This window comes from Callospermophilus lateralis, chromosome 17 (assembly GCF_048772815.1).
Source record: "Callospermophilus lateralis isolate mCalLat2 chromosome 17, mCalLat2.hap1, whole genome shotgun sequence".
Taxonomy (NCBI): Eukaryota; Metazoa; Chordata; class Mammalia; order Rodentia; family Sciuridae; genus Callospermophilus; species Callospermophilus lateralis.
Genome location: NC_135321.1, coordinates 8474852 through 8619030, shown reverse-complemented (window position 1 = coordinate 8619030; position 144179 = coordinate 8474852). Strand labels below are relative to the sequence as shown.

Here is a 144179-nt window from a genome sequence, read left to right as displayed (position 1 = left end):
CCTAAGGACAGTAGTAAATGGTAGCAAATTGTTAACAGGGGGTCAGTGAGGGAAGAGATCTGAGTTCTAGCTGAAATCAGGGTTGAATGAACTGGAGAGCAAAAGGACTGGAGATGGGGACACATATTAGGGAGTCAGGGAAGTAATCCATAAATGAAATAATGGTGGTCTGGGCTGAGGACTGGCACTGTGAAAGGAAAGACATGGGGAAATATGAGTAAAATTCATGGCAGAATTTATAGAAGTGGGCTTTTTTTAATATGGGCTGTGAAAAAAAAGAAGGGCCAAGGAAGAAAAGTTTTCATTTGGGCAATAAGCATATGATGGAGCCATTTATGGGGATTATAGATGGAAAAGAGAGAGAGAAAGAGAGAGAGAGAGAGAGAACATGTACTCATACAAGGGAATGAGGATGTGTTGAGCCCAGTTTTAGGCATGATGTAGTATATGAAGTGCCTGAGACATTTATATGGATCAGATGGTAATATATATAGGTCTGGGACTGGGGGTGGAATTTAGATTGAAAAAAAATAGAATTTTACTTTAAGTTTTCAATTACTATCTTGGAATTCCAATGTGTGAATCGAGGTCCTCCAAGAGGAGGGTGTGAGGAAGAGATTTTATTAGGGAAAATGTCCATGTGAGAAAGTAGAACAGCAACGACACAGGCCTAGAAGAGGCATCAGACTGCATCCAAGTTGGACGATATCAACCTAAGTGGCTACAGAGCCTAAGACAAGTGTATCAAAGCTGCTTGAGAGAGTCTGAGCCCAAACTGGCCATTTGGGGAGTCCCCATCTCCCAGGCATGTGCTGCCTTCTTATCCCAGCCACAGTGGATGACTGACTGGGAGCAAGACTGAAGAGATGGCAGAGGACAGCAGGTGGGGCCTGTGCCGTCTCCTAAGCCTCTGTAACCAACTGTCACAACTTTGGTGGCTTCATATTTACAGACCTATCCTTTCAGAGTCTGCTAGACCATAAGTCTGAAATCAGTATGAACTGGTCAAAGTGAAAGCCTGGCCCTAGTCTCTCTGGGAGCTCCAGGGGAGAGTCTGTCTCTCACCTTGTCCATCTGAGGACATGTGCAGATTTATGGCTGCAGCACTCTAGACTCTGCCTTGTGTCTCTCCCTACCTCCGTCTTCTTATTACAAGGACCCATGTGATGTCGGTTAGGACTATTATGGGTTGAGTCACAGCCACCCAAATTCCCATGTTAAAGTCTTGCCCCTAATTCCTCACAATGCAACTATGTTTTCAGTTTCTTCAGAGAGTTTATGGACTGAAAATGAGGTGGGGTCTCTTATTCAGTGTTATAATTTTCCCTATGAAAAGAGGAAACCCGGACACAGACCTGCACAGAGGGAAGGCGGTGTGCCCACATTACAGGAACACTCATGGACAGGCCAAGGAAGAGGCTGGGACGGTCCTCCCTTTAGCGCCTCAGAGGAACCAACCCTATCAGCACCTTGACCTCACAAGTGCAGCCCACAGGACTGTGAGACAGTACACTGCTGTCACTTAAGCCACTCTGTTATGGTGTCCTAGCAAACTCATGTGAGGATCCACCCAGATAGTCCCTTTGTATCAAGAGCTCTTTCTCCAATGGCCTGATACCTGCTAGGGGTGGCATGGGCTCAATATGGAACACCAAGGGTCTGCACTGATCCTCCCACTGGGACTCCCTGCTTTGTTGTCACCAGGGACAGCCCTAACACTGAAGCCAGAATTAGGTAGTCAGTATAGATGGGTAAACCGAGTCAGGTCAGATCAAGGGGGTCAATTTGAGTGAGTCCGGGAAGTTGGAGACTGCCCCCAGAGGGACTGAAATGCCTTCCAGAGCCCTTCCTCCATCCTATCAAGATAACTGGTCCTGCTCCAACCTGCTGCTCAGGTAACCTGTCCCAGGAATTGTGCCTCCCTACAGGGAGTTATAAAGTTGTTAATTAGTATGTTCTGGGCTGCTCAATCTGGCCCTTCCCCCTGTCCATCTGCTCCTCACCCTTTGGCCATCCCACCCAGCATCTCCTGGGCCTACTAGTCACATGTCCAGGAAGGAGAGAGATAAGGGGAAGAGAGCAGGAGAACACAGGAAGCCTAGGACATATAAAAAGGCAAAACCCCTCACTTCTGGGGACACCAGGATACCAGCTATGGTCCCCTTCTCCCTCTCAGAACTCTATGTTACCCCTTTTTAAATAAACCCTGTTTATAGGCTTGCCTTGACATTCTTCTCTAATGTTATACTTCAACATATGGGGCAGCAGGACTCGTCATCCATAACTGGCGGTACCCACACCACAATCCACAGGGCAGGGCAGATTCCTCCAGGCCTCACTGGAAACTAGCTTGCATCCATGTCTCTGGGAATATAGATGAAGCAATATTTCTCAATGCGAACTGCACTGATTCTGAAACCCAATATTGGGTTGCTGTTTTCCCTTTATCGTGATGGTGATGCCTTTTCATTTTGGAGAGTATATCCCAGTTCACTGGACCCCTAAGTTATAGTAAAGTTGCAAGTCCCTGAATGGCCATGGATTTGTGTCCATCCTCTAGAGCTCATGGGTCTTACCAGGGTCCCCAGCACGGTGCCTACCTCACTCCTGTCCAGACAACTCCTTTCCAAGACAATACATCAGTGTGACACTAAGTGGATGTGCAGATGGTCCAGATGCCTTCAGACTGTATTACAACAGAGGGAGGGAGGGTCAGCACAGCCCTGCACAAACACTGGAAGTGAGCACTGTTGCTTAAGAGAGATGAATGCACAGGTTCCAAAACCCTCTCTAGGAGCAGGGGTAAAGAACAGGGCTGCCAACTCAATGAACACACACTGTGACCCGAGGCCTCGTGAATCCACCACAACCATGACTCTGTGTTTGTCAGAGCAGCTATGATCAGAGCTACTGCTTACACTGATCTACTCTTATTTTCCAGCATCCATACAGTTTTTCCCAGGAACACTCTTCTAAATTAGTGGAAGGATGATACAGACCACCTGCTTATGTCATTTAGAAATTTAATGGTGGCATTAATTTCTATCATACTCCCTAGAGTAAGATAAGACTTTTTAATTTCCTAAACTGGATGAAGCAGAGAGATAAGGGAGTGGCAATGCAGAGATTTCCCTTGGCCTTTCTTATCCTGATGGCCTTTATCCACAAATGAAGAACTCATTGCAGGGGATCTGCAAATGACACCTATATTAATTCCAATTATGCATGAGTGAGTAGAGAAATAACCAACGAATGCCTTCCCATACCTCATGGGACAGATGACACATGGGAGGGATAGATCACATCTCCAAACAGGAAGTCAAAGGGGAGGGGACCTCCACATTCCCTTCCTGATGCATGGCCCCAGTGACCAAAGGACCTTCTACATGCGTCACCTCTTAAAAACCACCATCTCCACACTGAGCACCAAGCTTCCAACTCATGAACCTATTGGGGGACAGAAACCTCAAAACCATAGCAAGTCTCCTTAGGGAAAGACTAAGGAATTGACAGAACATGCTTTCTAGGACATTGTAGGAGGTTCCCTCCTGGGTATATCTTCATCCAAGGCACTCCATCTGAAACCCATGCCCAGATCTGCCAACTACACAAGGGATGCAATGTTTCATTGGGGTGTTGTCCTTCAATCTCCAGCTCCTACATCCTTGATTTGCAGTTGGAGACATTAAGCACTACCCTTGTCTGCCACATATTTTGTCCCTACTGACACCATTTTTGCAGTAACCATCTCTGCAAACCACGACTGGCTGGATGCATTTCTTCCATCTCCTACCTTGACAACCTAAAGGGTAGTTATGGCCTCACTGCATCTGGAAGTTGAGTGCCACCACCTGGCTTCTGTGCCTGTGGTCCCATCATCTCCATGCAGCCATCCCTGTGACATCTTTTGCCATCATCCCTGCCCACCATCAACCTTCACAGTGCATCCCAGGGCCTTGGTGAATTATGTGTCCTTGGGACTTCTCTGGCAGGTCTTCAGACCTTTTAGAACATCCCCATCTCCACATGTCTGTCTGTTTCAACCTCTGTATGCCTCCGTCTGTCTGTCGGGGTAACTTATGGTATTTAAGTAAGATTGCCTAATCCCTATAGTTCTTGTTCATATAATAAATCTTGCATTCCAATAAAATGCTCCAAGCCAACAAATTCTTGCTCACCTGACCTACATTCTGGCCTCCTTTACCAAGCATTCTAGGAATTTCATCAGGCATTTTCCAGTACATGCAAACACCTTTTACATTTCTTCAGGTATATGGACTATTTTCTCACTCATTAGGTTGAAAGGATGCTCAGTGGGTTGATGCCACTAGGAGAAAAGGTGAGAAGGATCAGCCTCTTGCCTTGAGAGAGCCATAAGCACAATAGACACAGTAGCCCCTGATGGGGAAGTGGAAATTCTAGGGCTAGTTTGAGGCTACAGTCAACATCCTCAGGGGCATTTATCTAGATGATCTCATTCCAGTTTTAAAGACTCCAGATTTTCCCTACCAGAGCCCTAATCCTTTAGTGACAGATAGAAGGACCTAAACTTCTTATTTTAAAAAAATACTGTCTTAACTAGACCTTCAGCCTCTTGAAGTCCATGTGTTCCCATCTTTACCTACAGTAATAAGGGCCTTCTTACACATTAGCACCAGGCTGTCTGGCTCTTTGGCTTATCTACTACATTTGTGCTACTTGGTCTCTCGCTATCTGTATACAGGGTATCAGTGCAACTTGGTCACCAGCCAATCCCACTGTCTGTCTAAGCATTGTTGCCTGTATCTTCATATACCTGCATCATTGTACATGCCATAACATTGCTCTAAAATAATATATTTACCTAGGACATCTTTGTTTATAATATTAGCACTTAAGTTGCCATCTTCTCCCAGAACAATGTGTACCCCACCTAGCAACCCAGAAAGTACCCTATTTGCCAACCAGGTGACATGAGTCCTTCCAAACCCTATTTTCCTTTATATTCGGCCAAACCACTCCTAGCATCATGCAAATTTCTAGACCCAGTGAGAAGAAGACGTCAAGATAGAATTTTATATGCAAAGATTTTATTGAGGAAAATATCTTTGTGCAATAAAACAGATGGGACTTTGGACAAGCTGGGAGACATGGCAAATCAAGGTCAAGTCTAGTACTGAGAGAAAGAGCATGGATCAGGAAGTTGGGTGGAAGCGCTCTAAGCTGCAGCGTCATCTATCTATGATGTCTCAAAACCATCAGGGAACCTTGGAGCCACAGTTCACTATCAAGGACTCCAGCATCTTACAGGAACAGGACTGCTGCAAGCATCCATGTAACACACTGGAGGAAGCCACTCCCAGGAAGCAAAGCCTTGTCACAAGTGTAAGCAGTTACTGCAAGCTCAGCAACTGGAGCCCTTGATCAATGAAATTCCCTAGTCATTAAAGTTTGTGAAATACATTCTCAGTTCTCCACTGCTAGAAACAGATGCAAACTAGATAAATAATACCTTCACAAATTCTTCAAAATATAGAACTCATATCTACAAGTCATTACCTAGCAAAGATCACATTCTATATTTGCATAAATAAAGGAAAAATAATCAAATCAAAATATGTTCAAAAGAAAGAATCAGCTTCCTTCTTTACTTTGCTACCATCAACCAAATTAAAGTTCTCATGTCTTCTTTCTGTGATGATGAACGAAGCAATCACAGCTATGAGCCACACGACAGCATTTCGATAAAAAGCTACTACACTTACAACAGTGGTTATAATAAGGTTTTAATGGTGGTGAACGGGTCCTATGACCTAGTATGTTGTAACCATTGTGATGTTGTAGGGCGGAACTACTCACATGGTCCTATTGATACCAGTGCAGACAAACCCACCGCACTGCCTGGTGTATGACAGTATAGGAGCTGAGGACATCTCTCATTGGTGACGCATTCGCCTGGCGTGTGAAAAGTCCTGGGTTCAATGCTCAGCATCTCTCTTACACACACATGCACATACACGAACACACATACACAGATGTAGACCATACAATTATCTGCAGTACTTAATACTTGCTGATGATAACAAATCCCTGTGTTTCTAGTTTGTGTTCACTATACTGTATGTTTTAATATTATTTTAAATGTAATACTTCTACTTACTCAAAGCAAGTTTACTATAAAATAGAATGAAATGTATACCCCAGTAACCGTTCACATCTCATGTTTTCCTTTTATCATGATTGCATTAAGAGACCAAGGTCAGGGGTTGACAGGAACCATCAGGATTTGTGAATGCACTCTTGGATGTCTGCACAACAGTGAAATCACCAAATCTTCATTTCCCTGAGCTTGCCTCTGTTGTGAAATGACACGAAACTACATCCATTCTACCTATGTCCAGCATCCCTCAAATCAAGTGTGTTATGGGTGTCTTAGCACATCATCTTTAAAGCCACTGTTAATATGCCGCCCCAGTACTCAAATATTTGCTTTCGTATTGTTTTTCAGCAAACAGAATCTAAATTCCCTGGTCTGGCCTTCAGATCCCTCTGTCCTCTCCCTGTCTTCTCCTCTGAGTCTTGTCACCATTTTCTGACTTTTAGTAAAAATTATGTTTCTTCTCCATCTCTTATCACTTTCCAATTTCAGTTTCTAGAATTCGATTACTGCCATTGGGTCCTGCAAGACGCGCTCTCTCAGTGACCGCTTGTTACAAGGGCATCGCGACTACAAATCCCGATTTGAACAAGGGCCATGAGGATTCCTCTAAGCTACTCCGATAAAATAAACCTCGATTTTCCTAAACTTGTGGAAATTGAATCTTCTTCTTGTACCTTTTGAATGTGGCCTCGTTTTCTAGTTGCTTGTTTTCAAATACTGTAGACTCCTGATTCATAGACTTCAGCACAATTCAACTTTCACACAATGACAAGGAAGAGCTCTTTAAGTGCTGGTTAGATGAATCCGATAAGAGTGAATTTGGAGATGGGATGTCACTCAGTGATAGAGCTCTTGCCTAGCATGCCGGAGGCAATCCCCAGCACCACAGGAAGGAAAGAAGGAAGGAAGGAAGGAAGGAAGGAAGGAAGGAAGGAAGGAAGGAAGGAAGGAAGGAAGGAAGGAAAGGGAAGGGAAGGGAAGGAGGGAGGGAATAAAACAGTAAATTTATTTGGTTTCCTTTCATATGTTGTGTATCCACAGTGTGTTCTCTGCAGCTTTGCTCATGATCTTTTTCATTGATCAACATTATAATAAAAGAAGAAGAAAACGAAATCATACCAATTTAACATTTTAACACTCTGGCATTTAAAAACATTTTATGTAAAATAAAAGGCCTCTACTTTCTGTCAATAATGCCTATGTTCAAAAGCAAGAGATACAAGGCAAAGTTTATGCTACTTTTGGCATAATTTTCATTCAAGAATATAATTTACATTTTCTTGCAACATTCAATTTTCTTCAGATTCTGAAGAGCATAATAGAAGTATCCTTAAATGAAACACTTACGTTTTTCCTTTTACATTAAACCTATGTCATTTATCTTGTGTTCCTCTGCAGTATTATCTCAACATTAAAAAGCTATAACTACCCTTTGAACCAGAAGAATAGAATATACCACATATTTCTCTGGCACTGAGGTCTGTGTTGAACAAGGATGACAATTTTAGTTCCAAACGAAGAGGTAAAAAAGATAATATTTAAAACACAACATTCTGAGCCTTAAAAAAGGAATAAATAAAAGGAAAAAAATCTACAATTCAAACTATTTCATAATAAGCTCTCTGGCAGAGGGAACAAAGTTTCATATTTTCTTTTTATTCTATCCATTAACAGAGTATGATTGAAAAAAAAAATTCCCAATCCCAACTTTTGATCTGACATGGCAATTGTTTCTCTCACATTACTCTACATAATAACTCTTTTCTTGCAACATATAATCTCTTGTTCACAATTTTTATTGTTGAGAGCCACTGTGAACTGATTTCAGATACAGAATAATATATTGATGATGGCTATGGGCCAAATTGTGTTCCTAAAAGTTCACTCACTGAAGTTCTAATTCTCACTATCTCTCAATGTGACCTTACAGTGAGATACTTGCATTGCCATTTTATTTAAGATTCATGATTGACGTCCTTAGAAAATGGGGACATTTGTTTATAGACACTCACCTCAGAAAGGCACCACATGTGGGTTGAAGTCCTGCTGCCTTAAGCCAAGTAGAACCAGAAGATGTCCGGCAACTGTGGAAGCCAGAGAAGCTACACCACAGAGGCCCTTCCCTGCACCTACAGAGGGAGCGTAGCCTACTCACACCGTGGTTTTTAATATCTAGACAAGAAATCATTAGTGTTTAAGACCATCCGTGGGACACTTGCTTCTGCACCAGTGGGAATCTAAAGTAGTCCCCACCCCTTATTCTTAGGGGTACCTTCCAAGATCCCAGAAGATTTCTGAAGTCATGGAGAGAACTGAGCCCTATATATATGGAGGGATAAGAAAACAATACACACATGCACACAGGAACACCCACAGGAACACACAATGACACAAGCACACCCAGCATACACACACAAAGATACATATACACATTCAGGATTCCTAAGATGAATGCATAGGAAAAGATAAATTTATAATACCTTCTATGTCTTTGGATCATGAACATTTTAGCTACTATAGAGATTGTTGATAGCACTATAAAATAAAATAGGCAGACACTATTTCATTTTCAGCTTTAGGAAATTAGAAATGTGAGTTTTACTTATTGTTCTTTAGACCTTCATATATCTCTATCTTCACAATCGCTATGACACGCTCTCTTATTTTTGTGTCCATCATTTCTGCTAGAGTGTTTTCTAGTGTGGCGAGCTATAAGACGCTGCACAGTTTCATCGGCTGCATCATGTTCTTAACAGAATCATAAATTCAAATCTGCAGTGAGGTACATGGCAATCATTTTAAGTACTGCAATCTCAACCATCAGTTGTGCCTGCTTTAATAAATATTTGTTGAACTAATAAAACTAGTTATAGCATCAGACGATGAAATTTATTCTAATCAGATTTGATTGAAAAATGATGAAAACTTGTAAGGATAGTGTGATGTGATCCCTCTGTAGAATAAAGCATTATTACATATAAAAAGGGTGATGATAAAATGCAGGAGTCTGGGCATGGATATATTATGTATTTCTAGTGGTAATGTTAATATGACTTGGATGTTTTTGTTAGAAATTAGTAAAAATTTGAAATATACTCACTTTATTAAATTTAATGTATCTATAATACTTCAGTGTTGCTATAAATAACTAAAGTAATAGCAAATACCAATAATTGTGCCAAACACTCTATGGCTGTTTTTGCTTACCTTATTTATTCCATTTCATGGAAGGTATTATAGCTTCATATTACAAATAAAGGTACTTGCTGAGAGCAATTCAGTGTTACTCCAAGGATAACAGCCAATGCAACAGAACTGAACCCAAGTGTGTCTTGCTGCACATCCTCCACTCTTCCCATGGAAAACCAGAGCCTTCCATGGCAAACTCAGTCACTGCTGGAGTGATAGGTCCTGAAGCAACCTGAGAATTCAGCTTCTTGTTTGCCAAAATAAGCTCCTGCCAGACCAACCTAACACACACCACAACCATTAACTCAGAACAAACATAAATTAACCAGAGGCACAAAAAGAGAGCAAAATAATAATAATAATAATAATAATAATAATAATAATAATAATTTGAGCCTGGAAGGAACTGAGTTTCCCCATTTGTGACTTTTAGTCTGAGGACAGGCCACAAGGGCACAATATGAAGAAGGAAAAGCTTTCATGGGCATGCACCCTTTCTCATCAGAAGACAGACTCCAAGGTGTCCACACCTGATAGAAAATGAGGGGATGCACACCTCAGGAGAGGAGTCCTAGCCGTGAATATAAACCTATTATTCTATACAATATCTCTCTCTCTCTCTCTCTCTCTCTCACACACACACACACACACACACACACACACACACACACACATCATTACCCTCTCTACCTTCACCATATGCATTTGGATCAGAACATCATTAAGCACACTTTCCAGAAAATGAAGAGGTTGTAAGATCCTAAGAAATGACTGTCATAATAGGAATGCTCAACCTCCTAAGCAAAGGCACACTCCTGACACCAGGGGGTCCTCCTGGAGAAGCTTCAAAATAAAGGGGGTGGGAAAGACGGAATGTGCCTATCCATAATGATAACCAGAGCTAGCTGCACAGACGTATTCATTGCCTTTGCTGTTACAAAGCAAGTGAAGTATGAGATGGATGAGATAGATAGAGAGAGCGAGAGTGAGAACAAGAGTGAAAGAGAGTGAGAGAGCTCTGGCTGGGGGCAAATGGATTCAAATGTGAACAGACTGGAAGTAGAAGGGAAGTCAGTCTCACACTGAGACTCAAAATTGTGCTAAAAGAGAAAGTGCTGCCAATCTGCTCTCCATAGCCATGATTGGCTGACTTGAAAATAGCAAAGGTGATAGCAATGTTAAACACACAATTCTCACACAGCCATGTCAGGCTTTGGGTAAACCATTCTTATGATATTAACTGATGATCAACCAAATGTGGTTCAAAGTTTAAAAGCAATAACATTTTATTTTGCACATGCCTTTTTACTGCAGGTTTGCCTACTGGCCATCTTCATATAGTTTTATTTTTGTTCAGCTGTTCACATGAAAAAAGAAAACCAATTGAGCTTTCTTCATTTTCATTTAAAGTAGAGAACTTTTTCAAAGTACAACCAGATGCAGCGAATGTAAATACCGACTGTGGGTCCCACGTGCTGCCCGTCTGGACCCCATACTCAACACAGACTTTGAGATCCTTCCCTCTTCCTCTCACCCATGGTTTTTGTTGGGTGAAACATAAGGAGTGCTGTACCAAATAGCCACTAAAATATGCACGTCTCCAAAGTCACATATGTTGCTGTAATTTTCACTGTCTAGACCACTTCTAAATGGAAGCATTTCCATACTGATTGTCCAAAGATAAAATGTAAATTACCCAAATAAATGTGAGCATGTTAGAGAAAATGCTGAAGTTCTGAGGCGTTTAGAAAGTGCACACCTGCTCTTTATTGAAACATAAAGATCCTAATTTCTCCAACATTTTCAGTTTTCAAAAAAGAACACCAGCAAAACATATGCAAATACTTCCATTTACTAAAACTTCTGAAACTCAGGGAGGTAATATTTTACACTGGAGAATCCTTGTTTGTTTATAATAAAACAATTAACGGTATTAGAAATTTACCCATTTTTCTGTGATGTAAATTTCTTGGAAGATTAAAGCATTTCTGTTAGGAAACCAAGACAAATTGACACCTTGAAAATCAAAATAAGCATCTTAGTAATAAGACCAGGGAAATTACTGGGACCCTTTGAGATATCAGGATGGTTTATTTGTGAGCAAGTCACAGATCACAGACAGCTGAACTATTCCCACCGGCCTCTAAAGTAAAGCATTTCCCACTGAGGAATCCAAAGACGCTGAAAGCTTAACTACCACATTCATATCCGTAACTTGACTGAGATCATACTTTCGGATAATCTACTTTGTTTTCATTTCACACTTCAAAAATTCATTCGTTACAACACTAACTAAGTCATCAGAAAGAGAGATTAAGATTATGTAATGATACTAAAAGTTTTAAATATGAGACAGCAAAACTGGCCCTCAATATTATACAGGAGAGCAAGGTGATCTTTAGCCTTCCCAATGTATCATGTTTCTTTACTTCTTTAGTCAATTTCATTCTCTACTTACTATTTTTAGAATATTGAAAAAAAAAAAAAAAGTTACCAATACTACAAGTTCACCCTAAATGAAGAAATGAAATTTCTGGCTTTCTCATAGTTGAAAGTACTAAGGTAGGAGCACAATTAGGAAAATCAAAGTAATAAACAAAACAGTCAATTCAAGCCTCACCTGAGAAGGCGTGTGGATGTAGATGGCCTTCCTATACAGACACCCCACTCCCCATGCCTGGGATTTCATGAGGAAGGAAACTGGTCAAGTAAGTGCTTGTGAGAGAGGTGCTGCCACCTCCTTTAGCAGTTTGAGAATGGAATAGTCGCTTCTCCGTCTCTCAGAACTGGCTCCAAGCAATGCCAGGCCCTGGGTTTTACAGTCAGAGACAAAGACAGCCAATACTCTTCCTGAAGGATCTCCAGTCCACAGAGAAATGGATGTTTCTAAATTGCAAGTACAGACATGGAAAGGGTGTTGGGAAACACACCATTTTTGATTTCTAGATTTTCTAAAAGTAAAAATGTACAGGCCTGCCTTCTCTCCAGTTCCTCTGGAGCTTGTTTTTAATCCCTGCCGTTTCCACAATTTGCATTGTCATTCCTTGGTTTGTGTTTACTTGAATTCTTCTTATTCAGGAGTACTTATTAGAGAATTTGTATCTCAATTTAAGAATAGTCTTAGAAAATATATTCTCACAGAATCTTCAAACTCAAAATCTCTCCAGTTTTTCCACCTCTCCTTTTCGAACATATATTAGATGTGCATTGGATATTCAGATTCTATTAACCAAGATTCTCACATGCTCATTGGTATTTACCTTCTGTCTATTATCCATCTATGCTATATTCCAAGTCCTTTCCACTCTCTTCATCTTAGTGATTCTTCTTCGTTGGGTCTACGCTGCTGAATCTGTCTATTGCAATATTGTGTTTCTCCCAGCTCCCCCATCTTTGGACTACACGCTTGTGAACTTCATTGTCTGGGTGATTTAGTTATTAAAAGGATAAATTTGTTATAAATTCAGAGAGTGGAATTTATCTGGGAGGAATCAGAGGAAGTCATGAAAGTCCTAGGACAGTTCTGGATCCTGACAATCTCATAAAAGATCAGATCCATGAACTAGATAGCCATCCATAATTACAGTCTCCACACCTCTCTCCCCTCGCAGTCTCTGAAATGTGCACACTGCCTTTCTATATATCCACTGTGTCATCACTCTAGTTTATTGAGTGGCGTTAACAGACATCTATATCTTTATTAAGCCAGTAGATGAAGCATATGAATTTATTTCTCATCTTCAGTATCAAAACCTTTGGGAAATATAGAGGCCTCTAAAAATATGCCGAGTTCTAAGAAAAAATACTTAGCAACTATTTAGACACAAGCAAATTGTGAATCAGACTAGAAGATAGAAGTCCCCTCTGGACTAGGCTTCTGTTACAGGAGGTCAGGCATGCCACAGCGCAGGTAGCTGAGATGTGGTGGGGGCACTAGGAGGTTCCAGGACAAACTGCTATACTATTGAACATGCTTCAGACCACACTAGTCAGCAAAGCACCAGCTCTGCCCAAAATATGTCTTAAAGAAGGTCTAATGGTGGCAACTCACGTCGTGATGGGGAATGGGAAATCAGTGCTGCACATCTTCAACGTCCATCCTAGAGGTTCAGATGTGCAGCATTCTCCTGAAAATGAAGTCTCCCTCACACAAGATCCTGCATTTCATCTCTCCTCCCAGAACCATGCAGCCAGTGGTATTAAGTGACTTCTCTGGGTCCTAGCAGTGAGACCAAGTGACTAGCATTTGTCAATCTGATAGGTGGCTTCTACCTCTTAAAGAGGCATAGCACTGAAAGTTCTCAAATCAGAGATAGAAAGTTCAGATGCATAGAAGTTAAAAATACAGTTAATGTCTTCTAATAAATAGTTAGATGTTCAGGTACTGAAGAATCAAAAATTTTAAGGAAAAATAGAAGGAAGGCTACCTGAAAATTTGATATTGGTCAGGACCACAGTGTGCATCCTACATTAATACTTTATCACTGATATTTGATTTCTTTACATAATCAATAATCTTTAAAGAAAAATTTAATGAGAAAAACTCCTTTGTATTTAGAGACATGTTCACCCATTGTACTGCTCTTCATTCCTTTATGATGATTCAAGTTAACACATTATATAACTTGGCTGAGTTTGAAGAGCATTATTTCTTATAGTGAAACCTGACTCGTAGCAAATTCTCTTTACTCTTATAGATCTGAAAACCTTTATTTTTAAGTGATGTTTGCATTTAGTATAATAAACTATGTTGACAAATATGCCCACTTCCCCCATTTTTAATAAAGTTTCTTTTGGCTCACACAGTTTCTCTGAAAAGACTGTGTTCATTTTCTCTGTCCCTCTGTGAGTAATGTGTACATTTTCCCTGTCATATTTTGAAATAATTTTTTCCATTATGCCAGTTAGAACATGTAGTTTTGCTCTCCACCAAGGCCCTGTTCATTTTCTTTTAGCAGGTGCTGTTTCCAGTTGCATCATTTTTATTGGTGTATCTTTAACTTCACCTATTATTTTGTCTCCAGTGTCGGCTCAGTTGTTAGGCCCATGCAGGGAAGTTTTCACTTTGAATATTATAATTCTCAGTTACAAAAATTGCATTTGATTCCTTCTTGTTCTTCCCTTTATTTATTCATTACGTTCAAGTTTTTCATTAAATTTATAAACATAGCTGTAACATGTGTTTCAACATCATCTTTGTCATTTCTGCATCCCTATTATCCGGTTTTAGCTCTGGTTATAGTTAAAATGTTTTCCGCTACTTCACACATTTAGTAATATTTGATTGCATACTAGATACAAGGAATGTCATGTCTAAGTTTCAAGTATCTGGATTCTGTTAACTCAAGACACTGTTGACTCTAGTTCAGGTGAACTAAGTAATGTGAGACCAACTGGATGGGTTTGAGCCTTGTCTTAAGCACTTATGTTGGATCTGCAGAGTTGTTTGCTCCAGGTCCAGCCCCAACTGAAGGTATGATCCTCCCTAATGCTCCACACTTTCAGCATGGTGACCTGAGTCGACTCTGCAATAAACACACATTTTCAATTATACATGAGCTTTGAGACTGTTGATCTTATGGAGACCTTGTGGAGTGTTCCCTGAACATGCACAGCCAAGCTCTCAGACAAAGACTCAGGGAACAAACACACAGACTTTTTGGAGTACCATCTCCATGCAGATTTCTCCTCCAGGACCTGTCCCACCTCACAGCTCTGCACTGTCATGTCAACTGGCTGAGAAGACTGTTTTGTTTGGCTCCCCCTCCTTCCACTGTCATACAAAAAGTGACTCCAGGCAGTAGACAGCACAATCATAAGGCTAAAGTCATTTTTTTTTTCTTCTCAGTCAGAGACCACAGTCTTGTGCTCCCTTTTATACAATACATCTGGGAAAAATTATTTCTTTACCTTTTATTTTCTTTTATCTAATTGTGTATCGCAACTCCTCTTTTCCATATATTATTCAGAAGTAGACATTTAGCTTTGTTTTTCCCAAATAATTTACTCATGATAGTATATGAAGGTGTTGATTATTTTAGTACATTAAAACAACTGTGATATTCATCAGGACCACAGTGTGCATCCTCATCCTCTGCTTAATTAGTAGGAAAAGTCACAATGGTAGAGTCGGGAGGACTGGGGACAGCATGCTTGGCTTCTTACTCTAGATCTCTTGCTCTGTGCTGTACTCTGAGCAAGCCAGTGAGTTTCCATTTTATCTTCACGTCCTGTCGCAGCTCAGTTGATAGGGCCTACATCAGTGCATGTGACTCAGTAGTAAATAGAGGATACATAAACAAAATTCTGGAGTGATTCTTGGGTCTATATTTCCTAAGTGGTGGTAATTCATTTTGATTTTACATGAGAAAGCAATTTGATTCAGCTACTCACACTGGATGTGATGATTTTCGGAACAAGTCATTTGGTGGACTTTCAATCTCCCACTTGTGGTACAGGTTCATTCCATATTGTTGATGTTAACAGTAAGACCATTGGACTGAGGCTCACTTCACAGTAACTATCACATTGAACAAGCACTCGTGGGAGCCCCAACCTAAATCTGGTGGTGAATATTGTTAAGCCAGTAGTGTCTCCCTCCTAGGAGCTGGGAATTAAAACATAGCAACTCAAGTTAATGAACTATTGATACAGGACAATAGTTGATGAATACACTTGAACTTGATTCTGAGAAGTAAACTGGTTCATGAAATATGGAACAAAATGAAACACATTGAGAAGCAGACAGGAGACAATGAGGAAAGGGAGACCGAACCCACCTCCCACCTGATGGCCTGAGCAGGTCCTGATTCCAGTTCCTCTCCAACCATGACTGCACTTCTTGCCCAATTTCAATGAGGGCTTCTGATTTTGTTTAATTCATCTTTTTTCTCAAGAGGGCTTGATTAGATTTATTATTTTGTTGTTGTTGTTGTTGAATGAAATCATCCCTAAAACAAAGCTCAGCCATGTAAAGTCCAGCATTGAGAGATGTGGAAGCAACTAAGCGTTGGAATGAAATATAAATAAGGATTTAAGAGTGCTTCATCAAGTTTGATTGTTCTGGGCATTAAGTTTATAGGTTTCATTCAGATTCTGTTCAAAGCTATGAGTCTTTCTTCCAGAATATTTCATTTCACACTAATTTTTCCATGCAATTCAATAGGACTTACAAATTTCATGATAGCTATATATGAATTCTAAAAAGTTCCAGGTGAGTTATGTTAATAAATGAAATTTCAAATTATGGAAAGATATTTTTCTAGGCATGAAATTTTCAAAAACACAAAACATTAATTGACAGTTGAATTGTTATTCGCATGAGACTTTGAGTTTTACTAAAACTTTTGCTACACATATAAATTTCACATGTATCCTTCTCCCTTTGTTATCTTAGATGCAAAGCTGAATGTCATAGTATAATGTATTTTGGGTTTAAAGAAAGGCTTCTATAGAACTGGAAAGTTTTTTTGAAAAATCTGAAATCGTTTATTCACAGATGTTCTATCAAAGTGTTTTTCAAAAGGACTGTGCAGATAGCATGATTTCAGAGATACCAAAGAGGCTGCCTGCCCAAAAATCTCTCTCCTGATGGTGTGTCATTTCATCGTCTGCAGTTCAGTTCTGTGAGCATCCCTCTGCAGGCATCTACTTTTAAAATGCCATTACTGTCGGTCTAGAAATGTGGAAAAAAGGTAGTCCTGCATAATTGTCTCCCAAAGTTGTGTTCTGCTAAAAGGTATTTTTTTAGATCCCATTAAAAAACAGCTTGTCAGTAGCCACTGATTGACAGCCAGTGTTCTCTCCTAGATTCAAAGAGGCAGAAAATCCTTCCGGGGGGTCATGAACCAAACAGGATGAGCTGTGGAAGCAGAGAACAGGGCCTTTTGAGTGTGTTAACCCTGCAAAGATAAAGCAGGTGAGACCAGAAGAGGGATGTCTAGAGGCAGCAGAGATGGAAACAGTCCTGGGCAAGAGAAGACCACTGTGGAAAAAACTTCCTGTTCAGTTTAATGAGAGTCAGGTAAGGAATCAACAGAGGTCAAAACTGACTCTTGCTCTGAATAAAAAATTAAAAACAAAAATAAAAAAGAAAGAAAGGAGACAAGGAAGCTTGCCAGTTTTGAAGGAAATGTTGTTGTTGTTGTTTTTAATTGAATGCATGTAAGACTTTATATGTAATTCTGAGATTATATCAACAGACCAGGCAGGACAAAAGATAAAAATGTAGATATTAAGTCATTTCTAGGTGTGTGCAATACTAGATATAGAAAGAAATGGAAGTGAGAACTAAGCCCCTTAAGGACTGACCGAGGACCTTGATAAGGGTTGTTTTTAAAAATGGAAATATGCTGTCTTGATTCATTTGGAGTCTCCAGAGCAAGATTGCCTGGGTTCAGACGTCTTCCCTCCCACACGTGCAAATATAATTGTGTGTCTCTGGCTTAGTATTTCTCTATTTGTAAAGTGGGAGATGAACTCACAGGGTGACTGCAGGACATGAGTGAGTTCATGTGTGAAGCTCATGTAACAACACTTGGGTTCATCACTCGTGGACCAACAAATACTAGCAATTATTTTTATTTTAGAACAGTATTTCACCACTCATTATAAAGATTACTTACAATGTACAGTCAATAGTTTGTTCTGAAGCTCACCCATGATGAGTGCATGACTTTCTTCTTTTAGCAATCGGTGCTGCAGGAGACATCTGCTCCATCAATCAATGGTAAATTAACGACTCGGTTGTTGACAAGGCTGAATGACAGCAGAAAAACCTCCGAAGTCATTCTAAACCTCTTAGGACCGTGCCCTACTGAAACACTCCATTTCAGTGATGGCAAATGTCATAGAAACAGCCTAGTAAGTAAAAGGGGAGGTATTCAATCATATCATTTTGCATGGGAAATCTATAGAAATCACCTGTTCCAAGGCCCTCGTGTTGCAGAGGAAAGAGTGCCAGGAACAGGGAGGTTAAGTGATGAGAATGAAAGTGCACAGCTGTTTGACAATAGCAGAGCCAAGACTGACTCAAGCTTGCTGGTTCCCAGGGTCATGGGCCAGGCAGCCCCCTCCTCATGAGCTGCATTGGGTCCCACACAATTCAATATGACTAGATTTGTTTTCCCCTTGACGAGAGATTATAGGCACTTGATTCCTTTATTTTTAATTGAATATCATTTTTAACTTCATTTATTTGCCTAGAGATGAATTAATTGTATTCTTTCCTCTTTCAGATGCATCCTATCTTGGAATTGGAAAGAACACGGAGCTCTTGCCAGAGTCTGAGGCAATACCCCTCACCTGCCATTTGCCCTCTCTGGCATCTCTTGAGACTTCTTAAATCAGCAGGCTTCCTCACCAAGCTAAATGCCCTCTTTCCCTATTCATCAGGAATATACTTTTGAAATAGCAAAAACATGCACATTGTCAAAGAAGAAAGTCACCAAAAAAAAAAAAAACAGAGCGGGGAGATTTTTTTTTCTTTTTTTAAAGTTCCGTGTCTGAGTCACAACTTCCATTAGAACTCACCAAACTTGTTTTTTAATTCAAAGTTAGTTTTTGTAGCTGCCTTCAGTTACAGGAAGCATTTAAAAGCTCATCTTCCCACCATGTTTCCTGGCAGAGTACTTGGTGTCTCTGCTTGGGAGGTAGATATGGAAAGATGAGCATTTATCAACCCCTCTCCCTGATGTTAAGATATTTCGCCTTAGTTTCCATCTTATAGTATTGATCTTCCCGATTCCAAAGCAAGCTCTGCCGGAAGCTCTCCCAGCTGCCTTCCACATCTTCTCAGAGACCTCAACTTCCCAGGAATGAATGTGTGTGCTGGGGCTCCCCATACTGGGGCAGCTGGCTGGGAGCCCACCTCACACCTTCCATGGATACACAGAGCTTAAGGATCTAGAACCCATGTGAATGCAATTATAAGAATATTGATGAGTTGTACTTATTTTCCAAAGAAAATGATGACACCGGTTTAAAAATGTATGGAATTCAATATATAGCTACTAGATATTCCAAAAGCTGCCATTTGGGGAGAACTATTTTCATTTATAAAATTAGTACAGGTGCACACATTTTAGACCTTTAAAATTATAGTCTCAAATCTTTGTAGCTCAAATTGATGTTGATGTTGAAAATATAATTTTGATTGCAAAGACTTGCTAAATAAATCTTCCTAACACTATCAAATGAAATGATTCGTGACCAGATCTCATTTACAATGGTTTGCAGTATTCAGTTCCTTTTAATTTTTTCATTACATTCTCAATTTTCTAGTTCCTTGAATATGCTTATTAAGTTACTATAATTGCAACCTACACCATTTTATATAATAGAATAGCTTAGTACTAGTTGCATGTCTCTGCTACTCACTTACCAATGAATCATACTGAATGCTCTATATAAATCCCTTCTTAATAAGTCATTATTCTTTATTATCTCTATTGTTAGTTTTGCACAGACTTTACTTATATTGGACAAACTTATGCAAGCAAACTCACAACAGAGTATGTTTTATTTACTTTTCAAAGTAGTACAAGGACTATCTCTAAGAAACAAAATGGGACATTCTTGTATAAGCACATTGCACCTGCATGTTTTGAATGTAATTAGACCAAATCAATTAAAATTAGATGAGCTCCCAATATCCCCTTCTGTTGCAGAACTAGAGTTTCTGTGTTGCAGTTATTATATATTTTTAAAAATATAAATTATTTAAAAAATCTCTTTAAAGTTAGCTTCCCTGATACATTTTTGTTTTAAAAATCACTCAAAAGAAAAGAGAAGATGGCTAGAAACTGCCAGTCTCAATTAGCTAAAGCTCTCTTCCAATGGCAGCTCTCAATTTAAAATCTGTGCCTTTCCAAAAGCTGAATTTCATGAATATTGGAAACATCAGAAACAAACATGGGCTCATTAGAATACTTCTGCTGCATGACTTTCTCCTGGTTTGTGATTCACCCTTTCACAGAGCTGGCTGCAGAAGTAAGAAGTGGTCAATTACTGACCCACGGCTTCCACATTCATTTTGTTGCTTAGTAAGTGTCGCGGGCCAGCCTTGGGCTGTGTGTGAGAGCTGTGAACATTTTGAGCGCAGGAGCAGACTGGACTGACATGCTGCTCTGTCTGGGCTGTGCACCTATGTGTCCTTTCCTCTCACTCTGCCTTTGGTCCCACACAGCACCTGAGACCGGTTTGACTTGCCAAAATGTCCATCCATCTACTGACCACAAGACATCAGGAAGCTAGACTCAGCCCCCTGAAAACTGACCCCTTGCCTCATTTGGGTGGAACTTTCTTGAGTGCCTTCCCCTCAATAAATAGGATGTTTCAGACGCACCCTCTCTTTTTGTCTGCCTCTCTTGCTTCCCTCGCAGGAGCTGGGCCAAGGAGTTGTCACTGAACCCTAAGAAAAAGGTACTTTCTGTGTGTGATTATTTCGTGCCAACCCAAATTCACCTGGAGTAACCCTGAATGATTTAGTCGCGTGTTGCAGCAAATAACTATTATCTTCATACAGAGTCTATATATAATAATGAGTTTTACACTAATTAGTCCTTGAAAATGTGGTTCCAGTTTATAATAAAAGGATCTTTTATTATAAAAGATAGTTGTAGCAGAAAAAATTCTTGCTTGATTCACTCATATCAATGCTCTCGCACTTGCCCTGTTGACGTGCTATGTTAGTTCGTTGCCAGTGTTTTATGAATATTAAACTCTAGAGTTCTCACCACTAGAACAGAACTAAAATCTCTGAATCAGAATAAATCGTTGCCAAGTTCTTCATAGTAAACATAAGTAATATTAATGTCTTGCTAACAGGGATTAAGGTTCTGTTACTGAAGCAGTGGGCTTCTCTGAATAAACAGATGCCCACCAATCATTATACTAGAATTTGGAATTGCTTGGCAATTGGCATGCAGCCTCATCGTATACACAATAAATCTGTGAACATCTCAAACAGAAGCAATGGAGAGTCTCAGTAATTTGCCAGGCATCACAAGATGGTATGATAGCATGATTTTTTTAGCTTAATTAAAGCATCATTTATAAACACAAAATTAATAAATAGTGGTATGCAGATCAAGGGAATAGACTGTGCAGAGCCTTCTGAATGCAATTAAACATCCCTTAGTTGTTGGCATGCCCTTTTCTTAATTAAAGCTATATTTCTGCTTAGAAACCTTTAAATTTTATACATAGTCAAAAAAACTATTGCACTTGGCCCTGTGTGAGCTGAAGTCTCCTTGCTTTATTGTGCATTTAGGCATGGTTCAGTCACTTATTTCTCCATGACAGAAGTTTCTATTGCATATTCATGATATTTGTGTTGAGACGTTCACATTTGTATTTCCTACCAACTTTTTTCATGAAGGAGCTTTATCTGATTTAGTTCAATGTAAGAGACTGAAAATGTGCAGTTTTTCTTAAAAACTCATTCAATGAATTGCAAGGTAGTTCAACTATCTAGCTCTTCTGGTTGTCCAACCTAAACATTGGAGGCATTCTTCAGCTGATCACTTTGTCCTTCCGGTAAACCCAGTCACTTAAGACTTGGAAGAGCTGCGTAGAGTAAGATTACTAACTTGTTTACCAATTAAGAAACTAAAATTTAGAAAGTGTAAGTAACTTGTGCCAGGTTAACCATCCATGAGTGAAATATAAGGACTAAACTCAAGTACATCTGGCTCAAAATGCCTTCTACCATAGCTCAAATCTGGGAGCACTGTTGTGTGAGGAGTCTCAGGAAAAGAAATGGCTGGAGCCTGTCCTGTATTCTAAGAGCAGAGAGGGCACAACACTGCTTCTCATAGTTGCAACCATTGTGCTGCAGGAGGACATGTGTCTCATAGCTGTATGGGAAACTATAGAAAAATAATTAGAAACAAAGGGATCACAGGTGGAATGACAGGTAGATGGACAATAAAGATTAATGTAGGGAAGTAAGTTATGCTTGATAGGCATTTTAGGTAGGAGACTTCAAAGGCAGGGAAGAATCCAAAAAATGTCAGGGCATAACATAAGATCACAAGAATATAGTGTCTGCTCAAATAAAATTGTGTCTAAGAGGTTCTCTCCTTCAACTTTTGTCTACATCAGGAAAGCCATTCATAAAATGGAGAGACATGAACTAGCACACAATGTCAGGGTATTTAAGGCTATACACAGTCCTTAAGACAGGTGATTGTTACACAGGGATTACTGAAAGTAATTTAAACTTCCTGGAGACAGTTGGATTCAAATCCTAAATATTAGCAACCTGCAGTAAGACATTGTAACACAGTTTAATATGCACTATGCTTGCTTTCAACTCATGCATAGCAAATTCAAAACAAATGCACAGAGAATTGTTTGGTGGTTGTACTTGAAAATCTGGTGCTGAATTTGAGCAAGCCATCTGGTTTATAAAAGTTTTGAACAGTGCATGCCGGCTGAGATAAAGCACACAGCAAGTGACCTGCTGACTACTGGGGCATTCTTTTGCTCTTTTAGTGTTACATGCTCTGGGGCAGGGGGAGGATCTTATAGTCCATTAAGACTATTTGCTTAATTATTGGTGCAATTATTTTCTTGATTAAAAAGAAGGAAGAGAAAAACCATTATTATTCAAGGATTTAATGAACTGGAAGCTAGAAAATTATTTTTCTTTCTGGGTTAAAGACCTAAGATGATTATTTTATTAATTGCAGTTAATTAGGTTTGCACTATGCTATTATCCAAGATCAAATTAATAATAGAGTAATTATAACAATAGCATTAATATTAATATAAGTCATCACCTTCAGCTCTCTCAGTATTTATTATTGGGATTTTCCAGTGCATTCATTATTGGGCTGGGATAGATGGTTTTAAAAAATGGTAATTGTATCACAGCTGTTGTGACATGGATAGCAACTACCCTGGGACTGGCTGGGAAGCTTTCTTAAGAAAACTCACCTTCCTCAAGCGTGAGGTCCACTCTTCCATCCCAGATCACGTCCCTATCCTCCTAGGCCTTCCCTAGTCTTCTGGGACGTTGCATCTATACATCTTTTAATTCACCTGTTTTCCTTTCTCCTCATTTTCTAACCTTTCAAAAATAACTACAGAACACAAAGAAAAAGTCATAACACAGCTTGCTGATAATTATCAAACTTTCACCTCTATTTACTGATTTAATTATTTGGCACTTCCTGAAAAATAACTAGGAGTAGCAAAATTTATTTTAGAAATAATTTTTATAAAAACTCAGCTCCATAGGTTATTCTTGCCCTCTCCCAAACTTTTCTTCTGTCTTATATTTTTATTGCCACTTAAAAATTACACAAGCAATTCTTGCTTACTGAAAATAACAACAAAAAAAAAAATAATAAGAATGTAAAAACCAGAAAGAGAAGCTTTATGCTATATGAGCCTCTATGTATGTTAGCACTTTGGGGTTGATCCTTCCTGGTGTACCTCCCTCCTCCCTATGATGGATTTCTCACCCTGGCCCTGTCCAGGAAGATGGCCACCTCTCAGAGTGTTTCCAGACTCCTTATAGGGTCATCTGGCTTTTCATCTAGTCGTTCTCAAATCCATTATTTAGGGCATAAATGTCACCTTTTCACACTCAATAAGTCATGGCTCTAATGACACAAAGCCTGGTTCCCTCAAAGCTCTTCTTTCTGCCATGGACTTCAAAAGTCAATTTTTTATACTAAGGCAGGGCCATGATTCTGTCTCTGTGTATTTCTATGGTAACAACCTTGAACTGAGGTCAGAGTGTGATGGCTTTTTTGGTACTACAGTGAAAAGAACTAGAAAGAAAAATCACCCAGGCTTCTGTCAAAATAGGACATATATATGGGAGAAGGTCCCTGGTTAATAAGTAGATCCACTTTGACACATAGTTTTTCGATGAGATCACAGTCTTTCCCAACATGTTTTTTCCCTGCTTTGGCCATTATGAATGTATTTATATGTCATTATACATGTACAGATGATTATATTTTCTTATTTTGATGTTTCAGCATTAAGTAATCTGTTCTTTATTGATGAAAAACACTACAGTGAACATCTTTAGACATATTCTAATTAAAATACCTAGAAGCAGAATCTCTGGATCAAGGTTAGTCATATTTTAAATCGTATATAGCTTTATCAAATGCTATCCATAAAGTATTAAAGAATCTGACCATACTAGGCCACTTTCTAAAGGTAGACTGTAAACACTTCTGTGTTCCTGCATCTTCAGACTTTTGCCAGCATAGTGATTTAATGATTCGTTTAAAAAATTCAACCAATAATCATAATATCACCACTAAATTTTATTTTAAGTTGTAGATGGGCACAATACCTTTATTTTATTTTAAGTTGTAGATGGGCACAATACCTTTATTTTATTTATTTATATGGTGCTGGGAATTGAACCCAGTGCCTCACACAGGTGTGACAGCCGCTATACCACTGAGCTACAACCCCAGGTCCCACTAAATCATTTTTAGTGCTTTTTTTTTAAGAAATAATTATTTTAAATTAATAGGTGATTATGAAATAAAACATTTGGGCAAAATAACTATTTTTTCAAATGTTGTGTGCTAAAGGCTTTATCATATGCTGATAAGACACTGAATTAAGGCTCTTTAAATCATAGGAAGAGTTTTGTTCAGATTGAATCAAATCTTCAGATGATATTTGATCATGGATTGGATTACCTCTTGAATGGTATTTTTGTTTTCTTCAATTCCATATGTAGAGATAAGAAATATTATGATTGAAAGAAATGAAACCAAATAAAACACAAAACATACAAGGAAACAAATCAATGTGCCACAGTCTGGGGGAGAATTATCAAATACAGAATATAAAATGAAGCTGTGCATGCATTTATTAAAGAATAAAATATATTTCTTTCTAAAGACCATGAGATAAAAGACTAATGAAGACCAAGCACTGAGAGGAAGGAAAACAAGTTTAAAAATTAAAAAAAAAAAACAGTTGAAATTGAGAGCATGATATATGAATGAATGAGTGAAAATTTAAATAAGGATTATTGACTTGAAAGATGTTAAAAATATGAATAATATGTTTGCAGAGGAAGAAGGGAGGGAACAAGAAGACAAGGTAGAAAACATCAATGAAGGTCAGATTATTGGAAAATAAGAGATCAAATATTTATCTAATTATAGTCCCATAGAAGAAAAGAGTGGAGACAGAATTAAGTAGTACAAGGATCCAACAGAGAGAAAACTGTCAAAATACAAAACATGAATTCACACAGAAAGAGGCATTATGATCCAGAATTTTTAAAATAAACAGATAAAAATAAAAGCATATCTAAACACATCATTGTGAAATTCTAGAACATCAAAGCTAGAAGGTAGAATTTAAGAGCATCTAAGAATAAAACAATACAAAAAGTCACCTAAAATAACATAATTAATCTGAAAAAAATGATAATTAGGAGTAAACATTTAAATACAAATAAATCATGCAAAATATTATAAAAATGACTTTTTAATTATATTTCTTTCCAGCAAAACTGATGTTCAAAAATAAGGGGAATACAAAGATACTTTCAGATAAATAAAAAATTGAAAGTGTTTGTCACAACACACTACCACTGCAGAAACATTTAGTAAATGCACTTCAAGAAGAAAAATAATCCAAAACAAAAAGCCTGAGATTCAAAAGTAAATGAGAAACACAAAGTGCTAAACATATAAATCTAAAAAAAATTATAACATAGTAATAAAGATGATGATGATGATAACAATATGTTTTATGTAGAGGTTTAAAATTCAGAATTAAAATACCTACCTACTCAAGAGAGTGAGAAGGCAAGCCCAGTTTGGGAGAAAGTATTTGCAAAATAGGTATCTGATAGAGAATCATCATTCAAAATATACAAAGAACTCCTAAAACTCAGCAGTAAGAAAAGAAAAAACTAGACTTAAAAATGGGAAAAGAATGTTAACAAATACCTCAGCAAAGACAACAGACAGATGGAGCATAAGGACATGAGAAGACGTCATGAGAGAAAGGCAAATTAAAGCAACACCGAATAGCCTGGCCCAAATCCAGAACACCCACTACTCCAAATGGGGTAGTTTGGGGAGTTTGAAGCAAGGGGAACTCATCATTGCTGGTAAACAAAGTGGTGCAGCCACTTTGAAAGACAGCTTGTCAGTTTCTTACAAAATTAAACATATTCTTTTTTTTAATATTTATTTTGTAGTTTTAGGTGGACACAATATCTTTATTTTATATTTATGTGGTGCTGAGGATCGAACCCAGTGCCCCATGCATGCTAGGCGAGCACATATTCTTATTCTATGATCTGAACCAGTAGAAAACTTGTGTTCAGACAAACACCTGCACATGAAGATCTACAGCAGTTTTATTTAAAATTACCAAAAGATAAAAACAACCAAGACAGCCTTCAGTAGGTGAGTGAATATTTAAACTGTGGTATATTCATAGTGCTGAAAAGAAAAAAAAGCATTCAAGCCATGAAACAACAAGGAAGGATCTTACCTGCGTAGGTTCCAGTGAAAGAAGCAAATCTGAAAAGGCTAGCACTGTGTGATTCCAGCTATGTGGCATCCTGAAAAAGGCAAAACTCTGGAGACTGAAGATATCTTTGGCTGCCATAGGTTAGGAAGACTGGAAGGATAAAGTATCACAGGAGAGACAAGATATCAGGAAGATATCACAGAACATCTTTAGGGCGGCAAAACTACTCGGCATGACACTGTAATGGTGAGTACAGGTCATAGTACACCTGTCAAAGCCCATGCAATGTACAACTGCAAGAGTGAATGCTGATGTCAACCTTGAACTTTGGGTGATGCACAGTTGTCAGCTGTAGCAAATGCACCTCTCTGCTGTGATGTGGTGACAGAGGGGAATCTCTGGGAAGGGGTGCGATCTCTGAGGTCCTGTATCTTCAACTCAACTTTGCTGTGAAATCAAAACTGATCTAAAAAATAAATTCTATTTAAAAGTGAAAAAAATACTGAACCATGTAAGCAGCCATGAAGGGGCAATTTCATGTAAAAGTGTTCCAAATTCTTTGTGTTGCTTTGCAGTATCTTCAAAGAAGACAAGGTCAAAAAAACAGACCTCAACTGGAAAAATATGTTATTCAATAACAGATGTTATATTATAACATTTTTAACTTTTAAATCGGTAGGAGGTAAAAGTGGGAAAGAGAAGGAAAACAGAATGCTTAACGGGCGGGGGGGCGGGGGGGGGAAGAGCTATAGACCAAGTGGAACAAATATAAAAGAAAAATAAATTGGGAGAAACTACTCTTGAGTATTGCAATATTTTTAAATACATAGATCAATGTAATAAACTTGGTTTATTAAAAGATAAGAAAATATAAAATTGAATTTAAAAGCCAAATGCAATTGTATTATTTAACAGACATACACAAAGCTTGAAACCATAGAATGTTGAAAGAGAAGAAAATGGAATTAAAGGATAATACTAATCAAAGACTATGAAAGCTATACTAATTTTATATTTAAAAAGACTTTCCATCTACCAGATTGATGTCACATTTTAAAGCCTGTACACACCTAAGAAAATATTCTCAATTTTCTTTAAGAATAATAAATTTAAAATAGTAGCCAAAAATAGAATTATATAACCACTATATATTATATTTTCTAATGTAGATGCAAATATATGAAGTAAATCTCAACAATCACCTGGGAGATACTATGTACAGAACATGCTCTGTTCTACAAGGAAAGTAGAATTACCAATTCTACTGCTACCAATTCTAAATAAAGTTTATATTTAAAAAATTTAAAATATAAACTATCTTAATTGGGAAATTGAATATGCTGCGATTGTTATTGCAAATTAGCAAAGTGATGTTTGCTGTTTGGGATTACTCTTGCTGCCTAATGTAATTGGTTGTCGTAAACCTTTCATAGACTCAAAAAAAAAAAAAAAAAGAAATAAATAAAAAGAAATGCAGCAAATATTTCTCATTGGATAAGAAAGATATAAAACATTTTATTTTTTTTAAAGAGAGAGAAGACAGAGAGAGAAAAATTTTTAATATTTATTTTTCAGTTTTTTGGTGGACACAACATCTTTATTTTATTTGTATATGGTGCTGAGGATGGAACCCAGCGCCCCATGCATGCCAGGCAAGCACGCTACTGCTTGAGCCACATCCCCAGCCCATAAAACATTTTAAATGAGTAATAATTAACAAATTTCAAAGCATATATCATTTTAGAGAAAAATAGATGATTGTAATATTAAAAACCTGAGAATTAATGAAGTAAGCAGCCTACATAAAAAGGAAAAAGGAAAAAAAAATTCAGGAATAAATGGAAACGAATTAGAAGACCCGTGAGCTGGGATTGTGCCTTGGTGGTAGAGCACTTGCCTGGCACATGAAGACAGGAGACAAAGGCAGGAGCAGAAATTAATAAAAAATAGAAAACAATGATATAATAGAGAGAATTCACAGAATTAAAACGTAATTTGAATATTATTAAAATTAACAAAAGTCTGGCAAAACCAATCAAGAAAATATTCATTCTGTACAAATAATATTTGCAGAAAAAGGGAATGATTACACTGCCAGCAGTAATTTAAAAGATAATTATACTTTAAGCAAGTTTATTCCAGCTAAACTCATACCGAGAGATTAACTTATGCACAGAAGAAAAGCTTTAAAACTGACCTATCAGGAGAGATAAGCAAGGATAATCCTAAAATTATTTTTTAAAAACTCAACCATTATTAAACATCTTTTCGCCAAAAAATCTATAGACTCGACTATTTACAGATCTTTCTTCTCTCCACTGAAATTTATCTCCAGAAACATCTGTCTTTGAGGCCCTAAGGATTCTGAAACAGCTAAACAATATGTGTAAATAAGACTCTTCTCATTAAGGGTCCTGACTCAGAGAAAAATACAGGCAAAATTACATGGAATGAGATTTTTAAATAAAACCTAAATTCAGTATAACACATTCTAAAGCATATTTGAATCACTCAATAACAACTATCTGCCCAGATTATCAACTATCTTAAAAAGGGAGCAAATATATTAAAGGGGAAGCAAAGGCTAAAAGAGCAATAGACTATGAGGTGAACCCTGGGAAGCAAAGAGGGCGCTCCCCAGTTTTCCTCCCTCCACTCCAGCACAGACTGTTCCTTCCACCAGAGGGCACACTCCTTGTGGCAGTCCTAGATGGGGAGAGGGGAGGGGTTTCTCTCTGGGGAGAATTCTGAGACAAGGGTCTCAAGAGAACACAAAGCTTTCCGTTCCTGCCTCTTGGAGCTGTTGGGAAACTCAAAACCATGGCCTCTTGCTAGACCTCACGCTGGTAATCTCAGCTGCTCAGGAGACTGAGGCAGGAGGATGGCAAGTGAGAGGCCAGCTTGGGCAGTTGATCAAGAACCTGTTACAAAATTTAAAGATTTAAAAAGAGGCAGGGGAAGGCTAAGGGTGTGGCTGAGAGGTACAGCACTCACCTAACATGAGCAAGACCCTGAGTTCAATCCCCAGGTTTAATCCCCAGGATCACAAAACAACAACGATAATAACAAGATCAGCTTCCAGTCCACACAACCCAGACAACTTCTTCCCTCTGCACAAATGCAGAAGAAAACAGATTTTGTGAAATAAGCATTAAGCTAGAATGTGATGAGCATTAGAGGCAACCCACTGAGGAGATGAAAATACAGAAAGAAACCCACTTTTATGTAGCCAAGCAAATGAAACCCAAATCATGTATGTCCCCAAGGTAATCAGTAATTAGTCCCCAGGGCAGGAGACTTGAGATCACCATTTGGCACACATTGCTCCTCCTACATTTACTTGATAATTGGGGTGACCATCTGTGTTAGGTCATTGCCATTAACCAAAGTAAAGCCCATTTCTCCTGTCTTTTAATGGGGGTGCTTTTCTGGAGGAAGATAGACCTCTATTCACCACAGAAACTGGGAAGCAGGGATGACCTCTTCTGGACATTTCAAAGCGGTGGCTCCTGGACATTGAGCTAAGCATTCCTGGTTTGCAAACCTGGTGGAAGGTTTAGGAAAAACGAGAGAAAGAATTTACAGTAAGTAGTTCTCCAAAGTAAATGGCCTAGAAATAAAAGGAGGAGTCTCTATCCCTTTCTTGCACCAGGGAGCTTTTGGTTTTATTTTCCTTATTAGATATTTTATTTACCTTCACAGCCTCCAGTTACATCAAAAGAGGTTCCAGATTCAGTTTTTCTACTGGAGAAACCACATGGAATGGCCTGAGAGGGAGGGTACTCAACTGGGGATGGAGCTCAGGGGTAAAGGGCCCCTGGGTTCAATCCCAATAAACTAAAGGACTTGAGATTACAGAAAAGAACCTAGAAACCCAGGCAACATTGAGAACCGGAGACACAGCTGCCTCCTGTTCATTCCAAGGAGACCCCGAGAGCTGAGTGAAGAAGCCATTGGGTCCCTTGGCAGAGGGGGGAAACACTATGTGGAGCTTGGTGTCCTGCTCGTCCCTACTGAAGGCCCTTCCCCACAGGATTCAAGAGCCAATACAATGATTATTGCGTTAAACCACACCAATTTAAAAAACAGAAAATAAAGCATATCTGAAAAAGTCAAGGCGATTCAAAACTACTTTGGAAGAGATGACGTCTAACACCAAAAGTGAGAAGCGAATTTCACCCACTCTCTTCCAGGAACTCATCACCCCAGGTCAATCCCATCTGAATGTCTAACTTCTACTCATTCTTCAGTTTTCCAGGGAACTCTGACTTTGCAAAGTTCGTTTCTTTATAGAATTTTCTCATGATCTTTTAGTATGAGCACTTTATCGTGAAACATAGCACACTTTTGTTTAACGCCTGTCTTCTCCAATACCAGGACAAGCCAGGTAGCCCCATGGTAGAGTTAGGAAGAAAAATTTGACTTAATATCATGATATGTTTAACACCTGAACTTCCCCTTATCAAAGGAGTCTGGATCTTTAAGTCCTTAGATCACACCTCTTCGTCCTGTCCTGTGGAAGTAGACTCTCTGAACGTTCCTGCTGTTGGTGGCTTTGACTCTGAACCAGCTGTTCTGAGGTTTTTTCACCTTACCGCCTTAAACTTTATGGTTTCACGATTTGCATTGAAAGACTTGCTTTCATGTCTCAGATTTATGGTCAAAAATACCTCCCTGGATTTGAAGTTCGCTTTTTTTGGACCAGGATTCGTACTTGCCTTTCAGCCCTGTTTCCTTCGCCACCACAGGGAGGTCACCCATCTGGGAACTCTGGGCCTTCTCCTCTTCCCTGTGTCTGCGTGATTGGTCTTCCACCTACCTCTGCTATGTCCAACTGAGCCTTATGACAGAGGAAATAAGAGAGTAACTGGCAGTAGCTCAACAATTTGTAAATCTCAAGATGGCTAAGATGACCTTGAACCTTGTATTAAGAGAGGACCTTACACTTAGTCAACGTGATTACATCCCCAAAGAACATGGACAAATCCAAAGTGTTTCCAAAGTCATATTATATACCAAGTTTTACTCAAGAATTTTAGAAATTGGCTAATGTAATCTCTTTGGGGGGGGCAGAGAGGGAGTTACCAGGGATTGAACTCAGGGGCACTCAACCACTGAGCCACATCCCCAGCCCTATTTTGTAGTTTATTTAAAGATAGGGCCTCGCCGAGTTGCTTAGTTATTGCCAGCCATCCATGGGCTATGTGTGTGAGCTATGCACATCTGAGCATATGAGGAGACTGGTCTGGCATTGTGTGCTGATTGGGCTGGGTGACCTAAGTGGACCTTTCCTTTCACTCTGCCTGTGATCCCAAACAGCACCTGAGATGGGTGTGACTTGCCAAGATGTCAATCAATCTGCTGACCACAAGATATCACCAGGCAGGATTCCACCTTTTTAAACCCTATCCCTTGCCTCATTTGGGTGGAATGGTCTATCGAATGTCTTTTTCCTAATAAATAGAGGGGTCCCAGGTGCAGTCTCTCTTTTGTTTTTTCCAGCGCTGCCCAGCATGGAGCTGACTCTTGGGTCACAGAGCAGTCCCATCCTCGAAATTCGTGTTCCTGTGTTACGTGGTTTCTTTGCCATTTTTTTTTTTTTTTTTCGTTATTGCTGGATCCAGCTCTTTTAAACGAAGCTCATCTCATCAGCCTGGCCAACTGGTGACACTTAGTGCCTCACTTTTCCTGAGGCTGGCTTTGAAATCAGGATCCTCCTGCGTCAGCCTCCCAAGCTGCTAGGATTATAGGAGTGCACACTGCGCCCAGCTGCTAAGGTATTCTTAACGCTTATCCTCAACTTACAGATGAGGAAACTGAAGCACAAGGATTTTAAACAACTGACCCAGGGGGATGAACATCCAGAAAGTCGTTCAGCCCCAGACTTTTCTGAATTTGAGCACTGAGTAGTACGTAGACTTTTCTGCAGTTAAAAGACCTTCAGAAGAAAAGAAAAGGTTTACAAACCATAGAGTTCTAAGTACAGAAAAAAAGGAAACTCTTATTTATAGGAATCAGCTTAGAAAACATAGGTATCTGGATATTATCACTTCAATGAAAAAGAACAGGTGTGATACCTTCCTTGAAAAATCATATTTGAATAATTGTCTCATGGAGAAGTCTTTGAACTTGACCTACATTTGCTTCAATAAAAAGACTGCTTTCTCATAATGAATATATTTAAATTATGTTTGCTAGATGAAAGGCTTCATTGCAATTAAAGTAAAATCTGGGCTTGAAGAAGAATATATCTAATTACAATTCCTGCGAGCATATTATTTAGAAATAATCAAAAGAAAAGCGTTGAGAACATTTCAAATTAAATGAATAGGGTGGTATTTTACACAAATTATTGAAGGTGCTCTTTTTCTCATTACATTCAAAATTTATAGGGAGATCATCTTATTTAAGGAAGTTTTCTATTTTAAGAAATGGGTACTATCAAAAATTGACATGGATGAACTCATTTTAGTATTTTTGTTGTTTAGTATTTCCTTCACATGAGTCATTAAAGCAAAGAAGCAGCAGGACGTGGAAATTTAAGTATCATTCAAAATACATTAAATGCATCGCCTCATTCAAAAGACATTAAACATTGCCACCCTCTTAAAACTGCAAATAAATCCCTTTAAATCGAATAATACCAAGTGACTATGTTCGAAAAACGCTTCTTAGAAAAATGTCGGTACAAGCCTGATCCCAAAGTGAGTTCAAAACCGGAAAGAGTGGGTTTGAGCCTGGTAAAAATCTCCATCTGGATGCCAGCACACTTGAGTGAATCTCCCAGGGCCCTTACTCCAAGGTAGTCTAAGTGTCGCGAGTGTGTATGGTGACGCAGTGTGGAAGCTCTCCCAGCCTTGTCATCTGCCCTGTTGGTTCAGTCCTTTGGTTTTTGAGGCCACTTCCAACTGTTCCTCCTTGTCCTTTCCCACAGTCAGTTTTACTTGGGCCCCAGGAGATGTTATGTGACCTAGGAAACAATAAATAGCAGTAGAACACAACCAGCAACAGCTAAACTGTCACTGCAGGTAACATAAATTCTCTCCAGGGAACCGCATTACAGTGCCACCCATTAGCCCAATAGGTCCCTGGGTAGGTGGCAGGCCTATAGGGTAGAGTAAAAGCTTTCCAGCACGAAAGAACCAACATCATCAAGGGCTGGGAAACTACTTCTTTAACAAAGGAAAGAGCAAGAACCTGAGACTGTAAAGAAGTTATGAGTCTGCAAATCCAAACCACCAGGATTATCAGGTAGGAAGAAGACAGGAAGTAGACACTAGTACCAAAGAGGCGGCTAGATCTCAGAAGACCCTCTCAGTCATGGCAATGAGCTTCGTTAACTCTGAGAGGGGTGGGGAGGACTCATGGAGTTTTCTTTCTCTAAAACAATGCTTTTCTTTGAGATGCACTTCATAGGCATTTTCAAGTGAACAATTCAGTGGCTTTGAGTATATCCACCAAGTCCTGCAACTAACACCATCATGAACATACATCACTCCAAAAGTCGCTCCTGTTCTTCCAGTATCCCAGGAGAGTCAGTGGGTCCATGGGTAGGACACTAACTGACGACCTTCCCTCTGATTAACACAGGTGAATGGTTCTCGGTTTTCCTCTAAGCACTGCTTTCTGGATCCCACATGTTTTAATATGGTGTGTTTTCATTTTCTTTCATCCCAAAGAATTCTTTCTAGTTGAGTTTTTCCTTAATCCATTGGTTAGTTAAGAGTGTGTCACTTAATTTCCAAATATTGTGAATTTTCCAAATTTCCTTCATGATTGAGCTTGAATTTTATTCCATTGTGTCCAGAGAACATATTCATGTGGATTTACTACTGTTACATTTTTGGACTTGTCTCATGGCATAGCACATGGTCACTCCAAAGTCTGAAAAAATCTAGCTTAATTTACAGAGCTCTGGGAAAGTTGACTACGATTTTTTTTTCCATTTTTTTTCTTCTTTTTGGGCCGTATTCTCATTGCTTTCGTGAAGGAGAGTATTTTTAGAAGTCCTTCTTCCTGCATTCCTGCTGACATCACCACCAATATTTTAAAGAACAGAAGCATATATAAGTTTTAAATGATAATTTTATTGCTACATGAAATACAATGCTAAGGTCCAACATGCTCTCGGAAAAGTGATTTCTCGTTAATTTCAAGAAGTTAGTTTTTAAAACATACAGGGTTTGTGTTTCAAAGAGTTTACAGATACAAGATAGTAATATAAAACAGATATTAAGTTGTAATAACTCCATATGTAGTTAATATTCTTTCTTTTTAGTCAGTGTTAATTATCATGACAAAATAAAATCGCCTCTCGGTTGGCCTCGTGGATCAGTACTCAATCCTGGCTACATTAGAAGGCTTGAGAGAAACCTCACACTTCCTACTCCTTAAATAGCCCTTAAAACAATAATCATCTGGGTTGATGTCCATGTTCTCACAAGTCCCATGAGAGCAGAGACAATGTCCATTTTTGATATTCAATATAAACCAGATATTCAACATACAGTAGCACCTCATTACATATCTACCAAGAGGACCAATGAATGGATTAAATAATGAATGACTGGATGAATTCCCTTCTGGAATTAAAAATAAACATTGCCTAAGTGGGGATAATGGTGACTGTCTGGTTATAAAAGATAAAAACTGTATGTATTCATTTATTAGTCATATAAGTTCCTTGCTTTCCTATCTGGCAAATGAAGTGAAAATATAAACACATGATTGCTAAACTTGCTTGATGTTTAGCGCTATTATAAAAAATTTAAGAACAGCTTTTACACAATTGAAAACTATGAACCTCAAGTCTGCTGTGGATTTTCTGAAAGAAGAAATAGCCTTGTGCACATTAAGGGAAACAGTGTTTAGATGAAGGGAGGTATCAGTCTGGAATATTCTCTCTGGTCCAACATCATCTGAAGTGTTGTTTGCTCATCTCTCAGACTAATTCACTAGCCCACAGCCATCTCCACATTCTATGAGGAAATCAGTAACATTACTTATGAAATTTTGATCATAACATTAAAAAAATCGTGTGCTGGGGTGGGAAACCATGATGATAAAAGAGCCAGACAACTTGTTACATGAGGAAGGGTTTAATTAAACGAAATGCTTAGCTGGAGCAGATATGTCTTCTGGGAAGAATTATTCACAAATACTTGATGGGCTGTCATGGGAAGAGGATGATATGTGTCTCACGTGGCTCCAGGGAATAGAACTTGGACCAATGTGTAGAAATTACAGTGCAGCAGACTTTGACAGAGTGAAAAGAAAACTTTCCAACACTTTTAACTTCCTGAAATTGGAATCAGCTGCCATATCAAGATGATCTCTAAAAATAAGCAGAAATTTAATACTGTAGAGAAAATTCTGCTTTGGATGGGAGTCATTAGACTGGAAGATTTTAGTGTAACTTGGAATTTTAAAATTCTATAAATCATGAAACTCTTTTTCATGTATCACTTTGAAAATAAAATTGGATATTGATTTTTTCATATTGTATTTTTGAACATAAAATATATTCCTTATTATGAAAAGTTGTTTTAAAATTGCTCACATAAATTATTATGTGTACTTATAGAAACATAGCATACACTTAAATGCATTTATTATGAATTTGATTCATTTCCTTACAAAGTGAAGACCAACAATATCTCCATAATTGAAGAATTAAATTTATAAGCCTTAAACTTTTTTGTATGCAAAGTACTCTAATATTCTTGTGCATACTTACACTTTTAACAACACATTAATATTGGTTTAATAGACCAGAGTCTAAAAGCAACTTTTACTGGATTATGGCTCCCGTAAAACCTCCCAGAGATTCAGCCTCCACTTAAGCAGTTGTTGAGGAAGCATCAGAGTATTAAGGACATGGATGTGGAGCAGGTCCACCTTGAATCTTCATGGCCTCTTGGGTGTAGCTCCTGCTGCAGCCGACAGGAGCTCAAGGATTCAAGCAAAGAGATGTACCCTCAACCCTAGGTGTGTATTCCCACAATAATCTGTGTTTTACAGTTAAGTAAATATGTTTTTTACATAAGAAAATAGTAAATAGTATAGGATTACACTTAAAACACACGTGAATAGTAAAACTAATCTTTGAAACATCATATAAGCAAGGAAGAAAAATTTCAAGTGAACTGTTAAGTTCACTTACCTCTTCGGAAAGCAGCAGAAGGGCCCCTTCCTGAGATAGCAGCCAGTGGAGTAGCATCAGGCTTTGAGAATCAGTGATGTAGCTCTCCTTCATCTTGTTCATTCTACCGCAAATAACAGATGTCCCTAAAGGGCAGGAGCTGCTCCAACATTGTGCACATAACAAAAGAATATCAGAGATTGTGTTTACCCGATGTAAAGAAACAGAGCTTTGCTTTTTTTCTTCCACACAAAACAGCAGCATCCTAAGTTGCCCCATGGATGGAATGCATGACCAATGGTCTTTCTCAAACACCAAAATTAAGGACAGAATTTCTACCTGTGACAGAGAAGAGAATTCTAGTGAAAGAATACAAAGTACTGTCCTGAGGGGCACTGCTCTTAAACAAAGACGTTGTGGAATAATTTACAGTTCTTTAAAGAGGAAAAATGTGCAGATAAAGAACAAGACTGGAGGGCTGGAATGGGTGGCTCAGTGGTAGAGTGCTTGATAGCATGTGTGAGGCACTGGGTTCGAGTCTCAGCAATAAAAATTTAAAAATTTAAAAAAAAAGAACAAGACTGGAACAAAAACGATCTGGGTAGCTGAGGTTAAGATAGACGTTCAGAAGCCCAGGGGACTAGTATTTGAAAACAAAAAGCCAATCCCTAAGTGACATATGATCTGGAGTAATTCAGTTAATATCCCAGAGCTGTGGGTTCACCATTCATGAATGTTCATAATCAATGTTGATTACCCCATCATATTGACAGTTATAAAAATACTACCATCATCCAAGCTGGACAAACTGTGGGGAAATAGAAGGTTGAGTAATGTGCTGGTGGAGGTACTACTTGCTAGAACCTTCTTAGTATCTTTTGAAAGCAATGATGCCCATGCAATTTGATGCAGAAATATAAATGTAAAGAATCTCTCTTATGGGAGTGAAAAAACGCACATCTGGATAAATCAACCAGCATATATGTATATATATGCACACTATATATGTACATAAATATATGCACACATATGAGCGTGTATATAGAGTACATGTATAAACAATTGCTTCCTATTCCTCATATAAATGCACATGCATATATACAATGTATACATATACATACATGTATATAAACACATACACCAGAGAAACTTAGAAATCCTTTGTTTAATTTTAGATATTGGAATACATGTTCTAGATTTGTTTATCTAGATTTGTTAAGATATACCATCTAATATATGAAGATTCTTATTTATGTTATATAGAAATGGTGATTTGTGGAGAGAAAATGTGGTCAATGTGGCAAGAAATTATGTATTTTGTTGTTCTTGTTAATAAAAAGTAACATGTACACATAAATATATGTACACACACCATACACACACAAAAAAATAATAATAATGTGGAGAGAGAGGGAGGAGAGAGCAGGAGAGCACTCACCTCAAAGAGTCAGCATCAGGGAAGAAAAGGGACAACATCAAAGCCCACTCCTCACCCTTCTGTTTCTTTTGACCTCTCCACCTCAACAGGCTGGGAAGTCGGGCATCCACCTGCCAAGACTGCCCTGCGGCCAGGTGCGTCCATGTAACCAGTTCCAGAAGTGCAGGGAGGTCAGGTATGGCGATGCTGAGAAATGTTTGGCTTCCAAGGGAAAGAGACAGAAAGCAGGCTTTACTCTTGCCACCCTTTCCTGCCCTGGATGCCAACGTGACTTCTGGAGCAGCAGCAATCACACTGCAATTGTGAGAGACTCGCTGGGGGATTGCTCTGTGGGGGGTAGAGACAGGGTCCAGCCTGGGTGGTAGACCCAACCTGATTTCCTCTTAAAATTGGGAGCCATCTTGCCACAAAGCCATGAAAAGCTAATTTGGGCTTTACTATAAATGACTGCAAATTCTGAACCTGCTTGGAATGCCTGCCCTGCCTTGAATTCACCCCTGCCTGGCTCTCTGACCAGATAGCAGCCCTCTCTGAAACTGTAGTGACCCCTCACAAATCTTGGCCTTCCCTGGCCAGATACCGACCCTCTCTGAGGCTCTAATGACCTTCATAAATTCTGATGTTGGGGCCAGCAAAAATGTAAACTACCGTGAGTGTGATGCTCCTCAGAGTTCTGCTATCTGTAACCCCCTTTGTGTAACTTTCTGGGCTATAAAGCTGGGCTGCAGGAAAGCTGCGGGGCTGTCTTGTTCCCACGGTTTAGGGTGGGAGAGGCAGCCCGGCCAGTCGAAATAATCAGCTTGCTTTAATTTGATTTTAATTGGAGTCAGTGGTCTTTTCTTGCGTCCTGGTCTAACACTGGGCACTGCTGAGAAGAGTTTCTCTGTAAATGAGAAAAATAAGCTGCTATTCTTGATGATCAGTAGATACCTTCACGGGTTTTGTGCTGCCATAACGGAAGACCTGGGACTGGGTAAAGGACAGAGATGTGTATCTTACTGCCCTGGAAGATGGGAAGTCAAGATTGAGGTGCTGGCCTCTGTAAGGGGGCTTCTCACTGTGTCTCCACATGGCAGAGGAACAGGAAAGAGGGGGACCCACTCCTGGAGGCCACTTTTACAGGAGCATTAACCTGTTCAGGAAAGTGGGGTCACTTGGATCCAAGCACCTTCATTGAGCACCTCCACCAACGCCATCCCGTAATAGACTAAGTTTCTAACATGTGAAGACGGAAGGGGACACAAACCATAGCTGCGACCCTCATTCCAAACCATGTGGAATTGAAAAAGAGGAGACATTTTTCTTCATTCCTTAAGTTGCTACGTAAACCATTGTTATTTTAATAACTTTTTAAAGTAGAGCAATTAAAGATAAGAGAATAGAAGCAATTCAGCACAGAAGGAAAAATCTTTTAGAAAGATAGTTAACCCTTTCCACTGTACTCTAATCATTGGTTTTATTTTAACACAAAGGGATGCTCTTACTAGTTTGTGTCTTATCTGTTAAGTAACCATGAGAAGCATTTCAGATACTGCCTATATTCCATAATCAAGTGCTGAATCCTTTTCTAAATCACTGAAAGTGACACCAAGGTTACTCTTAATAAAAATAGGTGTTTATTAAGTGTCCCGGCTATGTAAAAATGTTCTACAGTAATCAAGAGTCTTTCAACAACTTGGGAAATCTTTTGAAAATATAACAGTGATTCAAGAAACCTCAGCAACACAAAATGAGGAAACTTTTTTTCTCTCATTCCAATGAAGCATGACTCAATAGATAATTTTATGATTTGAATTTGAGACAAGACAATCAAATACTTGCTTAATACCACACTTGTTCAAATGCATAGGTAATTAAGCATTGATGATGATATTTTTAGGTCTAGATAATAATGGTAAATAATGTTTGCAAGAAAAATGTGATGTTATAAAGAATGAATGAACATGGGCAGGCCAGGGAAGGAGGAAGCCATGGGCTGAATTGAAAAATGCAGAAAGCAACTTCCTAACAGCTAACACCAGAGAATCAGAGATGTGGGAGCAAACATTTGATGCTGTTCACTAAGATGCACAACGTAAGTGGCAAACCACAAAATAAGTAACATATGCATCAAGCCTGTTTTATTAGCAGCTGAAATTATTAGTGATAAGAAGGGCATATCCTGTCATCCTTTCTATTTGTCTTACTTGTACTTAATAAGAATTATATTAATTTAGGATTGGGATTATCATCCCTCCTCTTCTATAGGGTTTTTCAATTCTACTTTTAATAATATTTTATCATTCATTTTACTATAAATTACTTAGCAGCACTGTCTGGAAAAATATTGAGGACTGAAAACACAAAAGCTGCTACTGTGTGTCCTGTCTAGCATTGCCTTCAGAGTTAGGTGACTCCATAGAGACCCACTCTAGTCCCTGTCTTGGAGCTGTTTCACTATCTGCTATTTCTGGAAAATGTCTAAGAATGCAAACTTGTCCATATAACATAAATTTTATCCTATGAAATATTCTCCATTGTTAGCCCATGTATACCCATTTGTAAATTTATACCCAGTCTCTTGATTGTTTTTCCTTGATTGCACTGAAAAGGGATAAACTGTGTTGTTATCTGCCAGACTCCACAGGAGATCAGAAGCCCCATGTTCATGATAAGAATTTCATCCATGATAAGGACTTCCACAAATGAATTTTAATATAGGATCTGGCATGTAATCATTAAAAATAAGTTCCTCATAATATTGGAAAAAAAAACAGTTGAATTAATAGCTACATGAATATCACACTAAATAAAATGATAGCATACCTTGCTTCTGTCAACAAATATGTTACATAAAACAAATAATGCATGTTCCTTCAGATTCAGAGACTGTCAGATGCAAATTTTGGATTTTGATTATATCCTTTGTTTTTAAAATGTGCTAATTTGCTACGTAACTTCCTTAACAATCTCAGTGCTTTCCTTTGTTAACTCAAATGTTCATCTTCAAAGAGAAAAACAATACCTTTTCTTCTGTAACTTTGGATCAAAAACTTTCTTGCTTTCAAAATTCTTGCAGACCAATGCAGAATTTTCTTTTCCTTGACTAGACATTTTACTAGAAGTCAGCTATGTCCTCTGGTGGCACTAGTTCCTAGGCTACCTGGCCTGAACTGATAGAACTAATCAAACTGACAGTTATGTGAAGGCCTTAACCTTCTCATAACTGGACAAAACTTTAGAGAGGTTTACAAATTATAGAACCCTGACCTCCCTTAGAGCATTTGATTTTGAAACTTTCAATTGTAAATTCTTTCTCTGCCCCTTTGAGATGAATGTCTTCTCCCAGGCTCTTGACAGTTATAATCCAAGGAGCTGAGGGCCAGACTTGTAATGCTATCACATTTTCTCCCCAACTCCATGGGAGATGAGAAGCCCAGCTCCACAATAAGGATCAATTAGCAAATAGGACAGACAGTCTAATAATACTGACTGACCAAACTCTCTTTCAGGGTCTTCTCTATTTTCCCACTAGCTCACAGAGCTCTACCAGACTCTGCTGTCTTCGTCTCAAGAGGGTTGAGTTCAGTCTTTCCCCTATTGCAATGAGCTTGAATAAACTCATCCTTGTCTGTTTAACTGTGCCAGATACAATTTCCCTGTTTATTGCCATCTTCAACTCAGTGATAAGTAAGCATATTCTCTAGGTTCCCTGACTGAAGTGTGAACTGTCATCTTCTGTGAGTTGTCCCAATCTTCTCCAACCTGACGTGTGTGTGTGTGTGTGTGTGTGTGTGTGTGTGTGTGTGTGTGTCTTATTAGGAATTTTTGTTTAAATGGACTGGGTAGTCACTGTACTGCAGACAGGTGAGGTATGGCTGGAGGAAGTGGGTCATTGGGGGCATGCCCTGGAAGGGCCCATCTTCCCGACAGCTAGTGCAATCTCTCTCTCTATCCATCTCTATCTCCATCTCCATCTCCATCTCCATCTGTCTTTGCTGCTGTGAGGGGAGAAGCTTCTCTCTCTTGCACCATTCCCCCATGATATGCTACCTCATCTTGGGCCTACAGCAATGGAGTCAGCCATCTGTGGACTGACACCTCTGATACTGTGAGCCCCAAATCAACTTTCTCTCTTCTAAGTTGCATTTTGGTCACAATAATGCAACAGTTGAACAAAATGGATACAATGTATTGTCCCTTCATTGCACTTTGTAAAAGTTAAAATCGTATGGACTCTGCTCCTAGAGATCAAGATGACTTTATAATTGGGTCTTAATAAAGACACCAAGCCAGCATTTGTAAAACTCCTCTCCAGATGCTCTAAAAACGCCTTGCCAAAAGCCTAGCACATCCCAGAGGGTATCGCATATTGCTTTTATTGTGACTTTTCACTTCTAATCATTATCATGAAATGCTAGAAACTGTACTTTAACTCCTTTTATCCACTCCTTAAACCATGTACTAAAATCAGTAGACCTTTCCTTAACATGTTGGGTGGTGGTACAAGACAGCAAACATTCAGTCTTGGAGCCAATCTTATGCTGAGAACCACAGTTCACTAATAAGTGTGTGTGTGTGTGTGTGTGTGTGTGTAATCAGAATAAATCAAATAATAAAATAATTTTATTCTCAGATTTTAACCATCCAATCAGTTGCAAAAATAAAGTCAAATATGGTTTTCTTCCCCACACTAGATGTTTCGAATTTGTAAACACCAGCCAAATATTAGCTCAAGAAGTTATTTCTTAATGTTTGGTCCTGTGAAAAAAAATCTCTTTGATAACTTGTTGAAAATAGAGGTCAGACTGATTAGATCTAAATCCCTGGCAACTCAGTTGAGAATCTGCACATTTTACATGCACCCAAGATGATGCCCAGACTCATTGACATTTGAGAGTCTTGGCCTTAAGCTACTGCACATTCTGATAAAAGATCTGGTTTTATTTGAGACCTGAGTATAAGTATGTAAGTCAGACATTATAGCTTGCGTTGAAGCACAAATGCACTACGAAAGTTACTTTTCTTCAATTAAAATTCTGAAACAGAAGTTGTTCTTTTTTTCTAGTACATTAGAAAAATATAAATGAAAAAGTCATACTCAAAGGAATAGAAGAGAGGGCAAAACAAAACCAACAAAAACACATTTGTGAATAAAGAATGACATTTGAAATGCTATAGACAACACACCATGCATCAGGAGAAAATGAAATCCCTATTTCTACCACAAACAAACCTTTTATAAAAATAACTTCCAGATTGATTGAAGATTTTAAAGGTTAAATCAAAACCATAAAGGTATTAGAGATAGGTAAAAACAAGTATTTAAATGATCATACCACTGGGAAAACATTACCAAGGAAAGACATCACAAAGAAAATTTTACCCTGCATAAAAATTCCCTATGATGAAATCCAACATCAGTTGAATAAATAAATATGAAAAAATAGCAATCAAAATATAAATATAGGGGAAAATGAAAAAGTAGGAATAATAAGTTTTTATGGCCATTTTAAGCTTCTTTTTTTTTTGTCATTTTTTTTTTTAAAGTGTTTAGTTCTCGGTGATGACAAGACCAGGAAAAGCAACTGAGGCAACAGACCTCTAATGTCAATAACCTAAGTCTCCAAGTGGACAGCCACAGGCCTGTAGTTTTCTCCCACAGCCAAGTGTGTTAAATTGAAAAGGTGAGACAACTTGAAAACATAAAACATTTATGTCAATTTCTGCATTAATTAACAAAGAACTTCAGAAATTTTTAAAACTTCAGAAAACTGAGCTGAGCCTGGACTTATGTTTTCACCCTCAAATACTCTCCTCAGCAAGACCTCTGGAAACAGTCCTCGGCTTAGCTTGGTGTAAATGTATTTAATGTTTACTTCATTTGCATGTTACTACAATCATCAGGAGGATGAGATTTACAGACCAGCTGCAGCCAGATTGGAGGCTTCCTGATTTAATCCTATGGAAACTTCTTCCCACTTAATTGAAATCCTATTATGTCCTTCACTTATCTTCAACCTTAATTGGTTCTTAATCTTTATCTCTTTTCTGTCAGCCAATTATTCATTCTCCTTATCTTGCTGAGCAGGATAACTTTAGCACAATTCTCAAACTCTCCAAGTATTTATGTCCTGAGATCTCTGCCAAACTATTTACAATGCATTTTGAAGTTCAATGTAATTTGCTATACTGAAGTGGATCTGTATTTCACCAGATATTACATTAGTTCTCCCATAACACATATGGTAGCTTATTTCATCTTATCCTGTTAAGAAAGTCTCAATATCACTGATTTTTTTAAAGAGTTCTTACTAACAAAACAACATAAAATTGAGTTCAAAAGAATAATTTCAAAGGAAGAGTAATAAGGAATAATGAAGATAAGGAAGTATTTCATCTCATTACTTATCAAGGAAGTAAAAAACAAAAAGAACGGTGAAAAGCTGTTTTTACCATCAAATTAGCAATGATTTACATAGTGTTCTTAATTTTTGTTAACCAACAAAACTGTTTAACAAAAGGATGTATGTGATTGTCCCATAAATAAAGTCTGGCTCCCTCTCCTCGGGTTCTGAGGACACCACCCAGTCCCTACAGCAGCCTTTCCAGGCAGCTCTGAGGGATTCAGAGTTCTCTATCAAAGGGTTCAGGAAACCCCATCTCGCAAGAGTCTAGGAGTGGGCATTCCTGCACATCACTGCTGATGATGAAGATGTGACCATTCGTCTGACAGGCATTTGAAACCATATCTTAAAGTGCGGGGCCATGGATCTTGAGTTTCCCCCAAATTCATAGGCTGAAGCTCTGAATCTTGATGGATTTGGCCAAGGGCGCTTTAGGAAGTGACTGAATTTAGATGGGGTCATGCAGGTGGGGCTCCATGATGGGTTTAGTGTCCTTGAGAGAAGAGGAAAAGAGACCCAAGGTCTCTTAGAAGTAATGGTGCAGGTTTGTATTATTTGCTTACTTTCTGAAATTGTTACATCCTTGAATTTACTATTTTTACTGTTGTTATTACAACAAAAGTACTAAAATGTTAAATAAAAACTAATAAGCCAAGGATAAACTTAGAGGAAATGTGATATATGAGATGAGGAAAAGTTCTCATCTGTTTGTGTATAGGTGGGCACCAATGGATACAGAAAGGAAGGCACCACTCAAAGGAGAAAATACATGTAAATCAACCATCAAAAGAAACAAAATGGCCAGGCACAGTGGCACACACCTGTAATGCCAGCGGCTTGTCAGTCTGAGGCAGGAGGATGGCGATTTCAAAGCCAGCCTCAGCAAAAGTGAGGTGCTAAGCAACTCAGTGAGATCCTCTCTAAATATAATATGAAATAGGGCTGGGGACGTGACTCAGTGGTCCAGTACACATTATTAGCCCTATAATAGTATAAAGAAAAGAAAAATTAACATAATGAGATTGTATTTTTCAAAAGGGTATAACTCAGCTTCTTTGACAATTGACGCCCAATGTTCTTCCAAGTGCTTTGCATCAATTATTTTATATAATCGTCACAGTTACTAAGTGCATAGGTATAGTTTTCACTGGCCCACTTTGCAGCCCAGAGAACATGAGGAGAAGGTGATGAGCTGTTGCAGAGTGCAGGCTGTTTCAAATGTCAGCAGCATCCTGCCCCAGAGCACCTGGCCCTCACCATAACATGCAAGCCTTCCATGCCAATTTCCAGCAATATCATTGATCCAATCCAGTGCTCTCCAGGGTTCCAGTAAAGGAAGAGCTATCAAAACTCCCCCAGGCATCATAGTGGAAACACATTTGTAGAAGTCAGTTTAGACTTAAGAATCAACTGTATTTTATACACACACACACACACACACGTATATTTTCATTTGCCAGGTACAGTGGTACACCTTTATGATTCTAACAACTGGGGAGGCTGAGGCAGGAGAAATGCAAGTTCAAGGCCAGACTAGGGGATTTAGAGAAAACATGTCTCAAAATAAAAAGGGCTTAGAATGATGTAGCTCAGTGATAGAGTACCCTGGGCTCAGTTACCACAAAAGCAAACAAAAAATGTCCATTTGAGAAGTATTCCCAATGCTGGCTGTTATGCTCAGAAAATAAACACAGATATACACAAAATTTTATGAATAAAGTTTCCTAGTGCATTCTTACTTAAAACATAAAAAAAGGAAGAACATGAATATCTACTAAATGGTAAATAAAGTATTTGACAGAATATAATTATTAAAAAATTATTTTCCATGTTGGGCAAATAGTAGAAACCCCAAGTTTTTTTTATTGGTGCATTATAATTTACATAATATTGGGGATTCATTAGGCCATTTTGCACTTGCACATGATATACTTGGAAAAATTTCATCCTTGCTTACTCAGCTGGGGAGCCAAATTACCAAAGTATGCTATGTCCATATACAAATATATCACAATGAATACAGATTTATATATATAATTATAATACACTACTTTTTAGAAAAACTTGCAGTTTTAAGATGAATAACTTATGGTGACCTAATGTAAAGCACAGTGGTTATAGTGAATCATAATATGAAGCTTGAAAGAAGAGAATTTACAATAATCCCTGCAAAAGAAATCACAAAGTGCTTTGACATCTTTCTATGCAAAGGACCTTTGATATTTTCTCAAATTTATATGATCCTAAACAACTGCTTGATTTTATAAGCAATAATTGTGAAGTTATCAAGATGATATATTTTTTTCTGATCCACCAAAAAGAAAGGAGAAAAAAAAATGCTCTCAAGAGTATTCAAGTAATTGAGGAAAAGCTAATAAGTTGCAATAAGAAAAATTCAAATAAAAAATCTGTGTATTCAATATAACTCCAAAGTCATTTTTAAAATGTCAAACATATTCGTAATTGTATATAATCTCATATTTATCTTTATTTTATATTATATTTAGTATATACATTTAATATGTAAATATACACTTTTTGCAGTCTCCTATTTTGTTATATAATTAAACAAGGGTAAATATATGTGTACATATATAATTGACAAAAGAATAGACACAAAACTATTAAAGAAGTTTAAGGAGGCCGTGGGATCATGAATTTTTTATTGCTTCTCTGTATGTTCAAACTTTTATGTGATAAGTTTTCACTTTTTCTCTAATGCAAACTGAAGTGTTGCTGGAAACCAGAAGGACCCATGGAAGGTTGTCATTCCCTCCCGTCCATCAGACAGGCTAAACGGGTGTCTGTAAGAACTTGGAAGCCACAAGACAGCCAGTGACAAATGCAAGTGACAGTAGCAGCAGTCGCAGTAGCAGCAGGAATAGCCCCTGCCTCCAGCATCAGCAAAAAAACAAAAGAGGGCCTTGGCTTCTCCCAGGTCTCATGAAGAGATGGACAACCAGAGCCTGGATTTTAATTATTTCCCGTCTTCTGCTGCTTTGGGTGTTGATTTGTTCTTCTTTTTCTAGGGTTTTCAGATGTAATGGTAAGTCACTTATTTGTTAACTTTTTCTTCTTTTAAGGAATGAACTCCATGCAATAAACTTTCCTCTTAAAACTCCCTTCCTAGTCTCTCAGAGATTTCAATACATTGTATCTGTGTTTTCATCTCTAAAAACGTTTTAATCTCATCCTTGATGGTCTTCTGCAACCCATTGTTCATTCAGTAGCATAATATTTAGTCTCCAGGTGTTAGAGTAGCTTTTATGTCTTATTTTATCATTGATTTCTAATTTCATTTCTTTATGACCTGATAGAATGCTGGGTCGTATCTCTACTTTTTTATATTTGCTCAGAGTTGCTTTGTGGCATAGTATATGGTCTATTTTATACAAGGATCCATGTGCTGCTGAGAAGAAAGTGTATTCACTCCTTGAACAACGAAATATTCTATATATGTCAGTTAAGTCTAAGTTATTGATCGTGTTATTGATTGTATTATTGAGCTCTATAGTTTCTTTGTTCAGCTTTTGTTTGCAAGATCCATCCAGAGGTAAAAGAGGTGTGTTAAAGTCACCCAGAATTATTGTGTTGTCATCTATTTGACTCTTGAACTTGAGAAAAGTTTGATGAATGTAGATGCTCCATTGTTTGGGACATTTATAATTGTCAAGTTTTGTTGGTGTATGGTTCCCTGAGCAGTATGTGGTGTCCTTCTTTATTCCTTTTGATTAACTTGAAGTCTACTTTATTTGATATGAGGTTGGAAACCCCTGCTTGCTTCCACAGACCATGTGAGTGGTATGATTTTTCGCAACCCTCACCTTCAGTCTGTGGATATCTTTTCTTATGAGATGAGCTCTTGGAGGCAGCATGTTGTTGTTGTTGTTTGGTTCAATCTGCTAGTCTATGTCTTTTGATTGGCGAGTTTAGGCCATTAACATTCAGGGTTATTATTGAGACATGATTTGTTTTCCCAGCCATTTTTGTTTATTTTAGTATTTAATTGACTTCGTTCCTCCTCTGATTAGTTTTTCCTTTAGTGTAATACCTCCCTCTGCTGATTTTCATCACTGTTTTTTACTTTCTCTTCATGGAATATTTTGCTAAGGATGTTCTGTAGTGCAGGCTTTCTAGCTGTAAATTCTTTTAACTTTTGTTTATCATGGAAGATTTTTATTTCATCATCAAATCTAAAGCTTAATTTTGCTGGATATAAGATTCTTGGTTGGCATATATTTGTTTCAGAGCTTGGTATATATTGTTCCATGATCTCCTGGCTTTGAAGTTCTGGGTTGAAAATTTGCTGAGATATAAATTAGTCTCCCCCTATATGTGATCTGATTCCACTCTTGTGGCTTTTAAGATTGTACTCTTATTCTGCACGCTAGGAATTTTCATTATAATGGGCCTTGGTGTAGATCTGTTGTAATTTTGTATATCTGGTGTCCTTTAAGCCTCTTATATTTGGTTTTCTTCATGCTTGGGAACTTTTCTTATATTATCTCATTGAAGAAATTGTGCATTCCTTTGGTTTGAAACTCTGTGCCTTCCTCTATCCCAATAACTCTTAGATTTGGTCTTTTGAAGCTGTCCCATAATTCTTGGATATTCTGTTCATGGTTTCTTACATCTTTACTGTGTGGTCAAAATTGAAAAAAATTGACCAAACAAAAAGTTGGTTCTTTGAAAAAAATAAATAAAATTGACAGACCCTTAGCCATGCTAACAAAGAGAAAGAGAGAAAACTCAAATTACTAATATCCATGATGAAAAAGGAAATATCACAACAGACACTACAGAAATACAGAAGATAATTATTATTTTGAAAACTTGTATTCCAATAAAATAGAAAATATTGAAGGCATCAACAAATTTGTAGAGTCATATGAATTGTCCAAAATGAGTCACGATGATACATACAATTTAAGCAGATCAATTTCAAGTGATAAAATAGAAGACAGCGCAGAAGCCTACCAACCAAGAAAAGCCCAGGACTGGATGGCTGCAAAGCCGAGTTCTGCAAGACCTTTAAAGAAGAACTAATACCAATACTCTTCAATTTATTTCAGGAAATGGAAATAGAGGGAGCATTTCCTAACTCATTCTATGAGGCCAATATCATCCTAATCCCAAAACCAGGCAAAAACACATCAAAAAACAAAGAAAAAAGAAAACTTCAAACCAATATCTCTAATGAACACAGGTGCAAAAATTCTCAATAAAATTCTGGCAAATTGAATACAAAACATATTAAAAAGATAGTGCACCACGATCAAGTGGGATCCATTCCAGGGATGCAAGGTTGGCTCAACATACAGAAAACAATAAATGTAATTCATGGCATCAGTAGACTGAAAGATAAGAATCATAGGATCATCTAAATAGATGCAAAAAAAAAAGCATTTGACAAAATAAAGCATGATAGAAACAATAGAAAAACTAGGGATAACAGAAATATATCTAAACCTTGTAAAAGCTATCTATGCTAATCCCCCAGGCCAACATCATTCCAAATGAAGAAAAATTTAAGGCATTCCCTGAAACAAGACAGGGATGTCCTCTTTCACCACTTCTATATAGCATAGTTCTTGAAAAACTGGCCAGAGCAATTAGACAGATGGAAAAAACTGAAGGGATACACATAAGCAAAGAAGAAATCAAATCAGCACTATTTGCCAACTATATGATTCTACACCTAGAAGACACAAAAGATTTCACCAGAAAACTCCTAGAACTAGTAAATGAGTTTAGCAAAGTAGCAGGATACAAAATCAACATTCATAAATCAAAGGTATTTCAGTATATCAGTGACAAATTCTCTAAAAGGGAAACAAGGAAGCTATCCCATTTACAATAGCATCAAAAAAATAAAATAGTTGGGAATCAACAAAAGAGGTGAAAGACTTCTACAATGAAAACTAGAGAATGCTAAAGAAAAAAATCAAAGAAGATCTTAGGAAATAGAAAGATCTACCTTGTTCTTGGATAGGCAGAATTAATATTGTCAAAATGACCACACTATGAAACAGATTTAATGCAATTCTAATCAAAATCCCAAAGACATTTTTCATAGAAATAGAAAAAAAAAAGTCATGAAATTCATCTGGAAAAAAATAAGAGACTCAGAATAGCTAAAGCAATACTTAGCAAGAAGTGGCATCACTATACCAGACCTTAAACTATACTACAGACCAATAGTAAAAATGGTATTGGCACCAAAATAGACTTGTAGACCAAGGGTACAGAAAAGAGGACACAGAGCCTAACCCACATAATTACAGTTATCTTACATTTTACAAAGGTGCCAAAAATGCATATTGGAGAAAAGATAGCCTCTTCAACAAATGGTACTGGGAAAATTGGAAATCCATATGCAATAAAATGACATTAAAACCCTCTCCCTCACCAGGCACAAAATTCAACTCAAAGTGGATCAAGGACCTAGGAATTAAACCAGAGACACCAAGTCTTTTAGAAGAAAAAGTAGGTCCAAATATCCATCATGTTGGAATAGGCACCAACTTCCTTTATAAGATTCCTATAGTGCAAGAATTAAAATCAAGAATGAATACATGGGAAGGATTCAAACTAAAAATTTTCTTTTCAGCAAAAGAAAAAATTCAGGTTAATAGAGAGCCTACTAATTGGGAACAAATTCTTACCACACACACATCAGATAGAGCACTAAACTCTAGGATATATAAAGAATTCAAAAATCTTAACATCAAAAAACAAATAACCCAATCAATAAATGAGCCAAGAATCCGAACAGACACTATATCCAAAGGACTTAAAAACAGCATACTACAGGAACACAGCCACATCAATGTTTATATTAGCACCATTCACAGCAGCTAAACTGTGGAACCAACCTAGATGTCCTTCACTAGATGAATGAATAAAGAAAATGTGGTATATACAAAATGGAACATTACTCAGCATTTAAAAAGAATAAAATCATGGCATTTGCAGGTAAATTGATGGAGCTGGAGAATATAGTGCTAAGTGAAATTAGCCAATTCTAACCAAATGTTGAATGATTTCTCTGATTTAAGGATGCCGATTCATAATATGTGCCCGGGCGGAGGATGGGAGGATTAAATGAACTCTAGATAGGGCAAAGGGGGAAAGCAGAGGGAGGTGAAGGAAGGGGGAATAGGGATAGGAAAGACAGTAGAATGTGATGGTCATCATTATCCTAAGCATATATAAAGACACAAAGGATGTGACCCTACTTTATGTACAACCAGAGATATGAAAAATTGTACTCTATATGTGTAATGTAAATTGTAATGCAGTCTGCTGTTACACATAACAAATTAAAATTCAAAAAATAAAAGCCTGGAATGTGTTAATCCAGTTTCATGGAGAGAAAGGAATTTTGGAAAATGTTGCTCCATAGCTAAAGTGGCCCAGGACAATCCATTGTGTCAACCAAGGTCTGTCTCCCAAAGAGCACACTTTTTCAAAGAAAGATGTATCTGGGTGCAGTGACACTCACCTGTAATCCCAACAGCTCTGAGGCTGAGACAGGAGGATCATGAGTTCAAAGCCATCCTTAGCAATGGTGTGGCACTAAGCAACTCAGTGAGACCCTGTCTCTGGGGATGTGGCTCAGTGGTTGAGTGGCCCCGAGTTCAATCCCTGGTACCCTGCCCCACCCTGCCCCATAAAAAAAAAAAAGAAAAATCTGTGCAGGAGAAGTCTGGAGTAACACCTCAACCAATAAAAGTCCTTCTGTTGACATATAAGATTAAAAAACAAAAAACTCCCGAGTTGTGTTTCCTCCGTGAACTCCATTTCCCTCACCCTCAAGAGTCATAAGAAGTCTTCCCCTGACATGAAAAATAGACAAGGGCCCAGACTTTACTCCTGGGAATTTGAGGAAACCAAACACCATTTCCCTTATCAGAGGACATGGAAGAAGGGAGGAAGGGAGGGAGAGAGGGAGGAAGGAGGGAAGGTGTGAGTGGGAATGGAGGCAGAAAGGAAGGAAAAGAGGAGAAAGAAAAAGGAGGAAAGTTATAAAAGGACACCAAATGAATATAATTAATTTAACTTCTCAATGTGACGCATTTGCACCATCTGAAATATTTATTCCAGTTGGTTATAGTAAATTACTTTGGGAGAAGTTCAAAATACCCCCTAAAAAGTAGCAAACAACTAGGTCAACATGCCTTAAATCTTTCCTAAAATGGGAAAGTTAATAACAAACAAGGAAGCAAACATACAAGCATATTTTCACCATACATTGACAGAAGTGTCCATTTCTCATTATTCATCCATTTGGAACTTCTGAAATCTGGAATATTTTATGAAAGTGCATCATCTATTTCAAAGTTGATCATGGAAATTCACAATTTTATTGGCTTTAAAATGGATGCATTTCAAAATTATCACAATAATTCTTTTATATATATTTAAAAAGAGAAAGAAAAGCAATTATATGTCTTTTGAGTTGAATTAAGATAAAGAATACAGTCTGATTTATAACACATTTTTTAAATGATGAACAAAATACATTAAAAATGGAAAATTTGGACTTAAATAAAACAAATGGATTTGAAAATATCATTTAAGTGTGTAAATAATTTGTGCATGATGATTTTCTTGTGCAAAATTTATAACTAGAACTCATGATAACACACTGAATAAGTTCTGGAAATGTCAATATGAGCATTCAGGAGCATGAATATGGTTAAACCTAAGAGATCACTGGAGAAGGAAAAACTTACTTCAGATATAATGAATAAGAAGTAAGTGAAAACACTAAGTCCACAGGTTATATTTGTTTTACATATCAAATTCCATAAGGTGCAACTCAGTTGATTATTCTCTCAGTCTGCTTTTAAAGACTGTCATATCCATCAATTTGAAACATTTTTTCCAATAAACTGGTTTTCCTACAAGCCATTATCTCCCACAGATAAAATAAGTCATCTCAATAAAAAACAGACAACAAAAATAATGTTGATGTCACCAACACAGAAAAATATCAAAATTCAAGGAAAACCATATTTGTTAAAGCTAAAGTCTTGGTCACCACTGAATTCTTTCTCATAAAATGTCTCTTCTATTTTCATATGTTTACATCATGCTGATTAATTAACACATATGACAGCCTTATGCAATCCACTCTCAGGGCTCTCAGCGAGCTAATCAATCAATGTCATTTGTCAAAAAGCCTGTGAACAAAAGAACAAAATTATACATCACCTTTAGGAGAAAAATCACCTTATTTCTTATTTGGAGGCAATTGTGTCTTGGTTGCTATATTTTATTATGTAAATGTGACTGAAAATAAAGAACATAATCTTGTAAAATTTAGAAATTATATTAGCATTCCTTCATGTAGGTTCCAGTGATGAACAAGCTTGATGTTTTATGTATTTAAACTAAAGCTTCTAAATTGCTTAACCCTAAATCTCATTGTTGTACCCCAAAATGGCTTCCTTCATCAATAGCAGGCATGTGATGTGCAAAGACTTGCAGACCTTTATATTGAAATCAGAGTTCTCCTGCAATCCCTAGCATTACTATGGGCTTCCTAGGTGAATTACTGGTATTCTTTTTTCTCTGCCTTGTACCATTTTTCCTTATTTAAATGTATGCATGTTGAACCTTCACAAAGATCAGATGCAATCACCAGTTCAACAGAACTCCATTTACTACCTAGTTACAATGGCTCCACATCATTTCACTCCTCAGTAGCACCAAATTCTTGAGCTGACAATGTATCTATATTTGGATATTTCAGATAAAGTACCGAGAACTACCTGAGGTTAGAAGAGTTAGCAAATTCAAGACAATTCCTTGAAGAGTAACCAGCTGGAGTTGAAGTTTAACCAACCTCAACTTTGGAATAAGAGGTGTACCTTGCCACTCTTGACACAGTCAAACTGAGGTACCTGTATGCACCCATCAGGAAAGTTAGAGCAGAATGTCTATATACACCAAATGTGTGGCAGCTTAAACCCAAATTGGTTAGCCTTGCTCTGTGCTCCATTTTTTAGTCTCCAGTAATGTGAGCTTCAATATTCTGCTGTTACCTGGGAAGGAAAGTCCAAACATATCTTAAACCTACTAGATCTTTACCAGAGTGACTGGCATTTCCATTGTACTTATTTCCTATCCTGTAGAATACAAGTATCAAGGGCTAGGGATCTGGCTCAGTTGGTAGAGTGCTTGCCTCACATGCACAAGGCCCTGGGTTCAATCCCCAGCACCACCAAAAAAAAAAAAAAAAGAATACAGGTATCAAGGGCTTCTACATAGGTGCCACTTCTTGCCTATGCAATCAGGTTAACTAAACACTGTACCACTGACATAAAGACACCATAAAATGCTCTGTAGAGTATTCCTATGGCCCAGGTGCCATCTGAGAGATGGAAGGAGTTAACACAGGCCTGCTCTCACAATTAGATCCTGGACATTTTCTCTGCTATGTCTTCTCTCTGGCTACAGAGTTAGCATTTCAGTAAGTGTCATTAGGAAAGTCCTCTGGCTCTTACAGATTGTCTTCAATTGTTGTCAATCACCCAGCCTGTCATATTCTATAACAAAAAGCCGGTGGTGCTCAGCATCTGCCTCCTGACTCCATAATCTTTAAGGTGCCATTTGTCTCATACTTTTCCAGTGCTAGAGCTATGACAGTAGCCACTACACCCACCCCCTCTGTTTCTCCATCAAATTCACCACTGGGGTAATCTAACAGCTTTTCCTGTAACAGCAAGCTGTGGACTCTCAATATTTCTTCTACCACCAATGATGTACTAGAAATGGCAAAGTAATCTTTGCCATTCTCCTATTTTTTGATTCTTCCACTTAGGACCACTTCTGATACCAATCATCTTAGAATCAGCTCCTGGGAAATAAACACCGAGACGGAGAATTCTACGTCAAAGGTTTTCCGGAGGTAGGTGTGTTTTGTGGGATGTGTCAGTGGCGGAGTGAGAGCAGGAGTAGTGGGAAGCCAAAGAAGCTACCTTGCATTGCAATCACAATGGAGGCTTGGCATGCCTTTGTAGAAGGCTCAGGGGTTGAATTACTATGCCAGAGTTTCCCCATGTTAGGCAAGAGACCAGGGTTTTCTTGCCACTGTGTGCACCATCAAGGCCACAAGTTACACCAGGGGGAGATGTGTGGAGGGAGGTGGTGATCAAGGACAAGGGTAATGCTAAGTGAGGGGTTCCAGGTGGATGGGTTGTCAGCAGATGAGGGTGAATGCATCTGCCCTAAGATGCCATCTGGAAAGAGTCCCAGTTACCACTGCTTTTTAGCAAAGTCTGTGGACAAACAGGTTACTGAGCTAAACTTTGAGACTATGCTGTCGAAACAGGCTGCCAGCCTTGCAGGTGGCAGAGGAACACAGATTCAACTTCTACAGGTCTTGAAATTAAGAATTCTATATAGTCACCAACCAGGGGTCCCTTTGTCTTTGGATGAGTGACTAGAGTTACTGAAACAAGCATTTGTTTATGTGGGACATTGCCAAGATTCTGAAGTCAAATTTCTCATCATACATCAACAGAAAGAAAAATAGGCTTCTTTGTATGTATTGAGATTTTGAGAAACTCTTTTGCGAGCTGTGAAACGCAGCCTGTGAGAGACCCAGGGGGTCTGGAAGTTGCTAGTGGGTTGATTTAGAGAGAAACACTGCAGAAGCAACTTTGGCTCCACAGGAGACCAGAGGGACACGCTGACTTTTCACTGTTAGTGAAACTAATTTGGGAGGATGAATAGGAGGAGGTCACATTGACTGTCTCAGACAAGAAAACCAGAGAGAGAAGCGGATCCAGAGGCTTCTGTTGGGACTTGGAAGCTGGAGTGACAGTGTGGATAAATCACTTTCCCCAGCTTCCTGGGGAGAAGGATAAGGGATGTGTCCCAGGAGAAGCTCAGTAGGAAACCTCATCCTTGAATGGCTTTCCATGTGAGCACCCTATCTTCTAAAGGATAGAGGTGACCTTCTGGGTGCCAGAACCCATGTGTATGTCAGAAATGCCCACTTTTGCTGTGGACAAGAACCCAGACTGCGAATGCCACCTGCTTCCCTAGTTTCTCCTGATGTCAGAGGGTCCGACTAATCACTTGTCTAATCATTCCTCCATTCTCCAGGACACATAGAACAGAACAGATAGCCCCATCTGACAAACCGTGGTTCAGAAGGTGCAGTCAGGGGAGTGTACCCCTCTCTGTATCTGAGTCAGGGCACGGGAACATGAATCCTAGGGCAACATCCTGCCACATCACACTGGAGCTGAGCGTGTCCATTGGTCCTACTGCACTGACCACCAGAGGGAATTGGTATTATTTGTCTTCTTCCAGTCTCTAGTTCTCTTTAATTTTTTAATCTCTTCTATTGTTCTTTAATTTTATTTGACTAACATTAGAACCTCTCATCTCCCTGCCTTAGGGCCCTTAATTTACATATCCTTATCACATTCTATAGAAATGCCCCTCTAATTTCTTTAAATTTACAAATTTCCTTTTCAAGTCTATTTAGAGTACATCCAGTTTTCCCAGCACTATTTGTTGAAAAGACTATCTGTTCTCCAATGTACCTTTTTGGTACCTTTGTCTAAACATATGAAAAAAAAACTCAGCATCTCTAGCAATTAAAGAAATGCAAAACTACTGCAAGATTTTATCTCACTCCAGTCAGAATGGCAGCTAACAAGAATACAAACAACAATAAGTGTTGGTGAGCATGTGGGGAGAAAGGCTCACTCATACATTGCTCGTGGGACTGCAAATTGATTCAGCCAATCTGGAAAGCATTATGAAGATTTCTTGAAAAATTGGAAAAGGAACCACCATTTGACCCAGCTATCCCACTCCTGAGTCTATACCCAAAGGATTTCAAAACAGCATACTTCAGGGACACAGTCATATCAATGTTTATAGCAGCATAATTCACAATAGCTAAATTGTGGAATCAACCCAGATGCCCTTCAGTAGATGAATAGGGAAACTTTGATATATATATTACATACACACACACAATGGAACATTAATCAGCATTAAAAGAGAACAAAATCATGGCATTTGCAGGTAAATGGATAAGTTGGAGACACTAATGCTAAGTGAAGTAAGTCAATCCCCCAAAACCAAAGGCCAAATGTTTTCTTTGATATGAGGATGCTGACTCATAATGACAATGAGGGGGAACATGGGAGGAATGGAGGAACTTTAGATAGGGCAAAGGGGAGGGAGAGGAAGGGAAGTGGGAAGGGGGTAGGAATGATCGTGGAATGAGTTGGTCATCTTTTCCCTAAGTACATGTATGAAGACAAGAATGGTGTAAAAATGCTGTGTGCAATCAGAGTCTTGAGAAGTTGTGCTCTGTATGTGTAATAGGAAATGAATTGCATTCTGTCACCATGTATAACAAATTAGAATAATAATTAAAAAAAAAAAAAAAGAAGTATGTAGAGAGTGGTGACAGTGACCTGGAGACCAGTGTCAGATTGGGGTCCCTGATGACTTCATGGCTATGGCATACTTGGTGACTGGGAAAGTTTCTGTGCAAAGGCATAGGATGTCAGGTTGCTATGGAGATGTCCTCCTTGCTAAAGTCTTATCAGCCTCAGCCTTTTTTCTCAGGCACAGCAGCTCCTGGGAATGAAGGAACTTCCTTGCTAAGATGACCACAATGGTTCACCAGTTCCACTGCTCCTGAATCTGCCCATGAATTAGTAACTTTAAACAGTGGACTTTCTTGAGAGCTGTACAATGCTCCTAACATTGCACACTGCAACTGTAGAATGTGTCTGAGGAAATAGCTGCATACTGTTGCTAACTCTGTAACTTTCATGAATACAAAGAAAAATGCTTACATAGTCTTCAATCTTAGAGACATATATAATCAAGATTGCCGGAGTAATTCTTTAGACCCATTTCTCCATCAGAGAGCAGCACTCTACTCAACCCCAGCTGTTTTATCTTCAAGGTCTGCATGTGTTGACTCTTTAATTCTTCCAATCTTCCATCGCCCCTCACTGGAAACTACTAGTTTGGCTGTGCTGGTCATGGCAGAAGTGAGATTTGGACATTACAGATGACTTTGCTGAGCCAAACTGGCTTGACTCACATCCTGACTTCAGATGCTCCCGTTTCTCCTCACTTTAAGTGTCGCAGGTCATTAGTCGTATATCGGCCACAGTCCCAGAGTTTGAGCTTTTCCAGCTTCTATCCCAGACCCTGTGAAATCAGCAAACTTGGGCTTTATCTCAGCCCTACAATGGATATTTTCAGAAACCATTGGCCTATAGGAACGCTTTACTCTCATGAGCAAAAAAGAAAAAAAAAAAAAAAAAAGGAAAACTCATATAGGGCAGTAATCAAAACTAAACCTGTAGGCCTGCTCTACTATAGCTCTGAAAAACAGCAGACATTTCCACAATCCTGTCAGCTCTCAGCGCTAACAAGGAAGCCAAAAACTGTGGAACTGTATAGGTGGGAAGGTCAGAAATTTGTCAGGGAACCATTGTTGAGGTTTTTAACCTAATACGAATTACATTAATGCAAAGTGAAAAGTCAACTGAAAAACAATTCCTAGCGTAGGCTGAGGCATACATCTGTCTCTGTTCTTTCTTTTAGTGACAATTTATCTCACCAGAAAAAAAATGGTGAGCAAATCATGTTAGGAACTGTGTAAGCAGGTTATTTGCTATCTAATATAGTTATCACACCATCCAGTGGGGTAGGTATTATTGAAGTCATCTTTCAGTCTAAAAATACTGAGTGTAAACAAAATTACAGTTTGAAAGCAGCAGCCATACAGTCAGAAAAATGTAAACTTAGACTTTTCTTCTGTGTTAGATTCCAAAGTTCTTTCAGAAGGGCTACTTAAAACAATGTTCCCTTTCGGTAAGTCCACATAGATTTGCATATGGGCAATAATTTGGCAGGATACAATTAAGGTTTTTTATCTTATATTCTTTCTTTGAGTGTTATACGTATTAGTCATTTTTTTTCCTCCATTTTGCATAAAAGTCATGAAGTGATGTTCAAAATATACCTAATTTTCCTTCCCTTGAACCTTTTTTTCTGGGTGATGAAGGGATTTTTCCCTTTTCTTTGAAGACCTACGGCTTTATTAATACACGTGTCTATGCTGGTTATGTTGGTTATATTTTACAAGACTCATGTATTCCTTGTTAGTCCATTGTTTTAACATAATAAATTTTTTCAGGAAAGTTTTCCTTAACTCAAAGAATCCCATTTTTAATAACTACCATTATTATTAAAATGCATTCATGTTCATTTTCATGTTTTGACTAATAAAACAATCAGTGTGTGTTTCTGCCTTTTTTTTTTTTCTTGATACCTATAGGGAGTGGTCAGTCCTTGCCCACTTCAGGGCCGAGCTTTGCTGAGAAGCCCAGGTTCCCTTAACTCCTAGGCAGAGTGGAAGTTCAGGCTGCTCCACAGTCTTCACAGCCCCATGGGGAGGGGCTTTATTGACGGCTGGTGGTGATTTGGTTTCCAGCTCCTTCCTTGGCCTTCTCTGGCAGCATCCTGACATGACATTGGCCACCACCTCTCAGCCCGAGAAGTGAGGAGGTCTCCTTACTTAGCCTTTCCCAGCATGGGCCGAGGACGGTTTCTGTGGGCTGTCTGGCTGGAATAGGAAGGTTGTTGTCTCAGATTCCCGTCTAGTCAGTTTGTTCTTTTCCCGATTATTTGGCTGGAGGAAGCCTTTTGGTTGGGTTGGGTTGGGTTGGTTTGGTTTGAGTTTTTCCTGTATTTGCTGGTTTATATAGGTGGATAGCTTCTTCAGCTCCAGTATCCAGGAAGTATTAGCAAGAAGAAAACTCTGGAGAATAGGACACATGTCTTCAGTTTCTGGAGTCTCCATCTGCCGTCTTCTCTCCACATTTCAGAGTATTGTTTTTGCTTTAAATAAAATTCCCAGTGCACTGTATGTATTCAGCCAGAGGAAGAGAGAACGGTGCCATTGTTCCAACTTTCCAGTACAAAATTTTCATATCCATTTTTTAAATAAATCATCTCTCTGGATTAAATAAAACACTGCCATTAATTTTATTAAGAATGTCATATTCATTATGTAGTTGATCCCACGGTGAAACAGATAGACAAAAGAGAATTTAAAAAAATTTTTTTAAAAATTAAGAAAAGGTCAATCAAGAAGTAACAAGATAAAAACAAGTAATAATTGGAATAGTTCTTGAGTATTTTTCAAGAATATTTTCTGGTGAATTTATTTTACATGTGGCACAGAGTAATTCTCTAGGCTTAGAAGCAAAACTGTATATAGAGGTCAAGAGTGAAAATTAAGAGCTGGGAATGTGGCTCAAGCAGTAGTGCGCTCACCTGGCATGCGTGCCACCCGGGTTGGATCCTCAGCACCACTTACAAAGATGTTATGTCTGCCAAAAACTAAAAAAATAAATATTAAAAAACTCTCTCTCTCTCTCTCTTAAAAGAAGTGTGAAAATTAACTGAAAATACTGGATGAAAAACAGGAAAGTGTATACTCAGGATCAAAGAGAATTCTGTGAGGCTCAGTGAAAATGTTGGGATTCACAGGTAAGTTTTAGAACACAAACCCTCACCTGTGCCTCTTTGCCAGCAGCAGGATGTTATAAAACACTATTGAGTTTTCAAAGGATACCTGCCTACCTTGAGATACACAATTCCTGATTTGTCAGGAAAAAAAAAAATTGTTAAATGTGTTGACTCTTCAATTCCTAATATCTATTATCAATATTGAATTTAAATATCAATACCAGTTTCTTCTCTTGATATGCCTCTGTTACTAGTTAATCATCATTATTTTATCAATTATTAATGTTAACAGAATATTAAAATTATTATTGATTTTTATATCTATGACTCTTACCTTCAAAATTGGCATTATAATATTTTTTATTTATTGACCAAATTTCTGGTATTGTCAGGATATAATCATGTTTCATGTGAGATAAATGATATTTTTGCCTCACTTTTTGCATCATTGTATTTGTTATTCTCAAAAATACGTTAACTCTACTCTGCTCTCACCAAACCTTTCTTTTGCTATTAAGTGATAGTTGCTCAATACAATATGTACCAAGAAATTATTTCATTCCTATCTTAACTGATAATTAAAGGATGATTTAATTTCCTAAAAAAAAAAAAAAAGGAATGTCAACTGGAGTATAAAATAAGATAGTCTAAAATGTAATCTGGAGGCATTTTTAAACCAGGAAAATAATATGTTCATCAAACTCTCTCACATCCATGTACTACATTCCTTAAAATATTTCAAAACACCTTGTAAATTCTGTGGGGATAATAATAGTTACAAATAACTCTGTAATATCATAGGTAAGAAAACTAATACAGATCGACTCTTTGGTGAAAGTTTTGTTTTTAACTCGGAAATAGATATCTGATTTCTAGAGCGTTTTTTTCTACATGTTAAATCCATTAGCATATGCTGCCAAGAGGATCTAGCCAGGCTCCTGCGGAGGGTCAGTACCCGGGCTCCACAGGCTCCTCCTCACACGTGGCCCTGTACACTTAACTGATAGTTAAAATGACAGGATGCAGTCTTTGAGTACTCCCCAGATTTGAATATTATTCTAATACCTGGGATCCTAAATTAAAATTTAACACAGGAGAAAGAAGCCTTAACCATCTGTCAAAAAGAAAGGAAGGGTTGGATTTTTCAGAGTTCTATAAAATCTCCAGATTCCTCAAGAGGAATTTTACCAAGAATAAAAAAAATAATAATGGGGCTGGGGTTGTAGCTCAGCAGTACAGCACTCAACTAGCATGTGTGAGGCACTGGGTTCAACCCTCAGCACCACATAAAATCAATCAATCAATTCATTAATTAAAGGTACAGATATAAAAACATAATGATTTGGTTCTTGGCTGATTTTTATGGACATGTTCTTAATTATATCACCATATCTGATCTGCCCATGCTGTCTGGTTTTGCTAGGTGAAAGTCCCTGGGATTTTTATAGGTCCAGAAATAGATAGTGAGAAGTAGATTCAAGTCATTGAAAGAAGATTGCTGAAATTACAAGGACCGTTTTTTTCCTCTTGCTTCTGCTTTTAAAAATCCCATTCCCTTCACCATTCAGCAACACACACACACACACAGAGACCCTGATTTTGATTGCAAATTCAATCTGAGACTAAAAACTCAACTACTTGTAAAGAGTCTCCACAAGGAAGGTGGGATACTGTGATTTAACAAGCAATACCAGTAAACCGCCTGTCTACGTGCTATTGAAAAACTAGCACAAAGAGTCCACTATCTCCACTATTAGCAACAGCAACACATAAGTCAATTCTAACCTTTGTAAATTATCAGCACTATGCAAGGAAAGAGAAAATAGTTTGAAGTAATTTAAAATATTATTAACATTGTTCTATATTGCTAGTAATACTAAGAGTAGAAATCTAGCAAGCTATTCCAATAACAAGATATTAAATAAGTATTTGTTTGATAATAGCAATAGTTATTCCTACTAAAATCCATCAGTTTTTTAAGGGGAAACTGTTTTTATAATGCAAGCATACATATTAGGAGTAAATAATATTTTTCTTGTTTGCTACATAAAAAAAAATCAAATATTAACAACTGGCTTTTTATAATCATGTCCATGAGAGCTAAAGTCTACTTTCATTTCTGACTTTTAGTCTTCTTACATAGTTATTTCTGTATAAATCTTATTACAATCATAAAAATATGTATGAGGATAAGCTACATATCTGATTCATGTTTGCATTTAATTAATTAATATGTAGCTAAGTAAATGTGTTTTGGTATATTGGTACATTGCTTTACTTTTATGTCATGTAAAAATATACACTATCTAACTTGACCATCACAAAAATGTAAAATCTATCATCAGTTATCTTATGCCCTTGGTGACTGAGGGATAACAATGAGAAAGTTTAGTAAGCCCAGCTTGAAATGAACCACATTAGTATAGTACTCACTCAGATTCTCTAATGCCTGATCCACATTCTTTTCTCTGTCTTCAGTGCACCCAAATAAAGGAATAATATCAGCCACTTTCCATAGTGAAACAGACTGCTAAGGATATCTACCTCATAAGCCTTCACTCACCAACCATGGAAGCATGCAAGTGCAAACAATATACATGTAAGCATAGATATACATAAATATGAATTAAGTGTTGCTAGGTTTTAAGCTATGCAAGTGTTAAATTTCTGTAACATAAATTTAAACTTGTTAAAATAGCAAATTTACAACATAAAATGGTTGCAAACTTACTCTAACAATTCTCGCTTTTTTGATGCACATCTTCTCCAATATTTAAAATATTAATTCAAGTCTTCTTCATATTTTGCTAATCAAATCAGCATGAAATAACAACCAACTGTGATCTCAAAAGTATTTCTCAAATTATGAAAGTGTTTTTCTTCACATTTTTATTGGCCCTGCCATGTTTCGTCCTTTATCCAGTATTCTACATGGGACCTTCTGGTTCAAAGAGCAGGGAGCAGGGGGGACAGTGCTACCCCAGCACGTCAGCCATGTTCCCACAAGATTTAAGAGGAAACTTATTAGACACACACACACACACACACACACACACAGCACTTTTTATTTGATATAGTCTACTATTAAAAGTTAATATTTAATATATGGTGCTTTATTGTGTTAAGAAATCCTCCCATATAGAAAAGGTATTCACTCATTGTAACTTTTTTCTTTTTCACTCAGAAAATATTTGCTATTCTTTTGCTGTGTGGTGAACACTGGTGATGGTAGAGAATACAGATCCTTAATAGACAGAAATGGTCTCTGATATCACAGAGCTAGTTTTTTTTAATTGACACATAATGATTGTATATATTTATAGTGTCAAGTGTGATGTTTCAATATACATACACATTACATAATGGCCAAATCAGGGTGACTGGAATCCGTCGTCACCTTATGTTATAATAAACTACACTCACCATGTTTTATGGTGAAAACAGTACTTTAGGTTTTGTTAACCTCTCAATGTGGTTGGAGTTGATTTTTACATGTGATATGAGCTAGGCCCAAACACTTGTTTTTAAGTTATAAATAATAATTATTTCTAAATCCATATTCTAAAGAGCTCTCCTTTCACCACTAATATACCATAGGTGATCTCTGTCATATATAAACTATTTCCTTTTTCATATATACTGCTTCTCATTTTGGCCTATTAATTATTTTTTTCCCTGGGAGTATTCTCTACTCTACAAAGGTATACCAAGAAAAGGCCAGATCCTCGGCCGTGTCCTGCAAAAGGAACTGAAAAGTTTGAAGGGAAGAAATGGAATGAGACCTAGAAGAGTGAAATCCAAAGTTCAATTGACAATAACATTGCAAAATAATATTGATGATGATGATGATGATAATGATGACCCTAATACCCACAAAACAACTCTTTAGCATTGTAAATAGACATTTCTAAATTGTAATTGCTAGTCCTGGGGTTTGGAGACCAAGTTGTAGATAAATTCATGTTGAGATTAAGTCACTTACACCTGGTTTCCTTTATTTTTCAAGGGAGAAACTTTTGTTCTGGATTTGCTCTGTGGACACTTCAGCAGAGATGTGTCCATTGGTTCTGCAGTGAGGGACAGTCAATGATCAGACCAAGTCACAGTGGGACATCAAGCAAGAGCAGAACCTACCAGTGGTCCTGGCTGCCCTTTGGCCCAGACAGCAGCACCCCTGAGCCCACCGCCACATACCTTTCAAAAGTCCATTGCCCTCACTGCTGTTTAGAAAGGATAGTCTTATGATTGACAATTAGTATTATGCCTGGGATATTTCAAAGTACATACGTTATTTTCCTTGAGCCTCACTCCATTCCCAGAAGTCTGACATCATTCTAATTTCACAAATAGGAAAACCCAGGCAAGAGATTCTCCATCATCACACAGAGAAATCGAGGTTAGGACCAAATGTCTTCGTTTCCAGGCCTATCTTCTTCAGGTGACACCATGGATGCTGTCACCCAAAAATATTTATATGACAAATGGCACTACTTGCTTCATTCAGACTTCAGTTGTTTATTGCCAATATCTTGAATTCTCTGCCCTATGACCCTTTTTAATCTGGTCCACTTATTCCTCCATAGCATTGTAAGTGTCAAACACTGAAAGCTCAACAATAACTCAAATATCACCAATGTGGTGACACACGTCTACCATCCCAGAGACACGGAAGGCCAAGGCAGAAGGATCACAAGTTCAGCCAGCTTTAGCAACTTCGCAAAATCCAGTTTCAAAATAAAATATAAAGGGGCTGGGGATATAGCTTAGTGGTAGAGCATCCCTAAGTCCAATTCCCAGTACAGTGAAAAAAATAAAATAAAAATGCAAGTGTCATATTTAATGAAAAGTGGCTAGCATGTATTTTAAAATTTAAAGTGTTAAATCTTAAAGCTATGTAAATTGTGTTAACTTTTCCTTAAAAACTCAACAAATTCATCATACTTATCATTTATAATTAAAATGTCTTATAAATTTCTGTTGAAACACAGCACCCCCAACTTCTCCCACAACATGCTGAATAATTCTCTATTGAAGATATGAAATATTGCACTTCAGAATCATGACACACTCATAAAACACAATGCCTCGAGGACAGTAGCAATTTCCCACATCTCCATTTGCATTTGGAGTTCAAATTCTGTGAACAAGTTCCTAAGATAATGAGGGACTGGAGAATTTGGTTTCTAAATACCATAGGAACACATGTCCATATTCTGACAAGTATTTATACACTTAGTAAATAATTGAAGAGGAAAAGCTAATAACAGGCCCAGAAGAATGCAGTCATCAGAATGCAGATTGTTCTGGATGAAAGCGGAAATTCTGGCAGCTTACCCATCCCCACCAGCGCTCCCAGAGCATAGGGAAAACCCACAGCACTCCACTGTCACTGCCTGCTCACATGGCCATCAGTCATGCAGTAAAAGAGATGCAGGCAAATTTCCTACCCTGGGACCACTACAAATCCTATTAAACCCCAGCAGCTGTACCATGCTCAGGACCTTTCACTACACTCTGGGCTCCCATCTCATCAGCACCATTTCTGCTGATTTCTCCAATGCATCCTTTCCAAACCAGTCAAGAAAAACTTGCCACGTGCACCATGTCTTTTCTTCAGGGCTGTCAGCTTTGACTTCACGTTTGGCGTGAGTGGGTAAGTTCCACTTAATTCAACCCAAACATTATTAGGTAACTGCTATGTATCGGGCGTGCTCTAGGGTTCACTAATATATCTGCAACAAAAACTGGTGCCTGTACTTGGAGATTCAGACACAAAAATATCAAGGGCATGCTCTAACCCACCCCTTCCTGGATTAATCCATGGTCCTTTTTTCCTGGTATAACGTTGGAGCTTCACAGAGAAGAGGCTTCTACTGCTGCATATAGAGACTCTTGTCTCCATCACCACCTGCCAGACCCTCTGCTAGTCTCTAAATATGTTCCTTCGGTATTCCCTTGGCAAGTCAGTAGCAAAGCATCCCCTTTAATGGCATACGTGCTCTTTTATTCATAAAGAAAAGTAGAGAGGAAACTGTTGAAATGGATTTCTCTGGAATGTGAAGGAAGTAGCTACTGGTTCTGTTGGGACTCAACCTCAGCTCCAATACTGACACCTACAAGATGCTCAATAAACACAGAAATAGGCAAAATAATTGTGGGGACTGTTTGGGAATAGCACCACCAAGATGAGTTTATGTCAGAGGAGTCAAGCATTGGAGGTCAAATCTCGATTCCGCTTTATCTTCCTCCAGCTGAGCAGCCTCCACATTCCTGTGTGGCTTCCTCCCATGCAGACTTTGGCCAGGAACCACAAGGCGGTTCTGTGGTCCCTGTGGCTCTCCCTACCCCTCCCTGCTAGCAAGTGCTGGTCTCTGCAGGGATCTCAGGCAAGGCCCTCCCTGCCTCTGAGAAGAGAATTTCTAGACAGCACAAACGCAGAAGCTACATTTAAGATTACATGTTTAAAAGTTGCAAGTACACTAGTCTGGTCTGGGGCTTACAGCAGGGGTATGACAGCTCCTCAGATGATTCTAATTTGAATGAAAACATCTGTCCTACCTGACAGTGCCTCTTATGCTAAGGATTGTAGAGCATGAATAGCTGTTGAGTGAACATGCACATGGCTAGCACATTTATTCAAATTACATAAAACATAAACATTTGTAGAACTGGGAGCTAATATTAAAATTTGTGGAAGATTAATTATACAATGTGAGAAACTAAAATGTTTTCAGTTAATTATCCAAATTTATGAAATAATATTCCCATGGAAAAAAATTCAAGCTTTGACAATACAAGTTAATCACATGTTGACAAGTTGCACACATTCACATGCCTTAGTTACAGAAAATGTCAACAAGTATTCAGTTCCATATTTTTTAAATTATCACAGTTAATCTCTTTAGTGTTTTAGAGTTCTTAATTTCCTATCATTTCCTTACATGTGTAAACTTGGAGGATATTCAAGTCCAAGGTGTGCCCGATCAGCTTCGAAAGATGTGAACAACAGGAAAACATCACTTAGAAACTTTAGAATTCAATTATTTTTCAGCATCACATCACAGTTAAAAGACAAGATTTGGTACCTTCCTTTTCCCTCCTCCATTCTAGATTTGCTGAGAGCAGTAGTCATATATTCTTTCCTATTCTGGTTTGTGTTTATCCTGGGTACAGGGCCAAGAAAATGCCTGAATGCAATGTGAGCAAATGTGTGCCTCATCAGACTGAGCAAGTCCAGAGGACAAGTCACAGACGGCCTGCTTCCAGGGCCAGCCACTAGGGGCTTGGCAGACTCGCCTGGCAGATGCCCTCATGTCCCCCTGGAGCCAAGCCGGTTTTACAAGCCCTTTGGTTCCAAAGTAACCATTTTTTCCCTACTCTCTTGCACATTCTAATATTTTAGGATCAAAGTTTTGACATGACAATAGAACAGGAGATTTATAATGAATGGAATTTGAATTTTTATACAATACTCCTTTGAAGAAATATTAATTTGTTTAGAGAGTTTACATTTATTCTACAAATATGGCATTAAAATAAATGGGTGGCTGGGGCTGCTATGTGCTTATTAGAAAAAAAAATAGTGATACAAAGAATGATTTTTCTGCTCCCTTAGCAATTTTCAAGTGCACAGTACTTGGAATGGTATTAATGATAATCAAATGTTAATGGTATTAATGGTACTAATGAATGGTATTAATGATAGCCCTATGCTGTACAAGGATCTCCTGAATGCACTCTTTGCATCTAACCAAAAGTTTATATCCTTTGATGCACATGTTTCTACCTTCACATCCACTGCTGCAGCCCCAGCCCATGATAACCACCATTGTACTCTCCCCTTTTATGATTTTGTCTTTTTAAGATTCCACATATAAACTACTTAAAAATGTCTCAGAATTCTTACATATTTTCACTATAAGAAAGATAAGTATGTGAAGCAATGCATAAGTTAATCCACTTGATTTAGCAAATCCATAATACATACATATGTCAAAGCAAGTTTTGATATGCATACAGTATTTGTCAATTAAAACAATAAATTTGAAAACAGAAATTATTTGTCCCTTCTGTAGCAAATTTTTTTATTAGAAGCAAATATGAGATAAATTGTCAAATGTAAACTGACAAAAAATGTTTATGTACCTTATTTTATTGACTTCGTAAATTCATACATATTTTCTTTGTTATATTTTTGCATAAAATATCAGTTGTTTAATTATAATATAAAATAGACTCAAGCCTTGGAAGGCTGTAAGAGACTGCAAATGTTTATAAAATTCAATGTGACGATATGTACTCACCTATGAGACTAAATTAATCAAGCAGGAAAACCTTGCCATGTTTAAAAAAAACAACAGAGTGACAGAATGAATTAAAAAGCATGATCTATTAAAAACAAGTGCAGTGTTATAGATAGTGAATTTTATTAGTGATATTATATTACATTAGTGATTTTATGTTTTTAGGTAAAATTTTCTAGGTGGAAGGAAGTTCAATACATGTTTATTATAGAAAACTTGGTAATTACAAACAAAAACAAACAAAAAAGAACCTTTCTTAAAATTCATAACTTCTTTTCCAAAAGAAGGAATGTCATTTACAAATGAAAATCAGGCTGACAGCTGTGAACTCTATATACTGAATTCCGCTCTGGTGAGATGGTGGCTTTCTCCCTACATGCCTTCTATTATGGGTCTGGATATGAGCTGCCCTCCAATAAACTTATGTGATAGGCAATGCAGGAATGTTCAGCGGTGACATAATTAGATTGTGAAAGCTGAACCCTGATCAGTGGATTAATCCATTTGCTAGATTAATAAATTGAATGCAACACTGGGTGGTGACTGTAGACAACTATAGGGGTGTGGCTAGAAGAAGTAAGTCGCTGGCGGTATGTCCTTGGAGACTACCTCTTGTCCCCTGGCTCCTCCATCTTTTTCAATGCTTTCTGGCTGCCTGAATGGAGTAGCTTTCCTCTGCCAGGCCCTTCCACCATGATCATTCTGCCTTACCTCAGGCCCAGAGTGATGTATTCTACTGACACCAGACTGAGCCTCTGAAACCATGAGCCAAAATAAACTTTTCCTCCTCTAAGTTGTTCTCATCAGATACTTTGGTCACAGCAATAAAACACACCCCTTCACTAACACACCTTCATATTGCCTGGAGCCCCCACTCCTTGTTCCAGGGACTTGTATGTGTCTTGGCTTGTGGCTGAGAGACTGCCTGCCCAGACCAGGCTCTTTAAATGCATAACTTCAGGACACAGCCCAGCATCACAGCAAATGAATGATGTTGACATGGAATCGCTACAGTATATGGATTAGTGATCTTTATCCAGGAGGAACAAGATATACAACTCTTCACTCACTCAAATCCACACGCTCCACCAGGAGGAAAGAGGGCGCTTCCTCTGGCAAAAGCTCCCAATTCCTGATTCAGCTGCCCTCTGCTGCCTTCTTGTGGTGTGCTTACCTGGTCTCCATGTGCACATGTGTCCACCAGTCCTCGGTCTCACACTCAGATCTGCAGACATCCTTCTTGAAAGTTCAGACTTTGCAGCAAATAACTTGCAACACAGGAATCCCAACTACAAGGATATACGGACATCAATGAGAAATTCAGTAATGCTAGATAGAAAATTGTAGCACTTTATATTTTAAAATGTAACTTTTCCTTTGTAACTTCTGTGGAAATATATATGTGTGTGTGCATGTGTGTGTGTATGTATTTTTATGCAGGATTTAAAAAATAGGAGTAAATTGTAGTGTTATGGTTTGGACCTAGATTATCCCCCAAAGGCTCATGTATTGAAGGCTTGGTCCCCAGTGCAGTAATGTTCCAGATGTGGGGATCTGGAGAAATGATTGGCTCATGAAGGGGCCTAATCTCCTAATTGGATCAATTACTGATAGACTGAGTATTTCATAGGAAGGTAGTGGGAAATGTAGGAGGAGAAACCTAGTTGTAGGAGTGGGTCACTGGAGACGTACCGTGGAAGGCATATCTTCTCCAGGGCCCCTTCCTTGCTGTCTCTTCTAACAGACCACCATGAGATGACCAGCTCGCTTGGACACTCTCTCCACTATGAGCTTCTGCCTCACCACTGGTCCTAAGAAAGGAAGCCAGCTGACCTTGGACTGTAAACTCTGCAACCATGAGCTAAAATATCTCTGTTCATCTTTAAGTTGCTTTTCTTAGCAACGAAAAATCTCACTAACACATGCAGGTGTAAAAGAAGAATTACAGAATGTTCCCTTCATACTTGGCTTAAGGATTTTCCAATTTCTAGTAAGAAAGAAATCAACATCAGATGGAATTATATGTGCAGTTCAAAATATGAATACACACATTCACATGGAGATATTATAAATGAAAGAAAGCAATTTATAGAAACAGGAGGAAAAGGCAACTGTGTTTTATTGTTTTACTGGCTGAACAACTTTAGGATAATCACTAGACTCCAGGAGGTACTTGATAGCTAAATTTGACCAGCCCTCAAAATCAATAGAGGGGCAAGAGATGTCACAGCCACAATATCCTCTCCTTATGTAGAGATATATAAGGTACATATAAGATATCTCAGAAAGCATATATATTTTATACATTTTGCCAAACACATTAAAATATACACATAAGTACATAAGACTATCAACATTTCTTTATGTTTATGTACAAAAATTTTAAACATAAGAGTAACACATTGAACTTGGTAATACTGTATTAAAAGAAAAATGTATCAGGATTTAATAGATTAAACAAAATTTTAAAAAGTTAAAATACACGAATTCCCTTAAATGATATTTGAAATCAAGGTGGAAGAACAATAAATAAGTAGGTATCTGTAATTAAGCCTACCGGAAATTTTCAATGAGTTTATCTTTGCTATCAAAGATAGGCTCTTTAATACAATAATACCGAAATTCTAAAGTTATTTTATATGTAGGGAGAAATTAGTGTCCAAAAATACAAAAAAAAAAGTATAAAAATGGCCAAATATAATTAAAATATCCCGTAAAAGACAGCCAGAGCTCTCCACTTTTTCTTCATATACAGCCATAAGCTTCCTTTATACATAGAGGAACAGAGTTGCAAAGCTTATTTCCTGTGTCTGCACAAAAATATCTAACTCTTGGGTTTTGGAATGTTTAGTTGCCAAAATTATTTTCTGCATAATCTCTGATTTTGTATTGTATTACCACTGTGGGCTTAATAATTGGATTTTTCTTTGCATGGTGTGGGAATAAAGATGAATAGTTAGAACAAGAAAAGCTTCAATTCTTGTGATTCTTTCAAGTTCAAGATTTCAAAGATCCTTGAGAGAAGTAAAACTTCCCTAGTGAATCTAGCTGAGAAATTTTTATTCTTATTCAAACCTGCTCCCACACATTACCTCTCATCCTTTATTCCTTTACCAGTCTAATACAAAGCCATTTCTCTTCAATGAAATTCTTTGATTTTCAGTGAAAGAAATATTTTTAACTTACTTTTTCTTGAACTCTCAAATGGAAACTGAACCCACCATCAAAGTTAATCTCTTCCACCCATAATAACCCATGTATCTTTTTCTTCATTTTGCAGAATCAACACTACTTGGTGGAATTGAAAGGAAAATTTTTAGATAGCCAGTTTCCAAACAAAAGATGATGTATTTTGTGCAAAATAATCCCAACTGGGGCAAGAGACTCAGTTTCAATTCCAAAACAAGTCTCCTATCAAAAAACTTGTTCTATTATGGTAACCCTAAGGAATTGCACCCTTATTAACTATTTGTCATTGGTTCAGACCAAATTCCTTCAAAACGTAAGACTAGTTTTTCTCACATGATCCTGTTTACTATGTAAGGCAAATTATGATTTTTCTCATTCTTCTCTTTTATCAAGAAATATATGATTCTTCACTTGAAAGACAAGTCAATTGTGTTATCTTTACATTTTCTTGACAATCTAAAATCATTCTTTTTTACATACGGTGTGGTAATTAAAGTACTCGTTATTGTTAGGTATATACAAGGTCTTTTTCTAGGAAGTTAAAAAAAAAAAAAAAGGTCAAGGCTGAAGGTAGTTTTAAGTGCTTAGGATTAAAATCAATGGAAAAGCTTTGAGAAGAATATCAGCGTGGGAGGAGAGGCCAGCCAACGGGACGGGATGCCCCTCCTCTACCTTGTTCAAGCTGTACCTGCTGTAAATCCCTCTGCCATCTTCATGGATGCTCACACATCAGCAGAGCACCTGTGACTCCCTCCTCTGGGATCTGCAGTCCCTCTGTCCCAAGCCATCACTCAAAGCCTCATTAAAGAGCCATCTCCCTCATAAAGCCCAGACCAATCCAGGAAGCTTCATATCACAATGGTCTGTGACCAGTTTCTAATTCCCCTTTCTGAAATGTAAGTTTTTATTTCACAGGGACTAAAATAGTAATGCTTAGTCATTTCTGTTTTTTCTCTCTCATCCCTTGCCTTAGCTCCTAATACAAAGGACACAGCAGGGTGATTTGAGAATTGTACAGAGAATAAAAGCCCCCCAAATCCTACTCATTTTCTAATGACTTCTTGCATTTGATAGGCATGAGAGAGATCACAGTGGAGGACATGGCCTCTAACAGTGACGGGTGAATGACTTGTATTACAATATGTCCATTGTACAACAGATATACATATTGTCATTATTTCTGACAGCTCTGTTTATACAGACCATGAGTTTTCATTATTTCCTAATAAATTTTATTCTTTGCCTTTCAACATATGATTTAAGTATTCTGTTTGTAGATATAACCAAAACTTTTGGTACCATGACGTAAATATTTTTGTAGAAAAAAAAATTCCAAAAATGCATGTAGTAGATAAAAAGTGTCTTCAACTAACAGATTTTTTTGAAGTGTCCATCTAAAACAAGACACTAGTGGAAGAAAAACACTGCTCTGTCCGACCCCGTCATCAACATCAGTCATCAGGAAGCTCTCACCATTCCATCAGACAGTGGAGATGGGGGTCACACTGTGACCTTGGGTCTGACCCACGTGAGCTCACTTGTGATCATTTTTACTTCCTGTCCTGTATTGTGCCTATTAGGAGTTTTCCTCTGCAATATCCGTCTGCTTTTTTCTTTTCTTGTTAATTGTAAAGATTATTCATTGGCTTTGAGCATTATCAGTCTTCTGTTAAATACGTTGCACATATTTCTTTTTTTCTTCTAGTTTTATTAACAGTCTTCTTTAGCATGGCAATTTCAAGTATGTATTAAAATTTGCCAATATTTTGTCTATGACCTTCCCATCGAACTTCCATGTGGTAAGATAATATACCAATATTGTCGCATGTTTTTTTTTTTAGAACAAAGTATTTAATTTAGAAAATTAAAACACTTTCAAATTTGTGCCATCTAGGATAATATTCATTCATACTATAATACTGTTCTTAAAATATATATTATATTTAACAATAAGCATATTGTTAAATAAAACAGGATGTAGATGTTGGTATTTAAACTATACTGTTACTACACTTGAAGGAATTTAAACAAGAAATAATGTCATAGTAATAGTGGACTTTCCATAATCTCTGAAGAAAAAGGAAAATGGGTTTGTTTTAGTAGAAAAACTGTCATATGAGCCTATTGATTTTTAATATGGTTATATATTTGGATCAATTAACTATTGTTAAGAAAGCTTTGTCAGTCTTTGAGCCATTAATGTCAAGGGTGTCAAAAACAATCACACATTTTCCCGACTTCAATTTATAGAATAAGATTACGATTTAGTTCTTTTGAGACATATTCCTTTCTCTAACTGTGTTTTAGAAGAGTCTAACATATAAGAAATATTACTATTATCTCTATGATTCCCACTAAAGGCAATGAAACAGTACCTAAGAGACACACACACACACACACACACACACACACACACACGTATCATAGAACTTTCATTTCGCTCTCCGTCTTTGTGTAGGTGCAAAATTCAGTCCGTTTCCAAGTAGCTTCCAGTTAATATGAGGAAATCACTAAATCTCACATCCCTTTTATTTTTTCCTGATACATTAAACTTATACAGGGAATGCTTTCTGTTAGGGTCTGGAGTTGGTTTGCACTGTTTGGGGAAAGCCCATTAAATTAACATAATTTTACAAGCTGGTTGTGAAACTCTTGGGAGTTTGAATTGGCCTTGGTTCTGTATTGTTCTTGTTTTGTAATAAATATTCAATAAAAAAATATCAATGGTGAAAGAGGTCTTGAATACTTCAAAATACTTTCTGAATAATCAGGGAAAAAAGGGAAATTAACGGGAGCGACGGAAGGCCAGCATCTCATTGCAGGGATTCTTCCCCTTTCCCAGAGGAATGTCAGCCACCCTAAAATTTAAAGTCTCAAATAATTAGTGAATAACAAAACAGATATTCAGAAATGTATTTACAAAAAGCAAAGCCCCTGATAGATCCAATCCATATGGGCTCTGGAACTAGACAAAGAAAAAAATGGCTTTGGTGGTTTATTTAAGGGGATACATCAAAGGCAGGGGTAAGGATTCAAGGAGTCTTGCTTCTTGATGTCTTGCAGCCAGCTGGTTGATTGACATAATGGCAGGTCACACCCATCTCAGGTGCTCTGTGGGATCTCTGGCAGAGCTCAAGGGGGAAGTTCACCTACATCAGAGGATCAATCCCTGTGGGGGTGACATGGGACATTCCCAGAGCCAGACTTATCCCCTCATTAGGCTACGATGTGCAATGTAGTCCACACACAGCTCAGATGCTCATGACAAGAAATATTGTTCAATGCCATTTTTTAAAACATTTTTCTTTAGTTGTAGGACACAATGACTTTATTTTTATATGATGCTGAGTATTGGACCCAATGCCTCACATGTGCTAGGCGAGTGCTCTACCACTGAGCCACAACACCAGCCCTCAATGCCATTTTAATATTATCTGTACTTTATTTTATGCTTTTAGAAATACTTATCCATGGACTATATGCATTAAATATCTGTTAACCAAGATAATTGTTGGTTGCATGGAGAAAAGGAAAATTCATTGTTTTAAAGAATGTTAATAATATACTGTCTAAATACTAGTTTTCACTGCCTTTCTTAATTCCTTCTTTTCTCTCGATCTCTCTCTCTCTCTCACCCCCTCCTTTTCTGTTTGTTCCATAATGTGAGAGCATGCTGAAATGTAGTCCTGCTTTTCAAAGGGGAGTTACGATTTCTGCCAGGTAAGTGGTAGAGGTGATTGAGTTCATGTCAACATCTTCCTATTTCCTGGAAGAAAGTGTAAGGTAATGAACACACATGGGACTCAGGAGCTGGTAATATGTGTTACTCATTAGCAGGGCTGTTTTAGTGACAAGGTCACATAAAAAATCAAAATTTATGTTTCCATTAGCTTATGGCAGGAATCACTTAACATGGTTATAAAATTAAAATAATAGATATCAATTGATCTCAAAGGTGCTTTAATCCAAAAACAGAAAATACACAGGTCTGGGAATCACTCCTACCAGAAAGAGATTAGCAGATATATATTTCGTCAGGGCAAGTGTTCACTCTAACTGATGCCACTAAATGAGAAACGATGACTACTTTATCTTTTTTGTAAAAAAAATAAAAATAAAAATATCTTTCTCACTATATAAATTATGTGTGTCACTTATAGTAGACCACAGGCTGTATTTGTGATGAGATACTTTTTGAAATCTGCCCTCCAGGATAATTTTTATCTTTACAGAGAATAAATAAGGAAGAGAGAAAGCTGTTGACCAGATGTAGGAAGGTTTAGTTGTTCCTTGAACTCAAAGTATTTGACTCCTGGAAAAGATATTCCTATCTTTCGTAGTAGCTGAAAGCTTAAAATCTCTTTCCAGTTCTATGAAGAAATATTTTGAAGGAGGGTGCAGTGATACATGCCTATAATCTCAGCTACTCTGGAGGTTGAGACAGGGATTGTAAATTCAAGTCTAGCCTGGGCAACATAGTGAGACCCTGTCTCAAAATAAAATCAAAAGGGCTGGGGTGTAGCTCAGTGGTAGAGCATTTGTTCTGGATGTGGGAAGCCCCGAGTTAAATCCACTGGTCCTGCAAGAAGGGAGGGAGGGAGGAAAGGAATCTTTTGAGGAACACAAACAGGGGCATGGAATGTGACTGACACAAAAGCAAAATCAGAAGAAAGTACAGTCAAGATAGTGCTGCGACTCTGAGCACTTCAGCCCCTGTGCACACCCCTGAGGTTCAGAGTGTGGTCCTGGTGGGCAGCTCTGGAGTCTCCACAGGCTGGCGCACCATCCTGATGACTGCATCACAGTCCTGAGGGATGGGCCTCGGGAATCAAGTGTGAGCAGGCTCTGTGGGTGATTGTTAGGTCCTTAGGAATGTAGAGGTTTTGAACTACTGGTGTAGATGTGGTGTGAATCTCTTAGGACTCAGGAATTGCTAAAATTTAGGCTCAGATTAATGTATTTGCAGCACTGTCTATACCTGCCTAAAATGGAAGTGAGCAACTCTCCCCGTTTCTCTCTCCCTCCCTCTCCTTCTCTGTCTCCTTCTCCTCTTAAAGTATACATTAATTAGAAAATATTTCAAAAATGATCCGATAATGAGTCCCTAATGGCACATCTATATTTTTAGTCAATCATTTCCTTGTTTAAAAATGAACTTGAAACAAATAAAAAATAACCAATTAATACAAAGATATCATTCAGAGAAGAGGTAAAAATTCCATATTTCATATAAAAAGTAAAGTCTTTAATGACATGTATTATTTTAGAAAATCTAAAACTAAAATATTTAAAACAAGAATACACTCTAATCTCAGAGAATGGTTTTCTCCTGGAAGTAGAAAAAAAGAAAAGCTCATTAGGAGATGAGCTCTTAATTGTATTAGTAACACCTTGTTTAAAATAAAAAGCTATGCAAATCACCATGGAATCAATATTGCTTTTTGTAAAACCTGCACGAGGAACAGATAGGAAATAGTGTGTCATTCTCCAAAATCTTGAAGTATTACAATAAAAATAATTTAGGTATTATAAAACTCAAAATGAAACATAATTCTCAAATTTTACAAAAAAAAAAAAAAAAAGATTTGCTTCATAATTTTCATGACCATGATGAAGTGAGACTGACGAGCCAGACACTCACACACCAGGATCAGAGTGTAAATTGGTAAAGATGTAAGAAAATATAGCCAAATCATGCAGCCCATGGCCATCTCAGATCAGCTTCTTTCACTTATCAATACACATTTAAGGGTATTCCCTGCTTTGGGGGCCTGATAAATTGTTTATATTTAGTGCTGAATAATGGCCCGTTGTATAAATACCAGTTTATTTATGCATTTGTCTGTTGAAGACATCTTGTTTGTCTCGTCTGGGCAATTATAAATAAAGCTGATATGAATAGCCAGGAGCAGGTTTTTGTGTAGACGGATGTTTTCCACTCCTTTAGGAATATACCAAACAGCATGGTTTCTGGATCACACAATGTGAGTACATTGTATTTGTAAATCTCTGGCCTGCCTTTCCACATGGCCACATTGTTTCTGCTTTGCCACAGCAATGACCAGCAGTCCCTGCAATTCCATGTCTTTGTCTGTGGTGCTGTCAGTGTTTTGGGTTCTGCCCACTCTAGTAGGGATGTAGTGGTGTGGCATCGTTGTCCGAGTCTGCAGTTCCCTAATGACAGGTGTACTATTGTGAAACACATATTTGGTCTTCGTGGAGAGCAACCTGTGCCTTGCTCTGAGTTACTCCAAGTTGTGTAGAACAGCTGTGTCCAGCCCTGAGTTACTCCATTCTGGGTCAAGGCAAAATGACTTGGTGATTTTTCTGGTCAAGCAGCTGACCAGGAGAAACTGATCATACAGCACTCTGGAAAGGGCTAACAGCCAGCCGCACGACACTGTCATAAAGCACGTACTGATAAAAAATTAATCATGCTAATAAAAGTGACCACCTAGGAACTTATAAGATTAAATCGGAAGCACAGGACTGCATGCAGTATCAAACCCATATGAGAAAATTCAGGCCCAAGAGTTCGTCAAACACACCTGACCTCTAAACCGTGCAGTCTCCTCACCTGAACAGGTCCGAGGAGAGACACCAGACAGTGGGACCAGCCCTTACCATAGGCCACATGTGAACGTGTCACAAGGCCCACAGACAAGGATTCTCAACTTGACTCTGCCCCTGGCCTTCAGCTCAGCTCTGCCTACATGCTGAGGGGGACCCTGGCCTGCAAGGTCCAGTCCTAGGACAACTCAGAGTGCTTGGCAAGTTCTGTGTCTGGTTTCTCATCTAGACACTGCAAGTGACTCTTTCCTATCTGCTTTCTGCCTCTGCTCTGGGGCAGGGCCTCTTTAAAATCTGTGGCCACTGGTAAAGCGTGATGTGTGACTGCTCAAGTGCTATAGATAAGTAAACAAGATTGGAATGGAACAAAAGAAGCTGTGATTACCCTGCTCACAGCTACCAAGTGAATCATGAGTATTTTGGTGAATTAAAGTCAATGAAAGTGATGCAGCTTGTTACCCAGTAAACTCTGACATTATGGAAAGACACAAATGGTCCAGTCCATGTTAATGGCATGGCTGGCTCATAGCATACAATTCCTAAAATCCTTGAAGTCTCCAAAGTGATGGTATCTTTTTATAGGCTGATGAACTGGTTGAGGGCTGGCAGTTTCTAAGTAGCTTCAGGATTGGGGCTGGCCACCACAAAAACTAAAGATGAATGAAACCTTTATAAAAACCCCAAAGAGCCCATGCAGTGGTGCACCCCTGTAATCCCAAAATTGCATGCGATGCAGAGGCAGGAGGATTCCAAGTTGGAGGCCAGCCTCGGTTAGCAAGAACCCGTCTCAAAATGAAAAAGGCCTAGGGATATTGCTCAGAGGTAGAGCACCTCTGGGTTCAATCCCCAGTACCAAAAAAAACAAAACAAAAACCTAAATACAGAGTTTGGATAGCTGAAGACCCAGAGTTTCCTGAAGGACTACGTGTGCAGAGAGGGCTTGGACACCCCACGCCCATCCTGCATGGCTCACCTTCATCTGCACCTTCTGTAGCACCCTTTATGATAAACTAGTACCCACATTTCCCCGAGTTCCTTAAGTGCTTTAACAATATCACTCAAACCCCAAGAGGGAGTTGTGGGGACCTTGATTTGTAGCTGGTCAGTCAGAGGCACAACCTGGAGGCTTGCAACAGGAAAGCCAAGATGGAAGGAGCAATCCTGGGGACTGAAGCCGCATGCTCTTGAGGTCTTGAGTTTGTGATGCTAACCTGGGTAGATAGCATAAGGACTAGATTGAGCCCGAGGACACCCGATTGATCCTGGTGCTGGGCAGGTGAGGAAAACCCCCCTCAGGTGGCCTCAGGTGCATGTGGAAAGTACAGCAGGAGAAATCTAGCTTCAATGTGTTAATTAGTACTCGACACACAATGTTGAGCATCTTTCATATGCTTATTTACCCACCAATCTGCCATTTTCTAAAACCTTAGCATATTTTCCTCTTGCAAACAAACTAATCAACAGCATGGAAACCTTCCTTCTGAGATTTGGGTCACTAAGTAAGGGAGATAAGAGATCTACAGTAAAAAAATTTGATTAAAGGTGCTTAGGGCAGTATGAGGAGGAAGCCACAAACATCTTGAGTATATGTAATTTAATAAATATGATATCTTTTATTATTAGGTGTCAAATTTATATGCAGAGATATATTAATTAATCACTCCTTACGTATCTTACGTGAAAACATCATAGATTAAATATTAGAGCCAAATATCACCCTGTGAGAATCTGAGTTTATATGGGGAGTTTTATTTATTTATTTTGTAATAGGAAGAAGAAACCAATTAAGCATGGTCCACAAAACACATACTGGTGAGGAGTATCTTGTTCTGGTTTTAATAGTTTTTTGGTTGTGTTTTGCATTAGAAACAGAAGTATTCCCACAGCTTCATGCCTCTCAAAGTAATAATTCCTTTACCTTATTATAGGGTCTATTAGAAACAGAGTGATTAACTCTCTACATACACAAAGAGAAAAGCATTTCTCATATTTTTGGTAACATCTCATCCTTAACTGAACCCCAAGGATTAAAGAGGACTAGAGGTCTCCCAGGCATTGCTCATATGTGTTCATAAGACTTTGTCCCCAGATGGCTATCAGACGACAGCAGGCTGATTTGGATCATCTGGGAGTGGCAGCTCTGTCTATACTCCACCGGTTCAAGCTCTGCTTTTACCAACAGAAGACCTAAATTGAGACACAATGGATTCACCAAGTCTTGCTCCTCAGGGGTCCATAAAACAAAACACGTGTACGACTACACACAGTATTTCTCTTTGAAATATCATGGCTCAAAGCAATTTCGACACTTCACATAGATGGGATCAGGAAGGATTGATCATTTTGTGTGAGATAATGACATACATTATTTGTTTTCATTGGAGGAATTTATGAGGTGTGGAAAGATTATCTGTCCACAGGCATGCACGAAAGATATGCAAAGGAAAAGAAGGAGAAAATTTCCTGCTAGATTATGCCTACAGGTATTACCAAGAAGACTTCTGTATCCACAAAGAACAGTGGAGGGATCCCAGATGGCATGATGAGGTGGTGGTGGCGATGATCATGGTGATAACCACTCACATTATTTTTAACAGTAGACACAGTGCTTCCCCAATTGCCTTCTCTTGAGAATGACAAGGGCAGAATATGGGAACATTTCTTCCCTGAAAATGAATGTGACCAAGAAAAAATTTCACCCGTCTCAACAATAATTTTCTTTTCTTTTTTTTTTTTTTTTTTGGTTCTGTTTGTCTTCTTCAGGAAATATACCCAAACTTCTAAAAGCTTCTTAATCTAAACATCAGCCTGTCCTCTGTCCTGACCATAATATCATGTTGGGCACAACTGTTTCTGCCATTTACAGAGTAATTTAGCCCTAACAAGAAAAGAAACACCATCTGAGAAAAGGAACTTAGAATAAGAATTTGCTAAATATTAAAAAATAAAAAGAAAATCATCAAGGTATCTGTTAAGTTTGTACAGCCTGTCAGAGTAGAAAGGGAGCTGAGTACAGTGGCGCACGCCTGTGATCCCAGCAGCTCAGGAGGCTGACACAGAAGGATCGCAAGTTCAAAGCCAGTCTCAGCAATGGCGAGGCACTAAACAACTCAGGGAGGCTGTGTCTCTAAATAAAATACAAAATAGAGCTGGGGGTGTGGCTCAGTGGTTAAGTGCCCCTAGGTTCAATTCATAATACCCCCACCCAAATAAAAGAAAAGAAAGTAGAAAGGAAATTCTTACCTGCTCATCTACAAGTTTCCACGTAAATGTCAACAGCATGTTGAAATGCCCTGCAGTTGGATATGTGGGCTCACACCTATAATCCCATCTAGTTGGGAGACGCAGGCAGGAGGATCACGTGTTTGAAATTGGTCTGGGCAACTTGGTGACACCCTGTCTCAAGATAAATAAAAAGGACTGGGCATGTAGCTCAGTGCTTGCCTACCATTTGCAAGTCCAGGGGTTGGCTCCCAAGTACAGAAAGAAAGTCCAAAATACTTGCATATGTTTCTAATGTAAAAGAGAAGGATCCAGGTCTAGAATAAACACTAGATATTTTTCAATTCAGGCCATGCCCAAGTGGTTCCAGAAATATTCTCCTTTCCTTCCTGCTTTGCTTCATTGTGCCTCAACATTTTTGCACAGATAGACATGTGTGTCCTTTGGATTCTCTCTCATGAGGGAGTGATCGAAAATGCTGAACACTAAGACTCTCAATTTACAAATCAAAAAATAGAGGCCACAAAGGCTGTTTGACCTGCCCAAGAGGCACTAGCTCCACTAGTCATCTATTGCTCCGTATCAAAGACTTAACTCTTACAGTAGGACATTTATTGTTTCATCCAAGTTTTGAAATCGGGAATCTGTAGGCAACTTAGCAATGACTTAGGGTCTCCCGAAGGTTGTTGGTCACAATTTCAGTCATCTGAAAGGGTGACAGGGCCAGAGGAGCAGCTCACCAAGTGACTACCAGCCGTTGGCCTCAAGTCCCCACCAGGTGTTTTTCCCCAAAGCAAATGGCTTGAGTCAGAGAAGGGAGGGAGGGAGGGAGGGAGGGAGGGAGAAAGAGAGGAAAGAGGAGAGAAAGAGGTTACAACTGTCCCTCATAACCTAAAGTTGGAAGTGATATACTGCTGTATCTGGAGCACTCTATTGGTCACACAGGCTGATTCTGATAAAGGTGGAAGGAAAAGGTCAGTAATGTGGAAGGGGTCTCTTCCAGGTGGTGAGGTCATTGGGCCATCTTGGAAGCGGCCACAGAGGCTAAGCAAGGATCTCAGGCCAGGCAACGACTCCAGCCCAGGCTCTTCTCTCTACCACTCACTTGTGTCATCTTGTTTTAGTGACTATTTCATATTTCCATATTCTATATTTCAAATGGCATCTCTATTAATTCCAGTTATCTTTTATCATGAAAATCCAACAGCTAATAAAAAGGCTTTCAGTCATTGTTCAGTTCTTAAGGAATCACTTTCAACATAGGACCTCCTATCTTTTTAGTCAAATATTACCTGCGTATACATATGAATAGACACTTTTAAATACATACAAGAGAATACATATGCTTATTATATAATCATATAGAAAAATGTGTGCATGTAAGAGTGAAATGAGAATATTACAATAGTTTGACATATTTTGTTCTCACCTATAAGAATAATCATCTCTCACAAAAATAACATGGAAGTAATAGAAGGCTTATAAGAAACATTGTCCACAGTTTCAACAAACTAGAAAATTCTTATCCAAAGAAATGAATAGAGAACAATTGGAAGGAATTTTAAATTAAGTATGCTTAAAATCGCTAAAGATGTAAGGGAAATAATTAAAGCATAAAACAAAAATGGGAAATAATGAAATAAGAGATAATGTGAAAAAAGCATCAGAAATAATAAAGTAAAAATATAGAAACTGAAACAAAAATTATAATAGATGAGATATATATAACATACAGTTAGAGAATTAAGATCTAAGAAGGCACAGTAAAAAAAATACCAGAAAAAAAATAAATTTTTTGAAATTTAAAAAAAAAAAGGTCAGTGGGAATGGTTACAGAGAGGTAGCTCAAGTATACTTTCAAAAGAGTGTAAAAAATAAATCAGATGGAGATATAATCTCTGCCCTTTCAGAATCTGGAAGATATAATCTCATGTAATAAGTTGTAAGAGAGACAAATCACTACATTTTGTGTGTGTGTGGGGGGGGAATTTCAGAAATCTATTTGTTGGGTGCTACTGTAAAATCATCTAATAAAGAAACAACACAAAGAATCTAATTAGAAGAATATTTAAAATATAGTTAATCAACACCAGAACTATGTAATGTTCTAATTAAACTCATATTGTCTGATATAATTAACCAAAACAACAAACTTTAATCATTACATAATCTGTCCTATATCTGAGGTCTCATGATTTAGAATATATTTCATTCCTTGTAAGAGTAGAAATAACATTCACAGTAGTCCTTTCAGAAAAGTGCTTCTCTCTCTTAAAATGTAAAGGAATAACTTTAATGAGGATAATATTGTTCGTCTGAGAAGTCTGGATTTTACAGTATATTGTCCTTAAAATGCTTTCTCTAAGATTTATGATTTTAAAAAATAATACATTGACTTTCTTCTTCCCTAGCACAGTATTTGTTTATGATCTCTCTCATTTATTCTCTGCAAAAGCAGAACTGAACAGTACTGGGTGTGTTTAAGCACAGGATACACACACAGGCACAGCCCACTGAGTAGCCTCCTATTTCCCTCTCTGGGCCTGACTGGTAACATTTTAAAGAGTCTGCTAACCTTTTTAACTCAGGTCAATGAGAAGGCTAAGCCAAGGAAAAGTGTATAATTGACAGCATTAGTGAGGAAGATTCTAATTATCTTTGCTGCAGAGCAAATGAGTTTCATCAGTACCAGCTCCTCATAAATAAGAACTGTTTATAATCCTAAATGCTGTCTTCTTTGAAAAAAATCAAAGCTCTAAAAAAGAAGAGCAGTCAACAGCTCAAGTCCAATAGAACAACAGCAAATGAATCACAGACATGAAGTTTGTTGTTATGTAGAAAAATAATTGCAATCAACTGTTTACAAATATATCAAATGGACACCTGCTTTTTGCTTAAGTTTCTACTTTCCTCAGTTAGGGTTTATATTGTTATGTTTTTATTATTTTCACTTTTTTTCCCTTCTTATGCCAAGATTTCTCGGCTTAAGATTGTGAGGGATACACCTTGGGGTCTGCACAAAGCATGGTCTCAGCATTGGTTCCTATTCAAGGGTGTGCATCAGTGTCAAATGGGACACCTTCCCAAATATGTGTGCATGCATGGGTCTTTCTATCATTTGAACAATCCCCTGTGTCACTCTCCCAAAATTCTGTATCAGATCCACTTTTATAAAAATATTTAGAGACTAACAGCATTGTCAATTAATATGTCAATTAATAACCAGTCACTGAGTTGATTTCATTGTTTGAAATCTCATTTTTCCCTTGTGAACAACGGGAACTTGATGTCAAGAATATCTTCTCCCTTTCTCTGGAAATGCTTTTATCGTATCTACACTGGCACAACCTCTAGTCATATCCATGTTTAAAAAAAAAAAAAAAGGAGCCCTGCTAAACCCTAGGGTCCTGCAGCCATCTGCCTCTCTTCTTCATCTTTCCAACAGGCCTTGAGAAAGTTGACCACATAGTCGTTCCCCTTTCTCACCCCTCCAAATATTTAAAAATAGCCTCTGGCTCAGCATGTTGGCATTACCAATATTCGGGCATTTTCACATCATACATATGGATGCCATGTGATAAATTCAAGGTAAAAAAGAGAAGGTCACACAGTGAATAAGTGGTGACCTTGGCCATGTAGGGTGGCTTTGCCTACAGAGCAGGACCTAGGATTTGAGAGGATGGGTTGGTGGACAAGAAAGCATGGACTGGTATAAACCCCCGTGATATTAGGAATTACCTAGATAGTTTTTCTCCTTCATGCCCCAGGTAATACACATATGTTGGCTTATGTTTGATGGAGTTATTCCAGCATTGGCAGAGAATTTTGAACCAAATGCAGCTCCCGGCAGTTCTCTCTTTGCTGATATTTAATGCACGGGTAGTTTACCCAGAGAATAAAACCTTTGCCTTATCACTGATTTTTATATCAGGAAGCAGATGGAGAGCAAACCTAAGTGAGGGAGGGATCGTGGATAGGGTCAAAGGCTGATCCTTTTGGGAAAGATGAAAGAACACATGCCTAAAAACCAGATAATGGGGGAAAATAACAATAGACCCAACTTGAGTACATGGAAAATTCCTTTATCCTGAGGATAGGCTGCTAATTTGAATTATAAATCTGCTTTTCCTGTTGATGAACTGTGACTCCCCAAAAAATCATTCCTACATATTGTGAGAGGTTCTGCACATAAGAGAAAGGAGTAATAAGATTAACTCTGGCCCTCTAGGGTGCTCGAAAGATAAATGAGATAATATTTCAAAAAGTATAAAAGCTTTCTTAGGAGAAAATTATTTTATTAATCCAAGGTATAAATGCAATTACAAGATAGACTTCATGTTCTGAGTTGGCCTAAGAACTGTATTCAAACCTCATGGAAAGATTCATCATTGCTCAGCACTATGCTAATATTATGAGGCACTGAAAAAAGTGACTTCCAGAGTTTAAAATAATGTTAGAAAAACCAAGACTTATGCAAATTTTATGTGTTTATTTATACCAAGTAGTTTGGATATTTAAAATATCTTTTAAAACATCAGGATTTCCTCTAAAAATTATATACTTACAAATAATTCGTTCTTAATAAAATTATCATAAAGGCTGACTAAGTTTTCATAATAGAAAATTCAGAAAATTAAAGGCATTTTTAAAGAATGTACAGAAGCCTTGATAGTTTTAAACAAATAGATGCAAACAGAAGCAATTACCATTATAGTTTTTATTATGTAAAATTGCCAGTCTAAACATTTTATTAAATTTGTATGTGCTCTAAAAATTCTTACTACTAAAATAGTTGTTCGAATAATGATGTGGCTTATTTTGTCTATTTAACGCATGATACCACCTTAAAATGAGACAACACAAAATCTAACCATGTTCCACTCCCATCCCTGGGAAATGTGTTCCAAGACGCCTGGGAGGCACCTGACACCACCTGTAGCTTTGAACCCTACGCACACTTAGATTTTGTTCTTCACCTCTGCAACGTGGCCTCACAGCACCAGGGTTAATTTGTCTTTGTTTTGTGCCATGTTGCTTCCTTTGTGTCATTACTTTTAACACTTTGGAGCCGTAAGTCAAGTATAGGTAATGGGAACACAAACCCTGCAATCTGATAACTCATATTACCATGGATCAACAGGTAAGTAAGGTAACAGCCTGGGTGTGCTGCACACAGCGATGGTTCAATTCTGGATGGGACAGTCTAGGGTGGCATATTTCATCACGATGCTCAGACTACCATACAATTTAAAATTTAGATGAATATTACAAGTGGTTAGTAGAGAGATGCTGAGTGTTTCCAACACAAAGAAATGATATATATGTGAGGTAATGGACATGCCGCTTACCCCGACCTGATCATTTTACATTGTATAGATGTGTTGAAACATGTACTGTACCCAAAGAGTATGTTCAGTTACCATATATAAATTAACAATCATATTTTAGAAATTATGAATTACTTAAGTAATTTCTATTTAATATTTTGGGACCATATTTGAACTGAAACTGGAAAACAAACCTGCAGATGAGGGGAAATGCAAACATATGGATACTATACACATTTCTATACCTGTGAAAAGAGGAGGAATAAAGACAAAAAAGATGTAGCAAAATATCAATAATTCTTGAATTTAAAACAAGTATACATGGATATTCGTTGTTCTACTTTTTTAAAGTTTTAAATTTTTTCATAATAAGAGATTGCAGTGGAAATACACAGTGATCATCGAATGGATGATCCCAACAATCTTCTGTTCTCAGACTAAGGTCTTACTTCATTCCTAAACAGTCATCATTTGGGACTTCTCTCAACTTCTGACTACCACACCTAAACTAACCTGTACCTGCAGGCATGCTGTTAGAACAGAAGCAACACCTTCCTTTTCTAATTGTGGGGTTCCCAAACCCTCCCTGCCTCTTCTCCCCGACTCTCCACCCTTAGACAGGAGCTGCACCTTTCCCATTTACATTTAAACAATCTGCACTTAATTTCCATGGGGAGGGAGGGAAGGAGGGAGGGAAGGAGGGAGGGAAGGAGGGAGGGAAGGAGGGAGGGAAGGAGGGAGGGAAGGAGGGAGGGAAGGAGGGAGGGAAGGAGGGAGGGAAGGAGGGAGGGAAGGAGAGAGGGAAGGAGAGAGGGAAGGAGAGAGGGAAGGAGAGAGGGAAGGAGAGAGGGAAGGAGAGAGGGAAGGAGAGAGGGAAGGAGAGAGGGAAGGAGAGAGGGAAGGAGAGAGGGAAGGAGAGAGGGAAGGAGAGAGGGAAGGAGAGAGTGAAAAAGGGAGGGTCCTTTGAACCCAGCTGCTGCTCTAGCCATCTGTCCCCGTCTCCAGCCTTTTTCAACAAGTCTTGAGAAAATTACCCACCCAATATTTCTACTTCTCAAGCTGTCACCTCACAACTTGAGCATTTACCAAGGTCCTTCACCCACCCTCCTGCAGCACTTGACGGTGTCCATCAAGCCTGTCTCCTGAAACCTCTCTTTTTTGGATTTTGTGGCTCCATGCACTCCTATTTTTGCTTTTGGTTTTGTTTTTCAGACCAGCCTGGCCACTCCCCAGTCTCCACTGAAGGATTCGCCACCTTCCGTAGAATTGCTGCCCCTCTCTCCCACTCTCTCCTATGTTTTTGCTACTATATTTCATTCTTCTGGACCCAATAACATCTTTATAGTGATAACTTCTTGGTCTCTTTTCATCCTTCTAGACATAGTCTCCACACAGCAGGGTATCATTTTAAAATAACCCATAGGATCATGTGATTCCCCTGGAAAATCTTCCAATTGCTTTTTAATATATTTGGAATAAAATTAAAATCCCTAACTGAGCCCACATCCATAGTACCCCAGCTCTATCTGCCTCTTCAGCATAGGGGACAGCAATCTGTCCTCCCCGCCGCTCCCCTCCCCACCCCACCCCCACCACTTGCTCTTTGTGTTCTAAGCCAGATGGGCCTCTGCAGGTCTGGGGTCACACCCAGCTGGGCTTCACCTGGTTGGGCCAGTTCCTCCACACTACTCGGGCCTTGGCCACTATGTAACTTTTCCAGAAAGCTCTTCCATAACCAATCTAAATTACCTTTTCCTGACATCATTTGTCTCTCTCTCATAGTTCTCTAAGTTTCCTTTTTCAAATTCATAAAACCTGTAATCACATATTCTATTTCTGTGTTCATGTATTTACTCTCCTTTGTTAAGTGGTAAACTGCGTGAGACACCTTGCTTTGCTGACCTACTGACCACGTTAACTGTCACTTCAGAGAGTACCTAACACTCAGCAGTAATTAAATGGATTAATAATGTTCACACTAGCCCATCCAGCACCAAGTTATCACCATACTCTCAAACTTACTTTCCAATGTGCACATTCTTTTCAGAAAACAGTTCTAGTTTCCACCTGGCTGATGGAGTCAAACACCTGTGCTAATTCCTCTCTCCTGCGTCCTGATCCAGTGATGATGATACACTAACCACTTTATTTTTAAACACACCTCATACCCATCTCTATTTCTGTTACTACTGCGGCCATATTTTAGGACACCTATCAATTTTACCTGAGTGAGGAAATATTCTACTTGTTGTCCTGTTCCTCCATTCTTGTGTACCTTCTTTACCTACCTCCTGACCAAAATCCATTTTCTACAATCAGACAGAGACCTTTCCAGTGCACTCACGTGAACATGTGGTACCTCCCTCATAACAAAACACAGGAGGTCTCCCACCCATAAGAAGCCTGGAAAGGTCCCTGGGGAACTTACCCACACCCTGCTGTATTTTGATTCTCCCTGTTCTGCATTCATTATTCACACCTGCATGGTGAGGGGTACCTAGAAGCCTCCAGGTACTTTCTGTCATCCATAAATTTGTATTTGCTATCCAGTCTTCTTTCACCCACCCTTCAAGTTTCCTCTTCCAGATCACTTCTATATTATTAGCATTTTTAGTTCTCTGACCTCCTATGAATCATTGCTCAGCTGTCTCATTTCTAATAAAATTGACCAGGTATAACACAACCATCTCCCTTTTACCATGCTTGACTTTTTACCTTTTACCCTTAATACTTTTCAATACTATGTAAAGGATATGTAACAATGGTATAATAATTGATACTATTATAAATTGGCTTTTTTTCCTCAATTAGAATAAACCCTTAAAAGTATATTCTTTCTCTCCCTCTCACAACTGATATATTCCAAATACTTAGAATGGCACCTATCTCATACTAATTCAACAAGACTATAAAATCTGGTAATGATAATACCTGATCACTAAAGTCGATGGAATCATAAATAAGTAATTATTACAAAGAATTTGCACAGTGTCTGGCACATAAGAGCTATGCAAATGTTAGATGCAATTTAATAATTAAAAATAATGATCACCATATTTATTTACTCATTCAGAAATTTTAAAGAAATTAATTCAAGGACCAAGTGATGAGTTGTATTACAGCAGACTGTTGTGTTACCCAGAACCCCCTCTCACTTTCAAGACTGAAGCATTCATTCCTCACTTGCTCAGAGTGTTGAGAGTGACAGCTGACCTCTAAATTCTCCCTCTTACTGACCTTGACTCAAAAGCTACCTCACTCAAGGTCACACTCCTTTTTTAGAAGTCTGCGTCCAACAGCTGGCCATTGAAGTCATGTGAAGACCATGCCTTCATCCCAATTAGCAACAATCATGTGGATACACCCAGCTCCAGAGCTCCACGTGAAAACTGACCATTATTGTGACCTCTGAATCATGCAGCTTCTCCCTCTACCCAATCCTAATTCCTTCATTCTCCAACTGGTACTACCCATGAAGTCATTCTTCAATAAAAATTCCTGCATGCCAAGCTCCATCTCAGAATCACTTTCAAGGAACTCACACTATGAAAGTTGGCAGAAAGGGTGGTTCGAAAACAGAATTCTAAAATGAGATTTAAGAACAGAATCACCCTCCAGTGACAACCATAGTGCTGGTGGTAGATGGGAGTACTGGGAGACCATGCATAAGGCAGGCGTGAAGTTGGTAATGCTTTACCTGCAGTAAACTAGAAGGTACACCTTTGGAAGAAATATGGAGGACAGACAAGTAACAGTCATTTGTCAAGTTCTGAGGTGTAAGTTGGATGGCTGTTGCTTAGAGAAAAGGCAATGGGAGCCTGAATTCGTCAATTAAAGCTCAAGGACTTGTTAACATTTGAGAACAGAAAAAGGATGAGCAGCAGAACCAGAGGAAAGGTTGAAATCTCAGCTCTGGAAGATCTTCTATACCAAGATCAGAGGCTGAGTAATCAGGAGCAGCAGCACGAGACAGAGAGCTGGGAACAAGTGTTGAGGTACCTGAAAACCTGAAACCTCAGATATTTATGAGAGCTGTAGCCTGCAGAACTGTTAACTGCTTCAGACAGACACACACACACACACACACACACGGCTTACTGGAAGATAGTAAGGACTCTGCTTTGCAGATAAACATGCGACTCTTAAGGGGAAACACATTTGAAAATAAAATACATGCCCAGTGCTAAAAGTAAGAGCCTCCCCCTCCCTTTTCTTGGAGCACTGACTTCAGAAAACTTGTCAAGTTCTTTTCTCTTTGAAATGCATGTAAATCTTTTTAAAAGCTAAGTCAGTCCTCTGCAGCCTTCACAACTCCATAATGCCTTTTCTAAGAACCTGGGCAACATCGCTTTGAAGTAAGATATGAAGAAAGACAGCAGCCCTAAGTCCCAGCTTTGGGGAGGGTTATCAATGACTCCTGTTCTCTTCTGGTCACCAGAAACAACTGACAAGGGAACGTTGGGTCTGACAGAGGAGCTGCAGGATGTGGGGGACATTCTGGGACCATGTGTGTGACTGGGATGAATCCCAAGGTGATGGATCCATGAGAAGGTCCGACTGGATGAGCTTTTCTGTAAAGGGACAGTAGGCACTTCAGGTTTTATGGGACATAGAATCTCTGTCACAATCAATTCTATCTTTTTAGCACAAGCAACCATAGTCATTGCCTTAACAAAGTACATTCCAATAAAACTATTTACAAAAACAGAGGAATCAACTCTAATTCACTGAAACACAATGGAGACAATATTTAAAAAAAAAAATAACAACACCCATTTATTGGGCATGGTAAATTCTTAGTTATTAAGTTATGTTTTCTTTGCTATTGCCCAAGAATTTAAGTTCATCATACCCGCTTTTTAAAACATAAGCATTTTACTCTGCATAAAATAGGAAAAATATATTTAGATTTCCATAAGAAAACAAACCAAAGAAAAATGGGCAAATGATATTCCTGGTTGATTCACCAAAGGCAAAATTTCAGTAGCCCTTAAAAATTAAAAGACGCCCAGTGAGATCATTTCATACACACAAATATCCCCAAAAGAGTAGACTATATTTTTGTTCAAAATATGCACTGCTCCTCTAGAGGAGGAGTGTCCACTCCACTCCACTGAGGTCAGGTTCGGCATGGAACTCAACACCCTATGTAACAGAGCACCTCTAACATCAAGCTAGGCCATGTCCCCGAGTGCCTACGGTGGAGAGCTGTGTCTGACCAACCTCTGTGCATTCAGGAGCCATCATGTGACTTTATGGTGTGACAATACAATCTGAACAAGAATGGAGTGTCACTTCTAAGCAGAAGCTTCAAAAGAGTGAGGGTTCCCCGTGATCTCCAGCTGTGGGGAACACAGCAGGAAATTAAAGCAGCGCCTGATCACCACGTGGGCTTGCAGTGACAGGAAATAGGACGTCTGGTGCCTCTGCAGTGGCTGTATAAATTGTCTCCACCTGGATGGGATCTGAACCTCATGTGGGTTCTTGTCAGGGACATCACCTCGGCCAAACTGCGCAACCTCTGTCTGCATTTGTTTTCTAATCTATAAATTGTGGGCAATGATAGTACTTTTAGAAACAAGTTAATTTTGGAAAACTTAATACCTGAGCATACACAGACAAGTGCTGAGCCCTTGGCAAGAGTCAGTGCCGTCTCCAGAATTCCTTTTACTTGGAGAAATCAGCACGCATTAGTGCTTCAAACCTACTTTGAGCTTATGGTGTCAGTAGCTACTGATAAAAATTTGTTGCCATTCTTTATTCTTGAACTTTCCCCTGCTATTATCTTGCATGGGGATATTTGCTTTCAGTACAGAATCCCAGAGGAGCCAAGACTCCCCCTGCAGGCCCAGGGGAAGCTCCGTGAGCCTTTCCAGGGAGCTTTGCAGATGGCATCTCAAAACAAAAGGGAAGATGTTAAGCACTAACGGACTAAGATGAGTTTTCTTACTAGGTAGACTGTTTATTTCATTAAAAAAAAAAAAAAAAAAAAAAAGAAAGAAAAGATGTGATTGTCCACAGGAAAAAAGAAAAGAATCTGAAAGTCATGGTAATTTTATCTTTGAATCTTCCTGCAGAAGAGACTCATTCATTGTGCTGAGATATGAAGTCTGGTATTATAATCATCGTGGGATTTACATATGAAAAGCATCCAGTTAATTATCTTCAGACTGTTCCACCTGTGCTAAAAAGATAAAATGAATCAGGGTCAGGAAAAACATAGGACACTCAAGCAATCTGATGGAGCCCGTCTCTAGAGAGGCAGCCAGGAAAGGTCGCGACAGTGCTCATTTTGGTACAGCCAACTTCTGTGGCACTTCCAATGTGTGGCAGGCTATCACAGAGGAGCGGTGGGCCTGAGGGATCGCAGCCCTCCAGAGTACACGGACACAATCCCAGTCCCATGAGAGAGAGAGAGAGAAGCCTAGTTAAAAAAGCAAATAAGTAGACAGAAATACACAAAGAAGGAAGTGATTCAAAGTCTGCCTTCTTGAATTGGAAAGGAAACTTCAGAGAATAAAACCCCATCATCATACACTCGTAGAAAGAGAAGTAAATTTTCCAAGGTTACCAATTGCTAATGGCAGCAATGGGATTTGAACTGTAGACACTGTTTTATAGAAGTCTGAAGACACTTTCCATCTTTTATAGTTTTGTTCATTCTACTGCCATATTTTTCCAAATGTAAATTTAAAAATATTCTTTTTAAAAATAACATTAGATCTGAATTTTATTAGAATAGAGAATTACTCTGTCAATTCAAAGATTATAATGTTGCTATCCAAATAAAACCTAGGAAAATTCAAAGTGTACTAGCAGAATTAACCATCCAACATGGAAAAATGTATGATGGCTTACAACGAATATCTGGTTTCACACATACTGAAATATCCTTATCATTCAGGAAAAACAAATGCTATCCTAGAACATCTCTCCCAAGAGAACACAGAAAGAGAGAGAGAAAAGAAAGTATATAAACCTGTGAATTTCCTTTGACACTAAGGGCAAATTTTAATTATTTTACACTTTATATAATTTTTGTGTTAATGTTCACTAATGCAGAAGTGCTTGACCATTTGTCAATGCCTTATTCTTAGCATCTAACCCCAAACTTGGCCTATTAATCAAGTTCCCAGAGAAACAGAACAATAGGATGTCTATATCACATAAAAAGAGATTAACTGCAAGGAACTCATTGCCGCGAGGACGGGGGCCAAGAAGTCCAGCAGCTGCAGTTGTGGAGAACCAGGAACGCAGCTCCAGCCTGAGAACCAGGAGGGATGAGGGCATGGTCCCAGCCCAAAGCGGCTGGACTTGAGACCTGAGAGACCAGATGGGTCAGGTCATGTCCAAAGATGGGAAAACAGATGATGCCCAGCTCCAGGCAGTCAGGTAGGAGGAAGCCCCTCTTACTCTCAGGAGGGTCAGCTCTTTTTTGTTCTATGCAGGTTTTTTAACAGATGGGATAAGACCCACCCACACTGGGAAAGACAATTTGCTTTATCGGTCTACTGGTTCAAATGCTCATCTTCAGATTCACCCTCACGGACACATCCAGAATAATGTTGGACAAAAATGCCTGGGCACCCTGGGACCCAGTCAAGTCAGCCCATAAAATCATCCACTTCTCTGCTAAATAATAAAACCCAGTCAATACTGTCTGACTGAATGGAGAGTCAAGTCGGCACATGAAATTATCCATTATACCTGCTAAATAATAAAACCCAGTCAATAGTGCTTGACTGGATGTTGAAAGCCATGAAAATAGGTGAGAGAAGAAAATCTGCAAAGCCAGAGCTGCATTTAGGTGCCCGACTGGAAAATTGTCATTTCTCTCTAGAGAGAAAGAAGCAGTCTCCAAGTCCAAGAAAACTAGCGAAAAATATTCATTAAACCTTGGTAGTCTGAGCTTCTTAAATCTCCCAAGAGGTAATCAGGTGGCTTGGGAGGTCAGTTCCCTCTGAGCACATACTGCCTTGCCACTGGGTTTGTGGTGGTAGCTCTATCTGAGACACAAAGCCATGAGGTGCTGAACTCACAGGGAGGAGTTGAACGTTGGCTGAACGTGAGTCGTCAGTCTCTCCACATGCAGCTGGTTGCCTTGCTCAGAAACAAGGCAAGGGTTGCTGTAATTAAGACTGCTCTCACCTTATTTCCCCTTGAGATCTTTTGCCTCCTGTGGGATGGTACGGCTCACCTTGGAATGGTCAAGGCTCACGAGCAGTGGAAAAGCCTCACTTATGTGCAAATGGTCAGGCTGTTTTCCACTGCGATCAGGTTTTAACCAACAGCTCTGTTTGCTCTTTGCTCTCAATTTCAGTTCAGTATCTACATAATATTATCCGACTTGATCCCAGTTCGTGGGTCATAATATTCTCTGCTCTAGCACTTGAAACTCCTTCTTTACCTGAAGATAAAAAGGTGTGATTATCTGTGCAACTTTCAGGGTTGTTGTAAATGATAAATGAAAAAGTGAATAGATCTCTTGTTTCCCAGCTTTGCTATTACCAATGTTGCTACCTTCAGTAAGGATATTGCTTTTTAACCAGAATAACCTATTGTAAACCCAGTTACTTAAATAAATAAAAACGTCAACCATCTCATGGCACTTATTACATGTTAGAGCTCTTACTGCTTTCACATGTTGCCTTATTGAAACCTTAAAAGACACATAAGTGGGATACTGTAGTTATTCCCACTTTACAGATGAGGAGCCAGAAGCACAGGGAGAGGTACTAACCCGTCTAACTCCGTGACACCAGTACCTGATGTGACCAGGCTTTGGACTCCAGCAGCCTTGTTCTAGGAATGATGTTCTCGTCCATCACACAACATCACTTCTCAGCCCATGTCATGAGTTCCCACGGAAAATTAGACTCACTTTGATTTGAAGATGGCTAGTTCCTGTGATGCTAGAGCTCCTGACTTCTTGGTTTATATCCATTTTATCTATGCCATTATCTACTCTTGGACTGATGACAGTTGTTATCAGCAGACCAAGAGAAATGCTGCCTCTTGTCCAGGCAATATGAGAAGAGTCCCCTGACACAATCTTTCTCCTGATCACTGTGTACATGCCCTTCTGTGCTTCTCTCCTTTACTGAACTGTCTCCTCAGCAGTATCTACTACTTTTGTCAGGATCTTAATCCTTCTAGTGCTTTCTATCCCAAACCCAGTGGATGCTAGAATCTGTTTTCCATTGTTATGAAAAATCACACTCAGTAAGAGACCGAGCACCAGGGGGAGGGTTGGTTGGAGAACTCAGATTCATTTACTTGGAGGACCAAATGAGCTAGTGCTCTGAAGTTCTGGCCCGGAGCTGAGGTTACTGGGGCTTTTATATAGGAAACTGGACATCATTTTCTAACCATTACAACATTGGTGAGTTTGGGTTCTTGGCCTATGTGACCAACGGCCATGTACAGAAGTTCTATGATGAGTAGTTCACAGCTACAGAACAGAGACAGTAAACACTTGTGAATGTAATCATGAACCAGCCTTTACCACAGGCAGCAGTAACTCAAGATGACTCATGTTAACCTCCTTCAGAGCTGTATTTCTAAGAACTAAGCCTACGAGGTTATGGTTTAAATAGCAGATAATTGGCCTAGCAATTAAGTGATGTAGCTACATTCCTACAGAGTTCAGAAAGTTACAAAGTAGAAGAAACTACTCTTTTCACAGGCAACTGTTGAATCTCTGGCTTTGAAAGCCTGGCACAGGGGTGTTTAAGTGGGAGTCCTCAGACTTGGAGACAGTTATTTACCATCCAGTAGGTAGGGACCCATGGTTAATTAGATTCCCTGGAGAAAGGCTGACAGGAGGAGCGGAAAATTAACACTCTTCCCAGGCTTTGTTTCTTCATCCTCACGTTCTTGCAATTCCACTTTATAGTCAGGTCTGGTCTATCACACTATGACCGGCAGCCCCTCCTGAAGCCTCAACTACTCCACATGCTCTGCCTCTTCTCTAGTCTCTCCCCGCCTGCTGAGGCTGTGCAGGTCTGTGAGCAGGGACAGCCAGTTCTCCCATGTCACACGTACTCTGTGTCTAAGAGGGGAGTTTTGTCCTCCATGATCTCTAATGCCACTCGGCAAGTGGAACTGCTGTTTCTACGATGCCCTGCACCTCTCAGCCCCTGCTAAAACTCCTCTCCCTCCACTGTTAATGAGAGCCAGTGCCTTTCCCACACTGAAAACACTGCGGTCTGACCCACAGTTCCTCTCCACCTGGGCTCTAACTTCAAGGGAGATCCAACCCCTTGTCTTTGTAATTTTTCCATCTCCCCATCTCCAGCAATCTCTTTTGCTCTGTCCCAGCATCAGTCAAGCGTCACTTAATCATACTTACCTGAAAAGACACAAACTCCAGGTAACAATGCCAATGTGTCTCGCGGACCCACAATCCCATGACATTGCACATCTGGGAGCTGATGGCCATGAAGAATCTCGGGCCCAGCCAGATCTGAAACTGCTTGTGCCTTTTGCATGGGTGAGTGTGCTTGTCAAAACAGATCCTGGGCCTTGGCAGGTATGTATTCCTGGTTCTCAAAGGTTAGTGTCTCCACATGTGTCCCGAATCCCATTCTTTTCCCATTTCTGTAAACATGTGAACTACAGAATATTCCTCCTTGACCTCTGTTTCTCTTTTGAAACCTTAGTATTTCCACATGGTTTAGCCTAGACTTTCTCCCATAGCCATCATCTCAATGGCTACGCATAACCATCCGTCTGTTCACAAGCATCATCCAGAACTTTGAAAAACTACTGGTGCCACCTCTAGAAGAAGTCAGAATGTCTGAAAGGGAGAGAAAGAGTACATTTTTAATTCTCTCCAGATCATGCCATTGTGCAGTTGCAGGTGAGAACCAATCCTCTAGACTTTTCCCACTCTAAGAAACACACTCTCACCAGATGTGGTGACGCACGTCTGTAATCCCAGCAGTTCAGGAGGCTGAGGCAGGAAGATCACAAGTTCAAAGCCAGCCTCAGCAAAAGGCAGGCACTAAGCAACTCAGTGAGACTCTGTCTCTAAATATCATACAAAAAAGGGCTGGGGGTTTGGCTCAGTGGTCAAGTACCCCCCAATTTCAATCCCTGGTAGCAAAAAGAAAAAAAGAAACGTGCTCTTGGCGATGTGCATTCTGCGCAGGCCCCTGGCTTATACCTCTTCCCATGCCAACTTCCCAAGTTTGATCCTTGGCTAAACTTCCCTCTCTCTCTGTAGAGCTCCCACAAGTGCTAATGCATGAGCAATTTACCCAGGGAGTATTTTTGCAGCAGTGGGAGTGACAGGCAAAGGGAGCGATTCTGAAAAGAAAAGCAACACAAGATGCTTCACAACCTTAGCCACCTCTTAGATGCTTGATTGGAAATGATCCCAAGGAAGTGAACAAAGTGACATAAAATGTGCCCAGCACTGTTTGTGCGGAGAAGTCATTTAAATCCATTTGCTTTAAGTTGTCAATTAAGTCAAGGAACATATGCCTCCATCCTTTGGGGCGGTGATGTCTAGATGTGGAGTTGACTCCACAGTCATCCCAAACCATGGTCCAGAAAGGGCAGCTTTGAGCAGGAAGGAAAGAGGTTACAGTAGACCCTGAGAGACTCCCACAGTGTGTGATGAAAACTGCCACCCTGTGACCCAAAGCATTCGCTCCATGCCACCTGTGAGGCACAGTCTTGCTCAGTGCTTTTGCGGAAACACTCATCAGCCGACCTGCTAGTGATTAAGAGCACAGACCAGGGAGTTGAGCGCCAGGGTTTAAATCCCCCGCTCCTCTTTGTTGACATGTCACATGCCAAATCATGGACCCTCTGCTCCAAGTCCCCAAGAGAGAAAAAGTACCCATCCTAAAGACTTTTTACAAGGATTATAGTAAGTAAATAAGACACATAAAAAGAGTAGCTGTCATGTAACTGGCTTTCTATGTCTAATCAGTTCTATTTTTAAATTTTTGTTTCTTCAGTGTTTCAAAATTCACCTTGTGAACGATCTACAAGGAGTGGTTTCTTCTTCCCAGTATGAGCTGCAAGTTTTTGACTCTTGTTTAAATTATTCACCCTGATCAGGTATCTATTTATTTGACCCTGCAATGTCTTTGAATATAAATATTCTAGTTTTTATTCTACCACAAACAACATTCCATATGGGATTTGATAATGGAGGGAGCTTTTAAACTTCTTTAACAAACATATGCTTCTCTCTCCTGGCTCCCTCTCCCTGTCTTTGTCTATTCTTCTGCCCCCCACCATCCCACTTCCCATTCACACACACCCCTCAACCTTACCAACAGGATTCAAAATTACAACAGATCTACACCAAGAAACAAAATTGCAACAGTTCTGCACCAAGACACATTATAATGAAAATGCCTAGCATACAGAATAAAGAGAATTTTAAAAGCCACAAGAGAAAGAAATCTGATTACATATAGGGGTAAACCAATTAGGATGTCTGCAGATTTTTTAACCCAGACCCTAAAAGCTATAAGATCCTGAAACAACGTATACCAAGCTCTGAAAGAAAATGAATGCCAACCAAGAATCTTATATCCAGCAAAACTAAGCTTTAGATTTTATGAAATAGAAACCTTCCATGATAAACAAAAATTGAAAAAATTTACAACTAGAAAGCCTGCACTACAGAACATCCTCCGCAAAATATTCCATGAGAAGGAAACAAGCAACAACAAAAAAAACAAAAACACAATGAAAATCAGCAGAGGGAGGTATTTCACTAAAGGAGAAACTAATCAAAGGAGAAACCAAGTCAAGTTAAATACCAAAAAGAAACAAATATGACTGAGAAGACAAATCATATCTAATAATAACCCTGGATGCTAATGGCCTAAACTCACTAATCAAAAGACAGACCGGCAGGTTGGATTGGAAAAAAAAAAAAAAAAAAAAAGGCCTAACAATATACTGCCTTCAAGAGACTCATCTCATAGAAAAAGATATACACAGACTGAAGGTGAAAGATTGGGAAAAAAAACATACCATTCACATGGACTGCAGAAGCAAGCAGGAGTTTCCATCCTCAAATAAAATAGACTTTAAGTCAAAGTTAATCAACAGGGATAAAGAAGGACATTTACACTGCTCAAGAGAACCATACACCAACAAGACATAAAAATTATAAATATGTATGCCCCAAATAAAAGAGCATCTACGTTCATCAAACAAACTCTTCAAGTTTAGGAGCCAATAGACCACAACACAATAATTCTGGGTGACTTTAACACAACTCTTTCACCACTGGATAGATCTTCTAAACAAAAGCTGAAGAAACTAGAGAACTCAATAATCCAATCAATAACTTAGACTTGACATAGACATATATATATGTTCATGAACATATAGACATATAGAATATTTAATCCATTAACAATTAAATACACTTTCTTCTCAGCAACACATGGAACCTTATAGACCATACATTATGCCACAAAGCAACTCTTAGCAAATAAAAAAAAAAAGAGAGATACTACCCTGCATTCTATCAAATCATAATGAAATGAAATTAGAAATGATAAAATAAAGAAAAACTACTCCAACACCTGAAAACTAAATAATATAGTACTGAATAAAAAAATGGGTTGCAAAATACATCAAAGAGAAGATTAAAAAATTCTTAGAGGTACATGAAAACACTGATATAACCTATCAAAATCTCTGGGACACTATAAAGGCAGTACTAAGAGGAAAGTTCACGGCATGGAGTTCATTTCTTAAAAGAAGAAAGAGTCAACAAATAAATGACCTAACATTACATCTCAAAGCCTCAGAAAAAGAACAAATCAACATCAAAAGCAGTAGAAGATATGAAATAATTAAAATCAAAGCTGAAACCAATGAAATTTACAAAAACAATTAAAAAATTGACAAAACAAAAAATTGGTTCTTTGAAAAAATAAATAAAATTGATAAACCATTAGCCATGCTAACAAAGAGAAGGAGAAAGAAAACTCAAATTACCAACATCCATGATGAAAAAGGAAATATCATATTGGACATTACAGAAATACAGAAGATAATTAGAAATTATTTTGAAAATGTGTATTCTAATAAAATAGAAAATATTGAAGGCATCAATAAATTTCTAGAGTCATATGATTTGCCCAAATTGAATCAGGGTGATATACACAAGTTAAACAGATCAATTTCAAGCAATGATATAGAAGACACTATCAGAAACCTACCAACTAAGAAAAGCCCAGGACCAGATGGGTACATAGCTGAGTTCTACAAGACCTTCAAGAACATCTAACACCAATACTCCTCAAATTATTTCATGAAACAGAAAAAGAAGAAACACTTCCAAACTCATTCTATGAGGCCAATATCACCCTGATTCCAAAACCAGACAAAGACACATCAAAGAAAACTTCAAACCAATATCTCTAATGAACATAGATGCAAAAATTCTCATTAAAATTCTGGCAAATTGAATATAAAAATATAAAGATAATGCATCTTGATCAAGTGGGGTTCATCCCAGGGATGAAAGCTTGGTTCAACATCAAATCAATAGACTTAAAGATAAGAATCATATTATCATCTCAATAGATGCAAAAAAAAAAAAATTCAACAAAATACAGCATCCTTTTATGTTCAAAACACTAGAAAACAAGAGCCAACAGGAATATATCTCAACATTTTAAAAGCTCTCTATGCTAAGTCCCAGGCCAACTTCATTCTAAATGATGAAAAGTTGAAAGGATTCCCTCTAAAAACTGGAACAAGACAGGGATGCCCTTTTTCACCACTTCTATTTAACATAGTTCTTAATACTCTAGCCAGAGCAATTAGATGAAAGAACTTAAAGGGATACAGATGGGAAAAGAACTCAAAATATCACTATTTGCCAACAATATGATTCTATACCTAAAAGATCCAAAAAATTCCACCAGAACACTTCTAGAACTAATAAATGAATTTGGCAAAGTAGCAGGATACAAAATCAACACCCACAAATCAAAAGCATTTCTGTACTTTAGTGACAAATCCTCTGAAAGACAAATTAGAAAAATTACCCCATTTACAATACCCTCAAAAACAAATAAAATACTTGGGAATCAACTTAAAGAGGTGAAAGATCTATGTAATGAAAACTACAGAATACTAAAGAAAGAAATTAAAGATGATTACAAGATGAAAAGACCTCCCTTGTTCTTGTACAAGCAAAATTAATATCGTCCAAATGACCACACCACCAGAAGCACTATACAGATTTAATGCAATTTCAATCAAAATTCCAATGACATTACTCATAGAAATAGAAAAAGCAGTTATGAAACTCATCTAGAAAAATAAGAGACCCAAAATAGCTAAAGCAATCCTTAAGCAAGAAGAGTGAAGCAGGTGGAATCACTATACCAGACCTTAAACTGTACTACACACACACACACAAAAAAAAAAACCAAAAAAAAAAACAAAAAAAAAACCAGTATGGTATTGGCACCACAATAGATTTATAGACTAATGGTACAGAATAGAGGACACAGAGACAAATCCACACAAATACAGTTATCTCATATTAGACAAAGTCACCAAAAACATACACTGGAGAAAGGGTAGCCTCTTCAACAAATGGTGCTGTGAAAACTAAAAATCCATATACAATAAACTGAAAGTAAGAGCCTCTCCCTCACCATGCACAAAACTCAACTCAAAGTGGATCAAGGACCTAGAAATTAAACCATAGACTCTGAGCCTAATAGAAGAAAAAGTAGGCCCAGATCTTCATCATGTAGGATTAGGCCTCAACTTCCTTAGTAAGACTCTTATAGCGCAAGAAGTAAGATCAAGAATCAATAAACGGGATGGATTCAAACTAAAAGGCTTCTTATCAGCAAAAGAAACAGTCAGTGAGGTGAATAGAGAGCCTACAGAATGGGAGCAAATATTTACCACACGCACACCAGCACATCAGAGCACTAGTCTCTAGGATACATAAAGAACTCAAAAATTTTAGTACAAAAAAAAAAAGTCAATGAACTGAACAGTCACTGCTCAGAAGATGATATATAATCAACAAATATATGAAAAAATGTTCAACACCTGTATCAATTAGAGAAATGCAAATGAAAACTATTCTGAGATTTTATCTCACTCCAGTCAGAATGGCAGCTTCCAAGAATACAAATAAATAATAAGTGTTGTCGAGGATGTGTGGGAAAAGGGCACACCCATACATTGCTGGTGAGACTGCAAATTGGTGCAGCCAATCTGGAAAGCAGTATGGAGATTCCTTAGTAAACTGGGAATAAAACCACCATTTGACCCAGCTATCCCACTCCTCAGTCTATACAAAAAGGACTTAAAAAAAAAAAAAAACTATAGTGATGCAACTACTTCAATGTTTATAGCAGCACAATTCACAATAGCTAAACTGTGGAACCAACCTAGATGTCCTTCACTATATGAATGGATAAAGAAACTGTGGTATATATACACAATGGAATATTACTCAGCATTGAAAGAGAATAAAACCATGACATTTGCAGGTAAATGGATAGAGTTGGAGAATATTATGCTAAGTGACGTAAGCCAATCCCAAAATACCAAATGGCGAATGTTTTCTCCTATATGAGGATACTGATCCATAATGGGGATGGGTCAGGAAGCATGGGAGGAATGGAGGAATGTTAGATAGGGCAAAGGGGAGGGAGGGGAAGAGAGGGGGAGGGAGGGGAAGAGAGGGGCAGGCAGATAGAAAAGACAGTGGAATGAGAGGGACATCATTATCCCAAGTACATGTATGAAGACAGGAGTGATATGAATATAATTTGTGTACACCCAGAGACATGAAAAACTGTTCTACATGTGTACTAGGAATTGATATAATTTGTATGACAACAGAATGCATAATTAAAAAAAATAAATGCATGTGTGTTGTCATTATAAGTATTGCTCAAAGATGAAATCTCCTTATCCATCCCATAGTGTCCACTAACCATTGCCTAACAATTTTTCCACAAAACAGCCTTATCAGGATTTGAACATGTTTCCAGTAGTAAAATAAAAAATAAAAGCCTTTTTGATAGTAATTGAAGACACAGGAATATGGGTTGTATATTAGTTGTGTTGAATTTGAATTGATGACCTTTAGGGAGAAATGTTTATAAAGTTAAATCTGGATAGTTAACTGTTATTGGATAGTTCAATCTAAAAAATACTTAGGGTAATCAGTTAACATGTACATAATTTATTTTTAGCCCAAAAAAGAGGAGGGGGAAGGAATAAAGAAAGAGATTTGGGAATTAAGGAGAGATTGAGAATGAGAGAGAACTAAGAAGGAGTCACATGCTAACCACTGTAAGTCTACGTTCTTCATTTTATTCCTCTTTCAACATTTCTGTAGCTTTGTGAATTTGACAAATAAACAAATCCTATTTTTAAAATGTACACACGAAATATTGCCACATATTTTTAGGACACATGCAAGTATAAGTGTACAGATCAAACAGTCTCTAATAATTGTTTATGACAGAACAGGAAAACAAGAGTACAGAGAGGGGATGAAAGGGCATAAGTGAGTGAAATAGGAAACCAGATCATGTTACTGTGATTTGAAAGGACAATAACCTGCGAAGAGAACATTTCACTAGGGGAAGGAAAACAAAAATAAAGAAAAACTCAAGATCATATTTCAAGTTCAATCAATCCCTGAATAATTTTTGCTTTTCTTTAGATCTTTCTTCTTTAATCACTTACCTAATCCAAAACCTGTTTATAATTTTGGAACACAAAATATTACAGGAAGCTATTTCCTTTGGTCCTCGCCAACAGTGTGATGTGCACATATTCGAATCCAGAGCAGAGCCCCACACTTTCCTTCATTATTACACGGAACTGAGGTCAGGGGGTATAAGCCAGAATCAGGCAAAGAAAGAGGGATCTCATATTAAAAAATTCATTTACTCAAAGAGACAGAGATTTTGAAATCTTGCTATTATCTCCAATTTTTCCAATTATACGTTTCTTTCCAGAATAAACATAATAGCTTGATGTAGTAATCACATAAATATTTGCATATGAAGAGCATCCTTCATTTAATCGTATTTTGGCTGCCAAACTTGCCCCAAATAGGAGACCAAAAACAGAAATTAAATGATACCAGATCATCAAAGCAAGAAGCAAATCAGCAGGAAGTCCAGACATCAATAAGAAAAGTTCCAGTAAGACCTAATAAGTTAGCACTGCTGAATTTACATCTCAATAGAATCACATAGCTTTATTATGCAAAAACATAAGGACAATAACCTTTATATTAAAAATGCGTATGTAAAGTGATTCTAAGATGAGATCTCTGTGGCTTCTACACTCTGTGGGATCACAACTGGATTTTTTCCAGTTAGAGGGTTATACAATTTAGGAAAGATCATAAAAAACAGAAGTGAGAGTGAGGTGCCAATTTGGTAAACTGCCTGAGCAGCACTCAGAAATCTGTCCTCCCTGCTCCCAAGGCCCCTGGTTTGAAGCTCCCGGCCCCAACAAAGGAGGAACTCTGTGGCTACAGGAGACTAAAGGACTCCTCTGCAGCGCTCAGCTAGGGCACTGACTTCAATCAGCTTGGCGACCAGGCACGACTGTTTTCACATAGGGCAAGCTGTAGTTCCCAAACCACTGACTGAAGAGCACAGGGGTCAAATCTTAAGACTCAGCAATGACACATCACACACCCTTTCCAAGTCCTGTGCATAGTATTGTACTTTTTGGAAAAGGTGCATTTTTCTTAAATACAAAACCAAAATTATATCAGCTTTTGGCCCCAAGAAATTTGAACAACCTACACGCCTTCTTCCTGAAATCCATGCCAGTCATTCAACAGCAACACTTACCACCCCTGGCCCATAAATGTCCTAACCACATAGACCTTCACACAAGTGTCAGAAAGGGACAGGCTAATATTTTGAATCCTACAGGGGAGACATGTGTGGCCTGATATACTGGGATTAATATTTTGCAAATTGTACATGGGCCCTTAAAAACAAAAGCATGTCATTAGATTCCAGGAACTAGGAGAGGAAGAGCAGTTTAAGACCTGAGGATTAAATGAGTTAATAGGAAGTGGTGTTTAAAAAGAACCACCTACTGTGTACTAAGAAACTGAAAGCAATTAACTATTTTTACATTGTGCTGTTGATGCTGTTTTCAGTCTCTTGGTATTTTATTACAGGCAGCAGATGAACTTTGATCAAATAACTTGAAGGACAAAAAAAAAAAAAAACCCAGAATTGTAAAATTATGTTAACAGAAGCTGCTGTGTAGCGTCAGGAAAATAGACAGCAAACACCTGAGCCTGCAGAGGACGCTAAGGCAGGAACTGAACACTTTCCTTGACTGGAGATCTGAGACACACAAAAAGGAGCATAAGAAAGGTTAAACAGATTAACATAAGAAGCACAACAGCAGCCACCAAAATAAGGCACAATAAAATCATGAAGTAGCTCTGTGGAGCAAACACAGGACACAGCACATAGATCTACAAGAGTGGAGCTAAGGTTTGACCCTATTTATCAAACAGAAAAAATTTAAAAATATATTAAAAAATATGTATCACTCAGAACTTGAGAGGTGGAGAGGGCTGGCTGGAGGGTCCCAGAGGCTGATGAGAGACAGACCTGGAGCTTTGGGGACACTGGGCTAGAGATAGATGGGGGAGAGAAGCAACAGGTAAAGATAGACCCTCAAATTAGACAGATTTTTACCTACGGATGGAATATTATCAGAAAAGGAATTCAAGTGAAAACCCTGTTTTGTAGGTTTGAGAAAGAACAAGGAGAAGAAATGAAGGAATACGGAGAGAGGAAGAAGAAAGTTACTGAAGTTTGTGGGAAAGATTTCAAGATGGAAGAGAAGCCAAGGATGAGGGATGCTGATAAAGAACCTTTGGATTTAGGGATCAGGGGTCTAATCCTGAAATTTAGAAAGAAAGCCATTTTCATGGGAGTTGGAGTGAGAGCTGAATTGCTTAGACGATGAGGGAAGGAAGAAGTCACAGGGCTGGGGATCCCGGCAGTGAAAGCAGATAAAATATTCCCAGGAAAGTCTGCCACTGCGAATCTATGGAACTTGTCTCTTCTGAATGTGTTCCTAACACTTTATCTTATGAATCTTTCCAGTATGAAAATCCAACAGTAACACCTCCTCGTTCAAAAACACTGATGTCTGTATTCTGATATTTAAAGTAGGTAAAATCCATCAGACCAGTCTTCAAGGACCCCCAATCTATAACGTAAGCATCACTTTCCGTTTATCCTCTGACTGCTTCCCAAGATGATTGCCAGGGCAAAATGATGACATTTACTCTTCTGCACTCCTCAGCCTCTGTCCGCCCGTGGCCTGCCTTTAAGCATATTTCAGTTTGTGAGCTCCACATCCACCCTCTGTTCCAACCCAGGGCTGCTCTCTTCCAAGCGGCTCCTGACCCACTCCTGACTACCAGGGACTGGATCGCACTCCCTCCCTACGGACTCACATGTGTCAGTCCTCAGCCCTAAAGCCACTGTTTGGAGATGGAGTCTTTAGGGGGGAATTAAGGCAAAGTAAGTCCCACAGGTGGGGACCCCATTCCAACAGGACTGGTGACTCTGAGAGGCCTCTCCCTCCCCTTTCCCCCGGGTTCTGTTAAAGGCCATAGAGAACAAAGTGGCACCCTACAGGCTGGGAAGAGACACCAGAAACCCAACCCCACCAGGAATCTTATCCTGGGCTTTCCAGGCCCCAAAACAGTGAGAGAAATAAGTTGTTAAACTGTGGAATTTTGTTATAACAGCCAAAACCAAGATATCATCACTTTTTTAAAAACCATCTATAAAGTTCATTTTTGCTAGGCTGTATGATAATTACTGTGGTCCAGAGAGCATTATGTCTATGTTTATAGCCAAATTATCACAGATATTAGACAGATATTAGGATAAAATTCATGGCGGGAAAGAAATATAAAATTTGATTTTGTGTACCACATAAACCACCAGCACCACAGGCGTTGTATACTACATGCTCAACATGTAATTATTGCAGTTAATTAAAACTGCAAAAATTCTATGTCTGTAACCAAATCAGATCCTATTAATAGATTGTGGTGTGTGTGTTTATGTGTGTATGCACACATGTGTGTTGACAAAGTGGTCTCCTCACCAAGAAATCATGAGCAAAAGCCAAGCTTAATTTTCTAAAAGTACTCCACTGAATCCTTTCATTCTGTGTCTCACAGGCATGTAAGTGAAAATCTGCCGTGACCCGCACAACAGCAGCCCGAGACAGAGGAACACACAATGCTGGGGCCAGATGGGACGCTGTCCTCCGATGGGGGAAGAATGACCCAGAACTAGCTCAGCATGTTTATAATATAGGGTCTCATGACCAGGAAGCCAAACTATAGAAGTTCTGCAAATTGTTTAAGGCCTGTGAGTTGTCAAAAGGCTTCTTTGTGCAATAAAAGTCAGCATTAGGAACACCATGCGGCTATCCTGGTGTACCCAGAAAACCCGTGTCGTGCTGGAAGTTCCAATATCTGCTGGCATCAGAGCAGGCGTCAAGGCTGTTCACACAGCCCGCCTTTGGCGAGGAATGTTTCTCAGGCTGGGCTTTTGCGAACACGGCAGGATCAGCTGATGACTGGGGCTTATTCCATCTCCACAGAAAGTCTGTATGGTTTTCTGGATATTAAAAACAAACTTCCAGCTGCATATAAACGTACACGTGAAATGGGAAGTCACTCTCTTCCTCAACTACATTTACGGGATCCCCAAATGACAGAAGCAGAGTATGATCGCCCCAGTGAGATGACTCTCACCCTGTGTCACAGAGTTGAAATGAACACACTGGCCAACTCACGAGTGTGACTCTGTCTTTAAAGCTATGACCTCATCAGTAGAGTAGCAAGGGCACTTAATTCCCTAGCATGTTGACCCAGTGAGTCTGTATTATTCACAACACCATATGTAATCAAATGAACAATAAGTAAGCATAAGAGTCTCCAAAATATATTAATGATACTCCTGGAAAAAGTTAATGGCTTACATTGGGTGCTTCAATACACTGAATACTGTATCTTCACAATAATTTTATATGGTTGGTATTAGCACCTGGTTTAAGATGAGACAGCTAAGATAGAACAGCAACCTGAAGGCTGAGGCAGGAGGAGCTCAAGTTCAAAGGCAGCTTCAGCAATTTAGCAAGACCCTCAGCAACTTAGTGAGAATGTCTCAAAACAAGAAAAGCACCCCTGGTTCAATCGCCAATATCAAAAAAATAAAATAAAATAAAAAAGAGAAAGAAAAAAAAGACAGCTAAAGTTCAGAGAATTATACTTAAGTTTCCCAAGTAAATACATATACTATAGTATGTAATGTATAACTATCATACATTATATATTATAAAATATAAATAACAATACTAACATAATCTATTATATAACCTATGCTGTTAGAGAAGAAAGCAGACCTAAAGACTGCTCTATAACATTCTGATTAAATTTTTAAAACATTTTTAAATTTAAATATTACAAAGAAATTAGTTAGACATGGTGGTACATGCTTGAGCCCAGGAGTTCAAGGCCAGCCTTGGTAATAGAGCAAGACCTTGTCTCAAAAGGAAAGACAAATTAAAAATTATAAAGAAATTAAAGAAAAGAATGTGTATACATAAGTATGTAAGGTAATGGATATGTTACCTTGATGTTGTCATTCCATAAGGTATACATTTATCAAAATATTATGTCTTGTGTCATCTATGTATATACCTTAATTTGATAATTTTAAAAATGTAAATAAAATTTAAAAAAAAAAGAAATTGGAGAAAAATTATCATTTGAAAACATGAGTTACTATAAGCTGTTATTTAATTCCAAAATAAAAAGTGCAATGAAAACTCACAGTCTGAAGTGCATTGACTCCCTAGTAGTTAAGCCTCTTAGCTCAGGTGGACTCATCTCATTTCTCATATGTATAGGTATTTCCACACAAAGACTAAACTGGATTTCACATATCTTTAATCTTTAAACTTAACTTATTATGCTGAATTTCATTTCCTTCTAAGTAATGTGCAGTATGAGCTTGTGTGTCAAATTATGAAATTCAATGTTCATTATTTTTTATTTCCAGATAATATGAGATTTTTTTAAATGACATTTTGGCCCACTACATTATGTTTTATGACATATTACAGATAACTCTGGAAAAAGAAATTTAAAGCATGTTTTTTTTTTTAATGTAAGACTGCTGTTTAATCTCCCTAAACTTCAAGTTCTTTTTTTTTTTTAATGCTCAAATTTAAAAAATTGCCTAAGCTTGTGCTTCACAAATTCGGTTAACTATTTTAAGATAAGTATTTCACATATTAGACATTTACTAGGGCTAAAACCCAGCACTTTAAGGAATGGACTGAGGGTTTGCCTACCAATTAAAATTTATTGCACTGAATTTAATGACAAAGTTGAGATGTAATTAGCCAGGAGCATAGAGCTGAGAGAGAAACCTGTCAATACGCGCCCCCTCCCTCCTCCTCCTTCCACTCAGGCTACGGGGCTACACTGTGATCTCACCCTCCTAACTCGCCTCTTCCCACACTTTCCTGCTTACCATGCAGGACCCACATCCATTAAATTCCTCCATACACCATCCAAACCTTTCAGCCCTTCCTCTAATTGCTCCTTTCTGACCACCCCTCTTCATAGGCTGCCAGCCACCTGGATGATGGAAAAGCTCTCCTGCCTACAGTACCTGCCATATCTGTCTCCTTCCACCAACAGAGACACCTTTAGAGCCACATGCAGCTCTTACAAGTCTAAGATTTCATAAATATTTAATTTGTCAACCTAGATGTAACTCATTGTGCTCTAAAACCCTGGGAACGCAGAGGCAGCAGCAGGACACCCTTCCAGGGACAAGCAGACAGCAGTTACCACCTGACCCGTCCAACTCTTCACCAGGGAGGGAAGTCCTGCTCTGGTCAGCTGAGTGCACCCCACTGCCCCTACTCCTGCAGTTTCCTCATATCCCCCTCGAGGCCCACCATCCTTCAGTTCATCCCAACACCACAGCAGTCTTCCTCCTAAAATGCCTCTTTACAACCATGACTCACTCTTGGGCTCTGGAGGTCCATGCTTCCTGGGAACATAGAGAATTCAGTTCAAATTGTTAAAGTAGATGTTCAAGCCTCCCCCATCATTGTGCCACAAGTTATCTGAGAAACCATTTCCACTGTTTCTTGTACAAGGGATCTCCACGCTTATCAACTGCATTTTTAGCAAATGCTAAAACGTGTTGATATTTTTCCAGGCCCTCCAAATTTCACTGTCTCAAATAACCTCCATCCTTACCTAAATGTACCTTTCCCTCCTGCCCATGCCGGTTTCCACATAGCCCATGAAGATTATGACTGCACATTTTAATGATATTAACTAATTTGTCCACTTGCTCATGTCGCTTTTTTTTTTAAAAATGTTTATCTGTTGTCTCTTACTAAGTTATAACCCTAATAAGCTTATTGAGTATAGAGACTATACTCAATACATTTATGTGAATTGGGATAAAAAAATCAAGATGATTCAGTCATATATATAATAAAGGAATTTGGGGGAATAGATCAAAATAATCACTTGTCACCAACCAATATATATTCAGGGACTTCTTTGTTAATGAAAGTTGTTAAATAGAGATTTAAAAAAATGAATAAGAACTGTCCTTCGTTCTTAAGGGAATAACAACGTATTCTTAATAACATACATGAATATAAATAATTACTCTTCAAAAAGTACAAATTGTAAGATGCTACATAGCACAAATTAGTACTGTACCTTGTATTTTACTCTAACCTTTAGTATACATATCAAAATCTTTATTAGTGGCAGCTGTTCCCTTGAGATGCAAGGAATCAGAAACAACATTTGAATAAAAGAGAAAGGAAATTAGAAATCCTCCCAAGAGACATGCCTTCATGGACCATCCTTGTATACTGGTAGACTCTGTGAGGTGCTCAGAAGAATTTTAAATCTAAAGTATCAGCAAAATATACACATCCACAGATTCAGTTGCTTTAGACTTCATTTTTACTTACTACAACCTAATTTATACAATTTCCTTAGACTCCACTCTCAAGCTATAAGTACCCCAAGACTTGCTAATGGCAAGAACTGGCAGCTCCTTCACTGTCTAACTTACCTCCTTCCTCACCAGACCCCATAGCTAGGAGAACTGGGATATCTCAGGAGGTGGTGTAATATTGCAGGGGGGTTGAGCACTAGTCCTGAAACATTAGCTCCTGTCATGAAACTATTGTCCCAAATGCAGTCAGTGAAACATTTTTGAAGGCAAGCTATGGTCCTTCAGACAGGCAGGTGGACAGTGGAGGTACAGGACAAAAGGGAGGGGTCTTTCTCTATTAAGGAGGGAGGGAGACATTTGAGACAGAGTCACAGGTTTACCTGTGTGTGCTACTTTTCTCATCTCATGGTCCATATTCCCACTCTGGACCCATCTGACAGCCCTGCAATGGTGGGCAAGGATTGGCACTGTTCACAGGGTCCATTGGTCCCTGAGCCAGAGGTTCAAACAGAACCTGCCTGTAGCTGTGTGAGTTAAAGGTCAGTTCTGTAGCCCTTGGAAGATTTCTGATTTTCTTCCCGTTACATGATTTGGGAATCTTAAAAGTCTCAGTTGCCTTTTCTTCCTGGGGCCAGCAGAAGCAGCCAGCCACATTCCAACTGCGGTAATATCATCATTACCATCACAAGTAAGTGCTACAGCTGCATTATTTCTCCCTGTGTTGCCCTCATCTCATACCATTAGCAGTGACAATGTAATCATAATATGACCACATGACACTTGGTAATAACTGTCTCATTTTTCTTAGCAAGTAAGTTAACTATATACTAAAGCTCATCCTATTCTAATTCCAAAACCCCAGTTTGAGGTTTCCACCCGACCTGCTCATAGCCTCTCTTAGTCCCCATTATTTTATGCCTCAGGGTTTCTGCAGGAAGTGAATATCAACAGAAAACCAGTGATTAACAGGAATTTAATGTGGTAACTAAAATCAACACAGTGTTGAAAAAGTGAAGAGAAACCCTCGGGTAAAGCATGTGGGGGCCAGCCATGTGAGAAGCTGCTGCCCAGGGTACCATGCCCACATAGAAGAGCAGTTGCTTGACTTCAGTGGCAGGCTTGAGGGCCATCGGACATGAGTTTCAATATCTGGCTTGGAAATAAGGCTGCTATGGTGAAAAACATCCTGATACTTCTTTCCCAATCTACTGCCTGGCTATTAATAAAGACTATAGAACAGGAAGATTTTCTTTAGGAAATTAAAAGAATTCTCGCAATATTTTGTTGCTACATAGGCTTGGATTTCATTAGATAAAATAAATGTTGCTCTTGGAAGTAAAAGCACTTGATTAACAAAAGACCCCTGGAGCTTTCAACTTTATTTCACCCACACTTTAAAATATTAAAGATAGAGCATTAATTAAACATGGGGAGGTGAGATTTAAATATTAACTTGCAGACAACCAAGAGCTGTGCTGAAAGGGGAATCAAATTGAACGTCAAGGGACTGCGCAGGGAGACTTTGGTTCACATTCTATATTTTACCTCAAGACAATATCTTCCTCAAATAGGTAGGAGCTACTGTTGCTCCTACTGAAAATACAAGCAGCAAAGGATTTTCAATTAAAACGTGTAGCTCTTAATTTCTTCGCTTCCTTTTTTAGTGTATCATCTTCCTAGCCTAAGGTAGAACAAATAATTACCCAGTGGGTGTCATTTATTATCAAAGAATGTGCCCATGAATTGAACTAGAGGTATTGTAGCTTGAATTCGAACCATGAAGTTAAGAACAGCTTGGAGCAGTTTTATTCTAGTTTGTTATTATATACTCTGCTAATTAAAGAGAATCATGGATCACAATATTTTGTGTCTTTGTGACTTGAAATAATGGGAGGGAACTATTAGTGATGTCAGTTTAAGACTTTAAAAAAAAATTCTCAAAATTCAACTGAAACATTGTCAGTTGAAGTCATTTGAATCTAGTGGTACTTCTATATCACTAGTAATATTCAACTTTAACAGAATATTTGCACATCCCTTGCTTACAGTGCTGGAAGGTTACAATCTTTCTTGTAATCATAGAAAATTCATGAATTAAAAAAATTAATAACTCATCTCTTTTAGGAGATAAAAAGAAATACAACTACCCAATGGTTCAGAAGATGTTATGTCTGAAACAGATTATTCTAACAAATTTAACAAATTGGGTGTGGGGATGCTACCCTTTTCCATTCAAGTAATAGTCTAATTTTTCAATTAATTTAATTAGTAAAATGTAAAGTTCCAAATTACGTATTAATATTAGTATTGTTCATTGTCAGTATGAAATTGCTGTCCGCAGCTCAAAATAATCACTCAATGGCAATTATCATGTGTTCATGGCATTAATGAATTAGACAGAGTTTTTATAGAAGCTGCCTTATCAGAACTCACCAGAACAGAAGGAGGAAGCCTTTAGGTTCAGAAATCTTCATTTCACCATGATTACTATTTCAGGACGTGAGCTCAGCTCTGAAGAGAAGGAATGGAAACACTCTACCCTCCCTGGAAAAAAGCCCAGGGTGAGGGAGGAGTCAAACTTGTAAATGAAAAACCTCATGGAGACAGGAGCTGTGCTACCAATTTGGGTGCTATGAATACAGAGACACTTCCTTCAGTTGTGAGTGAAGAGAGATGTCCACAGAAAAAGCATTTGAGATGAGAATAGAAATACAGAAAAGAGAAGCAGTTATGTAAAAGACGGGCATGTCAGGCACAGAGGAAACCTCCTTCAGACTCGGTCCCTGGGAGGGCGTGACCATGCAGAAATGGTTATGGAGCCTTAGCAATGGCCGAGGAAAGGGAGACGGCGTAGAAGCAGGGTCAGTAGGTAAGAAGAAAGTGAATAAATCAGGAGCCGTCAGGATACAGCTTGCAAGACTGTGCGACTGGTGGGAAGATGGAAAGAAGTTGGGGGGAAGGTTTGTCTAAAATAACTTATACACAGAAAGAGCAATGCTGCTGACATATGGAACACAAGAAGAGGGACTGATTGAGGAAAGGACAAGTTTGGGGGCCACATGCTGGGTTTAACTGCGGTGCCACTGGAACATTTAGTTGGAGGCAATCATAGGAAGGCAGACAGGTCAACCTGGAGGAAATCATCTGGGGACAGAAGAATAATAGCCAAACCTGTGGTTTAAAAAAAACAAAAGTGTCTGTAAACTGCAGGGAAAATGAAAACTCAGGTTACGGTAATTAAAGGTCATTAAGTATAGCCATCCTTGGAAAACTTGAATCTGATTCTAAGGGTTTACCGCTAATAAATCCAGAAAATAAAGCATGCCACCTCCTAAGCCAATCTCATAGCTATGTTCCATTAAAATCTATCTAGATTCTTTTTTCTTAATGCTAAATTTTTGTTTCCACTGTTTTGTCACTGTGTCCAAGCTACCTGACAAGAACAACCTAGAGAAGGAAAGGTCTATTTTGGCTCACAATTTCAGAGGGTTAGTCCATGGTGGGCTGACCCATTGCTCTGCACCTGAGATGAACAAAACACCATGGTGGAAGAGCCCAGTGGAGGAAAGCCACTCAGCTCCAAGTCCCCGAGAAGCAGTGGGGCCAGTAAGGGGTCACGGAGAAGATACCTTTCCATGGCATGCCCTGGTGCCTACGTCCTCCAGCTGTGCCACACCTGCGTTTCACTTCAGAACTATTACTGAATTTACACAGGAGTTCTGGGGACCCCACCTGTCCAAACCCACTCCCATCCTTCCTCTAGGGACTTGAGTCGTACATATTTAGGCAGCTGGAAGTCAGTGAACAGCTCACTGATACTGTTTATTCTTCACTTATTTCTGAGTTTCATTTCAAATTCACTAATCTTTTCTCTTCAATGATCATTCTGCTGATAACACAATGAATTTTTATCTCAATAACATTCTTCTACAGAAGTTCAATTTTGTCTTCTTTTTTAGACTTTTGATGCTCTACTTAACATGCCAGTCTTTCCTCTAGCTCTTTTATATGTAATCCAATTAAAATAACTTTTAATTTTCTCATCTGCTAATCTTACATCTGTGCTCATTATACATTGTTTCAAGTTAATTAAATTTTCTCACAGTTTGGTCATATTTTCCACTTCTTTATATGAACAGTGTTAACATTATGGTTTGGAATTGGAATGTTCCCCCGAAGTTTCATGAGTTGGGGGCTCAGTCCCATTGTACCAATGTTCAGAGGTCAGGCATTTGGGAAGTGATTGGTTTATGAGGACTCTGACCTTATTAATTGATTAATCCATTGATGAAACTGCAGGAGGTGGAACAAATTTAAAGTAGTTGCTTGATGGCATGCCCTTAGGAACTATAACTTCTCCCCAACCCCTTCCTCACTCTTTCTGCTTTCTGTCTTTGGGGTAGGTGAGCAGATTTGCTCCAACATGGGCTCCTGTCATGAAGTCATGTCCACAGCAATGGGGCCAAGCAGCTATATAAAACTTCTGAAACCTTGAGCCAAAATAGATTTTTCCTCCTTTTAAGTTTTTTATGTCAAGGACATTGTCACAGAGATGGAAAGCTGAATGGCATACATAGTAATAATTTTTAATATACTTACCTTGCTGGGTATTAGATATTTTGGGGTCATACATCATTCTCAAGATTTCTTCCAGGATGTAGAGTTAGCTTAATCTGAAACAGTTTGAACCTTTAGGGTCTTGCTTTTAAGATTTGTTAAATTTGGCAACAGTATATTTGGAAGGGCTAATTATTCATTTGGTTGCCAAATTTAGCAAATAGATATATGCCTACTTAAATTTGAATTTAAAAGAAACGACAAAGAATTCTTTGATAAAAAGATATCTCACACTGTATTTAGGATAGACACAAACGATAGGAACCCATTTCTACTCGTAGCAGCACTATTTGTAATGGCCATGTGACATCTGGTACATATTTATATTACATATCTATTGGCTATTTTTTTAAATTCAAATTTAACTGGATATACTATAGTTTATCTGACAACTAAAATTATTCCCTATAATCGAAGCAAGACCTTCAAAGGTATACGTGTGAGTTATGAAATTTTGCAGTCTGGCTGGTAGGAACAGGCTCTCCTATTTGTGCCCTGTGAATGTTGGGTGCTGCTACTTCTCAAGTTGCTGTGTGGGAGCTCTCTCACCTGCAGGCACCCATCAGCACTCTGCTCAGGGCTCCAGCAAGACCCTTTAAATAGCTCCAGAGGCCTGTTTATGCTTCTCGGCTCCCTCTGGTACTCCGTTTCACAACCTCCACTTTTATCCCTGGATTCTCAGATCTGTTTTCACAACTCATGGAGTTTTTTATTCTCCCCCCAAGGTCCTCCCTTCAAAAATGCTGGAAACTCTCAAGAGAGGAAGCTAGCCAATGCAGGGTTCTCCTATTTCGGTTCCTGTTCCTCGGGGATTGCTATACTTTATAGCTTAATATTTAATGAGACTAAAATTCTCATATACTTTGTCCAGTTTTGTTTGCTTGCTTGTTTTTGTTTTGTGGTGCTGGGATTAAACCTGGGACCTCGTGCATGCTAGGCAAGAGCTCTACACTGAACTACATCCCTAGTCCTCACCAGTGTTTTTGATATTTTGAGTGATAGAGTATATGCTGTTTTGCTACTTCAAATGGGCCAGAATTGCTTAATATAGAGAACACAAGCTATAATAAAAAATGATATGTAAATAAAATTTGTTATGTGTAAAATAAAAATGAGCCCCTACAGATAAAAAAATAAATGCACAGACAACCAAATATTAGCAAATTGGTAAAATATTTGAACAGACAAAACACACACACAAAAAAATGTTTAAATGCAGAATAAGCATAGGAAAAACTCTGGATACATACCTCACCAGGGAAATGAAAGCTAAAACAATCATGAAATCTCTTCCACCACAAGAAAGGCTCAATTTTAAAAGACTGGCAGCATCTGGTGTCATTATAGATATGGAGCAACTGACATTCAGACTTCTGAGGTGAGCATAAGTTAGGAAAGAGTGTAACGTTATCCACTGGTTTGAGCTAGCAAGTCAACTACTAGATTAACACATAAGCATCCAAGCACATGAGCACAAGAGACACAAAATAATGTTCACAAAAGCATTATTTGTAATGGTTTAGAATTTGAAAAACCTCAAATATTTTCCTACCACAAATTGAAGAAATAAGATGTGTTATAGTTGGAAATACAACAGGGCAATGAAAATCAACACACACATTGATACAGAACAAGATGACCATGCACAGTGGTGCACGCCTGTAATCGCAGTGACTCAAGAGCTGAGGCAAAGGGATTGCAAGTCTGAGGCCAATCTCAGCAACTCGGGGAGAACCCGTTTCAAAAAAAAGGAGGTGGGTGGTAGCTGGTGATGCAGTTCAGTGGAAAAGCAACAGTGGGTTCAATCCCAGTTACAAAAAAAAAAAAAAAAAAAAAAAAAATTCCCCACATAAGGAGTAGAAGCTAGACAAATAGTCTATGTTTAAGCCTGAAAACATACAAGTTCTATGGATGCATGATTAATTGGTAAAATTATAAAGTAAAGCAATAAAAACACCTTCACATGAGAGGGATGAGGTATAGTTGGGAAAGGGAACACAAGGAATTTCTGATATATGGTAAAGCCGTGTTTTTATAATATGGCAATCTATTGAACTTTATATTATGCACTTTTTTACATGTCTTTATTTCACTAAAACAATATATGGTTAAAAAAATCTCTTCATCCAGCTCAGAAGGTATGAATCAGTTGTCATTCCATCTGGTGTGTGCCATAATCTGTCACAATTGCACCTATGGAGCAAAAAAAAAAAAAAAAAAAACCTCTTCTACCATAACTTAGGTATTAAGAAAACTGGATGTTAAGAAATAATTTTTAAAAATTATGTTTCCCTTGTTTCCCTCAAGTGAAAACCAAGAGGAAGGAGTGCTCGAGGTCCACTGGCAACGCACACGTTGCATGTTTGCATGCACAGAGAGCTCCAGGGAGCTGCATACCTTCACCTATAGTCTTTCGCATTCTTTTTATTTTTAAATTAAAAGCAGAGTTTCTGGTCCAACTTGTTGTAGAGGGAAACATTTTTGGAGGAGGACCCACCAGGCCTTTATTTTCAGCTCCATTGTCCATAAATTGTGTGACCTTGGACAAATCACCCAGCATCTGTGAATCAATGGTATTGTTTAAAAAGGGAGACTTAGAGACTGTGTAAGCACCCAACACCCTTGCCTAAAGTTAGTGATTGCTTATGAAATGCTACCTATTGGAACATGGCTTCCGCAGAGGTAACAGGGCACATACAAATGCTACCTATTGGAAGATGGCTTCCTCAGAGGTGACCAAATCATCCCACATCTAGAACAAACAGTAGCCACAGCAGGTGATCAAGGGGCTCTCCTAAGCCATCCTCTAGCCAACCCCAAATTGGTTAATTCCTATTACAGTAGATCACAAGAAAAGCGAATTCTGGGGGGAAAAAATGTCAGTCTCTATTTTAGGGCAGCACTACTTGATATTAATACTAAGGAAGATATCAGACTGGCAGAGATTGACAAGTGCCAATCAGATAGGTTTTAAAACTAATTTTTCATGTAGATTCAATTCATATGTTTATGAATCTTCAATGACCTATTTGGGACCTGGGAGGCTGAGAGAGAATATAGTGAAGTAGAATGCCTTTTTTGCTTTGGGAACCTATAACCTAGGTAGGAGACACAAGAAATTTACTATAAAATAACATTAAGCAATATATAAAAAGGTGTTGACACTAATTTAGAGGTTTGGCCCAATGCCAAAAAATGTAAAAAATATCTTTATATGAATGATTACTTATAAAAATTTATTTTGGCACATTTTACAGTATATCATTAAAGTTTGACTTGGTTGGAGAACACACCACAGTGCTTTGTCCAGTGTGGATGTTTAATAAATCGATGATGACATTTGCCCCAGGCAACTTATACAAGCCTAGGTCTGTATACAAGCATCTTCGTTGTAAAGTGTCCTCCTGACACCATTCTGAGAGTGAAGCATGCTATTAGATCCACCCGTTTCATTACTGCAGAGGCAGGAATTCCAGTTCACAATTATTCCTTCTTAACCTTAAATTAAGCTTACCATCAAGAATCCAAAAAACCCATGACTGAGTTTCCAAATATGTCTACCTTAAGCAATTGAAATTGAACAATAAACATACTCCCCAGAACTCCTGTTATGTTTCCTTTCTCAGTCACTTAGTTATATAGAAATGTGGGGAAAAAAAGATTATTTAAAACTGTACTAATACAGGGAAATGAATAAGAACTATATTGCTTATACTCCAACAGTTCATTAACTTTGAATTAACCCCCAAACTCAATATCAGCTAAAATTAGTTATGCTCTCATTAGTGAAACATAATTAGAGAAAAATTTACAAGTTTAACAAATGTTTTGTTTTGCAAGAAAATAAGATGTTAAGTGTATATACACACACACACACACAGAAAGACATATGTATAAAATAGAGAAGAGAAAAATTGAGTAACTCAATTCAAATATCTAAAATTCAACTTCCTTAATAAGACTTTCTATAGCACAAGAATTAAAACCAAACATCAATAAATGGGATGGATTCAAACTAAAAAGTTCCTTCTCAGCAAAAGAAACAATCTGTGAGGTGAATAGAGAACCTACTAATTGGAAGCACATTTGCTCTCTGTTAGGGGTACACCAATCTCTAGGGTATATAAAGAACTCAAAAAGCTATAAACACCCCCAAAACAATAATAATAACCCAATCAATAAATGGACCAAGGAACTGAACAGAAGATGACATGGAATCAATCAACAGATACATGAAAAAATGTTCATCATCGCTAGCAATTAGAGAAATGCAAATCAAAACTACCCTAAGATTTTTCTCTCCCTCCAGTCAGAATGGCAGCTATTATGAAGACAAACAACAAAAAGTCTTGGCAAGGATGTGAGGTAAAAGGCACACTCCACACTGCTGGTGGCACTGCAAATTGTTGCAGCCAATATGAAAAGCAGTATAGAGATCCTTGAAAAATTTGGAATGGAACCAGCATTTGACCCAGCTATCCCTCTCCTCCATTTAAAATTCAGAATCCTCCAAAATTCAAAATGTTTTGTGCACAGATTTATACAACAGGTAGAAAATTTCACACTTGACCTCAAGTGACAGGGTTAGTAAACAAGCAGAATGCACTGAGTTTATTCACTGTTCCCAGAGGGTAAAATACCCTCCCCCAGCCCCCTTCTGCTGTGATGCATCCTTTTCATGCACATCCACACCCCATGGGTGGCCGAGACAGTGACTTGTCTTCAGAGGGTTCAATGTACACAAACAGTTCTCATTGTGCACAAATTTAAGATTGTATAACACTGTTCAGGCAATGTGTATAAGGTATACATGAAACAAATCCTGTGTTTAGACATGAATCCCATCTTCAGATTATCTCACTTTATGTATACATGTGTGTTTAAATGTATATATACAATATATGTAAAAATAATTACATATAAATATATATGTGTATATATTTAAATAGTCTAAAATCTAAGAATATCTAAAACCTGAGACTTCTGGTTTGAAGCATTTTGGATACAGGATATTTAACCTGTGTGGGAAGCCACTCCTGAGCTATTTAGCATCTTCACTTGGCCTTGAGCCAAGGAGAGTTTGTTCTGGCACTGCACAGTGTTTTGTGGCCCCTCCCACTTAATGGATTACACAAAGTATGGGACTTCAGTCTGCAGTGGGCTAGGAAGACTGATCTTCTGTAGATCTGGAGTTGGGCGTGACCCTTTGGGACAGCCCACCTCCTACCTTAATTGGCTAAGAACATTCTGTAGAAAGCCTTTGAAGTTCCTCCATATAAATACAGCAAACAGGGGCTCTCCTTCCAACATCAAAGCTGGACCCTTAAGGTCAAAGAGCCACCTTGCCTCCCCCCCCTACAACTTTAAAACTATTTTCTGTATTGTGTGATTTTTTCACGTATTTCTCAGCCAGCCTACTCACAGGGGAACTCAGCTTCCGTCGCCTGAGTGGGCCACGGGCAAGATACCTGGGTGTTGGGGGGTGTATTAGATTAGTAGGCATTGTAGTTTGATGTAGGATCCATTTAAGTGAAAATTAATTTCCCTTTTAATAATGGTGCTTTTCTCAAGACAAACAGTACTTGCAATTATCTTCTAAATCTCAAAGATCTGTGTCTACTGCAGAAAATTCATAGGAACATCCCTCTGATTTAAGATTTTTATTTGGTAGGAAAGATACATATTTGGTTTAAGAAGTGTAAATGGTGAAATGCTTTGAGAAATGTTTGCCATGTGGTTGCCTGGTAGATTTCTGAGGAGAGATTGCTCTTCACTGGCCAGTGACAAGAAGCCTAAAGGAGGAACTGTTTATGTGCCGTGGAAACAAGCAATGTCTAAAGATGTATGGGATGAAAATTCACTAGAAGTCTAACTGTGGGCTGAGAAGTACTTTAAAAAATCTGTAGCCTTCTAACATCATTCATTTTCAAGAAAATACTGAGGATAACCACCTCCCCCAAAAATATATTCAGTCATGCCCTTCTTTATGTTATTAACTTTTAGGAGATTTCACAGATAAAAATACCATTTTTTAAATGTGGGTATTACATTTATGAAAACAACATAAAAGCAGTATGCACAGAGGAACAGTTAATATTCCAAGACCTAATTAACATTCTAGAGGTTAACAATATGCACCTTCTCTTCTCCTTGATACCATCTCTCTATTTACATAAACTGGATACTATTTTCACACAAATCATGGTATCTTTAATAAAATGTCTAATTTTCATGTGTCCCTTTGTTACTTTGGACAAAACTTTCAAGTGCACAATGATTTACATAAAGAAAATTCTGCAACCTTCGTTGTTGCTAAAACATTCGATACTTAACCCCTGACATAGAACCATTTCATTTAGTAAGTTGCCCACAGCAACAGCTAATAACTTCGCAGTTCTTTCAGAAGATGAAAAGCTCCCAGCTGGGCTGTCAGATGCTGCAAGTACATGGAGAGATGGGTGTGGAGAATTGCTTCCTTTTCCTGGGGTGATTGACCTCCAGAACAAGACATACCCTCACCATGCAGCCTCAGCCTACAGAACTTTCCAAAACACAGCACTTGTACAATTGTAAGATGAAATTAAAGGGCCTGTGATCTACTCTCCTAAAAATTATAAAGTTGGAAAGGGAAGATGGCCGCGAAGGGAGTGCAGTAACTCCGAGTACTGCGTCACTGTGAGGGAAAATGATGAGTTAGAACGGCTAAAAGCTATCTGGTTAGGAATTTCCAGCAAAATTGGGGTGCTCCAAAACCTAGTGGAAGGATTTTCATCGCATGAGGATCAGCTTCAGGGGCTCAAAAGCGAGCGATTTGTCCGTACGGAGCGCTTATTGTTCGGCAGATCGCCCTGCGGCTGGAGTCTGCGGAGCGCACTGGGAAACGACGGGCTGGTGGCGCAGAGATACAGCGATGCTGATTCTGCGGGCTCCTGCCAGCTAGGCATTTGCTGAGCTCGGAGCTGAATTCTGGGTTGGAGACGGGGAAGGAAACGGTCCAGTTCGGTTCTCCACACCGGTCAGACCACGGAGGAAGCCAGCGGCCACCATCTTGGAGAGCTGACGTCACCATCCTTGTTTTTGACTGATTGCAGCTCTTTCAGCTATAGAACAGGTAATTTCAGGCTGACAATTGTCTGCGTCTCGCAGACAAATTGCTCAGACTTAGTGCTAAATAACACGCGGAAACTGCTTCTTGGAGCCTGCTCCTATCAGAACACGCACCGAGCCCGGAGCGGCGGAGCTCCGGCTACCGGAGCTGCTCTGGCCCAGGGCTATAGAACCCGCGGAAACTGCTTCTTGGAGCCTGCTCCTGTCGGAGCATGCACCAAGTCCGGAGAGGCCGAATTCTGGCTCCCGGAACTGCTCTGGCCCAGGGATAAAGAACCCGCGGAAACTGTCTCTCGGTCCGGGTCCTGCTGAATACTGTGAAGGCCAGAGGGGCGGAGCAGAGCCGCCGCCAGAGCCCGGAACAGGCACAGCGACCCGCCGGCGTGGTGTCGCGTCGCTCCGGCTAGAGCAGGGGCCGAACAGAGCCGCCGCCAGAGCCCGGAACAGGCACAGCGACCCGCCGGCGTGGTGTCGCGTCGCTCCGGCTAGAGCAGGGGCCGAACAGAGCCGCCGCCAGAGCCCGGAACAGGCACAGCGACCCGCCGGCGTGGTGTCGCGTCACTCTGGCTAGAGCAGGGGCCGAACAGAGCCGCCGCCGGGGCCCGGAGCAGGCCCAGCGACCCGCCGGCGTGGTGTCGTGTCGCTCCGGCTGGAGCGGGGGCCGATCAGAGCCACCGCCTGTGCCGGGAACAGGTCCAGCGACCCGCCGGCGTGGTGTCTCGTCGCTCCGGCTAGAGCGGGGGCCGAACAGAGCCGCCGCCAGAGCCCGGAACAGGCCCAGCGACCCGCCGGCGTGGTGTCGCGTCGCTCCGGCTAGAGCGGGGGCAGAACAGAGCCACCGCCTACGCCCGGAGCAGGTCCAGAGACCCGCCGGTGTGGTGTCGCATCGCTCCGGCTCGAGCAGGGGCCGAACAGAGCCGCTGCCAGAGCCCGGAATAGGCCCAGCGACCCGCCGGCGTGGTTGTCAAGAATCCCCAATTGGAGTAGGGGGAAAGCAGATCCTCCACCCGCGTCCGCAAGGTAGGCAGGCCTGTGACAGTCTGGCAGAACAGCCCCAGCGGCCTGCCGGCGTGGTAGACACGTCACACCACTTGGGGGAGGGGCAGAGCAGAGCCGCTCCCCGAGCCTGGATCAGGCCCAGCGGCCCGCCAGCGTGGCAGTCACATCACTCCATTTGGAGTAGGGGCAGAGCAGAGCCGCAGCCCGCGCCCAGAACAGGCACAGCGACCTGCCGGGGTGGTAGTCACGACAACCCAATTGGAGAAGGGGCAGAGCAGAGCCGCCGCCCACGCCTGCAAGGTAGTCAGATCCGCGACTAACTGGTGGAACAGGCCCAGGGGTTCACGGACGTGGTGACGTGGTAGACACGTCACACCAATAGGAGGAAGGGCAGAGCAGAGCCGCTGCCCGCGCCTCCAAGGTAGGCAGACCTGCGACCGACCGGCAGAACAGTCCCAGCGGCCCACCAGCGTGGTAGACAGATCACCCCAACTGGAGGAGGAGCAGAGCTGCCGCCCGCCCCTGCAAGGGAGACTTTTCAACTATACAAGAGCAATATAAATATATAGGGGGAAAAATTTCAAAAACACAATAGTTTCACTAAGCAGAAAGAAACACGAGCAATATGAAAAGACAAGGAAAGAAAGGATCACAAGCAATGCAGGTCAACTCAACTTTAGAAGAGGTTATAGCTACAGCAGATGGAATGTCAGATAAAGAATTCAGGATATACATGCTGCAAATGATCTGGAGTCTCAAGGAAGACATTAGACAGCAAAATCAGACAATGAAAGATCATTTCGACCACTTCGACAATGTATTACATAAACAAATCCAAGAAGCAAAAGATCAACTATACAGGGAGATAGAGGTAATAAAAAACAAACAAACAGAAATCCTAGAAATGCAGGAAGCAATAAACCAACTTAAAAACTCAATTGAGAATACTACCAGCAGAGTAGAACACTTAGAAGATAGAACATCAGACAATGAAGACAAAGTATTTCAACTTGAAAAGAACATAGATAGCTCAGCAAAACTGTTAAGAAACCATGAGCAGAACATCCAAGAAATATGGGATAATATAAAGAGACCAAACTTAAGAGTCATTGGGATACAGGAAGGTATAGAGGTTCAAACCAAAGGAATGAACCACCTATTCAATGAAATAATACGAGAAAACTTCCCAGACTTGAAGAATGAGACAGAATCCCAAATCCTAGAAGCATACAGGACGCCGAATGTGCAAAATCATAAGAGAGCCACACCTAGACACATTATAATGAAGATGCCCAACATACAGAATAAGGAGAGAATTTTAAAAGCTACAAGAGAAAGGAAGCAGATTACATTTAGGGGTAAACCAATCAGGATAACAGCTGATCTTTCAACACAGACTCTGAAAGCTAGAAGATCCTGGAATCACATATTTCAAAAACTGAAAGAAAATGGGTTCCAACCAAGAATCATGTATCCAGCGAAATTAAGCTTCAGGATGGAAGATGAAATTAAAACCTTCCACGATAAACAAAAGTTAAAAGAATTTGCAGCTAGAAAACCATGTCTTCAAAACATCCTCGGCAAAACATTACAGGAAGAGGAAATGGAAAATAACAATGAATACCAACAGTGGGAGGTAGGACAGTAAAGGGGGGGAAAATAATCAAAAAAGGAAAACAAACCATGTTTAGTAACATAAATAAACAATTATGGCTGGAAGAACAACCCATATCTCAATAATAACCCTAAATGTTAATGGCTTAAACTCACCAATCAAGAGACACAGACTAGTAGAATGGATCACAAAACAAGACCCAACAATATGCTGCCTACAGGAGACGCATTTGATAGGAAAAGACATACATAGACTGAAGGTGAAAGGTTGGGAAAAATCATATCACTCATATGGACTTAGGAAACAAGCAGGAGTGTCCATACTCATATCAAATAAAATAGATTTCAAGCCAAAGTTAATCAAAAGGGATAAAGAGGGACACTACATACTGCTCAAGGGAACCATACACCAACAAGACATAACTATCATAAATATATATGCCCCAAACAATGGTGCAGCTATGTTCATCAAACAAACTCTTCTTAAGTTTAAGAGTCTAATAGACCAACATACAATAATCATGGGAGACTTCAACACACCTCTCTCACCACTAGACAGATCTTCCAAACAAAAGTTGAATAAGGAAACTATAGAACTCAATAACACAATTAATAACCTAGACTTAATTGATATATATAGAATATACCACCCAACATCAAGCAGTTACACTTTTTTCTCAGCAGCACATGGATCCTTCTCAAAAATAGATCATATATTATGTCACAGGGCAACTCTTAGACAATATAAAGGAGTGGAGATAATACCATGCATCTTATCTGATCATAATGGAATGAAACTGAAAATCAACGATAAAAGAAGGAAGGAAAAAACATGCATCACTTGGAGAATGAACAATTGGTTACTAAATGATCAATGGGTTATAGAAGACATCAAGGAGGAAATTAAAAAATTCTTAGAGATAAATGAAAGCACAGACACAACATATCGGAATCTATGGGACACATTAAAAGCAGTTCTAAGAGGAAAATTCATTGCTTGGAGTTCATTCCTTAAAAAAAGAAAAAACCAACAAATAAATGATCTCATACTCCATCTCAAAATCCTAGAAAAAGAAGAGCAAAACAACAGCAAAAGAAGTAGAAGGCAAGAAATTATTAAAATCAGAGCTGAAATTAATGAAATCGAAACAAAAGAAACAATTGAAAAGATTGACAAAACTAAAAGTTGGTTCTTTGAAAAAATAAATAAAATCGACAGACCCTTAGCCATGCTAACGAAGAGAAGAAGAGAGAGAAATCAAATTACTAGCATACGGGATGAAAAAGGCAATATCACAACAGACACTTCAGAAATACAGAAGATAATCAGAAACTATTTTGAATCCTTATACTCCAATAAAATAGAAGATAGTGAAGGCATCGATAAATTTCTTAAGTCATATGATCTGCCCAGATTAAGGCAGGAGGATATAGACAACCTAAACAGACCAATATCAATTGAGGAAATAGAAGAAACCATCAAAAGACTACCAACTAAGAAAAGCCCAGGACCGGATGGGTATACAGCAGAGTTTTACAAAACCTTTAAAGAGGAACTAACACCAATACTTTTCAAGCTATTTCAGGAAATAGAAAAAGAGGGAGAACTTCCAAATTCTTTCTACGAGGCCAACATCACCCTGATTCCTAAACCAGACAAAGACACTTCAAAGAAAGAAAACTACAGACCAATATCTCTAATGAACCTAGATGCAAAAATCCTCAATAAAATTTTGGCAAATCGGATTCAAAAACATATCAAAAAAATTGTGCACCATGATCAAGTAGGATTCATCCCTGGGATGCAAGGCTGGTTCAATATACGGAAATCAATTAATGTTATTCACCACATCAATAGACTTAAAAATAAGAACCATATGATCATCTCGATAGATGCAGAAAAAGCATTCGACAAAGTACAGCATCCCTTTATGTTCAAAACGCTAGAAAAACTAGGGATAACAGGAACTTACCTCAACATTGTAAAAGCAATCTATGCTAAACCTCAGGCTAGCATCATTCTGAATGGAGAAAAATTGAAGGCATTCCCTCTAAAATCTGGAACAAGACAGGGATGCCCTCTCTCACCACTTCTGTTCAACATAGTTATCGAATCACTGGCCAGAGCAATTAGACAGACGAAAGAAATTAAAGGCATAAAAATAGGAAAAGAAGAACTTAAATTATCACTATTTGCAGATGACATGATTCTATACCTAGCAGACCCAAAAGGGTCTACAAAGAAACTATTAGAGCTAATAAATGAATTCAGTAAAGTGGCAGGATATAAAATCAACACACATAAATCAAAGGCATTCCTGTATATCAGCGACAAATCCTCTGAAATGGAAATGAGGACAACCACTCCATTCACAATATCCCCCCAAAAAATAAAATACTTAGGAATCAACCTAACAAAAGAGGTGAAAGACTTATACAATGAAAACTACAGAACCCTAAAGAGAGAAATAGAAGAGGATCTTAGAAGATGGAAAAATATACCCTGTTCATGGATAGGCAGAACTAACATCATCAAAATGACAATATTACCAAAAGTTCTCTATAGGTTTAATGCAATACCAATCAAAATCCCAATGGCATTTCTTATAGAAATAGAGAAAGTAATCATGAAATTCATATGGAAAAATAAAAGACCCAGAATAGCAAAAACAATGCTAAGCAGGAAGGGTGAATCAGGCGGTATAGCGATACCAGACTTCAAACTATACTACAGAGCAATAGTAACAAAAACAGCATGGTACTGGTACCAAAACAGGCGGGTGGACCAATGGTACAGAATAGAGGACACAGAAACCAACCCACAAAACTACAACTATCTTATATTTGATAAAGGGGCTAAAAGCATGCAATGGAGGAAGGATAGCATCTTCAACAAATGGTGCTGGGAAAACTGGAAATCCATATGCAACAAAATGAAACTGAATCCCTTTCTCTCGCCATGCACTAAAGTTAACTCAAAATGGATCAAGGAGCTTGATATCAAATCAGAGACACGGCGTCTGATAGAAGAAAAAGTCGGCTACGATCTACATACTGTGGGGTCGGGCTCCAAATTCCTCAATAGGACACCCATAGCACAACAGTTAATAACTAGAATCAACAAATGGGACTTACTCAAACTAAAAAGTTTTTTCTCAGCAAAAGAAACAACAAGAGAGGTAAATAGGGAGCCTACATCCTGGGAACAAATCTTTACTCCTCACACTTCAGATAGAGCCCTAATATCCAGAGTATACAAAGAACTCAAAAAATTAGACAACAAGATAACAAATAACCCAATCAACAAATGGGCCAAAGACATGAACAGACACTTCTCAGAGGAGGACATACAATCAATCAACAAGTACATGAAAAAATGCTCACCATCCCTAGCAGTCAGAGAAATGCAAATCAAAACCACCCTAAGATACCATCTCACTCCAGTAAGATTGGCAGCCATTAGGAAGTCAAACAACAACAAGTGCTGGCGAGGATGTGGGGAAAAGGGTACACTTGTTCATTGTTGGTGGGACTGCAAATTGGTGCAGCCAATCTGGAAAGCAGTATGGAGATTTCTTGGAAAGTTGGGAATGGAACCACCATTTGACCCAACTATTCCCCTTCTCGGTCTATTCCCTAAAGACCTAAATAGAGCATGCTACAGGGACACTGCTACATCGATGTTCATAGCAGCACAGTTCACAATAGCAAGACTGTGGAACCAACCTAGATGCCCTTCAATAGACGAATGGATAAAAAAAATGTGGCATTTATACACAATGGAATATTACTCTGCATTAAGAAATGACAAAATCATAGAATTTGGAGGGAAATGGATGGCATTAGAGCAGATTATGCTGAGTGAAGCCAGCCAATCCCTAAAAAACAAATGCCAAATGTCTTCTTTGATATAAGGAGAGTAACTAAGAACAGAGTAGGGACGAAGAGCATGAGAAGAAGATTAACATTAAACAGGGACGAGAGGTGGGAGGGAAAGGGAGGGAGAAGGGAAATTGCATGGAAATGGAAGGAGACCCTCAGGGTTATACAAAATTACATACAAGAGGTAACGAGGGGAAAGGGAAAAATAATACAAGGGGGAGATATGAACTGCAGTAGAGTGGGTAGAGAGAGAAGAGGGGAGGGGAGGGGAGGGGAGGGGGGTAGTAACGGATAGGAAAGGCAGCAGAATACAACAGACCCTAGTATGGCAATATATAAATCAATGGAAGTGTAACTGATGTGATTCTGCAATTTGTAAACGGAGTAAAAATGGGAGTTCATAACCCACTTGAATCAAAGTGTGAAATATGATATATCAAGAACTATGTAATGTTTTGAACAACCAACAATAAAAAAAAAATTAAAAAAAATTAAAAAAAAAAAATTATAAAGTTGTTCAATTTTATTTTCTTTGAATAAATGATTTATCTCCCATTTTCTCTGAGTAAATTTCTCTATTATTTGCATGATTTGTTTCAAAGACAAAATTGATCTCTCAAGTAATCTAATTGTCTAACATTTCATATTACAAATAACTTTTAAAACTGCTTTTCCATAGTCCATAGGAGCCAAGCTTTACCACTTACCAATTGCATGTTAGTATCTCCTATGTGTTTGTGTCATCTTACACTGAAAAAAAGCCAATTTAAAACATCTCTGGTTTAAAATGAGAATGGCCGGTAGAAATTAATGTTAAAAATTGTTAACATTTTATTGTTAATAGTGATACACTAAATTATTATATAAACATTAAAAGTCTGAGAATTTTAAGGTCATGAAAAGTGTTGCCAATATAATACATAGTGAAAGCCAGCACTGCTCCAAGCAGATGCAATAATTATTACATTAAGAGGTGGGAAGGGGGTTTTCAAGATGGTGGAATAGAGGAGGTCACTTTCCTGGTGGCTCCATGGCATGAAACCAAGAAAGTAGACAGGCACCTCATCAGCAAGTGAGGTACTAGAAACATTCAGGGACACTACAACTCCACAGGGTAGAAACTGCACTGCCTCAGATACATACTATTAGATGGGTAGACACACAAACAACAAAAAAACCAAGGGAACAAATCACCCCAAACCAAGATATCCAATAACAGAATCCATCAACAAAATAATGGAAGCAATGTCAGAGAAGGAATTTAGAATGTACATAGTTAAACTGATCTGTGAAGTAAAGGATGGTATAAGGAGTGAAATCAGAAAGAACATACAGGAAGTGAAAGAACACTTTAATAAAGATATTTTAAAAAAAGAAATCTTCAAAATGAAGGAATCAATAAGCCAAATTAAAAAGTCAACAATAAGCATCAACAAATTAGATCAGTTGGAAGTCAGAGTTTTAGGCAATAAAGACAAAATATATAATCTTGAAACAAAATTGACCATGGAGAAAAGATGTAAAGAGACCATGAATACAACTTCCAAGATATGTGGGATAATTGAAAAGACTAAATTTTAGGTTTATTGGGACAGATGAAGATTAATAAAAGAAATGCAAAATCTTTTCAATGAAATAGAAAATTTCTCAAACCTAAAGAATGAAAGAGAAAATCAAATACAGAAGGCTTATAGGATCCCAAATATACAAAATTATAATAGACCCACACCAAGGCACATTATTATGAAAATGCCTTACATACAGAATAAGGATAGAATTTTAAAGGCTATCAGAGGAAAACCACAGGTAACATTTAGAGGGAAACCAATGGGATCTCAGCTCAACCCAGACCCTCAAAGCTAAGTGGTCTTGAAATGATATATACCAAGCTCTGAAAGTAAACAGGTGTCAGCCAACAATGTACCCAGCAAAATTAAGCCTCAGAATTGATGACAAAATAAAAACATTTCATGGTAAACAAAAGTTAAAGAAAAAAAAAAACATACTCAGTAAGATATTTCATGAAGAAGAAATGAAAAATAAAAGTGAAAACTAGCAAAGGAGGGTACTGTACTAAAAGAACAGTAAGTCAATGGAAAAACTAATTCAAATGTGAAACCAGAAATAGCCAGGTGCAGTGGTTCACGCCTATAATCCAAGCTGAGGCAGGAAGATCATGAGTTCAAAGCCAGACCCAGCTACAGTGAAGTACTAAGCAACTCAGACAGACTCTGTCTCTAAATAGAATACAAAATAGGGCTGGGAACATGGCTTAGCGATCGAGTGCCCCTCAGTTCAATCCTGGGCACAAAAATGAAAAAAAAAATATCTAGGAATAAATCAAAATGACAGAATAAAAGTCATATCTCAATAAAAACATTGAATATAAATGGCCTAAACCCATCAATTTAAACCGATTGGCAGATAGGATTAGAAACCAAGACCCAAAAATATGCTGTCTCCAAGAGATTCACCTCATAGGCAAAGATTTCCACAGACTAAATGTAAAAGGATGGGGATAAAACATATCATTCACATGGATCTCGTAAACAAGCAGGGTTTTCTATCCTTATATCTGATAAAGTGGACTTTAAGCCAAAGTTTATCAGAAGGAACAAAGGACATTTCACACTGCTTAAGGGAAGAATAAACAAGACATAACACTCATAAACATTAATGGCCCAAACAATGGAACATCTACATACATCAAAAAAAAAAAATCCTTCTCAATTTCAAGAAGCAAATAGACCACAACACAATACTGGGTGACTTTAACACACATCTCTCCCCACTAGACAGATCCTCCAAACAAAAACTGAATAAAAAACTATAGGACTAAAAAATACAATTACGAATTTAGACTTAACAGACATATATAGAATATTTCATCCATCAACAAGCAAATATACTTTCTGCTTGGCAGCACACAGATCTTTCTCTAAATAGACCATACCTTAGGACCCAAAGCAACTATTAGCAAATACAAAAACAAAATAGAGATAATACCTTGCATTCTATCAGATTATAATGGATTGAAATTAGAAATCAACAATAAAATTAAAAATAGAAGCTACTCTAACACCTGGAGACTAAATAACATGCTATTTAATGATGATTGGATAGCAGATAAAAATCTGCGGTGGAATAAAAAAAATAGAGGTAAATTAGAAGAACAATAAAACATTAAAATTTCTGGAACACCATGAAGGCAGTGATAAGAGGAAAGTTTATTGCATTGAGATTATTCATTAGAAGAATAGAAAGTCAACAAATAAATGATCTAACATTACATCTCAAAATTCGAGATAAAGAACAAATCAACACCAAAAGCAGAAGACAGGAAATAATTGAAATCAATGAAATTGAAAAAGAAATCCAAAAATTGATAAAATAAAAAGTTGGTTCTTAAAAAAAAAAAAAAAAAAAGATCAATAAAATTGATAATTCTTTGGACAAGCTAACCAAGAGAAAGAGAAAACTCAAATTTGTAATGAAAAAGAAAATATCACAATGGAAGCCACTGAAAGAGATGGTAGTCAGAACCCATTTTTAAAATTTACACAGTAAAATAGAAAATCTTGAAAAATGAACTGAATAGGCCATTTACAGAAGAATACAATAGATCAACAAATTTATTTTTAAAAAAAGGCTCAACATTTCTAGCAATTAGAGAAATGCATATAAAGACTTCTCTAAGATATCATCTCACTCTAGTCAGAATGGCAATCATCAAGAATAAAAGCAACAACAAATGTTGGCAATGATGTGGGGGGAAAGGTACACTCATATTGCTGGTGGGACTGCAATTTGGTGCAACCATTATGGAAAGTGGTATGGGAAGTCCTCAGGAAACTTGGAGTAAAACCATCATTTGGCCCAAACAACTTAAAATGAGCATACTATAGTGATATGGCCACATCAATGTTCATAATATCCTCAATTCATAATAGCTAAGCTATGAAACCAACCCAGGTTCCCTTCAATAGATGAATGGATAAGAAAATGTGGTATATATACACAATGGAATATTACTCAGCCACAAAGAATAATGGAATTATGGCATCTGCTGATAAATGGATGGAACTAGAGACTCATGCTTAACAAAATAAGCCAATCCCCCAAAACTGAATATTCTCTGAAATGTGGATGCCAACTCACAATAGGAGGGGGTGGGGGTGGGAGGGAGGAATGGAGGTTCTCCAGATTGGACAGGGGGAAATGGAGGGAAGGGAGAAAGGATGGGAATTCTCTTTAATATTCTTGCAGGTTTTTTTGTTTTGTTTTGTTTTGTTTTGGGCAAACTAAAGATTACTAAAACAACAAATAGTCAAAATGTGACTACAGCAAACTGGTCGCCTGGATAACTGGAAAACAAATGTTGTCTAAGATTTCCTTCTATGTCCAGAAGTTTCTTCTTCTGTCATATGCTCCTCCCCTAGAAATTTCAGAGAGTTTCTAAGGATTGATCTGTTCTACGTATCTGCCCCCAGGGACACACATCTCCGTCTCAGCAAGTCTCTCTCCACACCTCTGACCTGCTGGAGCCCACAGACCACCTTGTGCTTTTCCAGGATGGAGCTCCTTTCTCTGCACCATTTCCATTTCTCATCGAGTGCCATGGAGAATTTTATGAGCCAAGTTAGTCCAGCCAAGCTGGTCCTCAGTGCCCAGCTTTTAATCAAAAACTACTCTGGCTATTTCTGTGAGGGTGTTTGTGAATGAGATTTACCTGTAAATCTGTGGACAGTGAGTAAAGTGTTTTTGCACTCCAAAACATGGGTTCGCCTCATCTGATGGATTGAGGTCCTTCTTAGAACAAAGACTAACCCTCCCTGAGCAATAGGGAACTCTGCAGCAGACAGCCTTCAGACTTGCCTTGCAATATCAACTCCCATCTCTGGGTCACCAGCCCATGGGCACGCCCTGCAAATTTTGGATTAGGCATTTTCTATAATCATGTGAGTGGTTAAAGTCTGTTTGAAATTCTCTTCCCCCACCCCAGAAATATGTTTATATATATACAAATGTTACATTTATGTACACACACACACACATAATCAAACAGGGTGTGTGTGCAGAAACAGATAAAGAGAGATAAGACACGCAAATCCTCTAATTCTGTTGGTTTGCTTCTTTGGAAAAAAAAATTGTACTGGGGATAGAATTCAGGGGCACTCAAACACTGAGCCACATCCCCAGTCCTACTTTGTATTTTATTTAGAGACACTCTCACCAAGTTGCTTAGTGCCTCACTTTTCCTGAGGCTGGCTTTGAATTGGTGATCCTCCTGCCTCAGCCTCCAAAGCCACTGGGATTACAAATGTGGGTCACCACGTCTGGTGCTCTGAAAAACTTTGACCACTACAAGTGCTAGCAAAAACCCAAGAATACCCGAGTTGAAGTTATTTACATACCTTTTCTTAAGCACAATGTAATCCCAAAGATGATGATGATTTACAGCTACTAGTGTAAGAGGCTGCATTGGGACCATGAAAGGCACCAACCCTGAAGCTCTGTGGAGCTGGAGACAGACATCACAGGATAGGAGGCAGTTAAGTCCTGAATGCTTCTAACACCATCTGCCTTGGATCTTCACTTTGTAGAAACTGAACTTCAGGGAAGAATGGAGTCTCCCTTCCCGTGGTCTTAAGGTCTTTTCTACCTGATTGGCAGCAAAGCTATTCATGTTCCTTTAAGGAAAACTTTTATTTTCATTCAAAACTTGTAATCCAACTCCATTTCTCAGGAAGGATACTCACATTTTTAAATTTTTCTATATTTCTCAAGTTTTCAATAGTAATCACACAGTACACTTGATATCATAAAAATATTTTAATATGATGCCTCTGCAGTGAGTTTGAACATACCACTCAACAAATGGAAGATACTTTTGTAACTTTCCTACAACCTGGATCACAAACTGTGTAACTCCCATTATAGAATTTAGTTATTTATAGACTCTTGTCCAGATACATTGCTGAAGCATGAGTGCTTTCTTTATAGCCCATAAATCTTGTGATTTCAAATATACTTTCCATGGAAAGTCTGCAACATTTGAGAAATTTCCATTGATTTCTAAAAATATGCCTTACCTGGCACTTTGCTGCCTATTCTTCTGTGTGAACTAGATCTGTTCAGAGTCTTTGTCTACACCTTTATTTTTACTTTTCTAAACGGAGGCACCTCCATTATGCCATGGTGACTCATGAAGCTACAGGACACATACAGCGATGCTTTGAATCAGAGCTGGACCTTGACCTCATGGCCAGCTGCCCAGAAATAGCTAAGGAGGAGCAAGGGTTAGCAGCCTTGGGAAGCCTCCCCTGGCCAGTCTGTCCCCAGGAGCATGCCGGAGGGAGGAACATGCCCTGGTCTGGAAGGGACTGAGCCTGCTCCAGCCACTCTGTACAGGGCTACACCATCAGAACTACTCCCATCAGTCAAGAAAACCTAGCCCTTGTTTGAGCCCCTTTCACTACAGCAAATATTGGGGCCAGGGTGATTTCCCTGGGGCAGCTGGGCAGTAACGGGGCCTGACAATGTCACTTCCACTTGTAGTTTTAGCATTGAAATGACCCCTGTAGTATTGCAGCAACATCCTTGGGTACCAAATAGTATTTTTACCATCTTAATCATTTTTATGTGTACAGAATAGTAGCTAAGTATCCTCATACTTCTGTGAAATATATTTCTATAAATTTTTCATCTGGCAAATCTGAAACTTTTTACATAATACAGCATGACCTCCCTTTCTGCCCTTCCCTCAGCCCCTGGTCATCATCCCTCTACTTTCTATCAACTACTCTAAATACCTTAAGTGGCATTTTGCAGTAATCACCTTTCTGTGTCTGGTTTATTTTACTTTGCATAATGCACCAAAGGTTCATCGATGTTGTTGCGGATGATAGGATTTCCTTCTTCCTTGGGGCTTTGTAGTATTTCATTGTGCATATATCGCCACACTTTCTTTATCCACTTAGCTGTTAGGGAATCAACATAAGTACCTTATCTTGGCTATTGCAAACAATGCTGCAATGAACACAGGGAAGAAGGCATCTGCTCAACATACTGATTTTACCTCCTTTGAATTGAATTCAAAATTGAAATTGCTTGATGTATAATTATGTTTTTAAATTTTTGAAGAACCTTCATACTGCTTTCCAAAATAGTGGCACCATTTCAAAATTCCATCAACACTGCACTAGGGGTTCAATTTCTCCAGGACCTCATTAACATTTGCTATTTCATGCAGCTCTTTTTTTTTTTTTATAGTGGCCATCCTAACAGGTGTGAGGTGATGGCTCATTGTGGTTTGGGTTCACATTTCTCTGGTGATCAGTGATATGGAGCCTCTTCTACAATCACTGTCCCTTTTTATATCTTTGAATAGATGCCTGTTCAAGTTCTCTGTTCATGTTTTGCTCAGATGGTTTGTTATTGGGTAGAATTCCTTCAGACTTTCTGCAGTTGTTTCCTGCGAATTTGGTGACATAGCCAAGAAATCATTGCCTATTGAATGTCATGGGGTTTTTACCCTGTGTCTTCTTCCAGAAGTTTTGTTTAGGTCCTTCCATTTGGGACTTGGATTCATTTTGAGTGAATTTATGTATATGGCATAAGGCAGGGTCCCACTTCACTTTTGCATGTGGATTTTTAGTTTTGACAGCTCATTGAGGGATTCTCCTTTCTCTATTGCAAGGTCTTAGTCCTCTTGTTAAATATCATTTGACCATATTCATTCTGGGCTGTTCCTTCTATTTGCCAATTCTTCTGTTTTTATACGGGTACCACAGTGTTTTGATTGCTGTAGTTTTCTATTTTTTTCAAATCAAGAAGTGTTAACCCTTCAACTTTGTTATTTTTTTTTTCAAACTATTTTGGCTATTTGAGATCTCTTGAGATTCCATGTGAATTTTAGGATAAAATTTTCTCTTTCTGCAAAGAATGCCATAGGGATTTTTGTAGAAATTGCATTGAATCTTTATAGATCACTGTGGGTAGCAGTAATGTGGGTATTGGGAAACAATATTAAGTTTTCCAATCCATGAACAAGATGCCTTTTAATTTATTTTTGTCTTTAATTTTTGAAGCAATGTTTTATACTTTTCAGTGTACACGTCTTTCACCTCCTTGGTTAAGAGTATTTCAAAGTACATTATTCTTGTTAATGCTATTATCAATGAAATTGCTTAAATTCTTTTTCAGATTGTTTATGAGTGTTCACTATCTTATGAATTTGCCAATTTTGTTTTTTAGTTCTAATAGGCTTTCTTTTGGAGAGGTAGAATCTTTAGCAGTTTTTGCACTTAAGACTGATCAAATCATCTATATACAGAGATAATTTACTTTTTCCTTTCTTGGGAGAATATTTCCACTGAAGCCCCAAGTGGCTGGTGACTGCCCTGTGTTAAAAGGGTGCACTAGCAAAGGAACCAATACTCTATTTCCATAAATTTAGCTGTGGAAGGAAAGAATGATGGGACAAAGCCATACAGTTAAGGGAGGACTTCTTTACACATATTGAGATAGAAGAAATATGCAAGGAACTTCAGCAAATATAGCTACATCACAGCCACCAAATAGGCAGGTGTACTCCAGGGAGAAGGCCTACACACACCATTTAGAAACATACATTTAAACAAATCAAAATGAATTCTTACTTGGGATTTGGCTTCTTGTGCTCTGCACACTCAGTATCACCTACTGTGTTTTCACAAAGATGACACTTCTTTGAAGACTTCCCACTCGGGACAGGTAGTGGCCAAGGAGTGCCGTCATACCTCTGTGGAAGCAGTGCCAGACACAGCTGCAAGCAAGGACCAGCAGTGACCTCTGTGAACGTGAGTGTGACCCTAAAGCCTGGCAGAGCCTCTGCTGGCAATGCGTCCCCCACCAGAAGGCAAGCAGTTTGATCTCCAAAATTTTCCTCAGAAAAACGGCACCATAAATAATACAAGGAATCTCTCCCCTTGCTCAGAAACTTGGCAAGGGGCAAGGAAATCATTGTTTTCTCCAGTTTCTTTGAAAATATTTGCATTGTTTCATGTCTGTCTTCTTGCTTATACTGGGTATTTGGATTAACAGGACATACAACCAGCATTGCTAGATTATACAGACACCCAACACCTAAGCACAGGTTAAAGACAGAGGCTTGTTCCAAAGGCTCTGGATGGCTATTTAATTTTTCTATTCCATTCCTGGTTCCAACCCCATCTTTTACTGGAAAATGTTACCCACTTTGATGTTCAAGGACCTAAGAAGTTGGGATGCAGACAAACTTCTTTACCCACATAAAGGAATCATTCAAACCAACTGGTCTCTTACTAGTTCCATGTCTTTTCATGGAACTGAAGAATCCACTCCATTATTTCTCATTCACTTCTCTACAATCTGGTCCCACAACTATTCCAAATGTCATCTCTGAACACTCTGTCTGGGGAAGACTTCCCCACCTTCTCTTCGTTCCTTATTGTACAACATTTTATATCAACTTGTGCTGATATCATGCATAGCTTCCAATTACGTTCCATGTATTTACTCAACAAATACTGAGAAGTTTGTAGAGCTGTGTAGTTAGAAGTTCTTGTCCTCTTGGAATTACAGTCCTAGTAGGACATATAAAGAACAATTGCACAATTGTCATCCTAACTCACAGCTTTTGACTCCCAGCTAAACAGAGGGCTCTGGAAGACAGGTTCTGTACTCCGTCAAGTATAGACTTTGGAATTCGACAAACTAGTTCAAGCCTTAACCCTGTAAAATAAGCTAAGCCAATTACCTTCTCTGTGCCTCCTTTTTCTCATTTGTGAAATAAAGCCATTGCTACTTTTTTAGGTGCTTTGAGAAGATTAGGTACTATATGAAAACTTTTCTTTTACCCAGTGGGTGCTCATTAAACATGTACTGAATGAATCTTTAGGTTTGTGTGAAGTGAATAACGTGGCATATATAAATGAAAACAAGGTTTCATGATCAAAAGAAATTCAATAATTTTTAATCCCCAAAACTAAAGAAACAAGTGCAAAATTATAAGAAAAAGTTTTTTATGAAAAAAAATCTAAAATAAATAAATCATAGCAGTACTATTATTTATGAGTGATTATTATGTGCTGGGAATTAGGCTAAATATTTAATTGTATTACCTCTTTTGGATTTCAAACACAATCTGTAAAGAGCCATATATACAGATATAAAAATAAGGCTTAGAAAGGCAGGTAACAAAGCTAGTATATCCAAACTGTTTATGTATACCTTACTGCCCAGAATACTGACCATAAAATCACCCAAGATTTTTTGACAAATGTGTTTGTTTTAACGCATAAAATTCACAAACTACAAAGTCGCAACTCTATTTATGAAATCCTCACATTTTCTATGTTTGGCTAACCAATTGGCACTCACTGGGAGCTCAGTAAATATTCACTAAATGAGTAAAGTTTGGCTCTAAATAAATGTCAATTCAAAGTAGTTGTCAATTATTATAGGAATTTCAAGCACTGTTTTTGAAATCCTCAAAAGATAATTTCTTTACAATTTGTATCAGTTTGTGTGTGTGTGTGTGTGTGTGTGTGTGTGTGTGTGTGTGTGTGTAGTTGGTGATTTCTCATCTTCTAAAAGTCAGTCTGATTTCTGAAGACAGTAGAAACTCAAAGCCAATACTGAAACATAAGTGTGAGCACAGCAAATGTAACTCTGGTGAAGCCATACAACAGTTTCACTTCATGGGATTTAGATAAAGGGATTGAGGTAAATATTCATCATCTACCATGTACATCACCTCACACTGTAGAGTAGCCCAATAGCATCCATGGGAATTGGTTCAACTAACCCATAGATACTATATCAGAAGATGCCAAATCCCTTATATAAAAATGGCATGGTATTTGTACATACCTTATGCATCTCTTCCTTCATACTTTAAATCATCTCTATATTCCATATTATAACTATTAAAGCACAAGCACTAGGCAAATAGTTGTTATACTGCATTGTTTAGGGAATAATGATTACATATAGTCATTATTCCCTAATCATTATCCCCTAAACAGGGCAGTATAAAAATCTATTTGCCTAGTACTTGTGCTGTAATAGTTGTAATATATAGAGTAATAATTTATAACTATATAATATCTATATAGTTGTAATAGTTACAAATAATATATATAAATTATACATATTATATATAATGTATATTATATAATTTTTATGTATTATAATTTATATAATATTATATAAATTATATATTATATTATATAAATTATAATTATATACTATATATAATCTATATATAATATATAATTTATATAATATCATATAAATTATATTATATAACTTATATAATTATATACTATATATAATTTATATATAATATATAATTTTATATAGTTGTAATAGTTGTTTGTTTTATAGATAGGTAGATTCAGTGCAGACCCAACGTTTAAGAGTTGTTTAGATCTATGGTTGGTTGAATCTTTGAATGTGAAACCCGCAGATAACAGAGGACTGTCCTCAATTGTTTGATTGATTTGAGTGATGCACAAAAGATGAAAGAGTGAAATTTAGCTCCATCTTTATTTTCTGCCCCTTAGAGAATATGCATAATCAGCAGCAGGTATAATCACTTACACCATCGTTCTGAAACACCACCTTCCTCTGGCACTGAAGGTTGTAACACTGCATTTGCAGAGTGATTTATCGTTTTGACACACTTGGCAGTTAACTTTGCAGCCCCTTTTAAGTACAGTGATTGATATTTTTACCTGCATTTTTTCTTCTCCCAAACATTACAAAGACATTTCTCTCACAGGTTCTGCCCCTTCACTCTAAAATCTTGGAAATTAAGTAATTATCTTTGTGGGTTTTATTTTTTGTGCTTTTAATGAGCTCGACTATGTTTATTTTGCTTTCACTTGACTTCACATTTTACCTATTACATTATCATGTATTTTTCAGAAATCCGGGTCAACATTAGCATACATAGCAAAACAGTTACACTAGTAACAAAAAGAGACTAAATGGATACAAAATTCAAAAGCAAAACATCTTCAGATAGAAGTGTTTGTCACAGGCAAAGTCAAAGACAGAGGAAAACCAATAATATCACTTGACATTGACATTTGATATGACATTGTAAGTTATCATACTTCGTACTTCTATGGTAATTGGTGATTTGCACACAGCAAGATGATACATCAACATACAACTATGGCAATCTGTAATATAACTGCCATGGTTGCTTCTTAATTTTTGCAGTGCTTACTATGTGCCCTTCCTGTGCCATGGCACCCACATGTACTCCCAGGATCTTGACAACATGCTGCTGCTGGTAACTGAATAGCAGCCGCCAATGTGACATCATCTCAAAGCTGCCAGGTAGAAACGGCAAGGTGCAGTACCCAGCAACATGAGAAATGGATTTTTGAGAGCATTCACACTATGCTGAATTACCAAAAAATGGAGAGCAAGTCCAGAAACTCAATAAACAGATGGGCTAATAATATAGACAGTTCACAGAAAAGTGAGCTTATGACCACATGAAGGGATGCCGAGCTTCCTCAAAATAAAGGAAACACAAGTTGAAATTACACTGAGGTACCATTTCTCAAATATCAAAGTGGCAAAAAAGATCCAAGTTTGAGAAAAGATTTCATGGGTAAACTAGAAGAGAAACAGGCACTGCCACTCACTGCTAGTGCATAGACAGATGGTGCAGAGCTCAACGGGAGTGAACTTGGCAGTACTTATCAAAATTGCATATGCATTTATCCTTTGATCTGGCAATACTGCTTCTGGAAAAATATCTTTAATGTACACATGCAATTATTCAGAGTGATGCCTGTATAAAGATGTTTATCTTGGAATTATTAGTAATGGATCAAAAATCATCCAAATATCCATTAGTAGATATTTAATGAACTTGGTTCCTCCACAGTGTTCTTTGGAGAAGGGAAATCTTCCTTAGCTCCATTTATAATAAGAGCC

At 38.5% G+C, this 144179-nt stretch overlaps 1 protein-coding gene across 1 annotated transcript; it reads right to left on the bottom strand.

The window, feature by feature from the left end:
• Positions 1-35911: 35911 nt before the first annotated feature.
• On the bottom strand, positions 35912-115459 carry LOC143383014 (uncharacterized). Its single transcript, XM_076837383.2, has 5 exons — positions 115413-115459; positions 70788-70902; positions 38389-38589; positions 36972-37110; positions 35912-36143 (listed from the first exon to the last, which is right to left on the bottom strand). Exons 2-5 carry the CDS (start codon positions 70796-70798, stop codon positions 36132-36134), a joined length of 363 nt encoding a protein of 120 aa, XP_076693498.1. The 5' UTR covers positions 70799-70902; positions 115413-115459; the 3' UTR covers positions 35912-36131.
• Between the last annotated feature and the right edge of the window lie 28720 nt (positions 115460-144179).

What these genes read in the sequence shown, in the direction of transcription:
- LOC143383014 (XM_076837383.2), bottom strand. An exon ending in CCTGATGCTGACTCTTTGAG is followed by an intron (nt 37,111 to 38,388) that starts GTGAGTGCTCTC and finishes ATGTTGGAGCAG; the next exon opens with CTCCTGCCCTTTAGGGACAT.